At 32.2% G+C, this 121,676-nt stretch overlaps 3 protein-coding genes across 5 annotated transcripts; 1 reads left to right on the top strand and 2 right to left on the bottom strand.

The window, feature by feature from the left end:
- Window positions 1–12,461: 12,461 nt before the first annotated feature.
- On the bottom strand, window positions 12,462–55,903 carry LOC127707635 (protein tweety homolog 2-like). 2 transcript variants are annotated; one of them, XM_052212272.1, is made up of 14 exons: window positions 55,630–55,903; window positions 48,461–48,621; window positions 44,657–44,768; window positions 42,704–42,942; window positions 39,401–39,496; window positions 38,697–38,769; window positions 35,356–35,425; window positions 34,688–34,746; window positions 33,416–33,508; window positions 26,863–27,002; window positions 24,606–24,707; window positions 19,160–19,273; window positions 14,824–14,875; window positions 12,462–13,610 (listed from the first exon to the last, which is right to left on the bottom strand). In XM_052212272.1, the coding sequence occupies exons 1-14, from the start codon at window positions 55,744–55,746 to the stop codon at window positions 13,542–13,544; spliced, it is 1,497 nt and encodes a 498-aa protein (XP_052068232.1). In that variant the 5' UTR covers window positions 55,747–55,903; the 3' UTR covers window positions 12,462–13,541. The 2 variants fall into 2 exon arrangements, with proteins under 2 accessions (XP_052068232.1, XP_052068231.1); XM_052212271.1 differs by having other exon boundaries at window positions 14,824–14,878; window positions 55,630–55,901.
- A 181-nt stretch (window positions 55,904–56,084) lies between these two features.
- LOC127707638 (dual specificity mitogen-activated protein kinase kinase 6-like) lies at window positions 56,085–94,266 on the top strand. Of its 2 annotated transcripts, none has more exons than XM_052212275.1 (9): window positions 56,085–56,349; window positions 72,913–72,991; window positions 81,602–81,764; window positions 82,452–82,571; window positions 83,065–83,181; window positions 85,773–85,952; window positions 87,419–87,496; window positions 88,764–88,903; window positions 90,204–94,266. In XM_052212275.1, exons 1-9 carry the CDS (start codon window positions 56,343–56,345, stop codon window positions 90,352–90,354), a joined length of 1,035 nt encoding a protein of 344 aa, XP_052068235.1. In that variant the 5' UTR covers window positions 56,085–56,342; the 3' UTR covers window positions 90,355–94,266. The 2 variants fall into 2 exon arrangements, with proteins under 2 accessions (XP_052068235.1, XP_052068234.1); XM_052212274.1 differs by lacking the exon at window positions 56,085–56,349 and adding an exon at window positions 69,720–70,024.
- A 5,022-nt stretch (window positions 94,267–99,288) lies between these two features.
- LOC127707639 (Fanconi anemia core complex-associated protein 24-like) lies at window positions 99,289–113,254 on the bottom strand. Its single transcript, XM_052212276.1, has 6 exons — window positions 113,078–113,254; window positions 111,129–111,265; window positions 103,365–103,517; window positions 102,004–102,148; window positions 100,367–100,398; window positions 99,289–99,600 (listed from the first exon to the last, which is right to left on the bottom strand). Exons 1-6 carry the CDS (start codon window positions 113,184–113,186, stop codon window positions 99,532–99,534), a joined length of 645 nt encoding a protein of 214 aa, XP_052068236.1. The 5' UTR covers window positions 113,187–113,254; the 3' UTR covers window positions 99,289–99,531.
- Window positions 113,255–121,676: the final 8,422 nt, after the last annotated feature.

Raw genomic sequence — 121,676 nt, 5'->3', positions numbered from 1 at the left:
TGTTTCCTGAGAAAGAAAATTAACAAATGAATTTTTTAACAAAGGTTCTGAAACTTTTCTTATGGAGGTAGAACTAATACCTGGTGAGTAAGGTAGTGTTCGCCTAGGAAAATAAAGTCCTGCGAAGGAATTAAGTCTGACTTTTTTCAAGAGTTGAGAAACCCCAGAGAGAGAAACAGTCTGATGACTACATCGGTGTTGAGATCAAGTTTCTCTTGAGAAAGTTCCTTGATCAGTGATTCGTCCAGGTAAGAATGAATCTAAATAGCCTGCGAGTGAAGATGAGCTATGGCTACCTGCATAAGTTTAGTAAAGGCTAGTGGTGCCGTTGAGAAAGACGCAGTCCATCAGAATGTTGTCGAGAATACGTGAATAAAGGAAGAATACGTTCTACATGTTATAAGTTGTAATCTATCTAGAATGCTCAAATATACAAGTGTGTAATGTCACAAAGTCTTTACGTTATAGTATATGAAATAAGTGACGTTCCCGCGTTGTGTTCGCGCGTATTTACAACATTCTGCGGGCTGCAAAAAAATAAAATTCTATATACAATACAATCTCAAATGTGAATAAGAAATTTCAAATAAAAAATATCTGGACGCTTGGAAATTAAAGTCTCTATGTATAGAAAATAACTACGGCCTCTGTATAGTGGTATTAAAATTTGACACTTTAACGCTTAATAACGATTTACAGTTCATAAAAAGGAGGGCTGTTAACAGTTCACATCTATCCTTTGTCATCTCGATTTGATGGCAGATTCAACCAATTACGGATTTTTTCACCAGCTTTTAAACTTGCTTGATGTCTTGGACGAATGTCTTGTACGGTACTTTGTTCACATGCATCTTCTTTTTTCTAACTGGGTGGTGCGGTATGTAATGTTTTGTTTTTCCGTTACATTCCTTGTTATCAATTCTTTCAACGAAACCTCTGTGCGCTTCGTTCTTTATGATACTTTCATAAGCGTTTAAGATACTTATTTCCTTTAACGGACCGGATAGAAGGTAGCCTAGATTTGATTTAACTGCGGTAGGTCTACCTCCGCGGATGATTTGGTCTTCAACAAACTGCCAATAGTAATCTGCTCCTATTAAAACGGTAATTTCGAACATATTTTCGTCGGTGATTTGATGCGCTAGATTTAAGCCTTGTATTTACATGTACTAGTTTTCGGACATGATTCTTTGTAACGGGACGGCTATTTTCAGTACAAGAAAATCAATAGGTATTTTCTGTTTCGTCTCTGTCTCGATCAGTAACATACCTTTACCTAAGTGTCGTATATTATTGCCTGTGTCTCCGAAGCATGACAGTTGTATGATTTCTGTGTTGTCCGCTTTAAGTTCTAGTTTCATTGCTAGATCTTCTGTAATGAATGAGCGTTGGGCACCTTCATCAAAAAGGATGTTTGCGTCAACACCTATACTATTGGACCAAACGGATGCAACTACAGTTTTCAATAATACGCTGGTATGTGCCTTATGCGATGAGTTGGGTATTTTTGTGTCGTCGTCTTGTTTTCCCTCTTTATCATTTACAATGCTTACATTTACGGATTGTGATGTTTCAGTACAATAAAATAAAATTGAGAATGGAAATGGGGAATGTGTCAAAGAGACAACAACCCGACCATAGAACAGACAACAGCCGAAGGCCACCAATGGGTCTTCAATGCAGCGAGAAACTCCCGCACCCGAAGGCGTCCTTCAGCTGGCCCCTAAACAAATATGTATACTAGTTCAGTGATAATGGACGTCATACTAAACTCCAAATTATACACAGGAAACTAAAATTAAAAATGATAAAGACTAACAAAGGCCAGAGGCTCCTGACTTGCGGCGGGGTTAAACGTTGTTTTTTGAGATCTCAACCCTCCCCCTATACCTCTAGCTAGCCAATGTAGAAAAAACAAACGCACAACAGTACGTACAGTAAAACTCAGTATAAGAGAAGTCCGAGTCCGATGTCAGAATAGGAAACAAAAGAAAATAAACAAAATGACAATAATACATAAATAACAACAGACCATTAGCAGTTACTGACATGCCAGCTCCAGACCTCAATTAAACTGATTAAAAGATTATGTCTTCATCATATGAATATCAGGCACAATCCCTCCTGTTAGGGATTTAGTATTATACCGTCATAAAATATATGAGAAGAACATAACCCGTGTCATGCCAACAACTGGTTTTAGAATAAATGGTTTAATTCCGATGCAAAGACCCTATAAGTGAATTAATATTAAAGCCAAAATATGCAATCTTTAATGACCTGACAACAGTATCGTAACTATATCCCTTCTTAATAAGTCTGTTTAAAGGTTTTGTTAGCTTTTGAGGTGAATACTGACATTTTTGTGCTTTGTAAAGAATATTACCATAAAACTTTGGATGTGAAATACCCGAACGTATAAGATATCTGCATGTTGAGTTATATTTACGAATGATGTCCTTATACCGATGATAAAATTTAGTAAATGTTTTGATTAGTTTATGATATCGAAAACCCTGGTGTAATAATTTTTCAGTAATATACAAATTTCTCTCGCTAAAATCTAATACGTTATTACATACACGAGCGAATCGTACAAGTTGAGATATATAAACACCATAAGATGGTGACAAGGGAACGTCACCATCTAAAAATGGATAATTAACGATAGGAAATGAAAAATCATCTCTTTTATCATAATTTTTTGTATTAAGCTTCCCGTTAATGATATAGATACCAAGATCAAGGAAAGGATAGTGGTCATTGTTAGTATAAGCTTTATTTAAAGTAAGTTCAACAGGATAAATTTCTTTAGTATACATACTGAAGTCGTCATTATTGAGAGCCAATATATCATCCAAATATCTAAAAGTATTGTTAAATTTTTGTATCAGATGTTGTTTCGATGGGTCTTTGCTGATTTTAGTCATAAATTGTAACTCATAACAATACAAAAACAGGTCCGCAATAAGTGGTGCACAGTTAGTCCCCATTAGAATTCCGATAACTAGACGATATACGGAATCTCCAAAGCGAACAAAAATGTTATCAAGTAAAAATTCAAGGGCAGATATAGTATCAAAGCATGTCCAATTGACATAGTTCTTTTTTTTTGTTGCTACTAAAAATGACCTAAAAGAGTTTGAACATATGTATTCGCATTCCGACTTTTTAAATGCCCATTTAATTAGGTGTGTGAATTTTTTCTTAATAAGAATATGAGGCAAAGTGCTATATAGGGTAGAAAAATCAAAACTATGAACCGATTCAAAATCACCAATATATGCATGCAATTTATCAAGTATTTCCAACGAGTTTTTGACACTCCAAAAGTAGTTAATTCCACTATTTTCAACGGCCTTATTTGAACAATTTATTATCAGCTTTTTGATTGTACCAAGTGTACTAGTAAGTAGAATAGACAATTAAGTAGTGGAACAATGACTTGAAGGCGAAATAAATCTATATTTGTAAGGTGATTTGTGTAGCTTCGGAAGCCAGTACATAGTTGGGACTTTCATTGTATTTGGTTCTGCTTGTAAAGAAGTAGCTAATAGTTTATGTTTGTTACAGATATCGTTTTCTGAAAATGAAGTCAGTTGGAATGTTGGTGAATTGGTGATTTCCTTTTGCAGAACCTCAATGTAAAATTTACGTCAAACTATAATAATATTATTAGCAGCTTTATCAGCCGGGACAAAAACAAATTCCTTGGCTAGTTCTTTTAGTTTATGTTTGATACGAGAAATAGGATTTTTATGGTTGTTGTTAAGAGTAAAATGTTCTTTAAAATATTGTATACGTATATCAACTATATTCATTACTGAATTAAAAAAGAGTCCACAGATTTTTTGTCAGCTTTTTCCCGTTTTATCCATTTCAAACAATAAGCACGAAGTGAGTCGTTGATGATATTACGACACTCATTCCAATTAATAATTGACGGGGGACGATATTTAGGTCCTTTAATGAGGAATGATTTTAACTCTCGGTCGCGAACAAGGTTAAGGTCTCCTGTTATAACATGGGAAATGGGGCCATAAGTGTATTCTGAATTACTACAATTACATGACGTAGGTGTATTTTCACAGATATTTACATCTTTACAGACTTGGCTATAATTAAACACAAATTTCCGGGTAGATTTCTTGTAAATATAACAAATAAGAGGGAGTTCAGTATTATCAAAATATCCAGGAATTTGTTCTTTAACAGAATGGTCGTTAAAAATACCGGCAATATTTACAAAATCAAAACCTTTATTGACATACTTTATTTTAATAAAAAAAATTTTATGATCTTCAGGGCGATCAATTTTGGGAAACAGTTTATAATAACAATATGCCATTATAATTTGAACGATTTCATACTTAGGACTGCATTATGAAATTGTGTTGCAATCCTCTAAAATTTTATTTAATTTATTTATAGGTAAAGAGCAGAGCTTGGTTAATAGATAATGTCTGCCGTTGTTTTTTGAAATAGAAATTAGGTCCGAAATATTTGTATGGTTGGTCCGAAATTTTCTTTGATTGCGATTTTTTCTACGCCCATGAGAACGGTTTTTACGAACAGTTTTAGAAACTATATCCAAAATGTTAACAGAGTCGGTTCTTGATATATTACCAATTCCCATGGTATTATCATTAAGACCGAGAGGGTAGACTGTCTGTAATTTTTTAATCCAATTTAATTCAATTATTTTCCGTGATCGTGCAAACTTTGAATGAGATTCACCAAGCTGCTTCTAAAGGTTGAACTGTTAAATATTTAATAGGATGATTGTGCTTTTTAAGATGTTGATAAATGATACTTTTGAATTTATTGGGTCTTTTAAAACGATACAGGTGTTCTTGCGTGCGTTTAGACAAATATCGTCCAGTTTCACCTACGTACTGAATACCGCATCCCGGTTTGTTTCATGTGAGTAAATAAATAATACTGTTTGTTTTTCAAGTTATGTCAGTTTCAAAATTTAAAGAAAATGTGCGACCATTAAACGTAGACCTTACCGTATTGTTGGTGGAAAGACGGGGACATGTAAGTCATTTTTTGGCATGACACTTATCGATAGAAGGGTAACCACGATTTTTATTGTTAAAAATGTTAGCGATGGTAGTATTTGAAATACTACTTTTTGATAAATATTCCTAAAGGAATGAACATAGAGAAGTTCTCGCTCGGACACACACTCCATAATCTAGTATATTATAAGAGCATAAACCTAAAGCACGGGGAGGCACTCTACTGTCTCCACACGGCACTAAAGACAAACTCTGTAAAAAATAAAATTGAGAATGGAATGTTCGTTTTCACGTTCTTCGTTTTCGTTACGATTGGCGTTTTGATTCATGTAAGTTCGACTATGGACATGTGTACTTCTTTTATCGACCATTGACTCATTAAATAAGCTACTATGATTTTTTTTCTTGCAATGACGGCATACATGTCTAGAGTTACATTCATTGGCTTGGTGCGTACCGAGACAATTAACGCAAAGATTGCTGCGTTTTACGATATTCATTCGTTCGTTTGTGTCTGTAATTCGTGTAATGCGTGAATTTCCTGACAGAATATACATGGTTTCGCGGTCAGAACACGTTGATTATTTTATTACATAATCGACTCTTCTTGGCGTATATGATTCTTTTCCGTAAGATTGTGTTTCAACGAGAAACGTACATGTAGGCGTGGTAGAATAGCTTTGTCATACCGTAATCCTGACCTGCTTCGATTATATTTATCTCATTCTGAATAGATCTGCGTAAATCTGATAAAATCCAAGTATTCGATCCATGTTCTCGTGCTAGATGTTGCCTTACTTATCCGTGAAGCTTGCTCAAAATCATTGGGACCAGTAATGTGCCGTAAGTGTCTTGCGATTGCCCTAGCATTGCTTTCATGTGTGCTTGTGTAATCTTACTCGATTGTCCGTATCTTCCTTTTAATACGTAAACTGCCTCCTTATAATTAGCGTTTGTCAATGCGAAACCATCAAAAGTACGGGATGCTTCACTTTCAAGTTGTGATTTTAAATAATTAAATTTCTGAATGTCTGGTAGACTTGGATTCATATGTACTGCTGATTCGAAAAAGTCCCAGAAAGATTGCCATTCAAGAATTTTTCCACTAAAATTGGGCAAAGTTAATTTCGGTAGGCGGCGTGTTTGATTGCTAAACGTTGACAGTGATGGTGCTATATAACTCTGTTTTTGATTTTCAACACATGTAGTTGGAATAAAAGGTGGTGCTTCATAATTCAATGTTTGATAGGATGAAGTAGACTGTTGATTTGTATGATTGTTCGAATTGTCTAAACTCTGTATGAAAATACGCAAGTGTTTTAGTTTTGTTTCTAAGTCTAAAGTATACTCATCTGTATTCAGAATTTTATTTTCAATATCCTTCGAATCGATTGCATTAAGAATCTGTTGATTTAAATCGTTCAAAAGTTTATTCTTTTCTTCTACACTTTCGAATGTTGCTAAAAGATCCACCCTGGCTAACTCCGCTTCGTTTTTCAAATCATCTATTTTTCGTAAATGTCTTGTCACAACACTTCTGTTCGCTTTCCTAATCGATTTCAGCTTATTCAAATCCTGGGCACGGCACCAAAATGTCGACAATACGTGAATAAAGGAAGAAAACGTTCTACATGCTATAAGTTGTAATCTATCTAGAATGCTCAAATATACAAGTGTGTAATGTTACAAAGTCTTTGCGTTATAATATATGAAATAAGTGACGTTCCCGCGTTCTGTTCGCGCGTATTTACAACATTTGTTTTGAGATAATATACGACGATAAAGCCTTGTACAAACAGGTACCAACTTACCCAAAGTAGAATCAAAGATATCGTAATCTTTAGATCGGAATTGCTCTGTCAATGAGGAAAGACCAAACCCACTTACTTTGGAAAATTGAGACTCATTAGCCACAATCCCGTCATTGATGATCTGAAGAGATGTCGACATATGGTTAGATTGTAGGAAACTAGTTTGTGACTTAATATTGTCTTTTGACAGACCATAGGAATCCTTGAATGTAGGTTACGTCTCTTGTGTCTAGGTGGACTGAAAAAGTACCTTGTTTACATTTCTCATAATAGTGTAAAGAGAATCTCTAAGATCCTTCAAAGTAGAAGGAGTATACTCAAGTCTCAGGATCCTTACTGGAATTGGTAGAAGACCGACCAATTTCAGAAGAAGAAGGAATGGAAACAGGAACAGAAGGTTGTGAAACATTCTGAGAATCCTGAACTGGAGTATCACCTTCTTCATCAGAAGACAAACCTTCTTCCTGAAAACCTGGGGCCACTGAAACACGTTCTTCCTCATCACTGTCCTCCGGGTTGCTTTCATGATTGCCATTATTCTCTATCGTTCAAAGGCGGTTAGAGAAAGATGTCAATTCAGATGGAATAGTCGTCCATGATACTTTTGAATCCCTCTAAGGAGGGACCACAGTCCGAAACCTAATCACCCCGGGGGCCTTACAGAAGAGGTAGACCTAGAAGCAGGTACAGACACACCACAGCTAGATGACACTGCTATATAAGGAGCAGTGACTGGCAGACTAGGAGTAACAGCCTGAGGACCAACAACAGGGGTTGTAACTGGTCCAAAATTACTACAATAAGGCCAGAAACCTGAAAAAGCATGACCAAGAAAAGCCTGACCAGGAAAACCTGAATATGGATATACCTGAGGCCAGAAAGGTTTAAACCATGACATCGAATTATTAGTCGAGGCAGGCAAAGTAAAACCACAGTATGAAGCTGGAGGTCTGGAACCAGGTAAACATTACCCCATAGAGATATCAGGGTAAGGAGAAACTAAACCGTTGGTATCAACTAGCCTAGAGACTGTGTGGGTAACAGAGGTAATGGTAGGGATACCTCCCTCATAACAGACAGAACCTGCATATAGGGTCTGTTGATCGGTATTATCAGTCACTGAAGTTAAAACATCGGTTGACTGACTATAAGTATAAAGAGGTACTACCTGACTTACCATTGTCGTAGCCATAGGGAAAGGTAATGACCCATTTAAAAAAACATCATTGCCTGTAATGGCTTCGAACAGACAAAAAGCATTTAACTCCATAATTCATGAATTCCGAAGTTAAATACTAATTGTACACAATATTATAATAATAAACAATAATAAAGGGTATCAAATACCTAGAAATTTCACTCTCAACAAAAAAAAACCCAAAAAAATCTGTGTATGAAAAAATTAACATGTGTGTCTTGTTGTGTGCAGGCGGAAATAACATGGTAATCTAAAATTTTACATATGTGGAACCTATTACTGTGTTTGTAGAAACATTTTACTAATGGTTTACATATTTTCCTCTGTCAAATTGCCCTTAAAACCATTAAAATAAAAGTAACACTTAATCAATTGTATCATTTGAGGTGTTTTTTCTGAATTTACTTTCATCAAGAATGCTGAGTCAAGGATTTATAAGAACCGAAACAAGTGAAGAGTCATATGACCAAAAGGGACCTAAAATAATATATAGGTCAACTATGCATGAGGGAGTTGGAACTTTAGTTTCTTAATAATTTCAGACGTTAAGCAACCAACAATCAATCAATCAATCAATCTTAATAATTTCTTAAAATTACTCCAAAACATACATAGCAGTAATGAGAAAAATTTCAAAGAATATCACTTCGTTCCATACTAGAGGCTGTTGTTTTATCCCTGTGATAGTTAAAAGCAGCTCATAGCAACTGTCAAGACAGAGCAGCACTAAAAGTGCTCTTTCATTTGGTTATTTATTTCTCAGTATTTCATACAGTTGTACCCTGCATATTAAATCTTAATTTATAAGTCACCATATGACCAACAGCAAAATGCATCAAACATAATGCCCTAATGACAACACACATCATAATTCATCATTAATAGTTTTATTAGATATGAATATTTTCATACAAAATGAAATAAAGCATTTTTTGTGTATTTTAAATATGATAAAATTAATAAAAGCATGATATTAATATTATTTCTTAAAACACAAACACACAGCACTTCTTTGAAAGTAATTGTAAGTATATCATATATAGGAATTTTTAGTGTGTATTTCTTCTATCCTCCTTAAAATCTTATATATTATTTATTTTTCTATGTTCAAATAAAATACCGTATATTTTTTGTATATTTACCAGATCAATTTTCTTAAGTTAATAATTAAAAAAATATCAATATAATTTTTTTTTCATCTGATCACAACAAATTTTATGGTTATATGATTTTCTCAAGTTAACAAGTTGAACTGTGAGCTATTGCTCACTAAATGATATTCCAGCTATAAGTAATCAGTAAACAGGAAGTTGATGTGTGATGGATGTGAAAAAGCTTCACACAGTTAAGCATGCTCACATGAAGCTTGGTTCCAAATTTCAGAAAGCCCTGATTTGTAGTTCCTGAGAAAAATGTGAAGAAAATTTCATACATGGCCAATATCTGAAATAATATATATGTATTTGGTGAACAGGAAGTTGATGAGCAATGAATCTGAAAATGCATCACACTGAAAAACATGCTCAAAGGAAGCTGGACTAAGTTTTAGGATTTGTACTTTCTGATAAAAATGTGACAAAATTTTAGGGGACGGATTAACAGGAAAACTATCAGACATAAGCAAGTTGACATGGTGGTATAATAAAGGACAAATGAAATAAGTATCAATTTGTTAAATAAACTATATTTGATATACAGCTTTTTCAATGCATATGTGTAAATTGGCGTTGCTGTCAAACAACACTGGTAAATAATTCAGCATATGTGTAAATTGGCGTTGCTGTTAAACAACACTGGTAAATAATTCATAGAGAATTGAGAGACATTCTAGTTAGACTGGAATTCTAAATAGTTAACTATTCCAAAAATAAGTTTGGAGATGAGACAGATTAATAAATTAAGACCGTTTTTCTTACAATGATCCTTTTAAAGTTGTTTTCATTTAGAGCTATTTAAAAAGCTGTCAGATGGAAATCTGTCTTAGGTAAAGTATCCAAAATCAAACATTTTTACAGTTAATACAGACATGGTTTATGGTGTAAGACTTTTTCATAATTACAGGATAATTTCTGTATAAAATCTATATAAAATATGAAGAAAAAATATTATTTCATTTTCCTGCTATAAATGTTCTCAAAGGGCTGATATATAAACATACATGGGACACTCTTTGAAAGCTCAACTACAGTTTGTTGGCAAAAACTTTTTTGTAAAGTGTAAGTGAATTTTAAAATTAGCTCTTTAGGTGGTACCCATGTTGAAAGTACAATTTCTGTATACCATGTATGTTTAAATGATACAGCCCTTAATATAAGTTTTTTGCTTCTTAGAAATAAACTGTATACATTTGTTTATCACTTTAACACAAAATGTTCATGCAGATAATCAACTTCCAATAAAAGTACAATCCAGTACCAATCCATACAGCTAACATGTAAAACAAACATTATTGCAATATTAATCTAATGTACAATATTTCAAATCTATTAAACTAATCATCTGGCAAGCCTCTATTGAAGTATGATTTATAAAAAGTGTTGTTGAAAAAAAAGATTATTTTAATTCATAAACAAACATATCAACTACAAAATATTAGCTAGACATAAATTTTATTTTAAATAAATCTGAAGCATAGTCATAGTTACATAAAAAATACAGAGAAGAAAAGATAAAGTTCCACTATTTAAAGAAAAAAAAAAAGTTTTTTTCTATGCCTATTAAATATATAAAGCAGATAGAAGATAATTATATGTTATAGAAAATATATGAAAAGATGCCCAGTCTTTAAATATGAGCAAACTATAACCATAAATAAAATTTTATACACATGTATTCAAAATAATTGAACAAGAGGAAAAGTTGTATCACAGAACTTTTCAAGCAATTTGTAAGACATATATCATATAAAACGTGAAATATCAGTAAATGAGAGATACCACAGACTTTTGCAAGATTAAGCATGCAAATTGGACATGTTGGTAATCAACTGAAAATTAAACAACTTTAAATATTTTAAATGCTTAAATATGATTGAATGAAGATTCTTAAATTTCTGGATAAAAAAATATCTCTTGATTGTTGAAATAAACTTAACACTGAAGTCATAATAGTCATACTATGTACACAGTAATAACATTAAATAGTTAATACATAAAAAACTAATTATGTGACATTTGTAAGTTTTGAAGAAATAACACTTTAAAATCAACCAATTTTTTTTTTCATTTACAAGGTATTTTTATACATGCAGTCTATTCAAATGTGCCTCTTATTCAACAGCATTCATTTAATAGTATTTTAGAAAAGAAAAAAGTAAAATATTATTTTTATTCTTGATCCCTTTTCAACATGCCAACATTGGATGTGAATTCTTATAATACTATGTGACATCATCTATTTCCTGTATAATACACAGGGTAAATACCAGTTAGACTTTTTAAGACAGAAATGTTTTGGTTCCTTCTTTCATTATACTACTTGAAGCACAGTGACAAATTTTGTGAAAAAAAGATTATAACCACTTCTCCATTTTAGTTGTATTTGAGATCAACAGATGCAACAAAAGTTTGACCGTGGGAACCTTAAAAAAATATCCAAACAAGTACAGTGCATAATAAAAAAAACAAAACATGCAAAAGTCAATCACAGATATATATATATATATATATACAAATATACAACACTTTTCACTACTTATTCTCTTTTAGTAAATTAAAATGTTGTCTCACATCTTTTGTTGTCGAAAATGTATAAAAATGATGCAAAAGCTAGAAAATAAAGAGCCGTTGTCACTCACCTTGGTCTATGTGTATATTCAACAAAGGACACTCTCCAGCATTGTAAGACGAGAATAGAATTCATGACAAAAATCTCTGTTTTGTTGATCTTGTATTGCTGATCATTTAAACTGTTTAGTTTCTCTCTATCTTCTTTAGTTGTTGCTCAAAACACAAAAGAGGGTAAAAAAAATCCTTATTTTAGGGCAATCACTCCTATAAAGAGTGACAGTCTACTAACTATATCGGCAAAATTTGACTTGTTAGTAGATAACTTGCTGATCATTTTTGTGATTTAAAGGGACTATTTATCTATTATAATTTTTATCATATAAGGCAAAACGCAAAAAAAAAAGTAGTGAAAATAGTCACTAAATGGCAACAACTCGAATAAGGAGTTGTCGGATGATTTCCACAATATAATATTAATTGTAGATCTTGTTTTGCTTATGTAAGTTTTTATCTATCTATTATAATCTTTAAGATGTAGGGCAAAAACGCAAAAAATTGGTAAAAATTGTCATCAAAGGGCAATAACTCTAACAAGGAGTCAACTGACGATTTCGACAATGTTAGACTTATTGGTAGAATTTGTCTTGCTGATCGTTTTTGCAGTTTAAAGTTTCTCTCTATCTAGTTTAGTTTTCAAGATTGAAAAAAAAGATAAAATTTGTCATTTTAGGGCAATAACTCCTATAAGAAGTTGTCAGACAGTTTTGACGTATATGGACTATTGGTAGAGCTCAACATTCTGAACATTATTGCTCTATCAGATTTTCTCTATTTATATCAGTTTTCAAAATAATAGACAAAACTTGCATTTTACCCCTATGTTCTATTCTTAGCTATGTCAGCCATCTTGGTTGGTAGGCGGGGTCATCTGACACATTTTTTAAACTAGTTCCCCAAATGATGATTGTGGCCAAGTTTGGTTAAATTTGGCTCAGAAGTTTCAGTGGAGAAGATTTTTGTAAAAGTAAACGACGCCAAGTGATGAGAAAAGCTCACTTGGCCCTTTGGCCAATGGCCCAGGTGAGCTAAAAACTTGCAAAAATGAAAATAACTTGAATTACATGTAAAAGATAAACAAAATGGCATATAATTAACAAAAGTAACTATCAAATTAAAGAAAAAAAACTATTACTTTCAAAGCACATATTTATTTGTAAATTTATAAATAACTGGAGTATTGCTTTAATTATTGTTTAAGATGATATAAAACTGGTAAATCTTTATAAATTAATTTTTATTGATGTCTAGTCATCATCAGTAATATATCATACAGTTAATAAAACTCATAAAATATGTTAAATAAAAATTCAAATTATATATTTCATTGAGTGTATTTAATACCCTGAATAATTAATTAAATTATGGATACATATCAAATGGGGAAAATTAATAAAAAAAAAAAAAAAATATGGAGATAAATGAGCAAATACTTTAAAAAAAACAATCTTGTTTTATGAAAAAACATCATGCTAAATAAATGAAAAATTGATTATAAGATGCAGGATGTAAAAAGTGCAAAAAATTAAATATACAAATGCATAACAAGTCATAATGAAAGCCCTTCATATATGTCCCTCATTATGAGATCATTAAAAAACTTCTTTCTTATAGAACACATTCATTACTGAATACTAAATGTTTATACAAGACCACTTAGGTGGAGGGATCAGTAAAAATTAGTCTTTATAATCTCAAGTTTCTCAGTTTTCAACTCTGTACATCATGTTTCGCTTGAAGTTGTACTGTGACTTCTGGTATGTCTGCTCTCACCAAAACCACGTACAGAGTACTAAAAAAATACATGATGAATATGTAAATTCAATTAACACAGATATTTCATTAATCTATATTAATCTGTGAAATGAGCTGTTGCTAATATTATATTACTAATAAATACTTCATTATTCACTGTGAAATAAATCCTATATTTAATTGGGTGAAAACACAGGATTTATTAGTTCTCTCTCTGTGGCAATGAATTGACTAGCCTATATCAAATGTATCACAATAGTAGAACACCAAGAGACAGAAATATTAAATGAGTCCTCCCTTTATTCCTCCTGAATTTCTTTTATAATTTCATTAGAATAATGTAAAATTCAAATGAACTGCAGTGTTCTCCCCAGATATTTCATTTAGCATCCTGGTAAACAGGGGAAATTGAAATACCATCTTGTTTCTAAAAATTAAAGCATCACATCCATAACATAATCTATAAGAAAACCACATCAGATAGCATCACATTTAAGATTATAGCATCACATTACCATGATGGCACTGGGGAGAACACTGGAACTTCTTTCAATTAGAATAAAAAAAGTATTCATCTAAAGATGAAACAACTCAGATAATTCTCTAATGCTCTTTGAATTCTTGAAAGAATGTGTTGTTTGATTAATTGGTCTTCTTTTTCTATAGCTGAATTTTACAAGTATTTTTTTTCTTTTTTAAATCAATATATGTACTTTCATCAGAAATTATTTTGGCTTCAAATAAAATTTGTGAAACACATTAGAATATACATAAACTACACTATACTATAAACCAGGGCTTCCAAAAAAATATTCAAGAAGCCAGACATTTTTTATTTCAATCTAATTTTTAAAATTGGCTTTTGTAATTAAAAGCAATTGGTCAGTACACCTGAAATGGAAACTTTATTTGGATGTTCCTTTCGTTTACTGACAGTAACTGGTACATATATTAATGGGTTTAGTTAGCTAACCGTGATAGTTGAAGTACAGATCGTGAAGGGAATAAGAGAATGATATACTCTTTATTAATGCAAAACAGTTTCCTAGCACATGTTTTCCTATTTCCGAATGTTAAGTTGAGAGCTTAAAGTTTTGAACAGAGACTGAATTTATATATCTGTCAAACACTCAAAGCTTTGTACCTTTTCATGTTTCTTTAAATAAAGACTTGAGAGAAACATTCAAGAAGTTATGCAACTAATTTATCAATTTTGAAAAACTTGAGCCTGTGTTTTGAGATAAACTTACAGCAGGTGGTGGTGAGTCTAGAGGTGGTCCTCCTGTCATATTGATTGCATCACTGCTGAAACAAAAAAATGGAATTTGTTCAAATACATGTATGTAAACAATTATTAATTCATTTATACTTTTTAATTAACAACAAAAATCAAAGAAAATATGTACTAGAAGTAAATAAAATGCTCCGCAGGGCGCAGCTTGATACGACCGCAGAGGTCGAACCCTGAACAGTTGGGGCAAGTATGGACACAACATTCAAGCTTGATACAGCTTTGCATTTGGATTGTGATTAAATATTTGACACAGCATAGGTTTCTGACACAGAATGAATGTGGTCTAAGAACTTAAAAATTTTAAATTGGACATTCACCTATTATGGTCCAATTTCCAAAATCTAAATACATGGTTAGATTCAGCATATCAAAGAACCCCAAGAATTCAATTTTTGATGAAATCAAACAAAGTTTAATTTTGGACCCTTTGGACCTTAATGTAGACCAATTTGAAAACGGAACCAAAAATTAAGAATCTAAATACATGGTTAGATTCAGCATATCAAAGAACCCCAATAATTCAATTTTTGATGAAATCAAACAAAGTTTAATTTTGGACCCTTTGGACCTCAATTTGGACCAATTAAAAAAACGGGGCCCAAAATCCAAAAACTAAATACACGGTTAGATTCAGCATATTAAAGAAACCCAAGAATTCAAGAATAAAACCCCATTGAAATTGGTCAAGAAATAAGCAATTTATACGAAGTATCTTCTTTTGCACAATACTGTGCAATTAAATATTTCTTGCTATTGCGCAATACTGTACAATTGACAATTTCTTGCTATTGCGCAATATTGTGCTATTGGATATTTCTTGCTATTGCGCAATACTGTGCAATTGAAGATTTCTTGCTATTGCGCAATACTGTGCAATTGAAGATTTCTTGCTATTGTGCAATACTGCGCAATTGAAAATTTCTTGCTATTGCACAATACTTATTATATAATAATTTACACATCCTGTTTGGTGTGTATCTCCTACCATATCATTATTATTTGCTTTTAAATATAAATCAGAAATAACCAACTTAAAATGGAAAATTTTAAAAGAAAAAAAAAATGAAAAAAAAAAAAATCCCCCCCCCACAAATATTTTGAACCCCCTTATGATTCATCACCCCCAAACTCAATCCCAGCCTTCCCTTTGTGGAATGGTACCTTGCAGTACAATTTCAGAGAGATCCATACACTTGAACACAAGTTATTGTCTGGAAACTAGAAACATGTGTTTTTTGGCCCCTTTTTGGCCCCAAATTCCTAAACGTTTAGGGCAATTACCCCCAAACTCAAACCCAGCTTTCCCTTTGTGATATGGAACCTTGTAGTACAATTTCAGAAAGATCCATACACTTACACACAAGTTATTGTCCTGAAACTAGAAAAATGCTTGTTTTTTGCCCCTTTTTGGCCCCTAATTCCTAAAATATTGAGGCAATTACCCCCATCATCAATCCCAGCCTTCTCTTTGTGGTATGGTACCTCGCAGTACAATTTCAGAGAGATCCATACACTTGAACACAAGTTATTGTCTGGAAACTAGAAAAATGCTTATTTTTGGCCCCTTTTTGGCCCCCAATTCCTAAATGTTTCGGCAATTACCCCCAAACTCAATTCCAGCTTTCCCTTTGTGATATGGAACCTTGTAGTACAATTTCAGAAAGATCCATACACTTACACACAAGTTATTGTCATGAAACTAGAAAAATGCTTGTTTTTTGCCCCTTTTTTGGCCCCTAATTCCTAAAATTTTGAGACAATTACCCCCAAAATCAATCCCAGCATTCCTTTTGTGATATGGAACCTTGTGGTACAATGTCAGAGAGATCCATACACTAACACACAAGTTATGTCTGGAAGTTACAAAAATGCTTATTTTTGGCCCTTTTTTGGCCCCTAATTCCTTTACTGTTGGTACCATAACCCCCAAAAACAATCCCAACCTTCCTTTTGTGGTATTGAACCTTGTGGTAAAATTTCATAGAGATCCTTTCACTTAAACTAAAGTTAGAGTGCGAAAACCAATGTGTCTTCGGACGACGCCGGACGACGCCAGACGACGACGACGACGACGACGCCGGACGACGACGACGCCAACGTCATACCAATATACGACCACAAAAATTTTTTTGCGGTCGTATAATAATAATAACAATTCAGATGGAAAACAGGAAATTTAAAATTAAGAATGTTGATGTAATTAAATTCTGTTCAAACTACGAATTCTAAATTTTTCATACTTTAGAGTTAAGGTGCCCTGAGAGGAGAAGGGTCATTAATGAGCTCCATAATTTTCAAACAGTGTTATTGTACCACAAATGTCTCATCTTAGATTTGATTATAAAAACAGTATATGTTAACAAATGTACTAAAAATAATCTCTATCTGTCTATCTATGTAGTAATCCATCTATCAAGCAATTGCTTTATGTATGGGTTTGATTGTAACAGTATCAAAGAATACAAGAATGTCTTTCATGGCTATTCAGGATAAACCAATAAAGACTATAGTGTACTCAGATGAAGCTTGATATCAAATATAAACGAGTTATAATTTGTAGTTTCTGTAAAAAAAAAAAATGCGCTCCGCCTGCAGCAGCTGGATACGACCGCAAAGGTAGAACTCTGAACAGTTGGGGCAAGTATGGACACAATATTCAAGCTTGATACAGCTCTGAATTTGGATAGTGATTAAATATTGGACACATTATAGATTTCTAACACAGAATAAATGTGGTCAGATAACTTAAAAATTTGAAATGGGACATTTAATCTACTTAATGGTGTAATATCCAAAATCTAATTCCATGGTTAGATTCAGCATATATAAAAAAAAAATTCAAACAAAGTTTAATTTTGGACCCTTTGGACCTTAATATGGACTAATTTGAAAACAGGGCCCAAATTAAAAATCTGAATGCACAGTTAGATTCAGCATATCATAGAACCACAAGAATTCAGTTTTTGATGAAATCAAACAAAGTCTAATAATTTTGGACCCTTTGGACCTCAATGTAGACCTATTTAAAAATGTCCAAATATCCAATATAGTAATACATGGTAAAAACCTTAAACAATACAAGACTTAAGATTAATCCTCATTGAAATTGGTTAAAAGATTTGTATTTATTTTCAATTGAAGATTTCTTGCTGTTGTGCAATACTTAGTAAATCTGTTTACAAACTAAATATAACAATTTACACACCCTGTTTAGTGTGCATCTCCTGCCATATCAGTATTTGTTGTTTCTTCATATAGATCAGAAATAATTTATGTTAGAACCAGCTTAGCCAGTATTAGAAAAGTCTTGTTTTTGGCCTCTAGTTTCTTAACGATTAAAGCCACAACCTCCAAAGTCAATCCCAACCTTCCCTTTGTGGTATGGAACCTTGTGGTACAATTTCATAGAGATCCATACAATTATACACAAGTTATTGTACAGAAACTAGAAAAATGCCTTTTTTGGCCACTTTTTGACCCCTATTTCCTAAACAGTTGGGACCATAACCCCCAAAATCAATCCCAACCTTCCTTTAGTGCGATTGAACCTTGGGTTAAATTTCAAAGAGATCCATTCACTTATACTAAAGTAATTGTCCGGAAACCAAATGTCTTCCGGTCGTATAAAACCACCAAAACTTGTGTGATAGACTATTAAATGAACAGACATTGGTTTATTAATAAACACACCATTTTTATTAATACTCATCAATCAAAAGACAATTCATTAGCCAAATTATAGCCAGAACAGTCAATTGGCCAGATTATGCAGCTCATGATCAACATTTCTCCATAAATAAATTATCATCCAGACCAACATCCAAAACAGATAACTTTAAAAAATGTTTGTACGATTATATTTTGACAGAAGAAGTTTTATGGGTTTTAAGTTGTCAGTTAAATTGACTGGACCAGAATATTACTAAAATAAATGAAAAATGTGTCCATGGGACACAGATGACCCCACTTGAAAATATACGACGAATTCTGCAATTTTTCAATTTACAATGGGAAATAACTCAAGAACGGCAAAATTGACGCTACCCAAATTTGTACTTGATCTGTGTTTGGTGGTAATAAGCATTGTGTATGAGTTTTATAACATTTGGTTGAGGTTAACTTAAGTTAGAGAATGGGAACTTATTTTGGGATGTATGAATGGACGGACGCCGAAGGATGGACGGACAAGGGTAAAACTTAATGCCCCCTTCGCTACGACGGGGGCATAAAAAGTAAATTTACTATTTCTTATCTCTTTCCAAAATACAAATTAAAGAGAAGAAATAAATTACTTTGAAGGTCCAAGTGGAGAGCCTATACCATACAATGATCCGTAGTCCTGATATGGAGGTGGCCTTGGTACAAATGGGTCTGTATCATCCACTGGTCTGTATCCAGTTCCTCTTCTACAATACATAATATATCATTTACTTTCCTATCCTTTTTTTTTACTTTTCTTTCTTTTTTGTATTCTGTTAAATTGATTTTAATCAACATTTGGAAACGAAAAGATCTAAGGTGGATAGTTGCATATGAGAATCCAATCAAGTAAAAAAAAGTAAAAGTGTACAATAATAACAATCTCATGTATAAAACAAATTAATGTAATTCTGGGAAATATACAAAATATTCACAGAAAACCTAAAGAAGTTTATCACTTTCTTCCATCAACACAAGATTTTTTTTTCCTTCACTTCTTATAATCTTTCGTTTGACTTGACCTAAGAAAACCTCAACAGTAAGTATTGTAGGAATAATTTTAAATCCAGAGTCTACATGTATTTTGTAGTGTCCTAATATTTTGACTAAATATGTCCATAGTGCCTAAAAATCATCATTATAAAGCACTGTTCATTTTATCTATAATATGGAACCCATTTAGACAGCTCCACTGTGAAGATATTGTTTCTTTAAGAGAATAATGACAGATTCCTTTGACTGCAATCTTGACATTCCAGAATGATCAAGCCTCAATTGTTTACATGAAAGATGGACATAATTGATTCTGCAAAATGAGTGTTTTTATGAAATATATGAATAGACGATACATTGTTGTTTCATTGGTCAATATTTGCTGATTGATACATAACATTATGTAATAAAATGCTCCGCTGGGCGCAGCTTGATACGACCGCAGAGGTCGAACCCTGAACAGTTGGGGCAAGTATGGACACAACATTCAAGCTTGATACAGCACTGAATTTGGATTGTGAAAAATATTTGACACAGCATAGGTTTCTGACACAGAATGAATGTGGTCTAAGAACTTAAAAATTTTTAATTTACCTATTCAAACCATATCATTATTATTTGCTTTTATATAAAAATCAGAAATAACCAATTTAAAATGGAAAATTTTAAAGAAAAAAAAGGGGGAAAAAATCCCCCCTCAAATTTTTTGAACCCCCTTATGATTCATCTCCCCCAAACTCAATCCCAGCCTTCCCTTTGTGTTACAATGTATGGTGCCTTGCAGTACAATTTCAGAGAGATCCCTACACTTGAACACAAGTTATTGTCTGGAAACTAGAAAAATGCTTGTTTTTTTCCCCTTTTTGGCCCCAAATTCCTAAAATTTTGAGGCAATTACCCCCAAAAATCAATCCCAGCCTTCCCTTTGTGGTATGGTACCTTGCAGTACAATTTCAGAGAGATCCATACACTTGAACACAAGTTATTGTCTGGAAACTAGAAAAATGCTTATTTTTGGCCCCTTTTGGCCCCTTATTCCTAAACGTTTTGGGCAATTACCCCCAAACTCAATTCCAGTTTCCCCTTTGTGATATGGAACCTTGTAGTACAATTTCAGAAAGATCCATACACTTACACACAAGTTATTGTCATGAAACTAGAAAAATGCTTGTTTTTTGCCCCTTTTTTTGCCCCTTATTCCTCAAATTTTGAGGCAATTACCCCAAAATCAATCCCAGCATTCCCTTTGCGATATGGAACCTTGTGGTACAATGTCAGAGAGATCCATACACTAACACACAAGTTATGTCTGGAAGTTACAAAAATGCTTATTTTTGGCCCCTTTTTGGCCCCTAATTCCTTAACTGTTGGTACCATAACCCCCAAAATCAATCCCAACCTTCCTTTTGTGGTATTGAACCTTGTGGTAAAGTTAGAGTGCGAAAACCAATGTGTCTTCGAACACCGACGAAGACGACGACAGCGACACCAACGTCATACCAATATATGACCATAAAAATTTTTTTGCGGTCGTATAAAAAATTAATAGGAGCAAATCAGCCATAAAACAAGAGGCTCCTAAGTGCCTGAATCGTTCACCTGTGAAAATATACCATTTTGATATTTATTTTTTATCTTCATTGCTATCAGTTTTGTTTGTTAATTTGTAGATATTATTTAGTGACATTTTTGTAGATCTTGTATTGATGATCCTTTTTATCTACAGTTTCTATCTATCTATAATAATTTTGAAAATTATTAAGAGAAATTATCAAATCAGTACAAATATCTTTATTTAAGGACAATAACTCCCTGGAGTCATCAAATGGTTACAGTCATATAGGTACTTTGTAGATCTTGTATTTGTAATCATTTTAGCAGTTGACAGGTCTTCCTACTGATTATAGTTTTCAAGATAATTGCCGAAAAAACACGAGTATTAGCATCTGATGTCATTTAAGAACAAGAACTAAAGAAGCCATCCAATGGTTTTAAACATATGACATTTTTCTATCTTTTGTATTACTGATCCTATTTGCTGTTGATCTATCTATTAAAGATTTCAAGATAACTGACAAAAAAACAATAAAATGCTCCGCAGGGCGCAGCTTGATACGACCGCAGAGGTCGAACCCTGAACAGTTGGGGCAAGTATGGACACAACATTCAAGCTTGATACAGCTTTGCATTTGGATTGTGATTAAATATTTGACACAGCATAGGTTTCTGACACAGAATGAATGTGGTCTAAGAACTTAAAAATTTTAAATTGGACATTCACCTATTATGGTCCAATATCCAAAATCTAAATACATGGTTAGATTCAGCATATCAAAGAACCCCAAGAATTCAATTTTTGATGAAATCAAACAAAGTTTAATTTTGGACCCTTTTGACCTCAATGTGGACAAAGTTGACAACGGGGCCCAAAAATCAAAAATCCAAATACATGGTTAGATTCAGCATATCAAAGAACCCCATATATTCAATTTTTGTTGAAATCAAACAAAGTTTAATTTTGGACCCCGATTTGGACCAACTTGAAAACTGGGCTCATAATCAAAAATCTAAATACATGTTTAGATTCAGCATATCAAAGAACCCTAAGAATTCAATTTTTGTTAAAATCAAACTAAGTTTAATTTTGGACCCTTTGGACCTTAATGTAGACCAATTTGAAAACGGAACCAAAAATTAAGAATCTAAATACACGGTTAGATTTGGCATATCAAAGAACCCCAATAATTCAATTTTTGATGAAATCAAACAAAGTTTAATTTTGGACCCTTTGGACCTCAATGTGGACCAATTTAAAAAAGGGGCCCAAAATCCAAAAACTAAATACACGGTATGATTCAGCATATTAAAAAACCCCAAGAATTCAAGAATAAAACCCCATTGAAATTGGTCAAGAAATAAGCAATTTATACGAAGTATCTTCTCTTGCACAATACTGTGCAATTAAATATTTCTTGCTATTGCGCAATACTGTACAAATGACACTTTCTTGCTATTGCACAATATTGTGCTATTGGATATTTCTTGCTATTGCGTAATACTGTGCAATTGAAGATTTCTTGCTATTGCGCAATACTGTGCAATTGAAGATTTCTTGCTATTGTGCAATACTGTGCAATTGAAAATTTCTTGCTATTACACAATACTTATTATATAATAATTTACACATCCTGTTTGGTGTGTTTCTCCTACCATATCATTATTATTTGCTTTTAAATATAAATCAGAAATAACCAACTTAAAATGGAAAATTTTAAAAGAAAAAAAAAAGGAAAAAAAGAAAAAAAAGGAAAAAAAAAAAAATCCCCCCCCCAATTTTTTGAACCCCCTTATGATTCATCACCCTCAAACTCAATCCCAGCATTCCCTTTGTGGTATGGTACCTTGCAGTACAATTTCAGAGAGATCCATACACTTGAACACTAGTTATTGTCTGGAAACTAGAAAAATGTGTTTTTTGGCCCCTTTTTGGCCCCAAATTCCTAAACGTTTAGGGCAATTACCCCCAAACTCAAACCCAGCTTTCCCTTTGTGATATGGAACCTTGTAGTACAATTTCAGAAAGATCCATACACTTACACACAAGTTATTGTCCTGAAACTAGAAAAATGCTTGTTTTTGGCCCCTAATTCCTAAAATTTTGAGGCAATTACCCCCATCATCAATCCCAGCCTTCCCTTTGTGGTATGGTACCTTGCGGTACAATTTCAGAGAGATCCATACACTTGAACACAAGTTATTGTCTGGAAACTAGAAAAATGCTTATTTTTGGCCCCTTTTTGGCCCCCAATTCCTAAACGTTTAGGGCAATTACCCCCAAACTCAATTCCAGCTTTCCCTTTGTGATATGGAACCTTGTAGTAAAATTTCAGAAAGATCCATACACTTACACACAAGTTATTGTCATGAAACTAGAAAAATGCTTGTTTTTTGCCCCTTTTTTGGCCCCTAATTCCTAAAATTTTGAGGCAATTACCCCAAAATCAATCCCAGCATTCCTTTTGTGTTATGGAACCTTGTGGTACAATGTTAGAGAGATCCATACACTAACACACAAGTTATGTCTGGAAGTTACAAAAATGCTTATTTTTGGCCCCTTTTTGGCCCCTAATTCCTTTACTGTTGGTACCATAACCCCCAAAATCAATCCCAACCTTCCTTTTGTGGTATTGAACCTTGTGGTAAAATTTCATAGAGATCCATTCACTTAAACTAAAGTTAGAGTGCGAAAACCAATGTGTCTTCGGACGACGACGACGACGACGCCAACGTCATACCAATATACGACCACAAAAATTTTTTTGCGGTCGTATAAAAACTAGATAAAGATCTTCATTTTAAGGGCAATAACTCCTTAGGGAGCCATCCAACAGGTTCGGTCATACTTATCATTTTCGTAACTCTGGTATTGCTGAAAATTTTTGCTGTCAACAGTTTCTACTTCTATCATAGATTTAAAGATAACAAGAAAAAACATGAAAATTAGACAAAAATCATTCTTTATGGGAAATGACTTCTTCAAGGGGCATTAGCTATAACTAAATAAAAATTTTCAAACATTTCAAAATAATTTAAAGTGGAATGTTGAAATAATACTTTGCTATAAGCAGTCAGTTTTGTTCAATTTTGTTAAAATTAGCTCAAAAACATATTGCTTATGTATTATTGGCATGCAAGTAAAAAATTCAACCTCATTTGAATCTGTATTCATGGAACCTTTAATTTTACCACTAACTAGAGATGGGTTATGTATGTGCTAAGTATGTTCAGTTATTAAAAAGAAAAGAATGTCAACATTGAAAAAAGACACAGGGGAGTCACCAGTAAAACCATTTTGTTAACTGATTTTGGATGTTTTGGTAGCTCTTGTATTGCTGACCAATTTTACTGTTTACATATTACTACTTACCTATTGTTCCTTTTGAGATAAAAGGCAAAAATACCAACAGATTAATTTTTTCCTGTGTAACTGAGATGCCACATTTAAATTTGACCTTTTGTCACTGAAATGGTACATTTTTATCTTACCTTTTGCCACTGAGATGCCACATTTTAGGAAGAATACACTGAGTTAATGATAATAGGAAAGATAACAAAAGGAATGCTGCCAATATCAGGGACATGTTGAATCTGCAAAAGATAAATGAAAATCTCAGTTTCAGCTTATGATCATTACTTTTTTTTAATACAATGAAAAGTGTCTTTGAGACAAAAGTTTTGTTTTGGATGAAATTACTAATGTTCATTGTGTCATTGTTTCATTTTTTTTAGACTATTTCAAAGGAATTTGTTATTACAAGGATTTGTATAGTAAGAAGGATTGGAATCTCCTGGTTTATCGTTTTCTCTTACCCTGCGAGACTTCGCTACTCGCCACTACTACTTGTCACTTACGATATCGGAACAATTATTCGGTAATTTTTTGTACACATGTATCGAGTTATTTTCTTATTTTTGTTACGTATAGACATTGTTGTGATGGTAAAGGACTTTAATCATTCTTAAATGTAATTATTATTGATTACCACTCAAGTTTCTTTCGATGACAAAGCGTAATTAAACCGTTTTCTTTTGATGAATAAACAGCTGCGCCATGAGCGCATGATACGCCCATCGTCTTGTGTGTGAATTTTTATGCAATAAGCATAAATAGTTTCTGACATACGGCGTGACATGTGAAAACCCCCTTTTTTTTTTTACAAAAAACTCAATATCTCTAAAATAAAATTTTGAATCAAAACCAAAAAGTATACAGATCTTTAGATTAATATAACTAAGAAGTGTGTAAAATTTTAAGCAATAATCATAAATCGTTTTTGAGATACGGCGTGACATGTGAAAACCCCCCCCTTTTAAAAAAAAAAAATCAATATCTCAAAAATAAAATTTTGAATCAAAACCAAAAAGTATACAGATCTTTAGATTAATATAACTAAGAAGTGTGTAAAATTTTAAGCAATAATCATAAATCATTTTTGAGATACGGCGCGACATGTGAAAAACCCCTCCCCCTTTTTTTACAAAATACTCAATAACTCAAAAATAAAATTTTGAATCATCACCAAAAAGTATACAGATCTTAAGGTTAATATAACTAAGAAGTGTGTAAAGTTTTAAGCAATAATCTTAAACTGTTTTTGAGATACGGCGCGACATGTGAAAAACCCCTCCCCCTTTTTTAACAAAATACTCAATATCTCTAAAATAAAATTTTGAATCATCACCAAAAAGTATACAGATCTTAAGATTAATATAACTAAGAAGTGTGTAAAGATTTAAGCAATAATCATAAATTGTTTTTGAGATACGGCGCGACATGTGAAAAAAAACACACACCTGTTTTAGTTACTAAGTCCCGTAACTCAAAAAGTTTTAATCTTATTCTTACCAAAAAGTATACAGATCGTTTGACCATCATAAGAAACAACTATTTTAAGTTTCATGAAATTTGGATAAGTCATTCTCAAGTTACGGTGCGACATGTTTACGCCGGACAGACAGACGGACGTACAGACAGACAGACTAACGCCGGACATTTGTATACCATAATACGTCCTGTCAAAAATTTGACGGGCGTATAAAAAGCGTAATTCAATGTGTAAGAACAATGTGTTTACCGTTAAATGTTAACTTCTAAAATTTTTAATTTCAGTCAATTGCTAAAACAATGAAAAAAAATATCTCATTCTTGTAAATTTTGTGAATAGGTGCAAAACCACTTTTGTGGCAAGCTCAACTTTAAATCTTACAACAACAAGTGATTGTGAGCTGCTTTTTGGCAATTACATAGTTTGAGAACTGACCACACATTTCAAGAAGAATTACTGCATTGTGTATTATATACATGTCAGTGGCAGATCCATAAATTATCATACTTACTATACAAATCCTTGGTTATCATAATTACATCCAGTGTTTTCTTATCATTTTAGTGTTGTAGTTCGTTAAAGAATTCGGTGTCAAGGGAAAATATTTCTAGTCTCTGATAGATTTATTTTCAATTACTCTAGGCTTTGAATGATTAAAAGCTTGACATAATGTATAAACATTTTATTGTTGGACGGTATGTTGACCTCTAGATATCTTTTCTGTTATTTTATGTTGTTGGGGAGCTATCTCATCATCTATAGATCCTCGCAATTTCTTCTTTGTTTGCAATGAAAGTTATTGAACATACATAGTCAAATCAGGACCTAACAACACTGTGCATGCATGAATTAATGTGTTCCTTGATCACTTGTTCTACATTTAATTCTTGAATTAGTTTTTCTATCTTTATACTTACATTACTGTATTGCATACTGCTTCCTTGATGGTTAAGTAATTATCATGTGTTCTCTGACACTGGAACACATTACTGAGAGCTGTTAGATTTCCAAAACCATAGTTCAATTGTGTTCTTACAGCTGTTATTGGCCGTTCTACCTTCAAATATTAAAAAATTAATGAAAACATTTAGCAAGTACATAATACTTTCAAAAGGATTAAAAGAAAAAGATAAAAGACCAAAGGGTAAGAATGTCCCTTTCCAACACTTGTCAAACACACTTTTTTTCTACAATTTTCATCATTTGGCCTGAAACTCGTATCAAAATTTGTTAAGCCTGCTTTCTCTTGCTGATAGTACTCTATAAGCCGCACCTAATCATTGCCTGGTAATTTTAATTTTATAGTAAAAGACTGTGGACAATACAAGAGAGAATTTGGTACTTTTATTAAAACACATGCACACATACAAATGCTCTTAAAGGGAAACTTTGCAAAAAAATAAAAAATTGATATTATGTCCATTCTGTATAAAAAAGCACAAATTCATAAATATTAAAGTTTTATTCTGCTAGATAAGAGATCACCATCGATTTTAAATTTAGAGTATCAATTCTCTGCGTGCGGCCATTTTGACATCTTCTCGGTTTAGAAACCCCGATATATCTATAAACCACAAAGGACCAAAACCAGCAGTAACCTAACGTAGTCGCATTTATCCGACTAACTAACTTGATACGGAAAATGTAATTGTATTTTTAAATAACTATGGTCTGTCGTTTTAAAACTGTTTTTTCTTTACGAAGTTTTTGAAACAAGAAATTTATATGGGAATTAGTTAAAAAGTCAAAGTTCAAAGTCATAAATAAGTGTTCCGTGTAAAATCGTTTTCGAAAATCTAATTTGTTCATGATTCTTTTATGTAATAAACTTATTTAAATAAATTCGGACCTTCTCTTATCTGATCACCAGCATGGCTAAAGGAATTATTCCCTGAGGTATTGTGAGGTGACACGTCCAGGTATTCAAGCGATTTCCTGTCGGGTTTAAAAACTCTTATTACACAATTACATAAAGCATGTTCATGCATCGCTTCACTTCTGAGGGTATTGATTAGTGTACACGGCCGATAACTTGTAACTTTCCATTTTAAAACTATCAGGTGTAATATACATCTTTGTCTTGCGTGTCCGATAGTGATATACTAGTCATTACTAAACTCATACGCTTGTTTATAAATAACATTTCTAGTGTAAAGAATGATATTTATGAAAATCTAAATAATTCCAAAAAAAGATTTGATAAAATAAAAATCTATTTACATATTTTTCCAAGGGTAAATTGGGGAAAATGTAAGTATATACTCGTTGTCAATAATGATGGACATTTTGAAACATGAAAAACTATTGATTTAAAAAATACGCACTTGTCGATCATTGGTTTATACGCCTAGATAGAAAGTTACGGAACTATAGATAGTCGCAATTTAAAATTGTATATTGAATATAAGAAAGAACATCTAGAACCAATTTGATTTAAATACAGGTCGATATCTAACTTGCTTTGGTTCATCGAAGTTATGGACATAGTAAAATCACAGATTAATATTTCAATTAGATTGTTCTCGAACAGTTGAAGAAATTCGTCATCATCACAATTGTTGGGTATAATGTATATTAATGTGAACATGGTTCTAATAGAACCTTATGCCAATTTTCCTGTTCCGACATGCATGTAATATATATGCCACTGGACGTACACTAATGATCCCCAAAAGTTTATTTGAAGAAATAAAGAAAATTCACTCCGGATAGACTGATAGTAGTTGTATTAACGTCTGATCAGCTTGAGGGTTGATTAATTTATTACGTTAGCTTGTGGGGGAATAAACCATTCCCACTATTGCACTTATGCATAAAATATTAAATAAGAGTAATATAAGAGAAAATATAAATACGAAAAGTCGCATTTCTGGTAAAAAAAAAAAAATCTCACCAACTATAGGATTTCACGTACAATTGTCATTATGATCGAAATAACGGACAGTCATTAAAATACATGCATGTACGCTTTGATAAAAAGGGGTGCCGCAGTTGCATATTATTCATCATAAATCTATTTCAAGTTTATACTTTCCTGTTATTCTTATCAGTTAACGCAGAGACATGTAACTATACATCTCTAGTTAACGACAATCAACTATATAAATATCTGAATCTGATGTGACTTACCGTTCATCTCTAGTGGTTCATCTCTTTCATTTTTTTTTTTTCTTCTTTTTTTTTTTTTTGGGCAGGAACATAAACATTGTTAGATATAATGTTCCCAGGTTTGAGGGGGGGGTTGGAGGTCAAGTCTATCGAAAGTTACAAAATAAGAACGTTGTATTTATGAAATTACAAGAAGAATTCTGTTCTTGGACGTTGTTTTCTCCTTTCTTTTTTTTTTTAGTTCAGTGATTTAAATTGAGAAAAAATCTAATCAGAATTTAAATCGTTCCGTCAATCCCCCACCTAATACTCCTCTAAAATCATGAATGGTCATGCTTCACAATCATCAGAATTTACTTTGCATTGGTACATTCTGTATCGGTAGTGATTAACCTTGACATTTCCGGGTATAACAGAGGTACTTGTATATTACCTGTATGTGGTTAGGTACATCGTCCCATGAGGTCTTACGTATACAGGTTCACATTTATAATGGTTTCTGATATAACAAGGTTTTATGACATTCACACTTCTGCATGTTCTGTATACCAGTTTCTTATCTTATTTTCAGACCGAATGAGGATGTGAATATTTTCCAGGAAAAATATTGAGTATCAAAGTATCAAATTAATTTCGGGATTTTTTTCTTTCTTGGTATTAAATCACAGAAATTTATAAATAATACTGCTTATAGATATAAGAAGATGTGGTATGAGTGCAAATGAGACAACTCTCCATCCAAGTCACAATTTATAAAAGAAAACCATTATAGGTCAAAGTACGGTCTTCAACACGGAGCCTTGGCTCACACCGAACAGCAATTAAGCTATAAAGGGCCCCAACAAATTACTAGTGTAAAACCAGGAGCATTGTTGTCAGTTAAGACAGACATATAATTATATGTATATATATGTCTGCGGTATAGACATGGTTTATGAATGAATGATAAATCTTACAAAGGTACAAGATATAAAGCACATTGAACATTGATTCCGCCGGTCTGTCTCCATTCAATAAAGGCAAGTTGACGTTAGATTGATTCTGTAAAAATTTTTTAAACAACGTTGGTCAAATAGCTAAAGTATTTATTGTGAGATGTAGAATATTTAAATAAGGAAATTCCCGATTAGGTAAATGTAGATCGCTTTGGACGGACCAAACTACAAATGTATATTAATGGAACTGATAATTTTCTCTGCACATTTAAATATTCAAGGTTACCGATGATAATTCAAAATAGCACAGTTTTTGGTTTATACGCTCGTTTTCGTGGGCCATTTTTATTTATAAAATTATTTAATTGAAAGTTATTCAGAATTCCGATGGTACAACAAAGTACTCACCCATCTATTTAAAAACTGAGCTAACGCAAAATATAAAAAATATATATAACGGCGATTCAGGTATTTTGCCACCATATTCCTCCCCAAATAATTATTTTTTTCTGTCTCAAACCCACATTTCTCTTTTATCATTTTTATTTATGTTTTTCAAACCGGAAAATAATTTTTGTTCTTAATTATTCGATCTCATTCCAATAAGACAAAGTTGACCTTAAATTTCCTGTCAACTTTTTAATTATCTTTCTTCAAATGGCTGAAGTATTTATACGTTGTGAGATTTAAAATATTTTGATAAGGACATTAATTCCTGAATATGTAAATAAAGATCGCTTTGGATGGACCAAATTATATAATTGCAATTGGTAATTATCTATTTCAAATATTCAAGGTTACCGATTCTAATTTAAAATAGTACAATTTTTAGTTCATACACTCGTGTTTAGAATGCCATTATTATTTATTCAATTAAATTAATTCAGTATTTCATTGTTACAATAATATTCAGCAGTCATAATTCATTTTAAACTGAGCTTACGGAAAATATAAAAATATACCACGGCTATCCAGTTATTGTGCCACCATATTACTCCCTCAAAATAATTATATTTCTTTTTTTATTTTCTGTCTCAAACTATCACTCCCGTTTATCATTCATACGAAATGATGTTCACACCTGGAACGGTGAACCGTGACGGCTAAAATTCACTGAGTGAAGATCAAAAGATTAGAATTACAGAATGCAAACCTTTAAATACCTTGAATTTAACTACGCATTCAACAGGTAGTCACTAAGTGTCACAGTACAATACACATTGTATTTACACGGTACTAGCGGAAAATGTTTGCTAGACTGAAGTAAAAGGTGAGAATACAAACATGCATTTTTAATACACTATCAGTTAAATATGTTTGTTGAAAATATCCGTCGGAAAAAAAATTCATAAAAATATTCTATTGTATGATTTACTTTTATTACTATAATGACTATAATCATATCAGAAATCCTTAAAATATAAATCGTACATTTTATTTTTAAAAGTTGCACGGCTGATCACTTTACTTTCTTAATTATCAGTTGGTTAATAGCTACGCCAAAAGTCGTCGATGCGCTTTAAATCGCGTTATTAGATGGTTAACGAACAAGACTTAAATGAGATTAATTCCACTCCCGGCATGCAAAAAGACTTAAACTATGTCACAGAAGTCAGGAAGTTCGAATAAATAAAATTAATAATTCCCAATTTTCTTCTTTATTAGTTTTCATATCCAGATAAAACTTGGTGAATATGTTTTTTATGGTATTATGAACATAATAAGATGATAAGTAAAAAATCGCGAATTTTCCCTTTAATGTTTTTATATGATTGATTTACTAAATGTAGCTAAAAGTGTGTAAAATAAATACCTTACAAGTTATGTAACCACTTCTGTCAGTAGAATATGGTTTGCTTTGTTTTTTTTTCTCTTAAAGGCTTAAAAACAAGTAGAATGCTAAGATTTTTATCGTGTTTCGAGCAAAAAACAAATAAAATTGATGTTTTAAGACAATGTATGGTTGTTCTCTTTATACTACATCTCTTAAAATTGCTTTCATTGAAATATTTTGGTAAAAAACAACAATTTTGATTTTAAAGCATATGGCGTAAAAAATCTGAAACCATGCTATCTTTCACAACATCATAAATAATAAACTGTTAACACAGAAATATGTCTCGCCTTTTTGTTATTTTGATAATGCAAATGTTGAAATTAAAATAGCAATATTTTAACATGTAAGTTATGCAAATATTCAAAGTCAATGAACCATGGCTAAACAATCTCCATGGAAATAAGATGTGCCAATGTTAATACAATTGCATACCAAATAGCATTGACTTATCATAAGTCATTCCCTTTAAACAAACCAAAACACAAACATTAACTTGTAAACTATGTAAAAGCTTCAAAGTCAATGAACCATGATGAGAGGGTGGGGCTATATAATCTCCATGAAAATGAGACTTGCAAATGCCAATACATTTGCATACCAAATATCATTGACTTAACATTAGCGGTTCATCTTAAAACTATCTAATCACAAACTAATACATGTTAACTAAGCAAAAGTCTCAATGTCAATAGACCATGACTGAGGGGTCAGGGCCAAATAATCTCCATGGAAATGAAATATGACAATGCTTATACAACTGCATACCAAATATCATTGACCTACCACTAGTGGGTCCCCTTAAACTGACCTAATCACAAACTTATACATGGTAACTAAGCAAAAGTTTCAAAGTACATAGACCATGACTGAGGGGGTGGGGCTAAATAATCTCCATGGAAATGAGATATGCCAATGCTTATACAATTGCATACCAAATATCATTGACTTACCACTAGTGGTTCCCCTTAAACTGACCTAATCACAAACTTATACATGGTAACTAAGCAAAAGTTTCAAAGTACATAGACCATGACTGAGGGGGTGGGGCTAAATAATCTCCATGGAAATGAGATATGCCAATGCTTATACAATTGTATACCCAATATCACTGACCTACCACTAGTGGTCCCCCTTAAACTGACCTAATCACAAACTTATACATGGTAACTAAGCAAAAGTTTCAAAGTACATAGACCATGACTGAGGGGGTGGGGCTAAATAATCTCCATGGAAATGAGATATGCCAATGCTTATACAATTGCATACCCAATATCATTGACCTACCACTAGTGGTTCACCATAAACTAGACCTAATCACAAACTAATACACTGTTGATGCCGCTGCCGCAGCCGACACTGGAAACAGCATACCTATGTCTGGCTTTTTGACTCCGTCAAGGTGAGACAAAAACTCTGTTGCAACAGATTATCAACTTCACAAACAATGCTTTAATTTATGGTAAGTGACTGTATAAAGTCAACATTTATATGGTCAAGGTATTTTGAATGTGCATATAGCGCAATAGTGCAGATGCAGTATAAATTGGAATATCATAACAACTACAGTCTACATGTAGCTCTTCAACTTACTTTATGAAGTATACTTAAACTAATGCTGACATTATAAATCTTTGATAATGTTTCATTCGCTAAAGTCACAGCACTTAAAGCTTCAGAAATGTCCTGAAATGTAATAGCATACTTAAAATTACGCTACAATAAAATGACTGCATGGTACAACAAATAACCTTTTGTTCAATCTTTTAAAACTTATATATTATTAGAGTTTATAAGTTTTATATTAATTTTGTGCAATATGTTTGTCAATTTTTTACTACAAGTACTACAGTTTACTTATTCACCCTGTGTCATAGATGTACACAAATGATCTTAAACATGCTGAATGAAATATATATTTATTATCAAATCAAATTTCCATTTACTATCATTATCCCAGCTTCATTCCCTATACATTTCACTTTAAACATCTTAAGATAACAAAAAATTGTCATTTTTTTACTCGCGATTGCATTTTTCAGATATAAAACTTTAACAGTTACCTTGGGTACCATTAAAATACCTAGGAATTTTTTTTATCATGTTCACATGAAATGGATAATATCAAAAATATTTAAATTATATCAAATCATACAAAATTTTGATCATTAAACACAAACCATCAATAAGAAATTACTGAGTTCAGATGTAATTACAGAGACTTTATTGTATTTCCTCCTTCTATTGGAGATTTTTTCAAAAGTCTGCCCCAATTGCTAGACCTTTCACTTTTGGAGCATATAAAATGAATCTTCAAACTAAACTGTAAAATTTGATGGACCCAAAATTCTAGAACTTTTGATTTATATTATCTGGAAATTAAGGTCTGTCAAATTTTATGGAGTTTACATTTTATAAATTTATTTTATAATCTCCAAAAATAAATCCTTTTGGGACATATTTGAAAAGAATTAGGTCATCATAATCCTATTGGAATTGTAACTTATTTTATTTTCACTTTCAGATATTTCTGGAAATATTTTGCACCAACAAGCACATAAAAGGTAAGAATTTGTCTATAAGCAAACATTTCTAGCCATCAAGTTTCTAGCCATCAAGTGAAAGATTTTATGGCAAAATTGGGTCTCAAAGTTGTAGAAAAATTTGCTCTCAAAATGCAGCCAAGAAAAATGGCTTCAGCCTTATGAAGTCATAGGAAGGAGTCACAGCAAAAAATTAAAATAGCCTTTCAAGACCTCATAATTATTTAGACTAAGTGCTGCTTTCTACAGTTTCTATACATATTTATTGAAATATGGTAAGATAGTAAGGTAGTAATGATTTACAAGATTTTTGACAACTTACCTGAGAGTATTTGCCAGCTGCTCCATCGTCCTTACATTTTATGTATGTTTTGATTATTTCTACAAAAACAAAAGAAGGGGAATTTCCTCTTTTATAAAACATCATAATGATAAAGCACATGAGAATAATTCACAAACATGCAACAGACAATGTACATATTTGAAGATGATGGTTAAGTGATTATTGATGTCTGAGAAAATAAAGCACAAACTGTTTCCCTTAGAACACAGATGTTTCCAACAAGTATTTACAAAAAGCAGAAAGAGTGAAGTAAATATCTACACATCTACACTATACACAGTGAAGCATTCAACAATCGACAAAAAACCTTATGATACATTAAAGTTCTCATCTAATGCCTTTAACCCTATTAAATATGTGTGTAAATTTGTATTTCTAAGAAATTTTTGACCGATAATAATTATCATATTTTCAATACATTTATTAAAAAAAAAAAAACACTGACAAACAATGTGATTTCACCTTTTCTTTGTATTTCTATGATTGAAATAAATTCAATTTTGTCCTCAGTGATATGGAACAACACATTGTTTTTTAAATCTTACATTTAAATCTTACATAACAGTCTACTTTATACATATGTATGGAGAATGGTGTTCAATCCATCAAAAAATTGTATAACATTGTATGATAGCAGTAGTAATTACCTTTCTCTATTCTCTCATTGACAACATTTTCTATAAAACTTTCTGGATCCACACATAAATCTGCATTTGTCTGTAAGAAAATCATATAGATTGTTAATGATCTTGAATTTAAAGAGGTCCTTGCTGAAAGAAAAAAATCCTAATTCGTAGATGCCAACCCCTCTTTGTTGCAATCAATAAAAAAGTATTACGATTTCCGAAATTTCTGATTTTTTTCAGTAATAATATTTGTTATAAAATTCAATAATAATCATACTAACAACTAGGCACACAGTGACAAATAAAAGACTTCCTTCCTTAATTTATGACAACTGCGATTCAAAGTTGAAGAGCACGTGAGGAAAACCGACCATTGCTCTGAATGGAAGTCTTGTTCACAAATATTTGCAAAAGACATCAAACATCGTACTTGGCAGGTTCATTAATTATTCGGAATCGAACAAGAAATGGATATATCGCTTAATAATATAGATAGTCCTGAGAAACCCAAAGAATTTAATAATCTGTATCACGCTAGTGCTTATTGTAAAAAAATTATAACTAAAAATAAAGCGTCACATTTAACAAAATGATATCTAAACAGGCAACTGTTCCAGACGGGTTATGAGCAGAAATCCGTAACAAGTAGACTGTTAATCGTAACACCATAATTTTGTTCCAAAATTCGTAAAAATTACGGGTAAATCGTAACTGTTGGCATCTATGATAATTTCTTTAAATATAGTATTAATTAATATAATTACAAAATGTACATGGAAATTTTGTATTTAATTATGGGTCTAGAATCACAATTTAAAATACAAACTAGAAATTTGATGTTGATAGCAGATCTGTGTATAGTATCTATTCAATTATGCTATGAAGTACTGTCTGACCTCCTGCCATTGAACTTTTCCAGGAATAGGCCTTAATCAAGTTCTAAACAAACTGGAGTCTTTTGCCAGGACGAAAGCAATATTCATTTCAAGTTAACTTGTCTTTGTTCTGTATTTGGAGGAATGTAACTTAAGTTATGCACACTCTATTATAATCACTAAGCATTGTCACATTAACAAGATTTGTTTTATAGACCCAAAATGTCATAACTTTGTTTATCTTTTATTGTATTTTAGTGACGATATTCCAAAAGGGAGCATACTTTACAATATTAAAGTAAATGAACCATTTATAAGACATTCTGGCCACTAGCTTTCTTCAGTTTCTATGTTATCTTTCTAAACTACCAGTCACTTTTCACAGTACATTTAGATGTTAAACATTTAGATCCTTGGTAATGTATCAGGACATAATAACTAAATTTAAATTAGACATCTTGAGCATAAGATTGATAAAAGTTGATAGCATTACCATTTTAAAGGATATTTAGTATTGCTTTGACGTCTAATGGCCTTTCATGGAAGATAAGCTTTTGTTTGTGCTACAAAGGCTTAGTACATGAATAGAAGTTACATATTCCTGGAGTTATATAGGGAATTGAATGATGTTTTGTTTATAAACCTGGAAATTGATCTTGTATGATTTCACGATAGAAACTAGCCACCAATTTCCACGTTTTATATAACTCAGCTCTGACTTCCCACAGCCCCAACAATTCATAAAAAGGGCTGTCAGATGTCAGAGCAATCAAGGACTAGAGGACAGTATGCCTTAAAAGTCAATTCATAACTATTTTTTCAAATTTCAAATGATATGCTTAGCATTAGATAGAATGTAATGTAAACACATTTTCTAATTTGTGCACATCACTGCACATTTCTACAAAGTACTGTAAATTCAGAAATTTTTGCATGCACTTATTATTGCAATATTTGAACAATGGACCAAAAAGTGGATCATTAATTTTGATTTCAAGAAATGTTGCATACACTTAATGCAATCAAAATTTAAAATGTGAGTCAATATTTTTACGAAACCTATCCCAAAGCAATTTTAGCAATAACAAAAACATTGCAAAGATTTCTCAATTTGTAGTAATACACTATGAAAATAACAAGATGTTTGCAAAACAAAAATGGGTTGACTGATCGGAAAGTCAACAAGTCAATTATGATTAGTGTCCTTCAGTCCTTTGGTTTATAAGTATAAAGCAGATATGCAGATGATTTTTTTTCTTGTCAGACATTGGGTCCAGTGTGTAAGACAGTCTGGCCAGTCCTATCAACTGTTTGCCAGACCTAATTTTTTTTGAAAAAAATAATAGTTCCCTGTTGGATTAAGTTACACCTTGAAGCCTTGACACAGAGAGTGACTAGAACAACCAGATTAAGGATAAGACCATGGGAAGGTTTAATGACTGATATAACATTCGCATCTGAATCACTATTAAATGGAGGCATTTTTTTTAACCAGGTTTTGGTCCTTCCAAGAACTTTATTGGCCATGATGCAGCAACAACTGAAACTGCAAACAGTCAACTAATTACAAAGATTCCTTGTAGGACGTGAAATAAATCAGCGATTAAAACTGGTTCCCCAAATTTAGCTTAAATGGATGGAAACAGTTATTTATGTTTACCAGTTTGACCTATTTGTTTATGAATTTTTGACTTAAATTAAAGGTAAAAGATATTTGTGTGAGAGGTAATCAGGACCAATCTAAATTTCATTTTTGACAGCCCAAACAGTTTAAATATTTGCCAGTAGTTGGGTTTGACACAAAGACGCCATTTGCAAAACCCTCTAAAATTCTGCTCCCTAGGTTATACAGGGCCGACGATTAGCTGCATCTCTGATAGTTAGTTGTTTGGTTAGACAAAATTTTCCATTACTTACCACGCTACCACCTAGGTATACTCCATTCATTATCCAGGAGAGGAACAGATTACTTACCACACTACCACCTAAGTATACTCCATTCATTATCCAGGAGAGAAACAGATTACTTACCACACTACCACCTAGGTATACTCCATTCATTATCCAGGAGAGAAACAGATTACTTACCACACTACCACCTAGGTATACTCCATTCATTATCCAGGAGAGGAACAGATTACTTACCACACTACCACCTAGGTATACTCCATTCATTATCCAGGAGAGGAACAGATTACTTACCACACTACCACCTAGGTATACTCCATTCATTATCAAGGAGAGGAACAGATTACTTACCACACTACCACCTAGGTATACTCCATTCATTATCCAGGAGAGGAACAGATTACTTACCACACTACCACCTAGGTATACTCCATTCATTATCCAGGAGAGGAACAGATTACTTACCACACTACCACCTAGGTATACTCCATTCATTATCAAGGAGAGGAACAGATTACTTACCACACTACCACCTAGGTATACTTCATTCATTATCCAGGAGAGGAACAGATTACTTACCACACTACCACCTAAGTATACTCCATTCATTATCCAGGAGAGGAACAGGATAAGGAAACCAAAGGAAATGGAGCTGAAAATAGACACATATCAAAAATAAATACATTACCTCATAATGGTTTATTTCTAAGTCTGCTCTCTACTTTTGAACTCATTTCAAGCATGACTTTATTAATTCAAGGATATAAAAATAAGCTTTCATTAAACAATTTTTTTCTATTTTGTTTGTTTTTATTACAGATTCATTGTATGGTGACAAATCTTTTTTATTATTTTGTGTCGTTGTTGTCTCATTAATCTCCTTTTAAACCTATTTCATTATAAACAATTAAATAATTTGATAATTTCATTTTCAGACAAATATCAAAACTGCTAAATAGATGGATGTATAATTTTGAAGAATCTGGGTTTCTGGACCAATAACATAAGATTTTTTTGTAATATCAATTTCTTTAGTATCATATAAAAAAAAGTCGGGTTTTGTTTTGGTATCCTACAAGAACCCTTTAATTTTAATGACATTTACATTTATAAAGTTTATTTAGACAAATGCTAATTTAGTTGTTGATATAGAAACTTCGATAGAAAATGCTGTTAAAAAATAACTCTACAGATTACATGTGCTTGTTTGTTTAAATCAATTTCTATTAAATTTTTATACAAATTCTTCCATAAATGACCTGGAGATATCACCTTATACTTACGTAGCCAGGAGACATCTTGATCTTTTACAACAACCACACAATGATACCACTAATACAAACAGTATCACAGACAATACAACTACTGTTGTTGTCCATCTACAAGGAAAATCAAACTTAGTACAGGCAAAATATATCTAGTTACACATCTAATAAAATACAGGCAAAATATATCTAGTTATACATCTAATAAAATACAGGCGAAACATATCTAGTTATAGATCTAATAAAATACAGGCAAAATATATCTAGTTATAGATCTTATAAAATCTAGAATAGATCATATGCTTAAATTTAAAATGTGTTAAGTTTCCTTATTTGAATGTGAACTATATTAGAATTCATTTGAAAACACACATCAGATATAACTCAAGCACAAGTCCAATAACTTAAACTTGCAACTTACCTAAAAACTTTGTAATGTTAAATGATCTATGAAGGAAGACAAACACCATCCACAAAAACCCATATTTTAATCATTTCATATCTTAATAAATTTTTGAAGTCGAATTTTGATATTAAATACTAATACTTTTAGTTTAACTAATCTCCATATTTGAATATCAAAAATATAACAATGCAGGACCAAATGATGCATGGACTAAACAAGTCTGCAGCACAAGTTTAATGCTTAGCATGAAATATTTGCCATTGGATATTAAGCAACCAACAATCAATCAATTCAATACTGTACACTATTTTATTTAGCAGCATTTTGTCCAAGGTTATGGTTGTCTTTCTGATATTGTTTTACATCTAACCCCCCTTTTTAGCTCACCTGGCCCGAAGGGCCAAGTGAACTTTTCTCATCACTTGGCGTCCGTCGTCCGTCGTCGTCGTTAACTTTTTACATTTTGAACTTCTTCTAGAGAACCACTGAATGGAATGAAACCAAACATGGCATGAATGTTCCTTATGAGGTGCTGACCAAGTGTTGTTACTTTGAAGCCGATCCATCATCCAAGATGGCCGCCAGCGAGGGGGACTTAGTTTAACATAGGACCCTATGGGAAATACATACAAATGTCTTCTTTTAGAGAACCATTGAATGGAATGAAACCAAACATTGCATGAATGTTCCTTATGAGGTGCTGACCAAGTGTTGTTACTTTGAAGCCGATCCATCATCCAAGATGGCCGCCAGTGGAGGACTTAGTTTAACATAGGACCCTACGGGAAATATTTACAAATGTCTTCTTTTAGAGAACCACTAAATGGAATGAAACCAAACATTACATGAATGTTCCTTATGAGGTGCTGACCAAGTGTTGTTACTTTGAAGCCGATCCATCATCCAAGATGGCTGCCAGCGGGGGACTTAGTTTAACAAAGGACCCTATGGGAAATACATACAAATGTCTTCTTTTAGAGAACCACTGAATGGAATGAAACAAAACATGGCATGAATGTTCCTTATGAGGTGCTGACCAAGTGTTGTTACTTTGAAGCCGATCCATCATCCAAGATGGCCGCCAGCGGGGGACTTAGTTTAACATAGGACCCTAAGGGAAATACATATAAATGTCTTCTTTTAGAGAACCACTGAATGGAATGAAACCAAACATGGCATGAATGTTTCTTTTGAAGTGCTGACCAAGTGTTGTTACTTTGAAGCCAATCCATCATCCAAGATGGCCGCCAGTGGGGGGACAATTTTTAACAAAGGACCCTACAATACATACAAATGTCTTCTTTTAGAGAGCCACGTACTGAATATATTGAACCCAAACATGGCATGAATGTTTCTTTTTGAAGTGCTGTCAAGTGTTGTTACTTTGAAGCTGATCTTTCATCCACGATGGCTGCCAGCGGGGGACTTCCTTTAACATAAGATCCTATGGGAAATACATACAAATGCTTCTTCTAGAGGTGCACTGAATGGAATGAAACCAAACATGGCATAAATGCTTCTTATGAGGTGCTGATGAAGTGTTGCTACTTTGTTGCCGATTTACTTGTTAAAGATGGCCACCAGGATTTTTTTATTATATTACAGGACCAATATTAAACCAAATTTGGCCTCACTCATTATTAGGGTATCATAAACAATGTTATGATTTTAATCTATTTTTACATGATTTCAAAAATCAAAGTAGAATCAGGTGAGCGACACAGGCTCTTGAGAGCCTCTAGTTTAAATCAATTTTGTATTTAAATTGTGTCAAAGATCAAATTTATTCGTTCAGTGTATGTTCACTTGTTTTTGATATGTCTTTGGATTGAGTTAAGCCATTTCAATTGATATTTTATGGTGTGTCTTTCTATGTTGTGATGTTACACTATTGTTTCAGGTAAGGGTGAAGGTTGGCGCCTATTAAAACATTTAAACCCGCTGAATTTGTTTGCACCTATCCTAAGTCAGGAACCTGATGTTCAGTGGTTGTCGTTTGTTGATGTGGTTCATAAGTGTTTCTCTTTTCTCGTTTTTTTATATAAATTAGACTGTTGGTTTTCCTGTTTGAATGGTTTTACACTAGTCATTTTTGGGGCCCTTTATAGCTTGCTGTTTGGTGTGAGCCAAGGCTCCATGTTGAATGCCGTACTTTGACCTATAATGCTTTACTTTTACAAATTGTGACTTGGATGGAGAGTTGTCTCATTGGCACTCATACCACATCTTCTTATATCTAATTAGCGGCATTTACACACAAGTGGTATTATTTTTATATTCCAATGTGGTAATTAGTTATACTTTTTTATTATTTTATTATATAGAAACAGAATATCAAAACTCATTTCTATGCTACTGGTATTCGTTGGATTATCAATTTCACTGCACTTTTTTAGCATATGATATAATATGTGTATTACACACAGTTTTCAAAATGGTTGCAAGAAGATTGATGCAGAATTTGCAAGTATTGTGAAGCAAGAGGTTGTTTAAATGCACCTGGACTATTAATTGTTGATATGTGACACACTTAATTAATTAGTTTTAAGTAGCAATGCACAAACATTTAGTTGGAAGTCTGAAGTGATGGTAAAAGACAAGGAATTTTCTTGAGAGTGAAAATAAACGAGTTATTTAACATGTGAGATTTTCTGAATATATCACAATGGGAAATTCATATAAATCACCATAATCTATATAATAAATTTACTCAATTCACTAATGGGGGTAATTGGAAGATGGACATATTGTACATATACTTATGGTGAAAACTACATGATTGTATCTGTATAATTGGTTCTTTTGGGATTGAGAAGTTGTTTCACTGAAGTTTATTCCTCATCTTTCCAGTTTGGATCTGAAGTCTTAAATACATGCAGAAACTTTTGTGATCTCTTTAGCCCTATCATACCAACCTAATAAATTCCCCAGTGGTTGTATTGTCAGATATAAAATCCAGGTTGACATCAGGTGTTCTATCTAATAAATTTTTTATATCTGTCTTGGCTTTTGTAGACTGGTCTAACATGTCTTTGGTAAAGGCGCCTATCTGTGTCTTTACTGTTTGGTTCAATATTATGTCCAGTAGAACCCTTTCCAATTCTGGAATAGTTCTGTCTGCTAGATTTGTAGCAATACCATGCATTCTATTAATCTACAAAATATCATCTTTACCATGTTTGCTTATAACTTTATAATTTATCAAAAATTTGTATTGGTGAAAAAGGGCCTCTGTGGCTGAGTGGTATAAGAAGTCGAACTATTGTATCACTAGCCTGTCAAACACTGAGGTTGTGAGTTTGAATACGGTCGACTCCAATATTAATCTTAATTGACTAGAATTATCAGTTTTTCCTATCAAAGGTCGGTGGTTCTCTCAGAGCACTCCGACTTCCTCCACCAAAAAGAAAAACTGACCGCCACAAAATAGCACAATAGTGCTGAAATTGGTGTTAAACACCAATCAATCAATCAATCAATCAATATTTGTGAAAATCTTTCCTTGAAATGTTAACAAATAAGAATTTGATTGACATTTCTCCCTAGTCAATGACTCAAATGCAGAAGACAATGCAAACACTAGTTAGATTATTGGTCAACATATCCTTAATTTTTGTGAAAATTTTAAATCAAACAAACTTACTTCTAATTCCTGGCTTTTTGAATTTATAATAATTTTTACATGGGTCACCTCCTTAAATTCTAGGATTAGTAATTGTTTTCTTATGACATTATTATAATTATCCTTACTATACTAAATCAACATTAACAGATTTGAGAAATAAAAAGAAATTGTATTGATTTTCAGCTTTATGTATTTTGTGTTCAAAAAGCAAATTTGAGTTACTTCCCCTTATTCATTGCTATCACTGATTTGATTAGTAGCATTCATACTGTAAATAAAAAAGTGTATCCTTTCAATACCAAAACAGAAATGCAGTTGTGACTTGGTCACATGATACACCCTTACAGCATACTGTGGATTCATTTATTTTCGTGGGTATCAATTTTCGTGGATATAGAAAAAAAGACGTTTCGTGGTATACGTAAATTCGTGGATCGCTGATTACAAAAAAAAAAATCAGCTACGTAAATCGTGGATTTCTTTTTGATTTTGGAGATCATATAACCTCCTTGGTTTGATCAATAATAAAACAAATAAAAAAGAAGGAATTCATTGAACAAGTTTTGAATTGTCAAAATCCTCGCTTGGTCATTCTAGGTTAAAGTGTTCATTGAAAACTTCTTTTACAATAATGGACAGAGACAACTAATTATTTGTTTGTTTTACAATTTAAAGATTCTTGTCGGAATTTCATCAGGCATTCAAAATTCTATGATTGAAAGCTCAGTTCCCTAATCACGATGTAATAAACAGTCATATAAGTAAAAGGTGTGAAAATAAATGTTCCTGTCATAAACAATATTACCTACGGGCAATAACCCCGTACTTAATCCTATTGATTTTTAATCACCAGTAAACCAAACTATGACACGGTAATTAACAACTTGCAGTTATTTTCCATGAACAGTTTTAATCAATTTTAAAAAGTAAATTATCACTGATATTCGTTATATTAATTGTTGATTTAATCAAAATACTTGTATCTTCTTTCAATAAAAACACGTGTTATGTTACAATGTTTATCGCTAATCAACACTATACTAGAACTGCATAACATAACCGGAAATAAACATCCGACTCCATACACATTTCTCGGGATTATTCTTCGTTGAATTCTTAAATTTGTGGTTCGCTGTGACCCACGAAACCCACGAAAATTGCTAAACCACGAATAAAAATGAATCCACAGTATTGTAGCCTTTTCAAAATATCTATATATATTCAACTATCAGTTGACACTTACAGTTTTGAGAGCTTCTGTCAATGTTTTATTTACATCTTTAACTGCATCATTAAAGTCGTTGACTCCATCATCAGTCTTTTCATTTCCATACAAACCAATAGCAGCTGCAGCTCTAAAATTTTAAAGCATATAAAGAGCCATCAATCTACCAAGGGTTACTGTAACTGGATAAGGAATATTTGAAATAGTAAATACTAACATGATATGATTAATTTGGGTTCATTATGTTCATAAATGACACTCTAATAAAAAAGACAACAGACATATGATATGACAGACAGAAACTTTTAACATAAGGCATCTGCATACAAAATATGAAGCCTCCAGGTCTTCTACCTTCCGAAATATAAAGCTTAATACAAATAGTTTATGCCAACGCCAGATCGTAATCCCTATGTCTCACATTCTACGTCTTTTGTTGCAGAAGAGACGAAAAGCTGTAATGATCACAAAGATTACTAATCAAACTTTTTTGGCAAGCAGCATATCCATTTTTTCTTTTAAATTCAACTATTTCAAGTGGATAAATATCATTATAAACAGGGTACTGTAGAAGAATTTATTTATACATATGTATTTGTATTCTTTGGATCTTCATTCAGTTCACTGTCATCTATTTTACAAATACAACCTCCCCCCCCTCAAATGCTATCGTAAGGCTTTTATATGCACTTTTGGTATTGAATCATTCAATATAGGTAAAACAATATAAAAATAAAGAGATGTGGTATGATTGCCTATGAGACAACTATCCACCAAAGTTCAAATAAAATGGATGTAAGCAATAATCAACAATGAGAAAAACCCATACCATATAGTCGGCTAAAAAAGGCCCAGACATGAAAAATATGAAATAATTCAATTGAAAAATCTAACAGCCTAACTCATAACAAAACAATTTACGAACAACAAATATGACAGACATGAACCAATGACAACCACTGAACTACAGGCTCCTGACTTGGGACAGGCACATAAAGAATGTGGTGGGGTTAAACATGTTTGTGAGCGCTCAAGTCAGTTCTATGCGACTGTCATACAAGTGAGAAGTTAAGCTAGCTATAAAACTACGTTTAATCCATCATTTTCTACATAAGGAAATGCCTGTACCAAGTCAGGAATATGACAGTTGTTTTCCATTCGTCTGATGTGTTTAAGCTTTTTGATTAAGCCATTTGATAAAAGACTTTCCATTTTGAATTTTCCTTGGAGTTTGGTATTTTTTGTTATTTTACTTTTTACAATAAAAAAGAGTTCCTACCTATGTACCCTATTTTTTGCCAGGAGGAAACCCTAAGCACACACTTTGTTTGTTAGGCATAACAATTTAATCAGTAAAATTTTGAATATGCAACTGAGTGTGTATTTAAAGCATGCATGAATGCCCCAAAAATGTGAGCTTTTGTGTGGTCTGTTTGATAGTACATCAGTATTTGTCACCGACATACAATGTATAGTAACTGGAAAATCAATATACCAGTATGTTTTACCAATTGTTAATGACCTCTTACAATGTTGTTTTAGACTGCAGTTTTAAAAACTGCTATTAATACGGAAGTACACTGTTAATTAGGTATCATAATAACACAAATGATCAGATCCATCAATGATATCCAACTAGCTTCAAGTGTACTGCAAATATTCAGAAAATTGATGCAAGACAACATTTCTGCAGTGATGAGTTTGACAAACCTTATCTTGTTCCTCATTGAATTTTAAGCCTCATATCGTTTTACTTCTACTTGTCTGGGTTTGATGATAGGGAGTTTGGGGTAGGGGTAGATGAAATCAAAATTCTTTGAATATCTCATTATACCTGCAATATGGTCATGTTCTTTGGCATTATCTGGTATATTTTTACCTGTACCTGTGTTCTTGTTGCCCATAATAATTTTCATTGCTTATAAGTTCAAGTACTTTTACTAAACTGACTTTTAATTTATGTTCCTCTACAACAAATGTATGTTCCTTTTGTTAATCAACTGATGGAACATTAGAATGGGGAAAGTTTAGTCCTAAAAATTACTTTAAACCACCATATATTGATGAGTCTTTATGTTTTTGGTTTTCTTTTGTCATTTAAGGACTTTGGTGTTGATGACATAATACATGTATAAATTTGCAACCATTCCACATCTCCTTGTTGCAATTAAATCACATCTCTTTATTGTAATCCTCTCCTTGTTGCAATCAGACCACATCTCTTTAATGTAATCATCTCCTTATTGCAATCATACCACATCTCTTTATTGTAATCATCTCCTTATTGCAATCATACCACATCTCCTTATTGTAATCATACCTCATCTCCTTATTGTAATCATACCACATCTCCTTATTGTAATCATACCACATCTCCTTATTGTAATCATACCACATCTCCTAATTGTAATCATATTACATCGCCTTATTGTAAGCATACCACATCTCCTGATTGTAATCATACCACATCTCCTTTACTCATACCACACCTCCTTATTGTAATCAAACAACATCTCCTTTACTCATACCACATCTCATTATTGTAATCATACCACATCTCCTTATTGTAATCATACCAAATCTCCTTATTGTAATCATACCAAATCTCCTTATTGTAATCATACCACATCTCCTTATTGTAATCATACCATATATCCTTATTGTAATCATACCACATCTCATTATTGTAATAATACCACATCTCCTTATCATGCTTATTGTAATCATACCACATCTCCTTCATGTTATCATACCACATCTTTGTATTGTAATCATACCACATCTCCTTCTTGTAATCATACCACATCTCCTGATTGTAATCATACCACATCTCCTTTACTCATACCACATCTCCTTATTGTAATCAAACAACATCTCCTTTACTCATACCACATCTCATTATTGTAATCATACCACATCTCCTTATTGTAATCATACCAAATCTCCTTATTGTAATCATACCAAATCTCCTTATTGTAATCATACCACATCTCCTGATTGTAATCATACCATATATCCTTATTGTAATCATACCACATCTCATTATTGTAATAATACCACATCTCCTTATCATGCTTATTGTAATCATACCACATCTCCTTAATGTTATCATACCACATCTTTGTATTGTAATCATACCACATCTCCTTCTTGTAATCATACCACATTTCCTTATTGTAATCATACCACATCTCCTTATTGTAATCATACCACATCTCCTTGTTGCAATTAAATCACATCTCTTTATTGTAATCATCTCCTTATTGCAATCATACCACATCTCTTTATTGTAATCATCTCCTTATTGCAATCATACCACATCTCTTTATTGTAATCATCTCTTTATTGCAATCAAACCACATCCCTTTATTGTAATCATCTCCTTATTGCAATCATACCACATCTCCTTATTGTAATCATACCACATCTCCTTATTGTAATCATACCACATCTTCTTATTGTAATCATACCACATCTCCTTATTGTAATCATACCACATCTCCTTATTGTAATCATACCACATCTCCTTATTGTAATCATACAACATCTACTTATCTAAATCATACAAAATTTACTTATCTAAATCATACAACATCTCCTTATTCAAATCATACATCTCCTTATTCAAATCCTATAACATCTCCCTATCTAAATCATACAACATCTCCTTATTGTAATCATACAACATGATGGCTGAAATCTCCTTGTTGAAATCATCTTTATTTTTATAAAAACCAAATCCTGTAACTCACCAACAATCAATCACTGAGAGGTGGAGGCGTAAAAGTTTTATATCAATCAAAAAGGATAGAAAAAACTTACATGGCCACAAATATAATGATTCCAATGATACCAGCTGGACAACATGACTTCACTCTTTTCTGTGGTCTCTCTTTTTTGCATTGGTAACATGTACAACATAAACTGATTATCAAGAACAGCACAAACAGCACTACTGGTAATATGGCTAGGAATATGATTGACTGTAACATATAAAATAAAATTTTCAATAAAATTAAAATTTGAAAACTGGCATAAATTTTGTATTTGTATACCTGTATATCATTTTCAAGGTTTATTATTTTACTCTGACTGACATCTTTTTTGCTTTAATTGATATAATAACCTTTAGCAAAACAATCACTTATGGTCTGTAACATGAAATATTTTCTGTTAAGATGCTAAATAATAAAAGGTAAATATAATATTCAATTCAATGACACACAAACTCGAAATATATATAAAACTTACAAATATAGACTACAATCTGTTCCTACTTATTTAAATTCGGACATAAGGTTAAAGACCTTTAAGATAGTTTAAGTCGGTCAGAAGTGTAAATCAATGTAAAATGTGGCAATAACTTCAGTTAAATCATTGTAAAATGTGTCAATAACTTTAGTTGAGTAAATGTAAAATGTGTCAATCATTAGAGATCATCTTCACTAATATCCACCTACACACACTATTAAGTTCACTCCTGTTCCATACACACCATAGCTATATATAGGCAGCCCACTCCTGATCACTCAAATTTTTAGTTAAATCATATAAAGTATTTTATACAATTGAAGCTTGAATACATTTTTCTATTGTCAAAATCCAGCCATGGCAATAATTCTAAAATTAAATGTGTTAATCATTATTACACTTCATTGTTTCAGTGTCTCAGTTTTTAACAAGAAAAAAAAACGTGTACACTTGTATGAAAGAAAAGAAAAATGGATAACAGAGCTGAAAAAAGAAGTTTGATGTGTCTGTATGCCTAGATACCAATGTCGACTGTGATCATGAGATAATTAGCAATAACATTAACACCTGAAAATAAATCTATAGTAGCATGACTTTTAAATCTAATAGAAATGTGTCTATAGGTCTATAGGTCACAGAAAAATACATAGTTATATCACACAAATATCTAATTTCTTCAAACTGTTATTTAAGTCTTTCGTAAAAGTACTTTTGAGAAATTACTAATAAATTCAAACTGTCAAAAAAGAAAAAAAAGTTTAACCCAACACAATCCTATTCAGAAATAAAGGGGCAAAATATTATTGATATATATTAAGAATAAATAAAAAATCCTTCTTATATACAATCATACAGTGACTACTTACAAATTTAGCAAGTGAATAATAATAGATGAAATATGGTTTTAAAAACAAGAGGGATCTTCAATCTCATCAAAGGGTGACAGCCCAGGGGTAAGATGTAATAATTTCCTAGATAATCTACTTACTGTGAATTCATTATTATTTGTTGGATACCAATTTTTGTGGATTTCATGGGTACAGGTTAATTACAAATTTCAGTGTTCAACGAATTGCAAATTATTGATAGGCTTGTATGCAGACTTTGCCAAAAACCATGAAATCAAATATCCATGAAAGTATCAATTTTCCTCAATACACGATAGTTTGTACCCATGAAAATATATTAATCCACAGTATTGTTATTTTTCTAGGCAATGTCATTGTCATTGGCTTATGACAATATTGTGTTCTCTATACTTTACTGGACAGAGAAAAACCCATATTCGTTGAGTAGCTTGAAATGGAAAATGTGCACCCAAAAAGATCAATTTTTTAAATTAATAAGAAAGTAGAAATAATTATTTCAACTAAATAATAAACTAGATTTCTTTTTAATGGGCCAACTTGGATGTTTCTTGTAAAAAATTCCCTTTCAGGAAATTTTTGTTTTAATCATTTGTAAAAATGTTGTACATGTAGTACTAAGGTATGACTGATGCAAGTCTATTAAATTTAAAAAGCCTGAATTTTATTGCATGGTAGAAAATCCCAGGAAAAGTGCTTATTCACATGATACACCTAAATTAATTGTTTATGGTTAGCTACAATGTACTTAAGTGTACATGGTGTAAAGATTTATTCAGTGTGTATTTTAATTCACTGCAAGCAAGGTTTCCTTTTTTTTTTTTAATAACAGAATGACAACAATTTGCATCATGAGGATTCTGAGTAGATTGCAAATTTCTTTTTTTGAAACGCAGTACTGATTGAAATAAAAAAACAGATTTTTAAAATATTTTATCTCTATCATTTATTACAACATAATTAAAAATGTTTTAAAACCGGACAAAACACTTACATGTAACTCTAAAATAACTGTATAATAGGTACACTTGTACATGTAACAAACACTCATATATATTATTGTTGAACTAAAGTCATTATGGTGCTTCAAATTCGACAAAAAGATGAATAATGATGTTTTACATTGAACTGAAATGCTAATCTTTTATGAAACATCATCATGATCATCATGTGTGCAAAGAATTTTTTGAAAAGAAAAACTTTTAATTAATCCAAATCTACTGCTATTAAATCATTGTCTTCCCATACTTTAATTCGCTGTTTAATAACGACTTCACTTGTAACAAATCCAGCAATCACATTGTGTAAATGTGAAGGGAAAAACTGGGATTAAAAAAAGGAAAAAAAGGAAAAAAAAATCCCTCCCCGAAATTTTTTGAACCCCCTTATGATTCATCACCCCCAAACTCAATCCCAACCTTCCCTTTGTGGTATGGTACCTTGCAGTACAATTTCAGAGAGATCCATACACTTGAACACAAGTTATTGTCTGCAAACTAGAAAAATGCTTGTTTTTTGGCCCCTTTTTGGCCCCAAATTCCTAAACGTTTTGGGCAATTACCCCCAAACTCAAACCCAGCTTTCCCTTTGTGATATGGAACCTTATAGTACAATTTCATAAAGATCCATACACTTACACACAAGTTATTGTCCTGAAACTAGAAAAATGCTTGTTTTTTGCCCTTTTTTGGCCCCTTATTCCTAAACGTTTTGGGCAATTACACCCAAACTCAATTCCAGCTTTCCGTTTGTGATATGGAACCTTGTAGTACAATTTCAGAAAGATCCATACACTTACACATAAGTTATTATCATGAAACTAGAAAAATGCTTGTTTTTTGCCCCTTTTTTGGCCCCTAATTCCTAAAATTTTGTGGCAACTACCCCCAAAATCAATCCCAGCATTCCCTTTGTGATATGGAAACTTGTGGTATAATGTCAGAGAGATCCATACACTAACACACAAGTTATGTCTGGAAGTTACAAAAATGCTTATTTTTGGCCCCTAATTCCTTAACTGTTGGTACCATAACCCCCAAAATCAATCCCAACCTTCCTAGTGTGGTATTGAACCTTATCGTAAAATTTCATAGAGATCCATTCACTTAAACTAAAGTTGGAGTGTGAAAACCAATGTGTCTTCGGACGACGACAACGCCAACGTCATACCAATATACGACCGCAAATTTTTTTTGAAGTCGCATAAAAACAAATAAACATTGCACCATAATCGAAATTACATCTTACATATTGTACACCTATTAACCTTTACAAACATGCATGAGTATGTGTTGGGCCACCCTTCACAAATTTTTTGTTTGATGTTGCCTACCCATGATGCCATGTAGGGTTGGGTAGGTAGGTAGGCATTTTATTTTTTTTGTGGCCAACAACCATGACAACATAACATACATGTCAACTGACCCGTATTTTGAGGGTGTGACCTGTGAATTTACCAGCTCACCTGAGATTTTTCAATACCCATACGGTATTCTTGTGCCATATAACTTCCAATGTCTAAAAGGCTCAATTTTCCACTGAAAAATGGCAAATTCGAAATTCTTCCCATAATTTACTGTAAATTGAAAGATTTACAGCTATGGAAACATAATTTTGACTCTTGATTGAAAGGTAATTACAATTTGCTAATTATCTAGTTAATTGTACCCCAGAAAGGCTGAAGCCAGTCAAGCTTGACATACAATTTTATGTCCTGATTTATAAAATTTGCTGTTTGGAAATACAATGTATCAATTATCCTAGGCCACCCTTAAAAAAAATTTTGTTTGATGTTGCCTACCAATGTCTTTAAGGGTTGGGTAGGTAGGTGGGGGTTTTATTTTTCTTAGGCCAATAACATAAGCACATGTTTTAGACAAGAAAACGATGTAGAGCAGGAATATATTTTTTTTTTAAATGTTAAAACGATTTGTTTCATAAATTTTGTTTGGTAGGCTGTTTTTTAGGTGGGTATGGAGGCAACATAAAACAATTTTAAATTTTATTTTGGCCCTATTAAAATCTTTTTAAAACAATTTGAACCTCTTTATACATGTATCTGTTGCAGAGATACAAGTCCCTAAACTATTTCTAACCATTTATTTAAAGAATATAAGCATGTTAGGCAACAGTAACTTCTTCTTTCTCTTTATCTTTCTCCAGTGTATATAGGAGCACATTAGCTATAGCTGATTTCTTATTATAGTTGGGGTTTATAAAATTCATTAATGAAAATAGTGTGAATGAAACAATAAGAGGAAATTGTTTAATATAGATGATGATGGATGGTTGCTTAACGTCTAGCGGCAAATTAATATGCATATTCAGGACAAGAACATGTTAATGTACAATGTAATATGAATATTTACCCTGCTTTGTAATAGACCGACATGCTGAGATGGATTTTTAACGTGCTTGTTCACAAGGCAACAGTCCGCAGAAATACATGTCACCTTACCCGGACCCATTAATCCGACCCTGAGCCGACCAGTCTTTGCTCTTACTCCTTAATGCCATGTGCTAAGCGGAGAAGCAGCAAATACCAATTTTTAAGTCTTTGGTTTGACCCGGCCAGGGTTCCAACCCACGACCCCCCACACTCTAGGCGAACATGCTTCCACGAGACTACTGAGGGGGTGTTTTATATAGATATTTGATAAATAACAAATATTTAACAAATACAATGAAGTTAAAATGAGAGTATAATTTTAAATTCTAAATAATTTTCACAATGGTGAATATTTATAATAGTAGGAATAGAATATTAAAAAAACCTCTAAATACTAAAATTCAACTGAAAAAAAATTCATATACGTTATGACCTGACTTTTGCTTCCTCAATGCAGGTCTTGACCTGCATTTTCCGTTTCATGGGTTAACAGGTTTGCATAAGTTTTATATTTAAAGCGGCATTAGCTACAAGATATAAAAATAATTAAAATATGATTTTTTTGTTTGTTCAATCATTAATGAAAGTGAAATTGTAATTCGTTTTTAGCAGCCAGTTTGGTTCAATTTTGTCAAAATAAACTAAGAAACATCGCTTATGAATTATTCACTTGTAAGTGAATAATTAGACCTCATTGAATTCGTATTCATGTGAACTTCAATTTAACCCTTAAGTTAGAGATGGGTTACGCATAAACTCTAGGCGTGCCCAGCGATTAAAAGGAAAAGAATGTCAACATTGAAAGTGAAACAAGGGTTAAACACTTGGTTGACTGAATCAATCCACAAAGACTCTTTCTTATAAAGGTAAAATCGATGATTAACATGTTTTTTATCCTATAAATCGAACAGACCTAGAAAAAAATCAAATTGCACGTGTTCGCTTTCTATTTTTATCTATATTTGTGTTTATATCACGTTATACATGTATGACCGTCGGCAGTCTTCGGAGGTAACCTCAATGGTTAATCAGTTGGCGTCTATACTAAATTACACACGAAATGCTGATACATATCATCGAGTCCATGCATTGTAAATTGTTTATTTTAGACTTTTCATAATTTGGATATACATTTTAATACATGTATGCTATAAATAAAATATTAGAATTCAAGTCAAATCGGTGAACATGAATTTAAGACAAGAAAACGACATAAGAGCATAAACATTTTTTTTTGGGGGTAGGCTGCTTTTAAATACATATTACTCTGGCCTTTGTTAGTCTTGTATGTTTTTTTTTAATTTTAGTTCATTTACATGTTTCGGAGTTTAGTGTGACGTCCATTTTCACTGAACTAGTACACATTTTTGTTTAGGGGCCAGCTGAAGCCTGCCTCCGGGTGCGGGATTTGATCGCTGTGTTGAAGACCCATTGGTGGCCTTGGGCTGTTTTCTGCCCTTTGGTCGGGTTGTTGTCTCTTTGACACATTCCCAATTTCCATTCTCAATTTAATTTTATATTACATGTATATATATATAAATTAAAGACTGAAGCTCAAATAATGTTAAGGCTATATTATCATGATATTCATCAATTCTGTAAGATTATATTTTAAATGGGTGTAATCTATACAAAATTTCCAACAAATTGAGTGGGTGTGGGTGCTGAGAAGACTAATTTTATTTGGAATTGATCATAGTTAAAGATAATAGATTTGACAGCTTTACCAAAATCACTTATTTGTTTATTGTCTTTAGACTTTGAATACGGAGTAAAAGAGATGCCTTACTAATTAAATCAAATTAATTACTTTTTTGTTGATGCATGCTTTTGTTCATACAATGATTAGCCAGGTTTTTTTAAGCTTTCAGAAAAACAATTTGTTTCATTGCAAAATACTTTTAGTCAGATGCTACTTGATGATCCTTGAAGGTTAATTTTTGCGGGAAATTTCATATTCTTCCGATACAAATTTGCAGGATATCATATGCGTCTTAAGATGTTCTACAAAAAATCTTAGAAGGATTGGGTCGTAAAACTGGAAAGGGTTTTACAGACTACTGTGTTGTTGAAGGTTTTTCAGTTCCTTAGTAGTAACATATAATTAAATCTTGATTAAATGACTGGGTGCAATGAGAATCAGGGTTGAGCAATATTGGGATCAATATAGACATGATAAACGACTTTTGAATTTGTGCACTTTCCTGTAAAGTTCCTATGTCACAACGCTTATGTTATTAAGAACCAATTGTTCGATGACGTTGTTTATGCCCATTGATCTCGGGTCAACCTGTGTAATTTATTCATAAAAAAACAACTTGATATTGGCTATATAAAGAATCGAGGCAAAACAATTTACCCTGAGATTCATCAAGTGGTGCCTACCTCATATAAAAATAAGAGTAATTGTATGCCAGGAATTAAATGGTAAAAATTATCTAATTTAGACTTCTTTCTTAAAACTGTAACATCATAGCTAATATTACCTCTCTGTATTCAACATCATCTGGGTTAAATGTCGAATTATTAAGTTTAAAAGAGAAAGTAACATGAGGAAACGAGTGTAAAAAGTTTGTTATCCATTCTCGTTGGAACGAGTCCATTTTGAAATGTTCTTCTCTCTTGCGATATTATTCAGTGAAACTTGTTAATAACATTCCAAAGTTGAGAAATACTAAAACAGAACGGTCACTCTCATGAGACGTCCGCCATTTTGACTTTCGCAACTTGCGATCACGTGATTTAAAAAAATCTAGGAACTGAAGTATGTTCTAATAAAGGCAGCAGTAAGATAATGATATGTTTTAGTATTTACAACTTATAAAACTATTTTGAAACACTTCATATTATCAATAGTATTTTAACTGGTTTGTTTAGCTTGTAGCCTAGGACCAAGAAAAGGCAAGCCCAACAAACGTGACTCATTAATGACGTAAGCGGGTTTCCCTCGGCAGTGATAGGCATCCGTTTCTTCAACCTCACATTTGAAAACCCTTTTGAGGTTGCTTAGGACCAAGGCAGAAATTTGTGCATCAGCAGTTAACCAATTTAAGGATTATTTTTTACAGATCGATATGTGAATAGGCTATTGGCAAGCTTTCTACAGCATAATCATCATTTGATAGTAGAGCAAATTCCAGCGAGTCAAAGACCTTGGCCTAGAAAGTGATACACCTTGCAACTTCTGCAAAAGACAAAAATGTCAGGTATGCATCAAATATTTAGGATAAATGGATACATTTATTTAATAAAACAGCATTTATGATACCACAAATACATTTTTTTAATGCACTTGCATTTCGACATTATTGATAAATGTTTCAGACCTCCTCCAAAACTTCGATAGGTAAGTGACCCTAAACTTCTATGTCAAACCAATGATAAAAAATAAAATAAATTTATGTTATATATCAATATAAATAACCATCCATATAAATTTGCATTCATGCTTATGCAAATATTGATACCAATATTGGTTCATTCACACCTGCAATTAGTGATCATGCATGCCACATGTGTATATAGATATAAATATATAATGTAAAGAGAACAGTTATTTTATTCTATAACTATAAGCCACCAAACAGGTTGGGAATCATTTCAGTATAATATAAGTGACAACATAATGCAATTCAGTTTCAGAAGATTAATTTTTACTTCCCCAAAGCAACTAAATTTACATATACAATGTACCAGGTCTTTGCTTCAAGAATCATGCTAATTTTTTAGCATCGTTAATATAATTATGTATGATGCTGACCGGTAAGTTTGTTTGTCCTGTTTATGTGTTCATTTAATGCTATATTGAATTAATGAAAGGTCATCATGGTCATATCAGTCAAACAAAATTACCTTACTTATTGTACATGTACAAATGTATAAGAACCCTTTTGATATCTAGCATTGGTTGGTAACCTGTGTCACAGCAAAACTTTGCATCTACCAAACGCACCTTCTTTTTGCTTTGGAATCTAAATTAACCCTTGTTCATCCTAGTCAACCCAAACCACTTTACTGATCTTATATAATTGACTTTCTGTTTTAGTTGTGAACCTACATATATATTTATAATATAATGTTACTTTTCCTGAAAAAGAATCAAATATCTGTCACTGGCCATACATTGTACATGTAGCTAATGGATTTCAATTACGAAAGATCGAATGTTGAATATAAGAGGTGATATAAAGTATGATACCGATTGCCTTGCACATGTTTCTTGGATACCCTATCAACATACATATATACATGTACGTGAACAATATAGACCAAATGGATGTAAGCAAGTAGTTGAAGTAAAGCAACTATAACTTAAAAAAAGCCAATTAAAAAACATTCCAGAGAATATAATATATGTATATATATTTTACAAAAAAAAATTCTATTTAGGCCAAACAAACAAAAAATGAATGTTTACAGTTTAGGCTTTGTTTAAGGCAGCTTAACATTGTCACAGCAACTTGAAATTAGAACAAATATGTAATTAGGTGTGAACTTTACAATATACATACATAATATCAAATTTAAGGATTTAATCGAGGACAGGGCTTGTTGTCCTAGAGTCTGGAAAGTTTTTCACAACTAGAAGATTTCTGAAATTTTGTAACAAGAACAAGAAAGTCGATATCTTTAAATTTCAACTGTTCATTCATACTGGACATCACAACATAAACAAATCTTTATCAACGGTTTTCAGCGGTATGCAATTTCTTGCCTGTTTTTGTAGAAGCATTTACTGTGACTTGACTGTGCCTTTGTGGGTGTTGCTCTCCACCTATTGCAGTTTATTCAAAATTCTTCTCCAATTGCAAATTGTTTTATCAAACCAAACTTTTCAACTGGTCAGAAATTTTAACCAACTGCTGAAGAAAACCAGTCAAGCCATCAAAGTGCAAGGTGATAAAATAAAACATACATTTTTTGTACATAAATTAGGCCGTTAGTTTTCTCGTTTGAATTGTTTTACATTGTCATTTCGGGGCCATTTATAGCTGACTGTGCGGTATGAGCTTTGCTCATTGTTGAAGGCCGTACGGTGACCTATAGTTGTTAATTTCTGTGTCATTTGGCCTCTTGTGGAGAGTTGTCTCATTGGCAAACATACCACATCTTCTTTTTTATATTATAATCCTTTAAGACTGTAATTCCACTTTATTGCTAATATAAAAATTTAGCAAAAAATTTCCATACATCTAATGTTGAATTGTAAAGAGTCATTCAAAAGGTGAGAGGTACAAATGGACATGTAGAATTTTTGAATTGTTAACAAATATGTCCAAATTTAAGTTTAATTGAAGTTTTGAAGGAAGATAAAGATCAATGATTTTAGATTATCTCTGTTGGAAATCTATTAACAACATATTGTAATTAAGGTCTTTCCTTTCTTAATGGAAAGACCTTACTGTATTTCGTTTGTTTATTATTATTATTATTCTTTTTCCTCGTCCGATTTCAAAGTCAAAAGTCAAAAAAAGTACGCGACAGATCCAAATGATCTTTGGTATTAAGTATCGGGTTAATAAAATCTATCTTGTATTAGGGGCACCAAAGTGTACTATTTACCTTATAGGAGTTATCTCCCCAATTACAAAAATCATTGTTATCGCTACTCTTCATAAACTATAAGAGTTACCGGCAAATGGTTTTTTTTTAAATGTTCCTTGCCACATGTCGCAACTTTAAATAATTTTAACCAAAGCGATCCAGTGACTTCTTATAGGAGTTATTTCCCCTTGAATATTTTACTTTTCAATATGCATATAAATCTCATGAACCGTAAATTATAAAGACCTAGGGTCTTTTGATTTGAAATCATTGGACCATAATTTGAAAATATAGGTCAAGGTCAAATGTCAAGGTCATGTACAAAGAGGCAAATTATGTGTTTTTGGCACTATTTAAAGAGTTTGATGTGTGTTTTAATGCTTTTGTAGGTTGACATTGACCTTTAACCTTACTACTTGTTAAGTGATCTCTCAAAAGATTAATCCCATGTGTTAAGATATAGTATTTAGGCTTTCTATTCCGTTTTTGCATGATCAAAGTGAATCCGTTCTCTGTGTTAACCAACCAACCAACCAACCAACCAACCAATCAATCAATCAATCAATCAATCAATCAATCAATCAATCAATCAATCAGTCAGTCAATCAGTCAATCAATCATTGCATGCATGTTTCTGTCTCATGTGTTTAATATGGGGTCCAAGATCTCATTTGTTTCTTTTTCGCTTGTTTCAAGAGACCATATCCCACATGTTAAATTAACTAACCAACCAACCAACCAACCAACCAACCAATCAATCAATCAATCAATCAATCCATAAACCAACCAACCAACCAAGCAATGATTCATTCATTGTGTGCATGTTTCCGTCTCATGTGTTTAATACGGGGTCCAAATTTCCTTTGTTTCTTTTTTCGCTTGTTTCAAGAGACCCTATCCCACGTGTTTAATCAACCAACCAACCAATCAACAAATCAATCAATCAATCAACCAACCAATTAATTAATCAATCAATCAATAAACCAACCAACCAACCAACCAATCAATCATTCATTCATTGTATGCATGTTTCCGTCTCATGTGTTTAATATTGTATTTACATCTCTTCTGAAAAAAAAAAAATCCACATGCTTGTTATCAGATGTTCTGGGAAACTACATGTCCAATTGACCTTCAAAATTTGCATTTAGCAGGGTATACATGTATTACATCTTCATAAAACAATGTGGTGCAGATATCTTTCAAGAATTTTCCTAGAGAAAAGAAAATGCAATGCCGTAAAAATCGCTTGCTAGCTCCGTAAATCTCAGTGAAATCCTACAATAAAATGTCCGCTCCTAGATTGAAATACAAATCTATGTTACAAACTGCTGCTGAAAAATGTACATTGTATGAAAATAATCGATAAACGTGTTTTAAAGTTACACAGGATCAATTAAATCCAAAGCATGCACTGCTCGTGAACTGTGATCGAAACGTCAATTACCTACAATGACAAAAGAAATACATTGTGTAAATTCCATCGCTATACATGTTGTCTGTCCAACGTCCCCACCTAAAAAGAAATAAAAATACTAAGTTTTCGCTATTATAAAGCTTCGTCACGTGACGCCACAATCTGGCGCGAGACAAAGACGCGCTCGGGACCTAAAATAGAATAAAAACTTTCCAAACTAAATATAGAAACTTAACCAACACACTAATATGGACCCTTTAAAGAAAGAAACAAACAAACACACACACACACACACATATCAATCAATCATGTTTCAGAAGGGGGGAAAGACCGTTTACAATTGCTTTTTTAAAGCAATTGATTTATATTTTTAGATATATTTTACTAATTATAACGTGTTTTAATTCAAACGAATTTTTATGAATATAGGAGACTTTTAAAAGAAAAAAAGTATGAAAGCTAAGTTTGGAAATTTTACTAGCAATTAAAAAATTACTAACTCTCGCTTTTCAAATGAGTGGAAAATATTACCATTTTTGGACCCTTGATGTTGTCCAATGGACACATTGTTGTTAAAATATATGTTGCAGAACAAATTTGAATTCAGTTGTCAGAATCCTACTGATCAACGAGTTGCGGAGGGTATAATGTTTTTGACCTGTCTGTCCGTTCGTCCGTCCGTCTGGCTGTCCGTCAGTCCGTCAGTCCTGTTTCTTGTCATCGCAACTCCTCTCAAACCACACAACAGAATTTCACGAAACCTTTTTAGATAATAAGGACATACTATGTAGTTGTGCATATCGACAGGAAATTACAATTTAATTTTTTTTCTAGGAGTTATGCCCCTTTGAACTTATTTACTTTAATGTACTACTGCAACAGTTTGTTATCTCAACTCCTCTGAAACCACACAACAAAATTTCATGAAACTTTGTAGATAATAAGGACATACTACGTAGATGTGCATATCGACAGGAAATTACGATTCAATTTTTTTTACAGGAGTTACGCCCCTTTGAACTTATTTGCCCAATATACTACTGCAACCTTTTGTCATCGCAACTCCTCTCAAACCACACAATAGAATTTCATGAAACCTTTTCAGATAATAAGGACATACTACGTAGATGTGCATATCGACAGGAAATTACGATTCCATTTTTTTTCTAGGAGTTACTCCCCTTTGAACTTATTTGCTTCAATAAACCTCTGCAACAGTTTGTCATCGCAACTCCTCTGAAACCACACAACAGAATTTCATGAAACTTTGTAGATAATAAGGACATACTACATAGATGTACATATCGACAGGAAATTATGATTCAATTTTTTTTCTAGAAGTTACGCCCCTTTGAACTTATTTACTTTAATGTACTACTGCAACAGTTTGTCATCTCAACTCCTCTGAAACCACACAACAAAATTTCATGAAACTTTGTAGATATAAGGACATACTACGTAGATGTGCATATCGACAGGAAATTACGATTCAATTTTTTTTCCAGGAGTTGCGCCCCATTGAACTTATTTGCCCAATATACTACTGCAACCTTTTGTCATCGCAACTCCTCTCAAACCACACAATAGAATTTCATGAAACCTTTTCAGATAATAAGGACATACTACGTAGATGTGCATATCGACAGGAAATTACGATTCAATTTTTTTTCTAGGAGTTACGCCCCTTTGAACTTATTTGCTTCAATATACCTCTGCAACAGTTTGTCATCGCAACTCCTCTGAAACCACACAACAGAATTTCATGAAACTTTGTAGATAATAAGGACATACTATGTAGATGTGCATATCGACAGGAAATTATGATTCAATTTTTTTTTCTTATACAATTTTTTTTTCTTACAGTTATTTTATTTCTCCAGTGACAATGTGGGGACGTGGGGTATGTGAGCGTGCTCACTAAGGTTCTTTAATTATATATTGTAACATGAATAATTATTTTTCCTTTATTCTTCGAGTGAGTTAACTTCTGTTATTGCCTGCATCGCCAAAGGGGGAAGTACAAGTCTAGTAACAGCTCAACTGTCTGACGAAAAGAAAACTTTCTTGCCTTCTATGAAAGGGAATGGTCTGTTAATTGGTCTGCAGCTTTATAATGTTGAGTTGCAGGGAGTAAGCAATTTTTATACTTCTGTTTACGGGACATATATATATGGTATACAGTGTTCTCCCCAGGATTTTTGGATAGCAGACCGTATACCGGTGTCTGTCCGTCCGTCCATTGTCAACACTTCGGACAATAACTCAAAAACGCTTTCACCAATTTTCATGAAACTTTGGTGAATTGTTAATATCTTATTGACGTAAGCTCCATTTTGATTTTTTAAAAATTTCTTTCTTTACCTTTTGGAGTATTGGGACTTTATTCATAAAAAAGGGGGGAATTTCCAGTTTTTGGACAATAACTCAAAAAAAGCTTTGAGCAGTTTTCATGAAACTTTGGTGACTGTTTATATCTATAGAAATAAACTATCTTTTGTTTTTTATAAATTTCTGACATGACAAAATGTGACATTGCAGAGTTGTGGAACACTTTATTCCTTGAAAAATCGTTGAAAACTGTCCATTTTTCACACTTTGGACGGTTATAGCATTTTATTTATTTTAAAGTCCAGGCCACTTACTAATTAGGTAAACTTCAGGTAGCCATAATAGTGCCAAAAGGGGCCTCGGTGGCCGAGTGGTCTAAGTAGTCGAACTACGGTTTCACTAGCCCGGCCGAGTCAACACTGAGGTTGTAATTCGAATCCCGCAAGGGGCAGTTGCACTCAACTGCAATCTTAATTGACTAGGATTGTCAGTTTTCCTACCGAAGGTCGTGGTTCTCTCCGGGCACTTTCCGGCTTAATCCACCCATAAAAACTGACTGCCACGAAATAGCACAATAGTGCTGAAAGTGGCATTAAACACCAATCAATCAATCAATCAATAGTGCTAAATTATTTATGTTTTGTGCCAATGGGTACCACTGTTTGGATGTCTATTTTTTTTGGGGTGGGGGTGGGAGGGGGATCTATTTGAGCAGTGCTGACAGTATTTCGCATTGATCATACATTGTATAAATTCACTTGAAGCATAAAGACAAGCAAAAAGGTTGACAGGCATATCATGCGCTTATAGCACAGCTCTTTATTACATTACGAAGTTTATGAAGTTTCTGTCTGTCATATATGTCAATTGTCCTTTATCTCATTTTCATTGTTCAGCGACTGCTTGAAAAAAAATTATTTTGAGTCATGTGAAATACTCATTTGTTATGAGTACATATAAATATATTTGGTATATGGGATTCTTGCAAGGTCTACATGTCTGTCAGACAGGGTTCACCTGACCTGGACCTCATTTCATGAATCAGTGATTAAGGTTAAATTTTCATGGTAAAGTCCATATCCTTAGATATTATAAGCAATACTTGTATGTCAACTTGATTTGATGTATGGAATAATGTCTGGCAGGATTCATCTGACCTTAATCTCATTTTCATGGTTCATTGGTCAATGGTAATTTTTCATACATGTTGTTATGTCTGTTTCTCACTATAAGCAGTAGGTCAACTATATGTAATGTTTGGAAATGATTGCATGGTGTACATACACATGTACATGTTGTCTGGCAAGGTTCATCTGACCTTGACCTAATTTTTATGGTTCTTTGATCAATATTAAGTTTTTGTAATTAGGTCTGTTTCTCTGATGCTATTAGCAAAAGGCTAACTTTAGTTGGTGTATGGTATGATTCTAAGGAGTACATTTCTGTCTGACCTCTGACCTGATCCTTACCTCATTTCCATGGATCATTGCAATTGATAATGTTAAGTTTATGTGATACTTGAGGTAAAACCTTCATATTACAGACTTTCAACAAAAGTTCAATTGCGATAAGTTAAGTACATGTTATGATGTAGATGAGACATTTCAGCATGTTCACTCTTGTGTTTAGAATATTTATAAAAGCAAAATATTGAAATTATATTTTGCTATTAGCAATTTTCAAAACTAATGAGTCCAAAGATGCATCAAGATTGTAAAATGTTGCATTAACTGAGCACACATATCATCATTCTATAGCAAAAGTTTTAAAATAATCTAAATTTGATGTCATTTCCTTGCTCTATTTTATTATGGAGACCGAAATAATAAATTTTTGGAAAAAAATTCTTCTTACTGATGGAATCTCTCCATGGCCAAAAATGAACACTCCCTGGAATCACCTTCAAAAATCTTTAGTGAGAACCCTGAGTCAATTTGGTTCAATTTTGTCAAAATAAGCTCAAAAACATCACTGATGAATATGTATTATTGGCTTGCAAGTCAATAATTCAACCTCATTTGAATCAGTATTCATACAACCTTTAACACATGTGATAAGCTTGTTCAGTTAATGTTATTTAAAAGAAAATAATGTCAACATTGAAAAATGAAACAAGGAAGCCTCTTAAGTAAAACCATTTTGTTGACTGATTCCGCCCACTAAAACATCATTCATATATAGCTAATTAAACAGACATTAAAAATTGTCATTATATGATTGCACATGCTTGTCTGTCTGCCGTTTTATATCTATGATATATAATTGCATTGGAAGTATGACCATCACCAGTCTGCTGAGGTCATCTTGACGGTTAATTACGGTAGATGGTTTCTAGTCTTAGGTATATATACATGAAATGCTGATGATGTACATTATATTTATAACAAGTCCATGCAATGTTTAATTGTTTCTTTTGAACTTTTTGTAATTTGGATGTACGTTTAAGTATATTCTACATGTAAATCAAATACGAGAATTTAAGTCAAATCTGTAATCATGAATTTGACAGCTATAATGCCCCTTTATAACAATGTTTCCTTCTTATCACAAGGTTTAACTCCTCTAAAACTACACTTCCTGTTTGTGCTTTGGAAGCAGGTATACGTTTAATAAAATTTAGCATTTACCCCCCTCAAGAATTTTCAGAAACTTAAGGGAACACTATTCAATAACGCATAAATCTCTTGGTTCTGTTAATCTTAATATAAATCCCATGGCAACAATTCATTCAGGATATCACATGTATCTGAAATACAAATCCTACTGAAAACACTTCTTCAAGTGTTCATTTTATGAAAATAATGCATAGCATAGAAAGCATGCCACTGTTTGATTGACATATTTAATTCATGAAAGTTAAGTTTCATTGGTCTGACATATATGTCATCTCCCATTAACAATGATTAAACATGATTAATACTACAAATTGTGTATAGCCACTCCTTACTCATTAACATATTTAATGCATATAAAGCTACACTTCTGTGCATTAAATACTTCAACTTGTAAAAGGCGTTCTATTATATATATAATTATATATATATCCTTTGTTTTTCTATTATATATATAACTTATTCAACAGGTTCAATGTATATGCAGTTGTTTTTCTCTGTTCCAATAAAAAGCATTTGCTGTATGGAGTTAAATTGTTTATAAGTTGAACATACATTTAAAATTTTTCTTTAGATTTTTAAGGCACAACTGATTAGCCATCCTATAGACACAAACTGGGGAAAGGATAAAATACCTGGTATTCCACCAATTTATATAAACCCTTTTACATGATTTTGTTTTATGAGAAGGCTGTTTGTTATCTTATAATTATAGACCCAACTTGTTAATTTTTAAATGACACAAATTTGATAAGTTGTTAAGACAGACTATAAAAAATTAGAAATGCAATGTACAAATGTAGCATATTTGAAGACCACTGTTCATGTACATTAGTCTAGGTTTAAGTTATGACATGTAAACAGTACCACTTGGAGATAATACATGTCTCAAATCATGATAAATGGAAGAACAAGACTTTGAAATGGTAAATAAAATATATACTCATGTTAAATATATCACCCTTGTGAATGGTTTGTAGCTATATATAGAAAGCTATAATATTGATGTGAAAGGCAAACTAATTGTTGATGCATCAATTTTACCCCCACAAACAAAGTTGAAGCATTAAAATCACCAAAATATGCATGTTAAAAATAGAATTAAATGCAGTAATTTAGCTTTACATATTGACTATTTTTGTTATTATCCCCAGTTGTGGTTTTAACTTTGGTATGACTTTGTCTGTGTGAAGTGAAGAAATGCTGAAATTTTACAAGTTTTTATCAATTGATTTATTTTTGGACAGTGTGTTAATGTCCAGGGGAAAATATGATAGTTCGTTGATGTGTTATTGTCCAGGGACAAATATTATATTTCATTGATGTGTATTCAGTACAAGAAAAAGACTGGATGACTGGAAAAGTGTTTCTCTGAGTTTGGTATCATTTTTGTTGACATAACTTATTATGAAGTTATTGATGTATAAAAAAGTTTGAACCACAGACTGAACCCGGGATCTCTATGCCGCGTCTAATTGGCTTGCAACAGAAGTGAGATATAGAGATCCCCTCTTGTCAATATTTAGGTGCTGCTATCTGTTGTTGTCCTCTGTGCCACATATTGCGGGGGACATAGAAATATCAGACGTCTGTCCATATGTCTGTCCTGTCTTGTTAGTGCTCTAACATTACAATTCTTGCCAGATTTTTATAAAACTTATATCATAGGTAATGTTTACAGACAAGATGGAAAATCAGTGCTGATCAACAATTTTTTAAAGAGTTATGCCCTCGGAAATATTAATGATATGGAAAATTACATTGTTAGTGTTGTCAAGTGTTCAATTCTTGCTTGATTTTTATGAAACTTATATCATAGGTTTATATCAGCTATGTTTTGGACAAGTTTTGTCTTGCCTTGACGGAGTCAAAAAGCTAGACATAGGTACATTTGTATGCTGTTTCCGGCGGCGGCGGCGTCAACAATGTATTAGTTTGTGATTAGGTCTAGTTCATGGTGAACCACTAGTGGTAGGTCAATGATATTTGGTATGCAGTTGTATTAGCATTGGCACATCTCATTACCATGGAGATTATTTGGCCCCGCCCCCTCAGTCAAGGTCTATTGACTTTGAAACTTTGCTTAGTTTACATGGATTAGTTTGTGATTAGGTCAGTTTATGGGGAACCACTAGTGGTAGGTCAATGATATTTGCTTTTGTATGCAGTTGTATAAGCATTGGCACATCTCATTACCATGGAGATTATTTGGCTCCGCCCCCTCAGTCAAGGTCTATTGACTTTAAAACTTTGCTTAGTTAACATGTATTAGTTTGTGATTAGGTCAGTTTATGGGGAACCACTAGTGGTAGGTCAATGATATTTGGTATGCAGTTGTATTAGCATTGGCACATCTCATTTCCATGGAGATTATTTGGCCTTGCCCCCTCATTCATGGTCTATTGACTTTGAAACTTTTGCTTAGTTTTTATGTATTAGTTTGTGATTAGGTCAGTTTAAGGGGAACTGTTAGTGGTAGGTCAATGATAATTGGTATGCAGTTGTATAAGCATTAGCACATCTCATTTCCATGGAGAATATTTGGTCCTTACCCCTCAGTCATGGTTTATTGACTTTGAAACTTTTGCTTAGTTTACATGTATTAGTTTGTGATTAGGTCAGTTTAAGATGAACCACATTGTAAGTCCATGATATTCAGTATGCAAATGTATTGGCATTTGCAAGTTTCATTTCCATGGAGATTATATAGCCCCACCCCTGATCATGGTTCATTGACTTTGAAACTTTTACATAGTTTACAAGTTAATGTTTGTGTTTAGGTTTGTTTAAAGGGAACGACTTATAATTATATAAGTCAATGGTATTTGGTATGCAGTTGTATTAGCATTGGCACATCTCATTCCATGGAGATTGTTTAGCCATGTACCTTCAGTCATGGTTCATCGACTTTGAATATTTGCATAACTTACATGTTAAAGTATTGCTATTTTGATTTCAACATTTGCATTATCAAAATTACAAAAAGGTGAGACATATCTCTGTGATAACAGTTTATTAATATTTTGTACACATGTATGTTCATTCATATATAATTATAACATGTATGCCTGGTCGGTTTCTTTTGACCCTGACCTATTTAAAACTTAAAAGAATTAATTTCTATTAAAATAATTAAATATTTCTGCAGGCCAGACATTTTAGTGTGTCATCTCTTTCACTCAGAGGTCTTTGTATCTCTGCATATATAAGATATTAAATATTCAAATACAAATGTTCATAAGAACTTTCTACATGTTAAAAAGCCATTGTTTCCTTCCTCATCATGTAAATTATGAGTGGGAAGTGTGGGAGGCTATATTTATATTGGGAAAAGTGTTATCATGACACAATTTCCCATTTATAATGCTGTGCAAAAGAAAGATTTATTGCTTGATTTAAAAGAATGCTATGAAACAGATGAACCAGCTTTTGACATTGAATGAGATGCTCCCCTGTTGAGTTTATTGTTGTGACATAACCTCTGCCCACATAATTCCTATTTACTGTTATGCCATAACTGCTACCTACAAAATTCCCATCATCTACATTAGTTAACATGTCTTAACTTGTTATTGTTTGAAGGATGTATGAAATTTCACTTTTAGGCCCAAATTTAAATTGTTTGTTTCCCACACTTTTCCAAATGAAAAAAAAACCTTAAGAACAGAATTTTGTTTGGAATGCCACTGGAAAAGGAAGGTATTTTGGATAGGAGCAGAAATTTAGCCTTGCAACCCCTCAAAGTTGTTGCAAGGGTTCTAAACGTGCAGAGAGTCAGTGTGGCTCTCTCTTCACAAGGCATCATATTTCATGTCTCTAAATGCCCCACTTTAGTAAGGGTTTTACTATAGGTCGGAAGAAGATCAAGGAATGACCGTATTTCTATACCCAAATCAACCCTTGGGGTTTTGTGTGCAAGAAAAAAGTATGTAAAGCCCACATCTCCTTTAATATATATTGCTCAAGAAAAATAGAACAAGAGGGAAGAGGGGATATTATGAAGAGCTATTGTCTTTCTGATTGACCTTTTAGAAAATGAATTAAAAATTCTTAGGAATCCTGCTATTAGTAAATTACTCTAATGAAAATTTTCAAAGGAAATGAAATGTTTCATGTTAAAAAAGTCCATCCTTTCTTTATAGCAATTTATTGAAAATCATTATAAATTCCAGCAGTTTTAATTATGAATGTTTGGAAAATTTTTGTTTTCCTTTTTGCAGTAATTTTAGCAAATATTCTTGATTTTAAATGCATGTGAGGAAAATGTATTTAATAAATTTTAGTTTTATCCAATGTTTAAACTAATTTTTTTATTACTGTATCACAAATACATGTACCTGAATTAATTTTTCAAAAACCCAATGGTAAATTGTTACAGACTAGAGTTGACAAAATATTTTTTGTTGGATAATAATCTACAATGTATATATATGTATTCAGCTTTCTGTGACATCTTTTTGAATACCTTTTAATTTGTGTTTGATGGTAGATTATATATATAGTGTTCTGTAAATAGCTTAGTCACGACTTGACAAAAGGTATAACATGCTGTCAGGGTATTCCCTCATAACTATTCATGATTTGCCTTTATCCAATGGGCTACAATCAGTTGATACTGAGTCACATTTGTATGAATGAATTACCTATGAACTAAATATTGACCTGTTTTTGTCCAGCCAATCAGGACAGATGATTCATGTTTGTGTGAATCTTGGCAATATTTGCTAGTGATTAGTAGTAGTTTACTTGGAATTCCGAGAAAACAACAGGAAAACAAAATCCCTGGGGCTTGCTCTCTACCAGATTTCTTATTTCATCCATTGTGCAATATCTGCATCTGCAAGTGTATTATTCATTGTGAATTGTGTATCAGAAATTGACATTGGAGAGAAAGTGTTTTCAAAATGATGGCTAATCCCATTCAGGTGAATGTACCTGGTACTATGGGAGGGGTTTCTCCTACACAGGTGAACAACAAAGGTAAGAAATCAATTACTTAATTGAGGTCATGCATAATTGGTTCCTATTATTCATAATAAGTGTTAGTTTAATCTCACATTACATAGATTTTGGAAATTTTTTTTGTTGGGAGAATTTTCTCCAATATGTCGAAATTGAATTAGTGGCATTTCTTAGCACTCCATATGTAATGATGAGATGTGTGTGAAAAAAATTTATGGCTTGATATTTTGAAAGGCCACAAACTACTTACTTATATTGTACATGTAAACATTACATTATGCAGTAATACAAGTATGTGTAGTCTGAAATAAACAGGCTTATAAATTAATTTATGTATGACGTTTGATTAAAGGTTAAAGCAATACAGCTTCAAAATTTGTACTACAATGTATATATAATGTTCAATTGTAACTTTGGAGGCTTGTAAGTTTTTTCGCATGATATGTGCATTATTTTAAACAATTCAATATTTATATTTGCTAATATTTGGGGAGAATTTGTGCTGTTTTTCCATATTAAAAAACATATATCCAGATAACTGCATGTATTTTCAAATGCAGAAAATTTCCAGTTTGAATGTCTTGTAAAATGAAATCCTTTATACTTCAGTCATATGCTCTGATGAAAATTAAAAGAATAATTACCCAGTTAAGGGTGTTACGTGTATTGGGTAGGTTGTAGCAGGTGGTATCTCCTTTAATTGTAAAATACTGCTTCATTATTTAGTCTTCATAGAAAGGAAGTTGCAAAAACTGTAGTCTGTACTAAGAAGTGTTGTATCCACATGAAAATAATACTTGTGATATATGCTAAAAAATTTGTGGAAAGACTGGAGAAAAAGAATAAGTGGTGTCTCTGCATTGCTGATGTATTGCATTATGTGTTAAATTGCACACTACATTAGATCTATCTTTGCATTTTGAAGTTGGTTTGACTGGTTCAATTTAAGGATGCTATTTTATAGATACTTTGAGAAGGTTTATTTCCATAACTTTTAAATTTGGGGATTTCTAGGGCCAAAGCTATTGGCTAGGATTTATTTTTGTGCATATTACTAAATGTCCTTGATCATGTTGATTCTGTTCTTCCTGAAAGATAATATTTTATTGCCAGGTAATGTTTTGGCAATTTTTATTGTAATTCCGAATTTCCCACTTTATAGTATGAAACTAATATGCCTGTATATATATTCTTCTTGGTATTGGAGAAGTGCCATTACATCTAGGAAGAAATTTACATTCATATACCTTGTTGTAATTTTCAGAAATCATTTAACAAAAGTTCAAGGAAACCAGTAGTCAGTTAAGAACCAATTGGATCAGGGTTTTTTATGGGTCTGATGCAAAATTCTGTACAAAGAATAGATAGATAGATGTAACAATTTTCCAAAGTTTTAAAATGTAAATAAATAACAAAATAACCATTTCAATTTGATGTATTTCCAGTGTAATGAGTCCCCTGCAAAGTTTAAGCTCTCCTGTTGGTCTGTATTATTAAATACAATATATACCTGATCTTTGAACCAGGAAAATGGAGGGGAATTTAAGAAAATAAGTCTTTTTAACATGCCTATAGAGCCATAATAATAGGTACAAAGATCAATTGATGTTTTCAAGTACAGGAAATCTTAACAACAGGAAAACAAGTTGTTTGTTTGTTAGTGGAAGTCTTTACTAACGTAAATGACACACAAAAGAAGAGTTCACAAACTAATCAGTATTTGACCTAGATTTTGGATCCTGGTACTTGCTTATACTGAATGACTAGGTCAATTATGGCAAAAGGTAGATAATATAACCTGAGATTTGATCATTTCTAAAAATAGCTTCAGTCATGTTGTGATATATGCTACTGTAGGGATGACCAGTAAATTGGAAATTCAAGGTCTTGTAGATGTGTCATCACATGTGATTCATGATGCACTGTTGGAATCAGTAGAAAGTTGGTTACCTCATAAAAACACTCGATGTTTGACTGTCCTTGAGTGTATTTATGTTGATGATGAATGTAGTTTTAAATATATTGTTGCTTTCATAAATATGATAATTAGTCACACTAATAATCTGTCAATAAAATCCATTGTGTTTTTGATTTTTTGATTTTTTTGGAAGCTAATAAAAAAACTTACTTATAAATAGGATTACTTACAAATCAATCAATATATATATATGAAGAAATGAATGTTAATTAGACAGCCAAACAACAACACAATAAAACCCAACAGATATTTAAAGGTCATCATGTAATGTGTTATCAGTGCATTGAGTGCATTCCACTTATTACAACCTGACAAAAACACTATCAAAGGAGTTCATTGTCTTTTAAATATTGTTTACAAAAACCTCTTTTACAGATGTCTTGACAGTTAGCAAACATTTAAAAAGTGTACTGTCATTTGCCCTACCAAGTATAAGCGGGAAAAAAGTAGATTGATATTATTTTTGATAGTTTAAGATGTCAGAAGGATATATAGTTGTATGTACATTCTACTCCTACACATAACACAAAATTTATTAACATGTATATATCAAAATTTTGTGACCACAGATATTTTAAAAAAAAGACCAAAACTGAAAAATGTTAGAGGAAATGGCAGATAAATAAATTATTTTTAATCATGCAAAAGGAAACACAGACTTGATGTTTAACTCACCACTAAACACTTATATATGAGTTATATTAAAAACTTATAATCTGCTCATTATCTACAGGCAGAATGAAAATAGGTCTGGAAAACTGTTGGAAACCATGAAGTACAGAATGGCTACGTAGATAACACTATGCTGCAGCCTCTATGTGGTTGGAAATGTAAAATTGTAGAAAACAGGGTGAATGTTAATCTTATAAGTTTTATTCCAAGTATTCTGGAAGCTTAAATCCACAATTTGTATTATTTTCATTTTCAGGAAGAGGTGGAAGGAAACTGAAGGTGCCACCTGGACTAAAAATCCTTAACCCAAACTTGGAGCCTCCCAAAAGTCCAGTGTAAGTTTTAACATTAGTTCATAAAGAAGACAAAATAGAAATTTAAGATATCAGTCTCCACATTGCAGGCCTATCACCAATTTATTTTGGAAATTTTGTATAAATTCTATTGTCCTGTAGGAGCAAGTCTTTCAGTCACGATAGTAATTTTGTATAAATTCTAACGTCCTGTAGGAGCAAGTCTTTCAGTCACGATAGTAATTTTGTATAAATTCTATTGGCCTGTAGGAGAAAGTCTTTCAGTCACGATAGTAATTTTACTAGCCCTTGCTTTACAACCACTTAAAGAATACTTTTGAATAGCTATTGAGTATAGAAACATTGGCTGCATGCTCTGATCAAATTGATTTTTTTAACCTTTTAAGTGTTACCCTTGATGGTCTGTCCTTCCATCTTTGGTTCCGTCCTTATGTCTTTCCATCCTTCCCATATTTTTTCCGTTTCAGTACTCTAACTTAAGTTTTCCTCATCCAAATTTAATGAAACTCATACACAATGCTAAGAACCAAAACTAGCAGACGAGTTCGAATTTGGGCAGTGAGTCACTTACCGTTCTAGAGTTAGAAAATTGCATATTATTTTGTTTCTCACCCAAATTGTATGAAACTCATACACAATGCTAAGAACCACAACACTCAGACAGAGTTTAAATTTTGGCAGAATGTCATTAACCATTCTAGAATTATACCCCTTGCAAGTTTTTCAGTTTCCACACTCTAACTTAAGTTTGTCTCATCCAAATTTTATGAAACTCATTAACAATGTTAAGAACTACAGCATACAGAGAGAGTTGGAATTTGGGCAGTGAGTCATTTATTGTTCTAGAGTTATGACCCTTTTTAACTTGGAAATTTGCAAAACTTGAGCAGGGGCATTCGTGTCCTCAGACATATTTTTATTTATTACATGTACATCTTTTGTCCATAAAAATGTACATGTATTTGTTCGGTCAGAATTTGCAGTCAGTGTTTGCCAAAAAGAATAATTGACTATAAAAAATAGATGTTTTTATCAAATGTTGAAATTTTCCAACTTGAGAGATATAAAATGTGTTTTATTTTAAGATACATAAAGGTTTTAATTAGACTGAATTAGAATTATTTGAACCACCACAACTGCTTCTTTAGTCCAATTTTGCAAAATTTGATTTTCAGGACCAAAGGACCCAATTCTTTAAGTTTGGTTAGGTAACCAAAAGTTTTTATTATTTTGATAATGTTGGAGAGAATGGTGTTCTATGTTGTTTGTCTAGAGTCTTCTAAACAGTAAGACAGATATTATTATTTAATAAAACTTCACATATTTGTAGAACACAACCTGAGGATGTACCTAAGGAAATTCATACCAAGATATCATTTAATGTAACTCGATATCTTACATCTACCATGCGTTACCATAACATAAGGTTAAGTTGCTAAAATACCCCCTCCTAGATTATTGAAATGTATCATTTTGCAATAACCATGATATCTTGGTGTAAATTATTAACCCCAATCAGGCTAAATAAAGCATAATCCTAGTCTAACATATTAAGGGGAGATAATTGAATTTACTTACATCAATATACTAAAATAGTATTGCTAAGTTAGGAGGAGTATCTTTTTGTTAATCTCTTTTAGGATCTGTGTTTGGAACAATTTGCTGATTTGGCTGTCCTCAGAAATCGCTCCTGACACAGAATCCAAAAAGGGATTATCCTTTTGTGAAAACACCCACTGTTGAAGTTAAAACATAGAATTACAAAAAAAAACATAAAAATACAACTACTATTAAATCTATAATACTGTGTTATTAAAAACTGTTTATTTTCTGATTTTAAGTTATGATAATAACAATATAGTATACAACAAAAATGCTAAGTGTCAATGTTTCCTTCAGAATGAACCATTACATATAAAAGGGAAATGTTTATTTCTCTCTACCTTAAGAGGAAATGTACGTAAAGGAAACAGAACATTTCCTTTGTGACGCCAAACATGCAATGTATAAGAGTCTCCTCAAGAAAATCTTTGTATATATACATTTATGTGTTAGAATTTATGTCAGTTTATACAAGGTTGGCATGACATTGTTCTTGAATGATATGTTGTTAGTTATAAATTGAAGGTTACCTTGTCACGAATAATTAGTTATATTTAGCCTGCATTTTTTTATTGAATATTGGCAGTTTACTGTCTTTTTGGTAAAAAAAAAATTAAAATTGAAATTGAAAATTTACAGTGATAAAGTTCAGTGTTCCTTCTGAGAGTGAGACATTATCACATCAGCATGCAATGTTAACTGTTTTATTTACCCAGATTGAAGAGTCTTATCAGAAAAGACTATCTCTTGAGTTTTGACAACAAAAATTGGTTTTTCTGGATGTTAAATTTCAAAATTTCAAGTTTCCAAGGTTATCAAAGAATTGCTTGTTTTAGTTTCTCTGTATACAAGAAATCCCCCCAAAAACTTTTTTCAATTTTGGATGTTTAATAGATGTTTAAAGAAGTGTTAATAATAACATAATGACACATTTCATTTGTCAGTTTGTAGAAAATATGTGCTTAAATTCTCAATTGATATAATTTAACACATATGATAGCTCGAAATAACCGTATTGTCCATCATATTAAGAAAATATAAAATCCATTTGATGCATATGAGATAGACAAAGTGCATGAATGTTTATGCTTGAAGATAAAAGCCAAACTCACTTTGTTAAAAAGACTTGAATGCTTTTTTGAAGTCTTGAGATATTCTGCTGAAAAATGGCAGATGAAAAGTTGTTTTATTCTGTAAAGAGCATGTTTTATTTTGCAAATGTTTGATATTGATTATTTTTATGAATACATGTTTGTAACAGGAATTTGCTGTTGTCTGTCTGCCTTGTCTCTTTACTTGTCTTGTGATATTTTGCTATTGTTCACTGTGTTGCATTTCCTTGATATGAATAAGAAGATGTGGTATGATTGCCAATGAGACAACTGTCCACCAAATGATGTAGATTTCAGCAAATCTATATATTTATAGGTCACCGTATACGTACAGTGAAAAAAAGTTTATTAGTCTTCAACCTTTGAGGATAATGTAAAAGTTGAAATACCAACAAGCGTTTTATCTGGCTTCTACCTATATTACCATTTATGGATTAGTATATACAATGTAAAGGTTTTGTCCATGTTTGGTATTGTACAGATAATTAAAACACCTTATTACCATTTATGGTATTTTAAAGGATTACTTTTGATACCCGACTTGAAATGGTATTTGATCAATTGACTATTTGACACGATTTCACAAGAGATAAATTAAATGTGAAGTAGTTTACAGTGCTTGATAGTAAACACCAGAGTAATCAATGGTTTAACATTTACTGTGTGTGGGAGACTTAATTGTAATCTAGTCAAGGGTTTACCACCTACATGAGCTGTCCCAAGGATTTATACCATTTTTGAAGATTAAACATGTTTTTATGAAAGGTCACCGAATTGATATACATATATATATATATATATTAAACGGATAGTAGCTACGATTTTCATTAAAATTATTTTTTTAATCTATATGCGGGATTTCGTACAAAAGTTAATTAAGTATAAATAAAACCATCACTGATTACTTTCCATTTAGCATTTAGAAGCTTTTTTAACTTTTTACACCTGAATTTAATTTTTGTCTGTAGACAAAAATTCGATATTAAGCCAACCCTTATTCATGTGTTTACATAATTTGATAAATGGTGTCAAATATGTACGTTTAATTTAAATTATCAAATACGAAAGAAAACAAAAAGCACATGTTCATATCTATTTATATCTTGGTCATTTCGCTCACTGTGTCTGCAAATTTCGGGAAGTAAACCCGATGCATAATTAATGAGACGAATAGGCACGCAACACGATATTAATTATGAATTATTAACACTTCTGTAGTTTATGTAAACATTCCAGCGATCTTATTTTTAATTTTAAGTACATATCTTTGATTTTAGCAGCTTTAAAACGTGGTCATAGTTTTGTTAAAATCGTAGCTTCTATCCCTTTAAATGTTAAATCTTGAACAAGGAAGAAAATAAATAAAACAATCAAAGAAACTGCTGACTCTGCATATCTTTATTTAATGACCACATGTTAAGTTTGTAATTACTCTGAAATTTAAAGACCTTATAAAACTTACAAAAACTTCACAATTTGAGGTGTGAATGAAGCAAAATAATTGGCCTTTGATTTACTTTACAAGACCCTGTTCTTTAGGATCAGGGTTCAGTTAAGACTTATGGTTAGGTTGGGGGAATGTTTTTGGGGTTGAGACTATATGGTTTTGGTCCCAGAAAGTAAATAAAGGACAGATATATTGACAGTTCTCTGATATAGAACAGGAAAAATTAATAAAAACTATGTGACTGGTGCTGATTTAAAAAATCACTTACAAAAAATTTAAGCGAACTATTCATGTAAAATATTTATGTACAGTCTAGTGAGTTTTGTCGTTAAATATTTACTCTAATGTATGTTATATGAAACTTATTGGATATTATTTTCTGGTTTACTTATTGTTAAAATACATGAACATTGATGGCAGAGCTTGGCTAGGCTTAAAACTTGTTAATTTCAATGTCTTTAGTGTGTCCACTGCTAATTTCTGAAATATTTAAAAAAAATTCTAAGTGCTTTTACCAACTCTAACTGAAGTTGTCTTTCAACTACTATTTAAATGAATATATAGTTATATAACCTTGAATATTTGTCTGGATGTGGTTGCATACTTGTTTGTTTTCAGATCATTTTATTTTAACAACTGAATGTAAGACGACTTCCTCCATCTGTTGTCAATCTATAGGTCATCAATGAATGTCCTTGTCAGTTATTAAATGTAAAATGGTTTGATAAATATTGATTTGCTTCACTTTCCAGACATTAGTATTGGTTATAGTAAAAAGTATGTTAAGTCTATAGTCGAGACACTTTAATTTTTACCTTGTAAATTTGAAAAGGTAATGTAAAGGAAATCATTTTTCAAGTTATCAAATCACTTGACAAATTATTTGCACAAGAAGCTATCAATAAGAATTTTGAAAATGCATAGAATTTTTAATAGCATGTCATTTAACATCAATAATTGACTTTTACATTTTCACCCATAAAATCAGATCAGATGACAGATGGTTTACTATAAAAATAAACCAGTCTGTGTCACCTGGTAACCTACTGATCAAAAGCTAGGTCATCTACTTCCATATGATTACTCTAAAAGAAGAATCAATCATGCATACTGTCTGGTGGTTGTGTCTGTTTTGAATGTTTGGAGCCTGTTTTCTAATGCTCATATGCATAAACAAAAAGAAAGAAAAACCATACAGACATAGCATGTTAGTTTTATGAATTGGGTCACAGTTAACATGGTAATATAGACAGGTGATATTTCTGACCTATATATCACATTCCAACAGTTTAAAATAAGCCTCATAAATGTTGTAATAAAGCAAAGTACATCAAAGTACTACTCTTGACACAAGGCTACAAGACATTTATGTAGAACTGATTAATTCAAGGGTTTCCTCAATACTGTTTGGTGCATGTGTGGACAGTAATCTGAGGTTAATTGTTGTGAATACTATAGGAAAAATATTAAAATGATGCTTTTTCTAACATTTGCATTGTTCATCCTGTTGCATTTTTGCATTAATAAAAAAATCATAAATTTCAAAATTAACTAGCCTGGTGCTTGTTTCATTAAAATTTTACGACCAAAATTGACCTAAGTCATGAACAATTCAGTATACTTAGGATCATAAGATTTTTTGTGACACACAGGACTGGGCTACTGACTCCCTTCTAATCTTTTACCTTTACCCTGTAGGAGATTTCTTGCATTTTTGTTTTTAACATTCCTTAATCTTAAAGTAATATTTTATCATCCTGAAAATTCAGCATGTGCTATTTGCAGGTTTTTTTTCTGGTGAACCATTGTTTATTCATGTTTTAAGTATTATCTGGGATATAGAAAATATAAGTATGAATCACATACCATAAATAATTAGTCTTATAAAATAATTAGGTATTGATGAATGACTGATTAAGAGAGAAATGTATGAATTTTCATGGAATGATACATTGATGATACAATTATGACACCACACGTCTTACTCATTGGCATCATTGCCATGCTTCATTCATATATATATATATACAACTGTATATAACAAGTACTTAATTATTCCATGATTATGTAGGAATGTAACACTTGAATACAACAACTCTTTATTCTCAATCAGTGCATGCACTAGTTTTTTTTAAAAGTGCATGTTTTACAAGATGCATGCATACTTGAAACTAAGTGCAAGAAAATATAGCATTTATTATGGCCTTAATGGAATTTTGATAGTACAATTTATAATGCAAATGTTGAAATTAAAACGGCAGTACTTTAACATGTAAACTAATTTAACTAGGTGAAATATTCAAAGTCAATGAACAATGACCTAAGGTGCAGATTAAATAACCTCAATTCCAATGATAGTAGTACTGCATGCCAAATACCAAAGACCTATTATAAGTGGTTCCCTTTAAACTTATCTAAACACACAAACTTGAACATGTAAATTATAAAAAAGTTTCAAAGTTAATAGACTATGACTGGACGGGGTGTGGCAGGACCAAATAATCTTAATGGAAATGAAGATCTGTTTATGCTTATACAACTGCATACCAAATATCATTGATCTACCACTAGTGATTCCCATTAAACTGACCTAATCACAAACTAACACATTGTTGACGTTGATGCTGCCACATAAAACAGCACTCCCAAGTCTCGCTTTTCTGTCTTCATTTTGGTCATTATGAGGTAAATTGTCAAATTTTTTTACATGTCTTCTTGCAGACCTTTTGACCTAGTATGTTAAAAATCTGTCTGATTGTGTGGTTCTCGACAAAGCAGGTTTCATATTCTTATCCTATGAACATGTTATCATCTTGAATTTGCATGTGCTGGTACCTCAGGCTGGTACATAGTCAGAGGTCCGTAATTCAGTGGTTGTCATTGGTTGCTGTCATCCGTATTTGTTTTTCCTTTATTGTTTTTGTCGAGCCTTCGACTTTTCTCGAAAAAGAGAGACATAGCGATCCTACATTCCGTCGTCGTCGGCGGCGGCGTCCACAAATATTCACTCTGTGGTTAAAGTTTTTGAAATTTTAATAACTTTCTTAAACTAACCTGGATTTCTACCAAACTTGGACAGAAGCTTGTTTATGATCATAAGATAGTATCCAGTAGTAAATTTAAAAAAAAAAATTCTGGTTTTCCCGTATTTTACTTATAAATGGACTTAGTTTTTCTGCCAGGAAACATTACATTCACTCTGTGGTTAAAGTTTTTAAAATTTTAATAACTTAAACTATCCTGGATTTGTACCAAACTTGGACAAAAGCTTGTTTATGATCAAAAGCTAGTATCTAGAAGGAAATTTTGTTAAAATTTTGTACCTGTTTTTTCGTATTTTACTTATAAATGGACTCAGTTTTTCTTCCAGTTAACATTACATACAGCCAGCAGTTAAAGTTTTTAAAACTTTTATTAGATTCATAAACTATCCTGGATTTTTACCAAACTTGCACAGAAGCTTCTTACAATCAAAAGATAGTATCGAGAGGAATATTTTTATTAATTTTTTTCCTCATTTTTGTTGAGCCTGCGATTAACAGCAAAAGTAGGCGAGACACCGGGTTCCGTGGAACCCTTATGAATTTTTTGAGTAAATATGGTTGTTGGTTTTCACTTTTGTATTGTATCATGTTTTGTCAGCCTGGCCTTTTATAGCTTGCCTTACAGTATTGGTTTTGCTCATTGTTTAAGGTGTTAAGGTGTTAAGGTGACAATTATGTTGTTTACATTCTTTTCTTTTGGATAGTTGTCTCAATGGCAATCGTACCATATCTCCTTAGTTTTATATGCAATACTTTCTGTTTCATTTTTCAAAACAACAATTTGGAGGGCTATCAGGTTTTTGGTAATGAATCCTGTGTAAAAAAGAGTTTTGAAAAGATCTTGAAATGGTAAATATACAAATAACGACTTCTTTCATTAACCCAAAAATGTTATAGTTATGGAATCTAAAGGCAGAGCTAAATATAGATTGTATTTGGTTAGTAAACATAATTTACAGGCATTAAGTTTATTTTATTATATGTCACATTTTTATACTGTGTTGTAGGAGTTTGAATGTTTTATTATGACATGATAAGTACCTGGTATTATGTTTTATAATAGAATATTACAAGGGAAATTAAGGTGGTACCCAACACCTTGACTAATATTAATTTGGCTCGTTTAATTTTCATAAAATTTTGACAAAATGTTTACTTTGACCCTTTGACAGAAATATAAAAATTTCAAAAAATTTGAACCAACAACTTTATCAGAAAAACTTCATTGGTTATATAGCAGTTTGACAAACACTAATTTTGATCATTGAGAAGCTTAATATTTCCTTAACAATACAACGTAATTAAAATGTTTAGCTGATTTTTACAGAGTTATCTCCCTGTAGTGTTAGGTACCACCTTAACCTATGAAAACAGTGAGGATCTGGAGTCAAATAGTAAATTTAACTTGTTTTTATTTTCATTGCAGCCCTCCAAGAAATTTGGACTCCAAAGCCACAATTAAGATCAATGATAAACAGTTTGAGATTGAGGCCAGTGACCTTCAGCTTATCCAAAATCTTGGCCGTGGTGCCTTTGGTATTGTTGATAAAATGATGCACAGACCAAGTGGGGCTATTGTAGCCGTAAAGGTATAACTAATTACAAATCTGTTTAACACAAATAATTAATATGTCAGAGTTCATTCTGTTCTATGCACATTAGATCATTTAAGAATTTTATCAATTTTGAATATCATTTATTTCTTTCTAAATACAATTACATCAATAGAATGTTTATGTCATAATAGTATAAACAGTTGAATACTGCAGACATTTTAAACAACTATGTGGCCTACAAAATATATATTTGATTTCTAGAGACAGAAAGTATTTGAAGTACACCAAAAAAACTAATTGATTCTGGACTTTGAACAGAAAGATCTATTACAAACGAAATTATGTGACATTCTGTAGTAGATAAAAGTAAAGCATGTATGCAGTAACATATTTCATTCTAATACATTGCTGTTTACACTTAATCAACTTTTTATTTAAATCTGTGACAAAATTATCATAAGGTAATATATATATATATACCATACCGATTATCATGAAATTGATATTGAATAAATATATTTGCTTGTTTAAAAGCTTCAGTAATGACACAAATCCTCATGTTCTGAAATGAACAGCGATTGGGTTGATACTAACGTCAATCAAAACAAAAACTGTAATACATTATTATACAAATGAGTTTTGGTGTAAAAGCATTTATCATGCATCAAGTCATGTTTAAATAATAATGTTATAAACAACCTGTTTTTATGACTTTTTCAGAGAATTACTGTAACAGTTAATAATGAAGAACAGAAACGTTTATTAATGGATTTAGATGTATCCATGAGGAGTGGTTCATGTCCGTATACAGTACAGTTTTACGGTGCTCTGTTTAGAGAGGTAAAGCCACATCAAGTTTATTTTTTAGATTGTTTTTTGATTTTCAGAAAAAATAAAAGATACGTAAAGGGGGCAAACGTTTTCATTTAATTAGTTCTCTAAAAAAAACATCATAATTGGATCACTGAAGATGAAAATAAAAATTTTGTCATGAAAATTTTAGCTCCATAATTAAGAATTTTTTCTATTTTTCCTTAATAAAAAAGATTAGGGAGCAATCGTTTGTAAATTTTTTTTTATTTGATTTTTCATTGTAAAGAATAATGAAATTTCTTAATTGATTACAATGCATACAAAATTAGAGCAATTCATATGTTAAATTCAATGATTAATATTGATGCAAGTTATGGAGTTAAAATATTATACAGAATTCAGATAGAAGGTAAACTTGCAGATTTCTGTAAAGCATAGGCTTTGAGTGATTGATTAGAATTTCATCATTTGATTGCATGCATTTGATGGTTATTAAAAAAAATGTGCTGATATATTACAGGGTGATGTTTGGATATGTATGGAGGTAATGGACACATCATTAGACAAATTCTATAAAAAGATTTATGAAGATGGTCAGTCTATACCAGAGACTGTTTTAGCAATTATCACTTTTTCTGTAAGTATTTTTTTGAAATAATTATTGTAAATTATTGTTGTTGTTCTTAGATTCTTTCAAGTGATTTATGACAGAAAATATTTTGCAAGAATGTTATCAAGCGAGCTAGTACTTTGATTATGTTATAATTCAAATTGGAATCTAGATCTGAATTTGAGTTCCTGAACCGATTTTTTTTAATTTGTAATAATTGTTGAGTCTGTGACATTTTTCGCTGAATTGAGACCCAGCGATGCATCATTCCGGCATTGTAGTAAGCAACATTTAGGTTTAGTCTGTAGTTAAATTATTTTAAAACATCAATAACTTTGTCAAATCTTCATGGAATTTTATGAAACTTGGACCCTGTAGAAGCTTTTAATTTTGAAAATATTTTTTTCCATTTTTTACTGTCTTTTACTGTGGATACAGGCTAAGGTGAAAGTTTTCAAGACATCAATTACTTTGTCAAACCTTCATGGAATTTTACAAAACTTCGGCATAAAGCTTTTTTAAAATCAAAATACAGTATCCAGACAAAATTTTTCATTTTTTCTGTATTTAACTGATAAAAAGTCTTTTTTTTGCCATAAACATTTGGATACAGTCTGAAGTTAAAGTTTTTTAAACATCAATAACCTTGTTAAACCTTCATAGAATTTTATCGAACTTTGGCAGAAGACTTTTTATGATTATGATATAATGTTGGAATGTAAATTTTGAAAATATATTTTTTATTTAAGAAATAATTCATGGGGGCTTGAATATATCGTGATTTTACCACGGGTTGGCCCTTTATGACAAATATTTTACCCTGAGCAATAGCGAGGGGTAAAATATCGGCATAAAGGGACAACCCGTGGTAAAATCACGATATATTCAAGCCCCCATGAATTATTTCAATTCTAATAGGACAAATACGGCAATTGTTTTGGATCGAAGCGCTCTAGATGAAGGCATTATTTGCCGTTCCCATAAATAAACGCACTATTAAATTGACGTAAACGACCGGAGCAAACTGAATAAATGACATGCTTAAACTATTTACAATAACACGTTTAGATAGGTTTGGATGAATCTAAATGATAATTGTACTTATATGTCTTATATGTATACAAAAAATGGCTTATATAACACATTTTAGCATCTTTTGTTTACATTTCCTTGTTGTGATGATTTTCGGTTTCACAAGCGTGTATTTCCCCGTAAAATGCTTATATTCTTACGTCATTGTTCTATGACGTCGGGTAGCTCATTCATAAAAAAGTATATGACGCGGGAGTACGATCGGAACAGGCCAAACAATATATTCATATTTTACCACGGGTGTGTACTCAAAGTGTTTGAAGAACGTTATGTTAGAATTTTCCATATTTTACTGATAAATTGCAATTAACATATACATACACTATTGGACTATATTTTCTAGACATCAATGAATTTGTTAAACATCCATTTAATGCATTTGGAAATAAGGTTATTCAAGATCAAGAATAGTATCTGAAGAAAAAATTTGATTTTAAATAAAATTTCCTGTATTTTACCAATAAATAAACTTAGTTTTTGGAAATCAACATTACACTTTTACACAGACACATGACTGACAAAAGCAATTGCAGTTGAGACACAAGGTTCAGCGGAACCCTTTACAAATTTTTCCTTTAAAATTGCTGGATTTATCAGGAAACTTTTAGATTGATGAATTAATTGAAGGTTGCTTAACATGCATAAACAAAGGCTCTAGTAAGTGGTTAATCTCGTATATACATTTTTCTAACTGAAGGTGACTCATGTAACTTTGCTTTAGATTGATCTTGAGTTCTGCCTGTCATAGAAAGGAGAAGGTAATATAAGGCCACTTTTTTGGCCGCTTTAATTTGAAAATAAAAGAGTATCATATAAATCTACCAAATAACATCCTTGTGATGTTCAAAAGACAGAAGTCTATCAGACATCAGAATCTCTATTTTTGGATTTTGTCCTGCAGATTTCATTAGGGCTACAAACTGCATATACTGCCAAAATAGCTTCATTTTGAAATCTTTTCATTATTACTTAGATATGAGCAACAGCTTTAATAGATCAAATATTTTTTCTACAAGATTTATTTACACAGATGTTAATGTGTGTAAAAAAATTGTTTTGAGTAATGCTGTTGCTTATATCTATTTTGTCCAAAACATTTTTGTAGAGTGGTCATTTTAGCTCAAATATGTCTATTTTAATATAATTATGACATCAAAAGTGACCTAAATGCACTCGAAGTCTCCAGATTATATAAAGCTGTTCATTTATCAATAAAATTAACATAATTTTGAAAGGCTTGAATAACCATTTTTGCAGTTTCAGGGGCCAAATAATTGCTCTTATTATGTTCATTTATCAATAAAATTAACATGATAGAAATTAACATAATTTTGAAAGGCTTGAATAACTATTTTTGCAATTTCAGAGGCCAAATAATGGCTCTGATCATACCCTTCTCCTTTATTTCTCAACACCTATTACAACCACAATCTAAACCAATTGAGTTCTTACAAAAAAAAACAACTAATTTGTGGCCTCAACCCAATGTTCAGCAGGTAATTTATGGATACATTTTTTTCTTGCAGGTTGTAAAGGCTTTGCATTATTTGAAGACAGAATTAAAAGTGATGCATCGAGATGTTAAGCCATCTAATATATTAATTAACAAGGTAGCCCAAGTAAAAATCTGTGATTTTGGTATCTCTGGTCAGTTAGTAGATTCTGTTGCAAAGACTCAGGATGCTGGGTGTAAACCTTACATGGCAGTAAGTATTGATTGTATAGAACACCAATGATCAATTAGGACTATTCAATTTAAATGGTAGGGTAGGGTATAAGACTGTTCAATTCAAATGGTAGGGTAGGGTATAGGACTATTCAATTCAAATGGTAGGGTAGGGTATAGGACTATTCAATTCAAATGGTAGGGTAGGGTATAGGACTATTCAATTCAATTCAAATGGATGTGGTAGGGTATAGGACTATTCAATTCAAATGGTAGGGTAGGGTATAGGACTATTTAATTCAAATGGATGTGGTAGGTATAGGACTATTCAATTCAAATGGATGTGGTAGGGTATAGGATTATTCAATTCAAATGGTAGGGTAGGGTATAGGACTATTCAATTCAAATGGTAGGGTAGAAAGACACTTCTTAAATTCTCCTGTAAATGAAATACTTTGTTGTTAGGTTTGCATAGATCAAATACACCCATACCCAGAAAATAAGACTAACTTCCGACCCTCCCACATTCATTTGAATGTAATATTCTTGACCTTCAATAGAGAAAAAAGACAAGAGATGAATATTGAAGTGGAAACTGGAGAAAATTTATATATATAGAAATAACAAGATGTGGTATGATAAACAATGAGATAACTCTCCACCAGAGACCAAATTATGTAGAAGGCTAGCAACTATTGGTCACTGTAGGGCCTTCAGCAATGAGCAAAACCAAAACTGCACTTGCGAGCTATCAAAGGCTTTGAAATGACAAATATAAAACAATTCAACCGAGAAAACTAATGGCCTGATTTATATACAAAACAATAAACGAAAAACCAATATGATATACAGCAGCAAATAAGAACCACAGAATGTTTGCCTAACATTATATTAATATATTTTATTAATTTTGAATGGCAGGTAAACTTAGAATTTTTACAAAATTTGAAAGATGCATTTATCATTTATGAACAAAGAGTAAACAAATGGACCATAATATGTCTCTAACCAGTAATGATTTGATAGGTCAGATGCGATATGTGTATCATTTGTTCATAATCAAGTTTTGATATTGCTTAAGAAAGGTAATTACAAAAAAGTAGATTTTAAGAAACTATTTTTTATGAATGTTTAAACTTTGGCAGTGCTCAAATTTTCAACATTTTGATACTATGTGCAAAGGTACAAAAAATTGTACCCTTAAAAGCTGCATTACTAAGTAAAAATCAGAACTGTTAATTCCAAGCTCCTCGTTGTAAATGCACATGATGGCATAAATGAATTCATTATATTTATTGCCAAATTTTTCAATCAAAATTATATGAAAATTGCAATCTTTATGGCTGTGCACAGGACTTTATATTACTTTGGTTTCAGACATGTTCTAGTCTTGACATACCTGGAATACTGGACTGGTTGCATTTTGCAAGAACTTATAGTTTATTATAAGAACTTTGAAATTAATATAGAAAAAAAATAAACATGATGTGCTGTCTTTTTTTTCAGCCTGAAAGAATTAATCCGAAAGAAGGACAAACAGGTTATGATATCAAAGCAGATGTATGGAGTCTAGGAATTACTATGGTAAGGGAGATAATTCATGGTATTTTACAGTCATGCAATGGGATTATGACATGCCATGTAAAGGAAATACAACTTTTAGATAATTAAAGAACACAAAGTTTATTCCACAAATATTTAAAATCATATTTAGAGATGACAGAATATATTTGCACAAGACTGAGTTGATTGCATTAAATCCTTTTTTGTTAAGTACCTTTTAATGCTTTTGCAAAGGCATTCACAAATTAAATGAATTTCTATTGGTCAAACAAAAGTACAGAGCAAATGCAAAAATACAACAAATGAATAGGCTGTTCAAAAATAAATAAATGAATAGAAGGAGATGCTGGGTGAATGTCAATGGGACAGCAAAACAAAATAGCATTTTCAACAATTAATAGACAGGTGTCTCTACAAAAATTGCCAACAGTCTAGAAAAGTAGCAAATAAATTAACAGAGTCTATAAAAGTCTGCCATCAACACCAAATTCCTTAAAATGACAACAAATACATTGTGATAGGAAAAACCTTAAATTAAAATAAAAGACAACCACTAACAAGGGTCCTGACTTTGACAGGCATGTGAACATGCAGCCTGGGTAAGATTATATTAAAAGATCTAAATAGTACATAATGTTTTTCCATCTAGTTTTCGTCCTGTATTGGATCAAACAGTATACTATAGAATTGGTATTTTCATCTACACTTAATATGCAGCAAGGATTAAGAGCAAAGACTGCAGATTGGCTCAGAATCCACATAATATTTATGGTAGGATCACCTGAGTTTGAATCTATTCTATGAATTACTTATTGCCCTGAATATTTGTATAATATTTGCAATCAGACAAAGTCAGCTCACCAGTGGTTGTCATAGTTTCTTTGTGTTAATTTTGTGCACATGGGTACTGTGGACCTATTTATTTTTGTGGATTGAGGGAAATTTGTATTTTCATGGATATTTGATTTTGTGCTTTTCCCAAAGTCTGCATACAAGCCTATAGAAAATGTATACTTCGTTGAACATTTAAATCTGTGGTTCATGTTTACCGATGAAATCCAAAAAAAATTGGTGTCCTAGGAATAATAATGAATCCACAGTATTTAGTATTGATGTCTGTTCTTGGTAATCTCAGTTGAATTTGTTCACAACTTCGTAAAGATTTGGGCAATTAATCCTTTCCCATACAGTTTCGGCCTATGGCAAATGCTTTGTGTTGATATATGTAAATGCTTATTTGCAATGAAAGGAAATAAATTTCATTGTTTCCTTTTTTGATATTTTTCAGATTGAGTTAGCAACAGGAAGTTTTCCATACAAGAAATGGAACACACCATTTGAACAACTGAAACAAGTGGTACAAGATCCCCCTCCCAAACTGCCGTCTGAACAGTTCTCTACAGAATTTGAAGATTTTATAACTTGCTGGTAAGTGCCTTGCAAACATTGCTACTGTTGTTAGTAGCAAAAATAACATATTCTAGAATTTAACATGAAATATGCAAAACAGACAGATATTGAGAAATTCAAAAATAATAAAGAATATGTTTTTCAGGAGTAGATGTAAAGTATCTTTTATCATTTTCACCATATTATAACCAGGATTAAAGAAATTTTAATTGATAAATATAAAAATAAGAAGATGTGGTATGTTGCCTATGAGACAACTCTTCACCAGAGACCAAATGATATAGAAGTTAACAACTATAGGTCACCGTACAACCTTCAACAATGAACAAAACCCATAGTCAGCTATAATAGGCCCCGATATGACAAATGTAAAACAATTCAAATTAGAAAGTTAACGGCCTGATTTATGTACAAAGCAATCAACGAAAAACAAATATGATATATATACAGCAACAAACTACAACCACTGAATAACAGGCTCATACAGAATGTGGCTGGGTTAAACGTGTCCTGGTGCCAAACCCTCGCCATAACCTGGGACAGTGTTGTAACAGTACAACATCAGATCAAACTATAAAAATCAGTTGAAAAGGGCTTAACTTATCAGATTAATTCAAAACACACAAAAAAAACTAACAAAAACACAAAAGAAACAAGTACAGAGAGAACTCACAGTTACTGAAAGCTAGTTCATAGCCAATAACAACTAATAAAAAAATGTATCTAAGACTAAATTTTTGGCTTTACCTTGACCTGCAACTGGATGTAGTTGTACCCAAAGCATATCTAAATTATATACAGTCTGAAGATATATTCATGAGGTTTTACATTGTTTTTGGAATTTCCAGACCTCTGTACTGCATGAGCCAGATAGAAGAGAGCAACCACTCCAAAATTGCCATTTTCCTCTGGTTTCAATTTCTTCAAGTTTGAATTGGGCTTAAACTGCATCATAATAAATAGTTGTTGAATGAATTTTAAATCAATATCAAACAACCAACCTGAAAGTATGGAGTGCCATTTGAGTCATAAAAGCATATTTTGACTACAGGCTGTAATATTACAACCCCTGCAATGAAAGGGTTAAATACTGATTTCTAAAGCATCATTAAGGAAGATCCATGGTCTTATCTATTTTCAACCTCTCAACAGTGTTGACTCATTAAGCTACATTATTTAATATAAAAAAGAACTATCAAACATTAAAGAAAAATGCATATAGCAAATCCAGTCATAATAAATTATGAATAAATGTATTTACAACTAGTAAAATTCAAATACATGAAAAATGATATGATTTGATTTATTGTGTTTGCAGTTTACATAAAGATGTACAGCAAAGGGCCAATTATACTGAACTGTTAGAACATCCATTTGTTAAAAAGGGTGAAACCACAGACTTTGATTTAACCAAATATGTAGAAGGAGTGTTTGAAAAATATGGCGATTTAAATGAACAACCAAGTTAATGAAGACTGTCTTTAGACTTTTGTGGCGTGTGCATGAAGCTGAGCCTGGAGAAAGAGATGGATGGAAGGAAAATTTGAGAAGATATCATCCCCATTAACTGTTTTTCATTCAGTGCTTTAAAAATATCTTTTCTACATATTTTTATATATATTTTATGTATGCAATGAAAGATGAAAAGTCTTCCTTTCAAAAATGGTATTTTGGTAGTTGAATGCACTTAATTTGTTTACTTACTTCTATATAGTGAAGCATTCTTTCTGTGTTTATAAGTATATTTATTCCCTACTTTTTCAATTTAAAAAAACTGCTGAGATGACAGCTTTTATTTTTAAATTACAAGTGTGGCCAAGAAACTAATCACTGGATTTCTTTCAAGTGGGTACTAAGATTGTTGCAAAATTGCTAGGCTGTTGAAGATATTTTTTTCTGGCAGAATTGCGATAAAGTTACCTGAAAATATCTGTTCACTGAGTAACCTTGTTTTCACAGCTTTCATTTTTCTAAATACAAATAAAAAATTTGCAAGAAAATTGGTGACCAGTTGTAGGGCTTTTGATGTAATGTTCTAGCTTTACAATTGGGGCATAGAAGTTTCATTAACATTTGAGTTTTGTAAGACATTCTTGAAGATGAATAGAATTCAAGTTAAAACTGCCATTTAAATAAGTTAAACCTTTTTGATAAAAGTTATGTAATGCACAGTGTTTATTAATTTGCCAGTCCTTTACTCATTTTTTTTCAGAAGACCCATTTTGCTATTTATAAATTTGTCAGATATAATAGCTATAGAATTAATCATATTTGTTTACAATGTGACTAGAATACTTATGTGAATGAACAAAGTTAACAAATAAAAAGAAATTAAGAACATGGGTTAAAGAAAGAATTTCGCACCAGTATGCATTGATCCTAGTTAAATTTTATTTCTTTGTTTAACAACAAATTTCTGTCATTTGAAAATGTAAGGCATGATACAATAGAGTTACCTTCCCTTGCCCACATTTTTGAATTTTATTTTGTTCACCTAATTGTTAATAATATTAAGTTCAGAAGTTGTAATAACATTGTGCATAAATCTACTTCTAAACTTGCCAGGTATTATACGGATAAGATTGATATAAGGTTCACAAGTTTAAATTATTTCTAAAATATGAAAGAGAAAGTTGATCCTTTGCATGCTGTCATAGAATCTAAGTATACCTTGTCAGTTAATTGTTTTTTTTAATTTTTAGATTAAGAGCCATTAACATGATATGTTACAGAAGTAATCACATTTATTGTACTGGTTTTACATACTTTTTTTTTAAACTGAGAACACTAAGGATTTGAAGAATACTGGTTTCCTCCCATTGTTACGGTTGGTGACCAGTAAATAAATATTAAGTTTCAACTGTGATAATGAAATGTGTTTGGTATGATTATTTATAATTAATATATTTAGGGAGGTAAATATTTTCTATACTGTTGTTGTTGTGTTTTAGATATTTAAGAAATCATGATAAAATTAGATTTTTGTTGGAAGACAGCAATGAACTTAAAAATACAAAATTATGAGTTAATTAATTTATAGCAATTTTTTTAAATACTTTAAGCTCTCCTGACAAAAGGCCTTGTGAGTTATTGCAATCATTTGCTGTCAGTGGTGGTATAGATTTTATCCTTTGAAACCACTGCATCAGAATCCTTGCTAAGATTTGTCTAGAATGGGGTTCCAAAAAGATTTACAGCATTTTGGAAGTTCAAAGGTTGCAAGTGACAGAAGTTTGGTTACAGCTTCATTGAATGACATTCTTCAAACCAGCTGAATTAGGCAGGGTTGTGGGCTAATTATCTAAACCTGGTTCCTGAACGAATTTTATTGAATTTTTAAGGACCTTATAAAAGCAAAAGACAAATGAAGTTTATACATAATTATTGAGTGAGTACCCTCAATCACTTAACGGGAAACTCAATTTTGATAAGAATGGTCTATGTATATCCTTTTTGGGATCCACAGAGTTTTACAGGAGATTAAGTGAAGCCAAAATAGTTTGATGGCTGTATGGGTCAAATAGGACAATTATTAAAGTACAGGCAAAGATCGCAGGTGAGGGCTATTCCATTAAATTGTATGTGGGAGGGTAGGAAGGGAAGTTTAATTATTGAATGTGGGTCATGGGTCTTTATTCAGTATGCGTCTATTACCATTATGTAAAATTATCTAAAAAATGGTTCTTGGTTGTAGGGATATTTTGAAAGTCCCTTCCTACCCTCCCACATACATTTTAATGGAATAGCCCTGACCAATATAGGCTCTTTGGAGCCTCTAGTTTTCTAGTTATACTTAAATAAGTAAATATTTTAATGTTAATTAGAATAAATTTTTGTATAGATTTTGTAGATACAGTTTTTATGTAAGATTTTATATGCAAAGTGCATGAAATAGTTCCTATTTTTATTAAGACAACCTGACCTTTAAACCATCAATTAATGCAAATTAACATACAAAGCTAAAAAAAATTACTTTTAGCATTCAAGAAAAATGAACAGATTCTGTTTACACTTCATTAAGTTCTAGGTTTGGTATATTTTATATTTAGCACTTTTAACATTATTGTCATTTCACAAAGTCAAATATTTTATTTGTATTTTATTTATTCATAATTTTAAAGAGTTCCATCCATTTAAAATAATGTCATCAATTTAAAAATAAACATAATTGAAAACAATGATATATTAATTTAAAATACATGACTACTAGTTGATTACTTGTGTGAATAGTTAAACCAAATCACATAAACAATTACACAAATATTTTACCTTTTTAAATCTCAGTGGTTTTGAAACAGGTCAACAGTTTTGAAATTCTGAAATTTGCCAAAGTAGGACTGAATGATTATATAGATATTACCCTATTATTAGAAACAGTTCCATTGGCATACTCCCAGTTACTGATACATTGTATCTCTGTAGAGATTATTCATGGTATGTTATTGACATTCCTGATTGTTTCTATATTTTTAGGGCCATGTGTAGAAAGAAATCCATCTTCATTTGTTTCATGAAAAATATTCACCTGAAATCATTTCTTTAGCATAGATACACATAACAGAGTGACTGAATTGTGTTTTATTCTTTGCAGATGCTAAGGATGTGAAAACACCTTCTAACCAGTAATTGAAAACGTTTTATTATTCTCTTGTTTGGTATATACATTGTATAGAACTAAGAGTTATATATTAGTTAATATTTTTATCTTCTAATTCATTAAAATATTGACATACCAAGTATTTAAGCAGTTGGTTTAAACAATTATTTAAGATTCATAGTCATTATTGATGTCATATAGTTTGCCAAAAAAAATGTAAAATTATATTTAATATATGTTCATTTTGCATAAAACTTGGATTTCTGGAAATGTCTACATTTGACATTTCAAAGTATTGCATATGTATTTAATATCAAATATTAATTATGCTTTATTTAAATTGAATGACATGTAATGAAGTATCGTCAAATGTTAAAATTGATATGTAGTTTTAGGAAGACTTTTAGTTTTGGTCATGACAAATTTTTTTTATTTCATTTTAATTGTAATATCACTTTTAGAATTTCTTGTAAATAACCATTCATATTATTATAAGATTCCTTGTGAGTCTGAGTCAATTGTTTATTTATTGTGACCACGATAGGGTTTGATTCACTATAGACGTGAGTGAGAGTATGCCTTGAGAGAAATGTTATTGTTATGAGTGAGAGGGAGCGATGATTGTTATTTATTGTGCTCATATCTCAGGAGAAGCTTGTGATCTGGAGCATGGTTATATTTTATACTCCCATACGTTGATATATGTTGTTGATATTTGAGCAAACCATTTATTTGTATAAAAGGAATTCACTATATTAAAGAATAAATAAAAACAATGAACAGAGATGATGTTAGAGTTTATATTGTGTTGCCTATTGGTGTCAGATCACCAATTCAAAACTATATTATCAACCAAATTTTTCAATTATCACTGCTTTCTAAATATTTTACCTTAAGTTTAACTTCATAGAAACCAGGTATATTCTGAATTGTACATGTATCACCTTTCTATATGCCAATTTTCAACCAATGTTTATAGTCTTGTAATGAAACACCACTGTTCGAAACTAAACTACTACTAAAAATAACCAATGGCTTTCTGGAAATCTTAAATAAGTATACTATGAGCGCATTAATCCTCAATTTTCTTTGCAAAATCATGGACAAGTAAAATTTTGGCTCAAAATGGCCTACATATATTTCTTTTTCATCAAAAGTTTCATTTCTGCAAATTTGGTTGTTAGTTTAAGCAAACAATGACATCAAAAGCACTATTTTTGTCAGGGAAGGGCTACTTTTACATATGTTCTAAATTGAATTGGGTGAATTGGTGGTCTGACACCTATTGTAATCTCCATACAATATGGAGCCAGGAATATCATGGGATATTATAATTCCTATTATCCTTTTTGTCTAACCAGTGACAAAAGAATGCAAGATGTGATAGGTTTACTAATTTCAATTGGCAGCAGCATAAACTATATGAAGAAAAAATTACGTTTCAGAAGATAGAAGTTCTGGATACTTCAAATCTTGTATACAGATGCCAGATCTTTGCCTCTGGCTTATGTCCATTGTTTTCGACCTCATTTTTATGGTTCATCGGCTGCTTCAAAAACTCTAGCTTTTGTCATGTGATTTTCTTGCTTATACAATGTAATGAGTAATAAGACAACTGTATTTGGTATATAAGATCCTTGCAAGGTGTGCATGTCTTTAAGACAAGGTTCACATGACCTCAACCTCCCATCATGGATCAATCTCCTTTCATGGATGTCAAGTTTAGATACTATAGGTCAATTGTATGGAATGATTGTAAGGTTTTAATATCCATCTGGCAGTGTGCTTCTGTCCCTGACCTCATTTGCATGGTTCATTGGTGGTCAAAGTTAATTAATTGTAAAACTTTGATGTCAAAGACTTTCAACATAAAATTTAATCATGATAAATACATTTAGGCGTGTGCAGTCTTGTGGAACAACTATCTTGGTTTGGGGTTTAAGAAAACAGCCACCAATATTAGTGTAAGACAGCATGATTTTCATTAGGATAAGTACCAGTAATTTGAGCTATCATTCAGTAACTATGAGCATTTTTATGCCCCCGCCGTAGCTGAGGGGACATCAAGTTTTACCCTTGTCCATCTGTACATCCATACGTCCCAAAGTCGGTTTCCGTTCTCTAACTTTAGTTTGCCTCAACCAAATTATACACAATGCTAATTACCACAAAACACAGATCAAGTTTGAATTTTGGTGGCGTCACTTTAATCGTTCTAGAGTTATGAGCCTTTACAAATGGAAAAATTGCTGAATTTTTCGTTTCTGTTCTTTAACTTTAGTTTGCCTTAACCAAATGTTATGAGACTTATACATGATGCTTATTACCACAAAACAAAGATCAAATTTGAATTTTGGTGGCGTCACTTTTACCGTTCTAGAGTTATGCCCCTTTACAAATGGAAAAATTGCTGAATTTTTCATTTCTGTTCTTACTTAAGTTTGCCTCTACCAAATGTTATGAAACTTATACACACTGCTTATTACCACAAAATCGTTTCAAGCGTGAATTTTGGTGACGTCACTTTTAGGGTTCTAGAGTCATGCCATTTACAAATGGTAAATTGCTGAATTTTTCATTTCTGTTCTCTATTAAACTTAAGTTTGCCTCAACCAAATGTTATGAAACTTATACACAATGCTTATTACCACAAAACTCAGATGAAGTACAAATTTGGGTAGTGTCACTTTTACCGTTCTTCAGTTATGTCACTTTATAACTTTATATGCAAGCAGGGGCATCATCTGTGTCCCATGGACACATTCCCCATTTATTTTATACAGCTATTGTTTATTCGGTCTTGCTTGCACTTGTCTTTTTGTTTTTTTTAAAGGGGGGGGGTGTATCATCCCTTTAACAAGAGTGTACCCGCTGACATGTCTCGCCTGCTTTACTATTCATGATTTATTTTTTGTTGATAGTCCTAAAGATAAAGTTTTACCACAAGAATCACATAAATTTATCATTATCCATGAAAATGAGGTCAAGGTCAGATAAACCAAGTCAGACAGACATGTACACATTACAATCATTACATACACCACATATAGTTGACCTATTACTTATAGTGTACAAGTAACAGACAAAACCATGAAAACTTAATATTGACAATTAAACCTAAAATAAGGTCAAGGTTAGATGAATCCTGCAAGACAGACGTGTGCAATCATATAACAGTTGACCTATTGCTTAAAGTATTCTAAAAAATCATGGGAACCCTGTGTCTCCCCTGCTATTGCAGCTGTCAGTGTAAAAGTGTAATGTTGACTTAAAAGTGAGTCCATTTAGGAAAATACAGAATATAAAATAAATTCAAACTTATTCTTTAGATGCTATTTCTTGGTCTTGAAGATTAGCTTCTGTCCGAATTTCATAACAATCCATGAAGGTTTACAAATGTATCATGTCAAAAAAATTTAATCCCAGACTGTCTGTAAATGTTAACAGTGAAAAACATCCATCTATCAGAAAAATACTGAAAATGAGAAAAATATATTTTCAAAGGTTTGCTTCAGACATTATTTCTTAATAATAAAAAAGCTTCTGCCAAAGTTTCATAAAATTCTAAGAAGGTTTGACAAAGTAACTGATGTGTAACAAACTTTAACCCCAGCCTGTATCTACTTGTTAACTTAAAAAAAAAACAAAGTCCATTTATCAGTTAAATACGGAAAAATGAAAACAAACATTTTCAAAATTTCACTCTGGATAATGTATTTTGGTCATTATCAAGTTTCTGTCCAAATTTCATAAAATTCAATGAAGGTTTGACAAAGTTATTGTTGACTAAAAAACTTCAACCTCAGACTGAGCCTGAATGTTGATCTGTAAAAAAAGCAAGTCCATTTATCAGTAAAATACGGGAAAATGAAAATAAATATTTTCAAAATTTTGCTCTGGATACTGTATTTTGGTCATAAACAAGCTTCTGTCTAAATTTCATAAAATTCCATGAAGGTTGGACAAAGTTATTGATGTCTAAAAAAAATTTAACCACAGACTGAACCTAAATGTTTACTCATAATAAGTGGGATATTCATATAACTAAAAAACTACACTTTTTTCAGGCATTCATTGAACCATGAAATTGAGGTCAAGGACAATAGACATATGACAGATGAAAACTACGTAACATAAGGCATCTGTATACAAAGTATGAAGCCTCCAGGTCTACAACTCTTTGAAATATAAATCTTACTACAAATAGTTTAACTGCCAGATGTTCATGTGCCTGTCCTAAGTTAGGAATCCCATCAGTAGTCCTCTCTCTGTCATCTCTGAATCCTTTTTTCCTTAACGGAATTATATGACGGTTGGAGCTTTTTGATACATGTAGACTTTAATTTTCCACAGATTTTCTATTCTGGGGGCCATTTTGACCTTGACATGGTGTTTAGACACTTGTCTTGATGATTGTTCAAGGCCATATTTTGACCTTAAGATGTCTTGGATTTTTTTGTATAGCTAGATTGCTGTTTTTTTAAACATTTCCTTTTATTCATAAATAGTTCTATTTAAAGGTATAGAAAATCTTGATGAAGGAAATGATTGAAAAGTAGCTGTATCAATTGATAGACTCTGAAACAAGCTTAAGCTGGACTGGTCAGATTCCAATGTCACTCAATAAAGACTACGAGGTAGCAGAGCCATTATTCTCATAGAAACTGAAATGCATTGATTCTGATGCATGTTATAACAGAAAAAACTTACTGTTTAACAATGTAAAAACTCTATTAATTTCTAAATCATTTTAACAAATGTCATCATAATAACTTTTCAGTGGCATAGCACCAGTGTAGCTTATAACTAATTTTAATAAGCATTTTTTTTTTCAATAAGAATTTTATTATAATCGTTCAGCTTCTGGGGGAAGCACTCTCTGCTTACAATTTATTTTCCAGTGGCTACGGCAATGCTTTTTATATCCAAATAAACCTCTCTTATACTACTTCATAGAAATAAGGAGATGTGGCATGATTGCCGATGAGATAACTATCCATTGGAGTAAAAAATCATGTGGATTTAAGCAACTATAGGTCATTGTATGTGAAACAGATCAGACGAAAAAAAACCATACAACAGCCTAATCTATGATAAAAACATAAAACAAGTATGGCAGACAGCAACCGAGGACAACTCTGAATTACAGACTCATGAATTGGGACAGGCACATATAGAATGTGGTAGGGTTAAACATACGTGTTAGTACTCAACCCTCCCCTAATCTGGGAAAGTATTGTAACAGCACAACTGATTTTTTTTATAAAACAAACAATTAGCCAGTAAAGCTACTGTGGGTTCATTTTTTTATGCAAATTTTATGTTTAAAATTGGATAAATTGTATACTGTGGATTATTTTATTTTCATGGGTACCAATTTTTGTGAATGTATTTATGTCGATATTCGTTTTTATGGTGTTGCTAATGTTTGCATAGTAGCCTATAAAAAATGTGTACTTCATTGAACATTTACATTCGTTTTTAACTTTATATACCCACGAAAATTGGTATGGTCATGGTTAACACCAAACCTTTCTATCATATTATCTTATGAACTTACTCAACAATTCATGTGGATTTTATTTTTTCCACCTACCCACCTTGGGAAGCCCACTTAAATCTAACATTTTGTAAAAACATTGATATCAATAGTTAAGTATTGCATAATCAATTCTTATTATTAAAACAAAGAAACCACATGTAAACTGTAAAATGTAGATACAGAGGACATCTTAAGGTTTTCTCCACTCCACGAACAATGTACATCCTTTCTTTGCAAATAAACTTTAAACTTTGTAAAATCAAATTTTTATTTTTGATAATGTTAACATTTTGAAGCATTCTTATTATCAAACATTCACTGTAAGTTCTTTTTAATGTTTACTTTTACTTCAAAGCTCTTTCTTCAAGCTCTTTAGAACTTTCCACACTGCCTATGTATTCAGTCTTTGGTATTTGTAACAATAATTACTGTTGTGTACTTGTGCTCTTGATTGATCTGGATAAATATTTTCTGAACAAGCTACTGCTAGACAGCAAAATGTGACATTTAGGATGGATTACCTAGGAAAGTCCTTATATGTTCAGCACTAGCTTTTCCAACAACAGTTGTCAATTCCTGAAAGAAGTTTAACAAATATTGTAAATATGTCAATTTTTCAATGCATCATTTCTTGAATTCTTGTTTGATGGAGCATGCTCCCTGTGAACGTCAACTTTATTATTCATATATACATTCTTTCAAATTATGACACTTGCTACATTGGTTTAATGTAATATCTATTATTTAACATTTTTTCATTTGTGTAGTGTTGTTCTTTATGGTACTAAGGTACCATCAGATGCATACATTTTCAAGGTTTTTTTTGTTAAAAACATTTTATGGTGCTTTTCTATTGGCACTTAGTATATTTGCTTTAATTGATTTAGAGGTTCTTACAATTTTAATCCATTTTGGGTCTAATGTAACCCTAGTACGTTCTCTACTGGTGTCCATACGTGTAGCCTTATCAACACCAAATTAACAATGCTAGGAAAATATCTCTTGACACTAAAAATTTTTTTTTACAATGGTTACCACTTTGGTTTTATAACTGGAACATAAGTAACAATATTTGGGACAACTATCCTACTGTGGATTCATGTATTTTCATGGATACCAATTTTTGTGGATGGAGGAAAATTTGTATTTTAAAAGATATTTGATTTTCATGGTTTTGCAATAGTCTGCACCCAGGCCTATAGAAAATTTGAACCTCATTGAACCTTTAAATTTTTGGTTTATCTATACCCATGAGATCCACCAAATTGGTATTCCACAAATTATAATGAATCCACAGTATTTCAATACTAAGTTAAAACGATTTTAGAGAAAATGTACTCACCTGAATAGATGCTTTACTTATAGCATGGAGACCTGAAAATGAGATATTAAGAATGAACAACCATATAATGCATTAATGACTAAGTAGGATGTGGGAATCCTTCAAGTGCAAGATTGGATACTCTCCTAGACAGTGGTTCAAGTTTTCTTTCATGTTCTTTGGACCTTGTTGTCAAGATAAAAAAGATTAAAAAAGATTTTTGTCATGTTGAAAATAAAGAGATGAGAAAACTATCCACAAATGCCCAAAAGGACAAGATGTGAATAACTGCATTCACCAAACGACTTTCAACAATTAGCAAAATCCATACAGTATAGAATTCCAAACTCAACTGCCTTCTTTATGCTTAAACAATAAATGGAAAACAAATATGACAGACAGCAACCAATGACAATCACTGGATACATGCTCCTGGCTTGGGATAGGCACATAAAGAATGTGGCGGGGTTAAACTGTTTGTGAGTGTCAAACCCTCTCCACAACCTTGTGGTGTAACAGTACAGCATAAGAAAAAACTGTAAAAATCAGTTGGAAAAGGCTAGACTCATCAAATTGGTATTAACCAAAAAAACAACTGTCATAAAATGGTGGATGACCCTGTACATTCAAAATATAAGTAGACAGACAACCATTTGATCTTCTAGTGGGACAGGAGGATTCACAAACAAAATATACAATTTCAACTGTTTTTAGGCAAGGTAATTTATTTAATTACTTTTGATTTTGTACACAATTTCCTGTAGATGGCTACATTTTGTGTTGCAGAATAAAATTCATTTTCACCCTGTCTTGGGTATGGTTATTTATTTTACAAGCTCGGCATATTCATTTCTAAAGTCTTCCTCCCTAATTAAAGAGCTCTATTAACAATATCACAGTTTGTACAGATACATGCAATCTTCCAAACCAAATCTTTGTATCTATGAAAGAATTTAGTTAAGGTTTTAGGAAATTTTCACTTATGAAATAGAGGGATTGTTGACTGTTCCACATCCATATGCATATTCAGGATGAGATCATGTTACCGCTAATTTGATATGAATATAAACTCTATCCTAAATGGACAGAGCAGGTCAAAATTTTAAGTGCTAATTCACAGGGTTAATTAGGTCAGCAAGAAGACATGTCACTTTACCTGGATACAATATTTTGACTCCCAGTCAACAACTTTTGCAGCACTCCTAAGCAGATAAGCAGCAAATACCAATTTCCAACTCTTTGGTTTGATCAGACCAAGGACCACCCACATTCAAGATGAGCTGGCTACTAAGGCAATATAAGAAAAGGTAAAGTATGCCTAAAAATTTACAAAACATTCAAACTTCTACAGCCCATCCCCCCAATCCACTTTTTTTTAAATAGACGAATTAGAAAAAACAACGCATTTCAACACAACTGAAATAAACCAAAATCATTTAAAACTCACTAAATTTAGTCCATGAAAATCTAAATAAAATTAAATACACTTGACAAAAGCCATTTAATTATTTCCTTTAACATGTACTTTATTATTTTAATATGTTAATTTCTAAATAAACAAAATAATAAAATTCACATGTCTCTGATTTTGTAGATGTCTTGTAATATCATTAAAATCTATTACCGGTAATTTAAGTATACCATATTCTAACACTTACTTCCAAACTTTTCTAATAACATTCTAGATTTGACTTCTCCTAGTTTAGGTATAGATTTAACAGAAGCTAACAAAGCCTGATCTAAAGGTGCTGATCTCTTCTTTCTGGTAAATGGGTTGGCCTCCTTGTGTCCTTCAACATGGACCTGAAACATCCAAAACACACAAGTTCTCATTTGAAAACTTTTAATTCAAACATTTTAAATGTTATAACAGTGCAAAATTATTTACTGTAAATTCAGAAATTATTGCGATGTTTTTATTATTGCGAAAAATGCGACAGGGTTATAATCGCAATAATTTAAACTCGCATTTTGAAATATCTTATATGAATTAAACAGGATTGGTCTCAATATCGCAAAAATTAGAATCGCATTTTAGTCTAAAATGACAAAATCGCAATAATAAATGCACGCAATAATTTCTGAATTTACAGTAGTTCATACTTACTACCAGTGAAAATATTATCATAGATATAGGAAGATGTGGTATGAGTGCCAATGAGACAACTCTCCATCCAAGTAACAATTTATAAAAGTAAACATACATGTTATGCATTTATTGGTCCAGGATATTACTTAAAAGGAGCAAATTTTCAACAATAGTAGCTTTCATTCATATTGTGTAGCAATAAAAAAAAAATATATATTTCATAAAAGACATCAATTTAACTTAAACTTAATAAACTATGTTTGTTCTTTCAAACAATTGTAATGAAAACCTTATGTTACAATTGGACTGAGAACACCGTTATTTTGGAGTGCATTTCTTTAAGACAAAAAAAATATCGCACCTGCTCTATCCAAAAAGGATTTTGACAATGTAGTGTACTACTTTTGGGACAAATTATATCAAAATTATAGAAAAGTCTATCGGCTCTAACTTAAAATATGGACAATTTTATGTTAAGGGGGTCTGTAATACAGTTTGACAGCTTCAGACATACTAATTTTTGACCTTTTCAAACTGGAACAAATCACTACTTTACCTAAAAATTCATGCCCCAAATTTTTTTTACATGTTATTTCATCCCCCTACTTACTATTTTTTTGCATAAAATATAAAGGAATAAATTTGGAGGGTATATGAAAAAAATTTGCAAGTTATACACTGTCCACACTAGGGACTCTATTTGTAGACAACTAAAATAAAAGGATGACAACTGTGTCCCAGGACCAATTCATTTAATCTTGATAGGGAGAAAACCCAATACCAAATATTTTCAGTGTCTGAGATAATTTGGAACAAAATCTTTTAAATATGAAAACAGGTAAAAGTTGAAACTATAGCATAAAAAATTCAAGTAAACAGGAACACTTTCATGTTGGCAGAAATTAACACTATTCTGGTATTTATACTAACCATTTGAGCTAGAAATGTTCCTGCCTCCTTCTGTGAAGGGACTGGGATCAATGAAAATCCAAGTTCCATGACACAGAACTTCTGAAGGGGACAAAAATACTGACTGCTAGTTCCAGTTCTTTCTCCGATCACAACAATAGGTATCTTATTGGCCTGAAATAGTACAAATAAAAAGGTCTAACTACTAGCAAATACTGACAACTGGTTGAAGTTTTCTCTCCAATTACAAGCTATCTTGTTTTTATATTTATACACAAACTACTAGTTATTCTCTCTCCTCTCCTATCACAACAGATTTTGTTTTAGTAGCTGTAGTATATCGATTCGCTGGTGTTTGTTTGGTTTTTTTTTTTATATATGAATGATAGATGTCTTAAATGTTTACCACTACTGATACATGTTCCTCTCTCTATTACAACAATAGGTATAAAAAAACAGAGTTCCAATGTCCCCAGCATTGCACATATTTTATATTTCCAAGGGGTATAACTCTTTTAAAAAAAGTCGATCGTTATAGAACTTGACAGAGATACTGCTGATATTAACCTATAGTATAAGTTTTATAAAAATCTGGCAGGAATTGAACCCATGAAAGTGCTTACGAGGCCATTTTCCATAAATTGAATATTTCCAAGGGGCATAACTCTTTAAAAAGAAGTCGATCGTCCACCATTATATAACTTGTCTGAGATATTGCTGATATTAACCTATAGTATAAGTTTTATGAAAATCTGGCAAGAATTGTACCTGTGAGAGCGCTAACGAGGCCATTTTCCATAAATTTAATATTTCCAAAGGGCATAACTCTTTAAAAAAAAGTCGATCCTCGACCATAATAGAATTTGTCCAAGATATTGCTGATATTAACCTATAGTATAAATTTTATAAAAATTTGGCACAAATTGTAGCTGCGAGAGCGCTAACAAGACCGGATGGACGGACACACAGACGGACGGAGGTATTTCTATGTCCCCCGCAATGCGTTATGCGGGGGACAAAAATGTTTGTTGTTAGCCTATAATATAAAACAAAAGATATACTGATAATTAGTTTTTGTTATCTCCCCTGTCATATTAATGTGTCTTCATGTCTGTTATAAAACAAAATATTGAATTCAACTGTTTGTAATTGAATGTCAGCTGTAACCTGGTCCAATCCTGCCCAATCTCTTCACTATGTGAAATAGAATTGATTTAGGATGATAAATTAGATAAAAATCTGAATAGGTGATGTGTTTGCAAATGAGGATAATCAAAAAGTAAATTTTAATTTGAAATAACAAATTAGAGCAATTATTTTCGGGTACTTGAAATATTTATTATAACTGACATGATTTTCAAATAAATTATAATCAAATGCATTAATTTATTAATACATTCAATGATTCCAGTCATGTATTAAATAATGATGCTATGCCACAATGCCCTGTTTTTATTTCCAATCAACTGTAACATTTTAATGTGACCTTTCAATAGGATCTAAGGCTCCACTCTACCTTGCCTTCAGTTTTCTCACAAATATCACATATCTCTAAAAGACCAACAAATGCATAAAGTTTTAATTTTGCTACTATTTTATTATCCATGGTGAGAACTAATGATGCATTTTGATGGATTAAAGCCAAGTGTAGTATGAAAGATGTGACGTTTTAATAGAGATGACAGTATACGTCACTTGTAAAATCCAGGAAGGCTTTGACATTGAAGAATATGAAATATGTTCAAACAATGAATAGCACTAAATAAAAATGTTATAGTTTTGTCTAAAGTGATGAAATTCTTTTCTGTGGTAATAAATGGGGTATTCAAATGAAACAAAAACTCGGTGGAACTGTTTTAGTGAACTAAAGTAATTTCTCCCCGTCATGTTTAAAAGTCACTCCTGTAAAGGAACAGCCTTACAAACAAATTTAGGTACTAATTGATTGATTGGTGTTTAACGCCACTTTCAGCACTATTGTGCTATTTCGTGGCAGTCAGTTGTTTTTATTGGTGGGGGAAGCTGGGGGAAACCACCGTGGTAGGAAAACTGACAATCCTAGTCAATGAAGATTGGAGTCTAGCACACCTGCCAAGTGTGGGATTCCAACTCACAACCTCAGTGTTGACAGGCTAGTGATACAGTAGTTTGACTACTTAGACCACTCAACCACCAAGGCCCAAATTTAGGTACTGTCATGGCAAAAAAAAATATCTACTTGATTAATGGGAGGGGGGAATCGTCACTGTTTTCTATATGTTAAACAATTGATGATATGAGGCGGGTGGTGTATGACCCCCCAAAACTCACCACATACTAAATCTATAGTGCACTTAAAAGGTCTTGTCATGGCAGTTCAGAATATATTTGGTTTAGGGTGGGGATGTAAACAGTTCTGAAGAAGGTCAAGGTCAGAGGTCATCTTCCATCGTATGCGACACATTCTTTAGTGGAACTGCACCCATGCTCTAATTATCAAAAGCCAATAACTTAAACTGCAATGAACAATAAATAAGATATCTTACACTACATATATGAATGAATCATTCTATTAATTCTTATTACTTTTTTAATTTGTATTTTTTTAGCACCCTTAGGAAGATCAGTTGTGACCAATGTAGTTATCTATTTTAAATAAAGATTATAATTCATCTATTTTTTTTAATCTATGACGTTGGGAGATGACAGTGGGCCACAACAGATGAAAATGATGGAAATAGCTCACATGGCAACATATAGGGAAGAGAGCTGAAAAGGTTTTCTTTTTGTCTGTTGTAAACATGCAATCTTAAGAGACCTCACTTGCCTGTATCACACTCTGATTTTTCTGAAATTTTTAGCGTAATTAGAACATGTCATCTTGATCACTTTTGCGATTTCTACTAACGTTTTTAAAGAAATAGCCAAGAACTTACCAAAAGAATTAACTCAAGGCTCTAAAGAGCCTATGTCACTCACCTTAGTCAATGTGGCATCTTTAACAATGACCAATCTCCAACATTTATGACTAGAATATAATTCATAACTTAAATCTCTTTTTAGTTGATCTTATTTTGCTAATCATTTTTCTGTTTACATTTTCTCTCTATCTTCTAAAGTTTTTGAAAAAACACAAAAATGGTAAAAATAGTTGTCATTTAAGGGCAATAACTCCTATAAGAAGACAACTGACAATTTCATCTATCATGCAGATCTTGTCTTGCTGATCATGTTTGCTTTATGAAGTTTTTATTTACCTCTAACAGTTTTCAAGATAACAGGCAAAAACGCAAAACAAAGTGATAAAAATCTTCATTAAAGGGAAATAACTCATATAAGGAGTTGGCTGAAAAATTCATCCATGCTGACTCAATAGTAGATCTTGTCTTGCTGATCATCTTTGCTTTTCAAATTGCAATCTATCTATAATAGTTTTTAATAAAATGCTTCGCTGAGCGCAGCCTGATACGACCACAGAGGTCGAACCCTGAACAGATGGGGCAAATTTGGACACAATATTCAAGCTTGATACTGTCTGAATTTGGATTGTAATCAAATTTTTGACATAATATAGGTTTCTGACACAAAATAAATGTGGTCAAAGATCTTATAAATCCATTGCGCAATACTGTGCAATTGAAGATTTCTTCTTGAAACTTTACAAAAATTCGAAAGTTTTAAAAATTTTGAAAAAAAAATATGAATCCCTTAAAAAAAATTGGGAAAAAAATTCCCCCCCCCCCCCAACTTTTTGAAACCCCCCTTGGAGCAATAACCCCAAAACTCAATCCCAGCCTTTCCTTTGTAGTATGGAACCTTGTAGTACAATTTCAGAGAGATCCATACACTTACACACAAGTTATTGTCTGGAAACTAGAAAAATGCTTGTTTTTGGCCCTTTTTTGGCCCCTAATTCCTACATGTTTAGGGCAATTAACCCCAAACTCAATCCCAGCCTTCCCTTTGTTATATGGAACCTTGTGTTACAATGTCAGAGAGATCCATACGCTTACAAACAAGTTATTGTCTGGAAACTAGAAAAATGCTTGTTTTTGGCCCCTTGTTAGCCCCATAACCCCTAAAATGAATCCCAACCTTCTACTAGTGGTATTAATCATTGTGGTACAATTTCAGAGCAATCAAAATACTTATACACAAGTTATTATCCTGAAACTAGAAAAATGCTTGTTTTGGGCCCCTATTCGGGCCCCTAATTCCTAAACGGTTGGGACCATCATCTCCAAAATCAATCCCAACCTTCCTTTTGTGGTATTGAACCTTCTGAAAAAATTTCATAAAGATCCATTCACTTAAACTAAAGTTATTGTCCGGAAACCAATGTGTCTTCGGACGGTAATGCAGACGACGATGACATCATACCATTATACTTGGTCGTATAAAAACACAAAAAATTTGTACAAATTGTCATTTTAGGGGTGACAATTTCGGCCAAGTTGACCTTTTTGAAGATCATGTCTTACTGATCTTTTGTGCTATTTAAAAATTCCATCTATCTATAATAGTTTTCAAGATAACAGGCAATAAAATGCTCCGCTGGGCGCAGCTTGATACGACCGCAGAGGTAGAAACCCTGAACAGTTGGGGCAAGTATGGACACAACATTCATGCTTAATACAGCACTGAATTTGGATTGTGATTAAATATTTGACACAGCATAGGTTTCTGACACAGAATGAATGTGGTCTAAGAACTTAAACATTTTTAATTTACCTATTCAAACCGTATCTTTATTATTTGCTTTTATATATAAATCAGAAATAACCAATTTAAAATGGAAAATTTTAAAGAAAAAAAAAGGAAAAAAAGGGAAAAAAAATCCCTCCCCCAAATTTTTTGAACCCCCTTATGATTCATCAACCCCAAACTCAATCCAAGCCTTCCCTTTGTGGTATGGTACCTTGCAGTACAATTTCAGAGAGATCCATACACTTGAACACAAGTTATTGTCTGGAAACTAGAAAAATGCTTGTTTTGGGCCCCTATTCGGGCCCCTTATTCCTAAACGGTTGGGACCATCATCCCCAAAATCCATCCCAACCTTCCTTTTGTGGTATTGAACCTTCTGAAAAAATTTCATAAAGATCCATTCACTTAAACTAAAGTTATTGTCCGGAAACCAATGTGTATTCGGACGGTAATGCAGACGACGATGACATCATACCATTATACTTGTTCGTATAAAAACACAAAAAATTTGTAAAAATTGTCATTTTAGGGGTGACAATTTCGGCCAAGTTGACCTTTTTGAAGATCATGTCTTACTGGTCTTTTGTGCTATTTAAAAATTCCATCTATCTATAATAGTTTTCAAGATAACAGGCAATAAAATGCTCCGCTGGGCGCAGCTTGATACGACCGCAGAGGTAGAAACCCTGAACAGTTGGGGCAAGTATGGACACAACATTCATGCTTAATACAGCACTGAATTTGGATTGTGATTAAATATTTGACACAGCATAGGTTTCTGACACAGAATGAATGTGGTCTAAGAACTTAAACATTTTTAATTTACCTATTCAAACCGTATCTTTATTATTTGCTTTTATATATAAATCAGAAATAACCAATTTAAAATGGAAAATTTTAAAGAAAAAAAAAGGAAAAAAAGGGAAAAAAAATCCCTCCCCCAAATTTTTTGAACCCCTTATGATTCATCAACCCCAAACTCAATCCAAGCCTTCCCTTTGTGGTATGGTACCTTGCAGTACAATTTCAGAGAGATCCATACACTTGAACACAAGTTATTGTCTGGAAACTAGAAAAATGCTTGTTTTGGGCCCCTATTCGGGCCCCTTATTCCTAAACGGTTGGGACCATCATCCCCAAAATCCATCCCAACCTTCCTTTTGTGGTATTGAACCTTCTGAAAAAATTTCATAAAGATCCATTCACTTAAACTAAAGTTATTGTCCGGAAACCAATGTGTATTCGGACGGTAATGCAGACGACGATGACATCATACCATTATACTTGTTCGTATAAAAACACAAAAAATTTGTAAAAATTGTCATTTTAGGGGTGACAATTTCGGCCAAGTTGACCTTTTTGAAGATCATGTCTTACTGGTCTTTTGTGCTATTTAAAAATTCCATCTATCTATAATAGTTTTCAAGATAACAGGCAATAAAATGCTCCGCTGGGCGCAGCTTGATACGACCGCAGAGGTAGAAACCCTGAACAGTTGGGGCAAGTATGGACACAACATTCATGCTTAATACAGCACTGAATTTGGATTGTGATTAAATATTTGACACAGCATAGGTTTCTGACACAGAATGAATGTGGTCTAAGAACTTAAACATTTTTAATTTACCTATTCAAACCGTATCTTTATTATTTGCTTTTATATATAAATCAGAAATAACCAATTTAAAATGGAAAATTTTAAAGAAAAAAAAAGGAAAAAAAGGGAAAAAAAATCCCTCCCCCAAATTTTTTGAACCCCTTATGATTCATCAACCCCAAACTCAATCCAAGCCTTCCCTTTGTGGTATGGTACCTTGCAGTACAATTTCAGAGAGATCCATACACTTGAACAAATTATTGTCTGGAAACTAGAAAAATGCTTGTTTTTAGGCCCCTTTTTGGCCCCAAATTCCTAAACGTTTAGGGCAATTACCCCCAAACTCAAACCCAGCTTTCCCTTTGTGATATGGAACCTTGTAGTACAATTTCATAAAGATCCATACACTTACACACAAGTTATTGTCCTGAAACTAGAAAAATGCTTGTTTTTTTCCCCTTTTTGGTCCCTAATTCCTAAAATTTTGAGGCAATTACCCCCAATATCAATCCCAGCCTTTCCTTTGTGGTATGGTACCTTGCAGTACAATTTCAGAGAGATCCATACACTAACACACAAGTTATGTCTGGAAGTTACAAAAATGCTTATTTTTGGCCCCTTTTTGGTCCCTTATTCCTACACGTTATGGGCAATTACCCCCAAACTCAATTCCAGCTTTCCCTTTGTGATATGGAACCTTGTAGAACAATTTCAGAAAGATCCATACTCTTACACACAAGTTATTATCATGAAACTAGAAAAATGCTTGTTTTTTGCCCATTTTTTGGCCCCTACATTGCCCTAATTCCTAAAATTTTGAGGTAATTACCCCCAAAATCAATCCCAGCATTCCCTTTGTGATATGGAACCTTGTGGTACAATGTCAGAGAGATCCATACACTAACACACAAGTTATGTCTGGAAGTTACAAAAATGCTTATTTTTGGCCCCTTTTTGGCCCCTAATTCCTTAACTGTTAGTACCATAACCCCCAAAATCAATCCCAACCTTCCTTTTGTGGTATTGAAACTTATGGTAAAATTTCATAGAGATCCATTTACTTAAACTAAAGTTAGAGTGCGAAAACCAATGTGTCTTTGGAAGACGACGACGCCGTCGTCATACCAATATACGACCGCAAAATTTTTTTGCGGTCGTATAAAATTTTTTAAAAAAATTGTAAAAATTGTCATATAAGACCAATAACGACAATGAATAGATGCCAAGTGATGAGAATAGCTCCCTTGGCCCTTTGGACCAGGTGAGCTAGAAATCAACATTTCAGAGGAATTTTTTAGTCACAGTGGCTATATTGGTTAATCAACCTGGACAAAAATCACAAATATAAAGTAGACATCCTGTAGATAAAGCAGACACAATTTTTTTCAATTCATTGAGTAGTTTCAGAGAAGATTTTTTGAAGAAAAGGTTACAGACGACAGACACAAATAGATGGCAATAGATCACAAGGCCCTATAACTGTTGAGGTTACTTGTTTTTACCTTTCTTAGCTTTGCCAATCTTCTCCTATAACTGTTTGAGACAAGTTCAGCTTCTGTGATGTACACAACTCCAGTATTTGGTGATGGGTAAAAATCTACCATACCCAAGTTGTCATCATACAAAACTTGAATACTGCCTGAAATTAGTAATGAGATGCAATGTACCCTTTGATAAATATATGTAGATCATATTAGATATTTTGATGTCAAAAGTTTTTTTTTTTTTCAATACAAAAGAATAAAAAATAGAGGCTCTAAAGAGCTTGTGTCACTAACCAGGATACATTTTTGCACCACTATCCAATATTGTAGTCTAGAATATAATTCAGGACTACACAATTTTTTTGATGATCTTGTCATGCTGATCACTTTTGCTGTATACAATTTTTTTTATTCACCAAAGTTTTCCCAAAAAATGCAAAAATGGGTAAAAATCATCATTAAAAGGCAATAACTCCAATCAAGAAGTGATTAACAATTTCGGGAATCTTGAAATATTGCAGATCTTGTCCTGCTCGTCATTTTTGCTTATAAAGTTTCTATCTATCTATTATAGTTTTCAAGATAATAGACAAGAAAACCCAAAATTGATAAATATTGTCATCATGGTCATTTAAAGGAAATATTAAACTTCTATAAAAAGACGACCAACAATGTTGACTTATTTGTAGATCTGGTCTTGTCATGCTTGTGGATCATTTTTGCTATTCAAAGTTTCTACAAATGTTTCTATTACTACAGTTTTCAAAATAACTATAATGCCAAAAATTGATTAAAATCATCATTTAAGGGCAATAATCCTATAAGGAAAAAGTAAAAAGCTGCATTACTGCATGCCTGCACAACAACAATAACAAAAATATTGTTCTCATCCTAATTTTCAGGCAACATCATCACTAACTGTTTATATTCATTAAATGAATTTTAAGTTTCCGAATATTACATAAACTTAACTGGATATCAGCTATGCATTTTTTTTGTTCGTGTAGGTGTCAAAATAAATAAAGTTCGGAAAGATGTTTGAGAAGATCCCCTCGTATAATAAAGGTAGCAAACTGTTTTGATTGACATGGACAAAAGAATCTGCACAATTGGTGATTTAAACTGCGTAACTGATTGGAACGTATGGCTTAAATACTATCTGCGTGATCGAAGCTCTTATGGTCCTTATGGTATTTTTTGACAATTTGCAGACCATGATAAAAAAATATCACAAGGACCATAGGAGCTACGGTTCCGCAGCTACTTAAACAGGTCAGGAATAACTACCAATTGGTGGATTATACCTCAATTGATGTATAATCCACCAATTGACATATAATGGTATAGACCAATTGACGTATAATTCTTTGTTTTTCAAAGCAAATTATTCAACCAAAATGGAGCATTGTTTTCTTAAAACCATATTATTGTATGAAAACATGTCAAACATTCCTAGTTTAGTATAGTGACAATACATATTGCATTTAATCAATAATTGTATTTGCAGTTTCTTCTATTGTTATCTTGTCAATTCTTGATTGGCAAATTTACCACTTAAATCACCTGTCAATGGACATCAACAATACTGTCTGCAGTCATGTGATTATGAGTACAACTCCACAGGTGAATGGAGTTCTTTGTTAATACTTGACTTTCATTATTAAAAGTCAATCATGGTCAATAGTAGATGTTTCAACAAAAGAATTGTTGTACACATGCATTCTCAAGAGATGCAGCAGGCTTTGACAAAACTGAAACTTTCGGAGGACTCAATAATGGTCATAAAATAGGTTGTAAGCTGCAAAATGATGCTCCTATCTCACACTAGCATTTTATAACAAAAAACTTGCATTATACGTCAATTGGTCTATACCAATATATGTCAATTGGTGGATTATACGTCAATTGAGGTATAATCCACCAATTGGTGGTTATTCCTGACCTGTTAAAAATAAATTATTACATACTTTGCAAAGTCGTTGATAAATCTGAATTTTTCCATTTCGGATTTACTATCAAATGACCAATCGGAACATTTATGCCAGTTTTGATTGGAGTTTGAGTTAAATGTGACATTCAGTTTGTCATTAAAAATGTTTGTTTGTATTGTTGTTGTTTTCAAGTTTCCCGGAAAAATCAGGGGAATAGAAGTAAGGGGGAAGGAAATTAAGGATAATATGCTGGGACCGGGAATATGGTTAACTCGGTCCGAAGAAAACTCGTACCAGATCTTCTAGTTACTTCGTCTCCTTTTACTTCTACCATATAGTGACCGCCTTCAACAAATTGAAGATTATGTCACAGGAGGATAACTTACAACAAGACATAGATTAATATATTTACAAATTAAAAGTAGGGGAAAAATGAGAAATACAAATGTACAATTAGTTTGATGTGAATAGTTGAGTTTAATATTGATGTTTTTGAAATTGAAGAGTTTGAAAGAGTCTACCGATGTGCAATTTATGAAGTTATCGGTTAGTTTGCTGCAGTCGGTTATTAATCTCGGGAAAAAAAATCTGTACTGTGTTTTTCAGGATGGAATTTGGAAACTGTTCGAATTTGAATGTCTTGTTGTCTTTATTGTGGAAATAATTTATTGCCGTTTTTAGGTATTCATGCAACCAGGGGCAGTCTAGATGCAACCTTTTCGTGTTTAATCTTATATAGCATTACCAATTGCGAATCTTTTCTTCTGTCACTGAGAGAAATTGCGCTATTCAAGGTGTTGTAACGTGTTACAAACGCTTGAGGTGTTTCCGTATTTGTTGCCGTTTACAAAACGGGCATCCGCCTCCTTTCAACTATTTTCAATGCTATATATGTCTTGTTGTAAGTAAGTGTCCCAAACAGAGCAAGCATACTCTAGTGATGGTCTTACTTAGAACTTGTATGCCTACTCTTTAATGGATGTTGAGCTCAGTAATATTCAGGTTCCTCCTTAGAAAGCTTAGAGTGCCATACTCAGAATTTTTCCCCTCTAAAAGTAATGTCTGCTTGCGATTGCTTAAGAAATTTTGTATCCACAAATTTAATTCCCACTGTATCCCTGAAGTTTGTTAATTTAGAAGAGAACATGAAACTTTTTCAAATGCTTTTGAGAAATACATGACCAAAATATCTGTTTGTTTACCGTTTTCCATGTTAAGTGAAAAATCATCTATGAATTGAAGTAATGTCATCTGGAACAATACCTGTTTTAACTGACTTCTCAAAGATGATGGTAAGTATCGGTGCAATTTCATGTGAAAGTTCTTTTAAACATCTTGGTTTAATTTCATCTGGTCCTGCTTGCCTTGTTTGGGTTTAAGTTTTGTAAAAGTGTTTATTTGACAAATTATGTATGGGAGATATTGGTTGCCGGTGTGAATATACATCGAAATTGTGTGTTAACTGCACCAGCTGTTTGTAGTGGATCTGTTAGGAGTTTGCCATCTTGTTTAATTTCAGTAATATCATTATAATCAGTATTTTTATGTTTAATTATTATGTAAGTCCAAAATTTTTTCATATTGCCAAAATTTGTTTCATCTTGTGGTGGTAATATGATATTTCCAATGTATTCCCAATATGATTTCCATTTAAGTTTCTGTTCCTGGCGTTTAACCTCTTTGTATTTTTAGTAAATTTTGGATTCCCGGATTTTTTCGATTTTTTATAAAGCCTATTCTTCTTTCCTGTGAGCCTTTTTGTTTCCATTGTGATCCATGGGTGTCCATCCTTTGATTTTTCTGTTTTATGTGCAATGTGATCTTTCACTAGTTTTAGTATTATTGTTTTAAAACTGTTCCACATTTCATTTATACATCATAGTAACTAAGCTGGCTTTCAATGAGATGTTTCTATGAGGTGTTTATTCCTTGTTTTATTGTGATCCAGTTTTCTTTTTTTTGTATAATGGAATTACTCTTTGCTTTTGTTTGAGTTTTGATGGAGTTTTTGCAAATTCAGTAATCACAATATCATGATCAGATAGACTGGTTATTACTTCAACACGTTGTACTTGGTTTGGTAAGTTTGTAATGATCAGATCAAGGATATTGTCTTCGTGTAGGGACATCAACAATTTGGGTTAGACCTGTGTCGTCAAGTGAGTTGCCAAAGAAGTAATGAAGGTGTGGGTAATTAGTGTTGGGTTTTAGTGACCTGTTGTTACAATCCTTTGTGTGGCTTTTCTTATCATTAAGTTTATGAGACTGGTTTCATCTTCAACACGTTCAAGTTTATGTCACTTGTACTACGCATGGCTTAGTTGAGACGTATTTACAGTGAAAATAATTTAAGAATTATGAACAAAATTAATTCCAACATTTTCAAATAGTATATATTTTTACAATCTCATTAAAATACAGATTCTGTGTGTCCAAGATTTGCTTACGCAAAATATACACATATTTAGCTATGTTGACAGACGTGTGTAATGGCAAATTATAAAAATACGAATTGTTTAGTCACTATGAAAACCTATAAGATTGTCTCTGCTTGTTTGCAAAGTGGATGCAATTTGGGTACGGTGACGTTATAGGTGTAAGTTGAGACAGCTGCTTTGAACGACTCTACAGAGTCGCTCATCACAGTGCTCAGTGGAAGGCTGTTCTAGGTTTTAATAGTACGTGGAAAAAAATATTGTTGGCGTATTTATGTTCTGCAGAGGGAATCTGGTATGAGAGTGGTCCATGTTTCGGTACTGTCTGAGCGGTTGTATTAGTCTGTTTTTGCGATAGCAATTAGATGATCCGAAATTTTATAGAACATGACAAGGAGTGCATCTGTTCTTCTGTGTGAAAGGTCTCTCCATTTTAGATGGTTTTATCATTTCACTAACACTTGAGATGTTTCTATGTCGGTTAGTGGCAAATCAAGCCGCCCTTTTTTGTACTTTTTTCTAATTTATGTATATCCTCAGTAAAGTAATGGTCCCAGGCTGATCAGGCACATTCTACTGATGGTCTGACTAAAGATTTATATGTATAAAAATAAGGAGATGTGTTATAATTGCCAATGAGACTAGACCGTATAAGGTCGGCTATAAAAGGCCCAAACATGAAAAATTTGAAACAATTCCATTGAGAAAACTAACGGACTAATTTATATCAAAACAATTAGCAAAAAACAAATATGACAGACATGAACCAACGACAACCACTGAACTACAGGCTCCTGACTTGTGATAGGGGATAGACACATAAAGCATGTGGGGAGAGGGGGGGGGTTAAACATGTTAATTTAAAAATAAGAAGATGTGATATAATTGCCAATGAGACAACTCTCCACCAGAGACCAAATGACATAGAAGTCAAACATGGTTATGCCTGTTCCTTTACTAAGGTGGAACTGATGTTAGAATTCCTTCGGAGAAAACCCAGACTTAGTGTGCTGTGAACCTTATTACACATGCTGTTTATTTGACTGTGCCATTTAAGGTATGATTGAATTGTCACTCCTGGGTATGTCAACAAGTTCAAGTATGTGGCCTTTTAAAGAGTAGGCGTGTATGCATGGATCTTTAAATCGGCTGATGGACAGAACATTACACTTGTCAGGATGAAAAGCCATTTCCATGTGTGTTCCCAAATACCAAATGTATCAAAAGAAAATTGATGGGTTTCGCAATCACTGTCATTCAAAGGCAATAACTTCTATCAGAAGAGAACTTACAATTTCACCTTTGTTGAAATATTTGTAGATATTGTTTTACTGATCATTTTTTAGCTCTTGTCCTCCTGATCATATTTGCTATGACAAATTTCTCTTAAGACCCTTCTTTGTTCTAGGGCAACACGCTGGGCTGGATTTTATAATGCTGGTTCACAAGATAGTAACAGCCAGCAGGAAAATGTGTCACCCTACCCGGACACATTTTCTGACTCCAAGCTAGCCGACCAGTCTTTGCTGTTTCTTCTTAATGCAGCGTGTTAAGTGAAATAGCAGCATAGACCAACTTTAATGTCTAGTTCGACTCTGTTATGCTTCAAATACTGAGAACCTCCTTTAACGAGGCGAACACTACCACAGGAGAATGTCTTAGTAACCCATTTTGTTTTCTTGTAATTGGTAGAAATTTGCAGAAAAAATTACAAATTTTTTAAGACTGACATAAAACCCATATGATGAGAATGAATAATAAACAGCAAAGATGCACAACTAAGACCAAGAAAATTATAAAAAGATGCTGAGCATGCATTTGAAAAGACTGGAAAGCAAAATTTCTCGGAACGAAAAAACCATTCATAAAGTGTAAGTGTTCGTATCTCTGCATATATAACTGTTAGAGGATGCTGTTAAAATTGATGAAAAGCTGCACCCCAATCTAGTCACCGAGAAGTGCTACAATATTTACTTAAAAGCAGCACATAATCTGTAACAAGAAAGGCTGTTAACTTATAATTTTTTAGACAGCAGTAATTTCAGAATGTAAAATATTCAGAGATTTCTGAAGAAAATAGAAACTACAGGAGAGAAAAGAGAAAACTGCACTTCCATTAGTCCAGTACATCAAGCCCTTTCAAAGAAATTAACATTCACTTTTTCACTCCCTCTCACACTTGCTTCTTTACATTCCTCTCTCAACATTACCCTCATCCTCTCAATTCTTCCTTTTTCTCCCCACAGAACAAACATCTCTACATACCACTCTCATTATGTACACTCACCCTCTCAATTCTTCCTATTTCTCCCTCCTTCCATTTCTCTCTAATCCATATCAACCTGTAAAATTTGTTAGCTGATGACAAAATTTTTAATCATGAAGTACCGGGATTGGAAGAATAAAAATTTCAACACTGAAAAGATGATAAAAACTTTTTGACATGAAACATGGAATTTTTTTTAGTATTGAGTCAATTTTGAATTTGTAGTTTTTATTTTCAATATTAAATGGTTATCATATCATTTCTTAAAATCTAAGGTAACAGCCAGTTACAATAAGCCAAAATGTGTGATGTAAATTTTATAAAAAAGAAATTATCCTTGGATAACCATTATGCAGCCAAAATGTGTATTAAACTAAAATTTAAAACCAAAAAAAAAAATGAGAATAGAAAAAGTCCAAAAGTAAAAATTGCAAAATATTTTAAAAAAAGCCAAATGGTACAAAAGTACCTGTCTGCTTGTACTAGCCAGCAGGCCTGTGGGTTAATCTGGACTTTAAGGTGCTATAGTTCACCAAGAACAATGCCTGCAGTAAGACACTTGCCTCTTCCTTTCGGAGTATCAGTTTTAAAGTCTCTGGTTTGACTTTGGCATTACTTATACAGCTAAGTTTAAAAAAAAAATTAAAAGGGGTAATTAAAAATGTTGATAAGAAAGGTAAAATATCCCCATTTAAAATTTAGATAAAAACAGTAAAACTCTTAGAGATTCTTTATTTGATTGTTGCTATTAATCATTTCCTGCAAAACATAAAAAAATGAATTAGGATTAATGAATAGGCATAATTTTTGAAAATATTTATATAAAACTAGGTAGTTTTGGCAGTTTGATAAAAATAAACATGTCAGGTCAATAATTTTTATAATAACCCTGCAATACAAATAATCAGTACAAAGAACGATAACTCTGTTCATCTTAGATGACAATATCAAAAACACCGTACTCAAATATTTCCTACTGGAAAAGTGGTTTTCCATCTTTTGGACTTAATTATGTTTAAAGAATGTAAACCGTAGATACTCACTATAAATTATACATCTTAATATTTAACATATTAAGTTCTACCAAATATTCTACTGATAGTCATTTTTCAGGTCATAAATTCTATCAAAATTTATAACAACATTGTATTAGTACATATAAAGAAAAGCTGACAGCAGTATAACACAATAAGTTTGCTAAAAAATATACCACAACCTAGCTTAAGACACGTTTTAATAGATATAGGAAGATGTGGTATGAGTGCCAATGAGACAACTCTCCATCTAAGTTACAATTTATAAAAGTAAACCATTATAGGTCAAGCACATAATTAGAATACAAAACCTACCATGTATGAGGTACAAATTTAAAGTCCTGTATACCGGTACATAAAATTGAGGTACCGTATGGTACTACATCATGTACAATATTGGAACAGTATGGTTCAATATTTGTAATTAAAAAAAAAATCATAACTGTTGTTGTTAATAGCTTGACATGTGTATATACAAAGGTATGTCAATATACAAAATATTATTTTTGATACGAAAAACGATTTTTAACTATTTACTTTTACGTCATTTACTATTGCTTCTTTTCACTAAAACTGAGATATTCATATAATTTGGCTTACATACTTACAAAACAAGTGAAACTGCGAGCTACTGCTCACTGATGATACCCCCGCCGCAACTGGATAATTTTAATAGTGTAAAAATATGTAAGTGTTCGGTAAACAGGAAGTTGTTGAGTGATGAATCTGAAAACGCATCACACGGTATAGCTGACTTATATAAACCCTGAAACCAAATTTCAGAAATCCTTATGATGTAGTTCCTGAGAAAGATGCGACGAAAATATTCATGGAACGGACGGACGGACTGACGGACAGACAAGAGGTAAAACAGTATACCCCCACTTTTTTAAAGCGGGGGTATAATAATTATTTTGACTGTGTCGATTTGTTATAGATAGATAGAATTATTTGATCTAGTATCATCATTCATAAAACATTACAAATGTAGTATAAAACAATAGCAGACATGTAAACATACTAAAATCATAAAATCTTAAAACAATTGCTGATACCTAATCAGAATTGTCCATGAAAGCCATACGGCTTATTTCCAATGGGGTCCCTTTAGGTTGGACTTTGTAAATACAGCTGTTTCACAAGCCACGCCTCTTTTTGGATATATAATATTCATAGATATTTAATTTTGTTTACGTACTGGTTCCCAGATATGATCTCTATGTTTCATTTCATAGAGAAATAACTTGGGAATGTTACCAGTATAAAAACAGATGGTAGCGGCGATAATTGAATTCCGAGGGACACACAAAGTGGAGGTATAGGGATAGTACAGAATTTTAGTATAAGTTTAAACTCTTAGAAGTTCGGGGGATATAAAAAATATGCCGCACAGCCCTATGTTTTGACCTTTGAATAAAAAAGTAGTGCATATCAACTTTCCGTTCTAGGATATAATTTTTTACGAAACTTCATAGTAAAAGGGGCACAGCTTTAGCCGCAAAGGGAGTTCCTATGGGAACTTGCATTGTCTATATTTTACAGAAGTGCAACCTATATGTTACATTCTTAAAAATATTAAATATAGTTTTAAGAAATCATGACTTTGGCAGGCTTTACACTAATTATGTTAAAATTAAAATTTACGATCACATTGGCCAATCAATAAAATAAAAATTTGCTATTTTTACACAAACAGGAATACCAGGCTCAACATGCATAATCAGAATGACATTGCATTAAAGCAGTATATCAAGTTTGTCTACAGTTTTCTGATAGACATCTACCATGTCTATAAATGAACTTCAGTCTTATTTGATTTAACCAATATTTTATATACAATGTATGTTTATGGGTTTTAATCTTCCATGTGCACCTTTAATTCTGAAATCATTCATTTTGACCATTGATACAAAATCATCTATGTAGTACATTCATATCAAAATATTAGTAGGAATGTGAGATATTTATTAGAGAAAACTGACCTTATTTGACAAAGATATCCACCAAAGATGAATACAAATTATATCAAGGAACAACACAGCACTATTCAGTTCAAAATATCAGTAAATTCTAACCAAACAAAAGAATTTCCCTCCAAAAAAGACATATGACTTAATTAACCAATTATCATAAAGAAAAGAGAGTTTTCATAACACAAAAGTAAAGAAATACCAACTCTACCAAAACTCACTGAGTCATAAAGAAGTCTTACAATAAATATAACCATTGATGCATGACTAAAAACTACTCAATAAGTACTAAAATAAAAAAATATTAACTCATCAGATATATAATATCAAAATATCAAAATATGATACAAAAAACAAAAGTATCCACATTAACATACTACCTACCACATATAGACCATGATGAGATTGATAGTTTCTTGTTTGATTAACGTTCAGTGGCATTTCATGCATCTTTGAATTTGTTTAATACACCATTGCAAAATTTACTAATTAATTAATTCAATTTTTTCAATTCAAATTCTTTATTTAACCTCAGACACATTAAGTGTACAAGATGACAATAAACTAACATTGTATACATAAATGATGACAGGCGAGACTGACAAAATACAGAGAAAATACAGAAAAATCGAACATATGATATCATGCTTCAACACACTATTGAAATTCAATCTGATACATGGTTTTTCTAAAAATACTTCGATATTTTTTTCAAGAACAATGACAGGTTTTTGTATAGTCGAACATGACATAAAGATAACATATTTTTCATTTTTATCTCACTTGGATTTGTACTAAAGTATCTAGGTACATATGTTTTTCGAAGTTTTACAAATGGTGGAAATACACATTGGAATACATAATGAAATTCATTCCCGATTCCGTTTTTGCAAAGGTTACAAATTCTATTCTCTTTAAGTATTCCGGCCC

The sequence above is a fragment of the Mytilus californianus genome, unplaced genomic scaffold, assembly GCF_021869535.1.
Source record: "Mytilus californianus isolate M0D057914Y unplaced genomic scaffold, xbMytCali1.0.p SCAF_7, whole genome shotgun sequence".
In the NCBI taxonomy this organism is placed as follows: Eukaryota; Metazoa; Mollusca; class Bivalvia; order Mytilida; family Mytilidae; genus Mytilus; species Mytilus californianus.
Note: the sequence above shows the minus strand (reverse complement) of the source record. Positions and strands in the feature narration are given on the sequence as shown.

Bases quoted from the DNA above. Each gene is read 5' to 3' on its own strand.
- LOC127707635 (XM_052212271.1), bottom strand. From the start codon at position 55,746: ATGGACTCGTTCCAACGAGAATGGATAACAAACTTTTTACACTCGTTT. The intron at 38,770-39,400 runs GTAAGTATAAGG...GTCTATTTTCAG, and splicing joins TCAAGATGTCTCCTGGCTAC to CTCCATTTCCTTTGGTTTCC. The intron at 19,274-24,605 runs GTAAGATAAAAA...TATGTATTGTAG, and splicing joins TGGCATCTCAGTGGCAAAAG to AAGAGGAACTGGATACAGAC.
- LOC127707639 (XM_052212276.1), bottom strand. From the start codon at position 113,186: ATGTCACATTTAACTCAAACTCCAATCAAAACTGGCATAAATGTTCCG. The intron at 103,518-111,128 runs GTAAAAACAAGT...GTACTATTTCAG, and splicing joins GATTGGCAAAGCTAAGAAAG to GCCAATAAGATACCTATTGT. The intron at 100,399-102,003 runs GTAAGTGTTAGA...TCTCATTTTCAG, and splicing joins GTTATTAGAAAAGTTTGGAA to GTCTCCATGCTATAAGTAAA.
- LOC127707638 (XM_052212274.1), top strand. From the start codon at position 69,949: ATGATGGCTAATCCCATTCAGGTGAATGTACCTGGTACTATGGGAGGG. The intron at 82,572-83,064 runs GTAAAGCCACAT...GATATATTACAG, and splicing joins ACGGTGCTCTGTTTAGAGAG to GGTGATGTTTGGATATGTAT. The intron at 83,182-85,772 runs GTAAGTATTTTT...TTTTTCTTGCAG, and splicing joins TAGCAATTATCACTTTTTCT to GTTGTAAAGGCTTTGCATTA.